Source organism: Telopea speciosissima, chromosome 1 (assembly GCF_018873765.1).
Source record: "Telopea speciosissima isolate NSW1024214 ecotype Mountain lineage chromosome 1, Tspe_v1, whole genome shotgun sequence".
Lineage (NCBI taxonomy): Eukaryota > Viridiplantae > Streptophyta > Magnoliopsida > Proteales > Proteaceae > Telopea > Telopea speciosissima.
This window is the reverse complement of record NC_057916.1, coordinates 6,176,925-6,300,532: the sequence shown is the minus strand read 5'-3', so window position 1 is coordinate 6,300,532 and position 123,608 is coordinate 6,176,925. Positions and strand designations below refer to the sequence as shown.

The window sequence follows — 123,608 nt, the reverse complement described above, 5'->3', positions numbered from 1 at the left end:
TACCTTTTCAGGTCTTATCTCTGAGTGAGATGCAAGGCATGATCCAATCCGCATAATTTTTCACCTACGGTGGAAAATCATTGATGGAAAGAAATTCCATATCTTTGAACCTTGAGGTTTTTGGGGTGGTTTTTACATTTAGATGACAATGAGTTGCCCATTTAAGGAAAACTTATCTGGTTATCACATGCCAGCGTGTGTTTTGGGCTACATGAGTACAATTTCACCCTTTTAAAATCTCTCCATTTTACACCTTGTCAAATAATACTATTTTTTTTGCCCTTTTCAGGGTTCAATTGAAGAATAGACTCCCCACTTGCTATGTTTCCCTGGTTAGAGTTACTCACCATCTTACAATGGAAAATGGTAATAATGTAAGTTGATCATTTTGGTATGTACATTTCTATAGGTTGAGGTGTTAACTAGTGAGCTTATCATCAAGTGAAGTTTCTTTTTCCTGATATTAGATTAATTATTGTACAGATTTGATCATCAAGTACAACTGGGGAAAGAGTTCTTTTGTTACTTCCATAAGTCTGTCAACTATAAATTTCAAGTTCACTTTGCAGCATAAGAGGTGGTGTGAGGTGATGTTCGATGAACCTTGTATTTTTAATCTCTTTGTATTAAGCATAAATATGAAGTCCATCCATTGACCTGTTTTCATGTCCTAACAATCTCATTACTGGTTGTTCTCCACCTGTTTTCTGCAGGATAGTCTTCAGTGCACATACACTCGGGTTCTTTGGCCACACTCACAGAGATGGGACCCAAGAGTTGACTGTCCCGACCATGTCATGGAATGCAATTGATGACCCCAGTTTTATTTTTGCCACTTTGGGAGGAACAAAACAGTGACTATTAGCCATTCCTCCCTTGCTAGAGAATCTCATGTAATTATGGCCTACATCTCTGTTCTGATTCTTTAATTTTTACAGCACTAACATCCAACAGCTCACATTTGTTGAATTGGGAAGATAGCTGTGCATCTCCTGTCACTTTGTATTATATTTGATTGGTTATTGTTGAGAAGTGTAATATAAGAACTGGATGCTAATCTGAGTTCAGAGGAAAAATAAGGCAAGAGGTTTATAAGTTGTAAAACCGTCCATGCCTTAAAAATGAATGATCCATTTTTTCGACTTCTTTCAACAACAGTTACCAATTTATTACCTGTGTATCTGAATTTGTTCAAATAGATCAATAAGAATTTTTTTGGTAACCCCTCAAAAGGATATTTCAGTACCTAATAATACACTGAAGCATCTGAAACTTATCATGACATAATTAGATAAATCTCTCCGCCCATAACCCTCCTGATGATGTTATTAGCTTCTCTAAACTGATGTGCAATGACTGCTCTTGTTAATCCCATATTGAAGAACAGTGGAGTCACACATTATATTCATTAGATACCATATATCTGTTAGCAAATATTGTGGGAGGATTCCGAACATTTCCAGCAGTGGCAAGTGTCTGGACTAGGAACACAGAGAGCCAAAAAACACTTCCAAGGAGCATTTCCAAACTGTATCTCATAGGAACTTAGTACTCACAATTCATAGGTTACAGGTAACATATGCCATGACAGATGTTTTAGAGGTAGAATATGGAGTTTGTGGTGGACGAGAGGGCACTGAAGCACATGGCCAAAAAGAAGGGATGGATCATGGATGCTTTTGAATGGAGGGCTATGAAGAAAAGTGGCATGTATGATCTGTTATCCAGTCCAGAATATGTGTTCTTCCCTGTAGAGTCAGATCCATTTGATATGAACCAGTGTTTTTAACACTCCCACATTGGCACTAATCTAGAATGTAGAAATTGAATATGAATTCTCTTCATTAAAACGAGTAGAAAACAACTCCTCAAAACATGTAGGCCACTCCTTTGCTCCACCCTGAAACAATGATGGCTGCTAATCAGCTAAGTGCAGTGTTCCAACACCTTTGCTGGTGATACAGGAACAAGAATATGGAATCAACCATGTCAGCATTTGAGTTCTACTAAAACTTCATCTACTCAAATTCCAGACGTTTATTAGGGTTATTCTCTGTTTAATCATATCCAATTGATACCTAGGAAAGCTGCTTTATTCTCTTCAGCTTTCAAGCCATGCATACTTGAAAAGGTAATGTGGTACTGAAAAGGCATTACTAGTTAGTGCTTCCAGTCCATTGAGCCATCAAACAGAATCTGTATTACTGTGAGGGACTCATAGGTACATGCGGCAATGGAAGGCCTTAGGGGTAGCTGATGAGGGATTATTCTCCAACAAAATATAACCAATTTTATTATGCTAATATATATAGAATTTTGCCTTCTCCCCACCCCACCCAACAAAAAAAAAAAAAAAGATTTAGATGTTTGACATCAATGATATTTGGTGTTTTCTTTTGAGTTTCCCTTTAATTATGTTCATTGAAAGCATTATAAGGTCAGCGGCTTCTTTGTTTATATATATATAAAATTTGTTTTATTATTTTTTTTTGAAAAGAGAGGTTTGGTAGAGAAAGTGAAGTGTGGTAAGCAGATTACGGTTGAAATTGGAATTGAGGATATGTTCCCTATGTTCCTTGACTTAGAGACTTCGGATAATATTCCCTCCTCTGTTGATGGCTAATGCTTTCTTTGAGAAAAAGTAGAGAGATAAAAAAAAATATTCCTCAGATGGACACATGAGGCCATCTTAACCTTATAAAATGGAGCTCATGGACCTTGTAGCAGTTACAAACACAAAAGAGAATAGTCTCTTAAAGAGATGGATAGTTCCAGTCAAGTCTCTAGGAGATGTGAATTATACTGTCAATATCTTCATTCTTGTTTCTCCGGTAATCTCATTCTTGTCTTTCTTCCCAGGAATGTGTGGTGGCTAAGATAACTTGAGTTTTATTAGATTTGTTTCTGGGATTAAGTGTCTCAACTCTTTAAGTGTAATCTCTCTGGCTCTCTCTCTCAAAGAAAGATGGTTTAGCAACAGACCCAACTTTGTTTAAAAATTTCGGACAAGGGTCAGTCATGCAACCAAACAGCCAATACTTTTTCTTCTATCTTCTTGTCTGTTACAGTTTCCTTGGATGATCACTGAGTAGGATTTAATGTGTCTATTGAAAATGACAAAAAAAAGCAGGCAATGGTGCAACCGACAAGCGAAAGCTTGTGGAGATCCTTACAACTAGGAACTTGCAAGAGCTCAGGTTTATTCATCAAACTTACAATGAGCTCTACAACCAAGATCTTCTTCACATCCTCTACAATGCTCAAAGAAACAACCCATTTGCTGTAAGCTCTTAGCCTACCCCCAAATTCAGAAACAATCAATATAATGTTATATACAAATTGTGTTTTATGTCTGTGTTTGGTGGATCTACAGAGGGTAGTGTATCTTCATATGAGTGAGCCACAAGCTCGTGATGCTGAGATTGTGAGAACTGTACTTATTGGAGGGAATGTGGACATGAACACTCTTATTGAGATGGTGTGTACTCGCCTGTCCTTAATGCTTCAGTCTATCAAGCAAGGATTTCTCTCTCTATACAATTCAGATATGGAACAGGATCTTTCCCATAATATCAAGGGTGGCTTCAAAGAGGTAAACTTTCAATTAAATGATAGCAAAGGTCCGAAGAGGATGAAGCTTATCAGCATCTCAGTTGACATAATTTTCTTTTGGTGCTCTCCTTAGATTCTGTTGGCAGTATTGAAGTCAAGTAGCCACTGTGGTGGCAAAGTTGATATGAGCATGGCCATGTGTGATGCCAAGACACTGTATGAAGCAATGGAGAGTGGGAAATCCCTTGATCAGAAGACCATGATATCCCTTATAAGCCAAAGAAGCACTGAACAACTTAAGGCCATATTGGTCTCCTACAAACAACTCTATGGCCATGAGTTATCCAAATCGCTTAAGCGAAATAAGTGTGGACCTTTTGGAAAGGATCTTTCAGTTGTTATCAGATGCATCCAATATCCTGAAAAATACTTTGCAAAGCAATTACGAAGAACGCTGCAGAATGGTGATTCCCAAGAGGTTCTTATTCGAATAGTCATTACACGCTCTAGAATCGACATTAAGGAAATTAACAATGCTTTTGCTGCCAAAACAGGTTGGTCACTAGAGAGCCTCATCTTAAGGGTTTTCAACCACAATACCACTGATAAGGCTACAGGCTTCATTGCTGAATTTCTTGTTGCACTTCTTACACATAATTGACAAAATCTATTATTTATGCATGTGTAAACTAATATGTGTACACCGGCAGGCCCGATGATAAATAAAATACGCAGTTTGATTATGCAAAGAAAATTTATTGATTCTGTTCTCTTTTTCTTTTTTTTTTCTTTTCTTGCCAAACATAGGCTGAAGCTGAACTAAATAACATGGTCCCATGTATGGATGTCAACTAATTTTTATAGATGCTTTATATGCACCTATTCCTTGCTTTTCTCTCCATTTTCCATCCATTGGGGAAATTAAATGATATTTTAGGGTCAACATTTTAAATGGGATTTAATCTAGGATTGAATACCATCATTTTACCTACCCCCTCCCCCTCTAGTTCCTAATTTTAATTTCTGCACTTTAGTCCAGTTAGGGGTTGGCCTCAACTAGACAAAGTTATATGCATGGACAGTCTATATTTGCCACTCTTTTTACAGTGAGTCTTACTTGACTGGGAAATAAAGGAGAAAATGGGCTTTTAAAGAAGCTTAGAAAATAATGTCCTATTTCTTAAGGTGAAGGTTTTCCTTCCTGTGGGTGAAGAAAATCTAGCCATTAGGGTGTCATTAGTCCCTCTGCCCCCTGTTGTATGAAGTCTGAAATGCCCTTGACACTATTCCAGGAGTCCCATCCAACCACCAGAACCCATAGGTTAAGAGATTCTCTCTTCACCGTGGTTGAAGTAAAACTCGGTCCATTTCTTAATATAAGAGTTCCGTCAGTTACATGAAACCCTATGGACTTCTTTGACAGAAAAAAACATATTAAACCTTCTATCATACCAAAAAGAATAATCTAAATTGGGCTTTAATGCACATGCCTAAGATATTGATTTGAAGAGCCAAAGAATGTTCTACTTTAGAAGGCATGGCGAACATTTGGGAAAGCATTTAGTTTCAAATGACACAAACATGAGTATCCATTCAATCTCCTGCAACCTACCAAAGAACAAATGGTACCATGAAAATTGAAAGCTCAAATCCAGATGTTATTTTCCCCTATTTTTCGTCTTGTAAGCTACAGAACCATTGTTACTAAGTAAAAATTTCAAATAACAGTTACAGGGTACTCTTCTTCTCCCACAACTAAGAAATGAGATCCTTCCTCCATCACCAAAGAACCACCTTCATCAGCTCTGCTGAAGTGGTCACAAGGGCTTAAAGCAAATTTAATTTCAGCTCTTTCCCCGGCATTTAAGTGCAAGGTCTGGAATCCGAGCAAACTTTCCACTGGGCTGCCATGTTGGAGTTTGGCCTTCCTCACAAAGAGCAACACGGAATGCTTTCCTGACATTTCCCCAAGATTTTTAACTCCAATCACAGCCAAGAATGTCATGCTCTCACACAGTTCATTCCCTATGTCTGCCACAGAAACGTAGCGGCCAGAATCTGATTTCTTAACTGCCTGAAGGTCGGCAGATTGGTTTAAGTAGAGCTTATCTTTGGTAACAGAGATGAACTCATAAGAGTGAGTTGAGTAGCTGAGGCCATAACCAAAATTGAACACTTTTCTGCCTTGGTAGAATCTGTAAGTTCTTCCAGGATAACCGGATGCTGGGTCAGGTCGCATCCTCATATCCGTCATTGGCACTTTGGTGTATTCTTGTGGATACCAAGTGACAGGTAATCTTCCCCCTGCATGAGAGAACAAGTAGCCAACTCATTCAACTGATGAATCTCTTTAGTAATAGAGGAACTGTTTTTCTTCTTCTATTGTTTTTGCATTTATATTGTTGGCAAAATTGATCTATATGACATGAAAAGGAAAAGATTATGAGAGTTTTATGTTTCTTCACAGACACTCACTAATCAGAGGTGTTCTGCCATCCAAAGTAAAAGCATTAGTTAATAAGATATACCTGGGTTATGGTCTCCGAAGATAATCTCAGCGAGCGCAGTTCCACCAGCTTCACCTGGATAACCAGCCCACAAGATGCTTCCAATTTTATTATCAAGCTTTGCAAATGAAATATCAACCGGACCACCACTCAGGAGCACCAAGATCACTGGCTTCTTTGCAGCTTTGGAGACACTCGCGATTAGACTCTGTTGCTTCCCGGGGAGTACCAAATCCACTCTATCCAGGGACTCCTTCTCCTGTGTTTGATCCAAACCCATGATCATAATCACATAATCCACTGTTCTTGCCAGATTCACTGCCTTATCGATCGAAACTGAAGAACATGCAACAGAGTTGCAACCCATTTCATACTGAGTGTTCTTGACATAGTTCTGTAATGCTTGGAGAGGTGTAATGGATTTACATGGAGGGCCAGCGTAGTTTCCAACAAGTGTGGTTGCATTGTTAGCATTTGGGCCAATAACAGCAAGAGATATGGATTTGGTTTTTGGCAATGGGAGGAGCTTAGCAGAGTTCTTTAACAGGACAATGCCATCACGGGCAGCTTCAAGAGCTAGACCCTGATGTTCCTGGGAACAGACATTGTTGGGACCGATGTTGCCGAAAGGCCGTTGCCTTGGATTACCATTAAACAGTCCCAAACGCATTCTGATAGAGAAGAGGTTATGGAGAGCTCTATCTATGTCAGCTTCCAAAAGTTTTTTCTGTTCAATTGCTGATTTGGTGTATGTCTGCAAGTAGGAACCACAGTTTACATCCATCCCTGCAGTCATGTTTGTCACAGTTTAGCACAAGAAAATTCCCCCCCCCTCCAAAAAAAGAGAGGAAATACTAGTAGAAAATCCACACAGAACCTCTTAAGGCTGTGTTTGGTACTTGGAATGCATTCTAGGTCGATTTCGCATTTTCGGAGGACGATAAAAACAACTATTAGATTCCAGAATCCAGACACAAATTATGCAAAAAATTCAAATAGAACCTATTAGATTCTAAACACCCGAGACTGTGAAACCATGTAAGATTCTAATCCAACAGCTCAAACTAGTATGTGAAGAGATCCAACTAATATATGAAAGACACTCAAGATCCTAGACTAACCCATGTGAGATTATTCCCAACAGAACCAAATATTATGAATCTCTCTCCAGGAACACAGAGATCATGATCTAATAGAATAAGATGTATAAAGGGGGAAAATTTCTTACAAACCGGGCTGCATCAAAATGGAATAATCCCCCATATGGGTTCGCAAATACCCCTTAGTTTTTGTTTTTTTTTCAAATTCTCCAAATGGGAATAGGATTCCATTTCTGCGCCGGTGATCACGGGCTGCCCGGTTTGCAGGAAAATTTTGTCTATATAGAAGGTGCAAGTATCATAGTCTGCCCGGTTTGCAGGAAAATTTTGTGTGTATTATTAAAGTTGCAAGTACCAAAGTTTTGCATAGAAAATGGGGTGGGCTCAGCCGGCCATTTTATATTCCAATGCTGTCGTACAATACAAGCCAAGGAAACCAGAACCCTGCACAAAACGGGCAAAACAGGCCCAGATTTATAGGAAAAGGAGCCACCCGCTGGCCCAATTGGCCACAGGATTCAATATGGGTGTTAAATTTGAGCCCAGACCAGTTGATCAACCAAACTCCTTATTGGTTCGGTGTTGATTTTAGGTTTTAAAAACCATTAAAAAAGAAAAACCAAAATGGCTAGACCAACCAATAAGACACATCAAAAATCAAAATCGATCATTTGGATTGGAACAAGAAAAATCATTAAAACTAAGGGGGAAAAGAACATTAACTAGTCGCATGGTTCAATACCGAGACATAAGACTGCGTAAATTTACTGCTCAACCCCTAATGAAATAAAATATCCCATTCAGATAGGAGGTTGGATAGTGTCCTTGTACAAATACCGTCCAATGATCTCCAGGGCCAATCACATGGAATCCACTCCTCTACTGTGGATTCCATGTGACTGGCCTTGGAGAGCATTGGACAGTACTTGTACAAGGACGCGATCTGTGCTCTTCAGATAGATCCTCCTATGCATGCTCTCATTGGTTCCCACGTTAGTGCAAACACTACAACACGAGATAGCCCATCTCTTGCCCTAAATTTAAATATATTTATATATATATGAAAATTTGAGACTAGATCAATAATAGACGGATAAAGGACCATTAAAAGAAAAAACCTATAATGGATCAAAACTGATCTTTTATTTTTATAAACAGATTCGATCCAACCTGATATGTACAAAAACCACAAAAACCAACAAAAATCGAACCGGACTGCCCATGCCCTATCTACAAGATGTGGGATCCAGAGTATGGGCTTTGACGCACTAAAGGACAAACGATACAAAATCCAAAATATGCCACGAGCCACCGACGCAGAAGAAGAAAAAGGAAATTCATGAACTCGTGTTCCTCTCCGTTTGGTGACCAAAAAGCACTCTTAAAACTAAAGTTAAATGATTTAATAATTAGTGGGGATTATGTGGGGGCCACACGAACGAACGTACCAGCTCGAAGAACAGCTCCTATCGCATCAGCCGGTGTTTTAGCATATCCTTGAGCATCGTGGATGATAGAAACTGCATCACAGTCTGATGTGATGTACCTGATCACAGACCACCAAAATTAGTCTTATCCCATCCGTCTCGAGGAAATTTTTACACAAACACACCGCCACTATATTATGTACTGAAAGAGACCAAAAAAAATTTGAGAATTGATCGATGGTTGGTGTCGGTTTACCCATGAAAATCCCATTGTTCTCTGGCTGTTTTGGTTAATAGATTGAAATCTGCACAGTTCGGGACTCCATTAACACGGTTATAAGCGCACATAATCCCGCTAGCTTTACCTTCTTTGATACAGCTCTGGAATGGAGGTTGGTATGTATCTGCTAAATCCTGCAACGATACCTGTGCGCCATAACCAAGTTTCAATTCGATTAGAAATGTCCAATAAAAGAGTGAAACTCAAAGAGACGGAGAGAGAGAGACCCATTTACCAATCCCTTTCCACCATTAAAGTCCCTCAATTAACGGTTGTCCATTTTACTTTTCCACCAAAAGCAGAGGAAAAAGATAATAATTCACCCATATCCCAATAATAAACTAATTACCCTTTTTGAATTTCAATTTTTTTATGACGTTCAAACTTCGAAAGACGATATGGGTTTGAACAATGTTTCAATCACTTAAAACACTTCAATTAAGGGTATCTTTACGCATTTCAATGCTAAAAAGCAACAAGAAATCGATAAAAAACTAAAGCTTTTCAGTTTATACTTACACGAGCATCGAAGACATATCGAGTGTTGCCCTTCCAGTTATCCAAATCATAAGCAGTGAAGTGTTTACAACAAGCTGAAGCTTGGAGATGATTATAACCGAGCAACCCACCTTCGAAAGAATCCCCTTGAATGCCTCTCACATACGAGACCGCATACCTACCCGTTACAGATGGATCTTCCCCTGGTGTCTCTTGCCCTCTTCCCCATCTTGGGTCCCTGAAGATATTGATGTTAGGTGCCCAAAATGTCATTCCAATAGCTTGTCCCGCATTGTAGACTGCTCGAGCTTCGATTCCAATAGCCTTCACAGAAGACACAAACACAACCCAATTTGGTGAAAAAAGAGAGAAATTGAAAGGATAAACTTGAAAATTGAAACAGAGTTATCAGTAACTCACTCGTCCGATGCGATACCAGAGATGGGCATCAAAAGATGCGGCAGTGAGGATGACTTGAGGGAAGCTTGTGGCGGAGCGAATCGTTCCGTTGAATCGGATGCCCTTTCCTGAAGCGGAAACGCCATGTAAGGACTCGGACCACCATTCATAGCTGGGGATTCCGAGTCTAGGAATCGCCGGAGCTGTGTTGACGAGTTGGGATATCTTTTCGTCTAAGGTGAGACGAGAGACGAGGTCTCGCACTCTTTGACTGATGGGTAGGGATACCTTGCAGAAGTGGAAGGAATTGGGTGACCCGCAAGTGAATGGAGGTTGCTGAGCCACAATCACATTCACACCAGCCGAGGCAAGGAGAACCAGAAGAACGAAGAAGAGAAGAAACTCTCTTTTGAGTCTCATTTTCTGAATATCGCAAATGGTAATGGGTTCTCTCAGACCTCACTGCCTCGTGCCTCTCCTCAGTAATCAGTCAAAGCTACAGGGAAACGGAAGGCTCTGCTTTAACTTCTAGTCTTTATGTCATTTTGCCTTCCTAAATATATGTAAGTAGTAACTAGGTTCTCACTCTCCCATCCCTCCAACCCCAGGATCCGACTCCTCTACTTCCAAGGCGGGTTGTATTTTCGTGCGTCCAACTTTGCCTCACATACAAGACGCTCGGGCAGGGGCAAGGCGGTACTTTCTATCACCTTGTATGTGGGGCAAAGTTGGGCGCACGGAAATACAGCCCGCCTTGAAAGTAGATAAGTCTCTTCCCCAACCCCATCCCTCCAAGCTCTCACTCGACGTATGAAAGGACAGAGCTACCCTTATTTCAAACTTCAAACTTCAAACCGACTGATCCGGATCCTCTTCGTACCTGAACCAAGAAATGGAAACATGATTTGGGGGATCGGGTACCGGCCGGATTATATAAAAGATGGTTTTGGACTCGTTCAAGATGAATATTTATTTTTTTCCTTTTTTTTTATGAAAGTGTAATCACACAAACCACACACCAATCAAAAAATAGGAAAAGGTGTGTGGGTTTAGTCTCACACAGGGTGTGTGAGTGGTATTTATTGTTTATATCCACTATTCTATAGTCCTAAAAGTCAGTTAACCTTTTGGGATTGATGTGTGGTTTGTGTAATTACACTTTCATAAAAAAAATGAATATTTACTTAACGCAAGAGATCCTTGCTAGGTTGTGTGGCTGCTATACCAGGCCGTGGCCAATGGAACACTCAGGGTGTCAAGTAGGGAGATTTTTTATTTTGTAGAGTAGTAACTTCAGCGGGGGTAAGAAAAACTAAGGGCTATGTATAAAAAGAGAGATAGGTGCTTTCATGAATGAATATGGTAATCCAAAAAATCTTTTTTTTTTTTTTGTAAGAATAATCCAAAACATCTTGTAGTTACATGATGGGGGCGACGCAATGGATGTTACATGACCGATCAATATTGTCTATTGAGAAAGAAAATTCTTTCTAAATTTCGGGTCGGCCTAAGGGTGTTAATTTGGGACCATAATTGGGAACCGTCTAAGAACCGTCTCGTTAAAACCTGGTATCGGACCGTTCCATTAATAAACGAAATGGTACTGGGATCTGATTTTGGTACCGAATAATAAATGAGACAGAATGGTTCTAGGATGGGATTTCCAATGGTACCAGTATCGAAATATCGGTTAGGTATCGAAACTATTAGTATCCTTTCAAATGGTATATTTCATGTTATTGTATTGAAGGTATATGGCAGTAGTTTGATGTATTTTAATGTATTTTCTCTTATGGAGATTTTAGCCAATGGACCTTTAGTTCCATTTTTCTAAACTTGTTTTGTGATGGCACTAAAACCATATATGAACTTGTTTATTTCGTCCTCATTAATTCTTAAACGTCGTTTTGAGAAACTTACATGTGATCTTAGGGAGTTTGAAAAAGTAAAACTATGAAATTCATCTTGGGTTTGTACTCTAAGTTGCTTTCTAATAATGGAACCATCTCGGAACCATTAAAGTTCTTATCCTTTTTTTACCGGGCCTAGAATCGTTTAGGAACCTGTATCGTCTCGTCCCCTTAATAATCGAGACTGAGACTTAGGTTTGGTCCCGTTTACTAAATGAGACGGTACTGGGATTGACACCTTTGGTATCGATACTGGTGTGTACCCATCCCAAATACCGGAAATCATCCCAATTGACACCCTTAGTCAGCCACTATTCACTTGATTTATGGTCATAATTATGTAAAAAAGATCTTTACCAAAAATTATGTAGGAAAGATGGCCAAGTGCTCCAAGGCGTAGCATTTGAATTACTATGCAAGCTTTGTTTACCGAGGAGTAGAATTAGTCTCTTTTTAACTTTCACCCAATTTACTTCATTTTTATTTTTTGGATAGAAATTTACTTTATATGATGAACCACAATGTAAAAAACCAAATAACAATATACAAGAACAACTCTTGGCGGGGTTGCAATATAGGGAAGCCGTGGTCTAGTGTAGGATCCCCTACCCAGGATCTTTATCCCCTCAAATTATCTGTTCGTCAATTTCCTCAATTCTATCTAATAGAGGATAAAAATGACCACCCTACCCCTTGTTCGAATACTCTGATCGGGTGGAGTCCTCCTCCCTCTATTAGAGAGAATTGAGAAAATTGGCGGGCAGGCAATGAGGTGATAATTTTCCATTGATCATCCCACCAAAAAAACAAACCAATGGATACCTTTAAAATTATTCCAATTACGTCTAAGAATCTCTACGATCAATCCTACTTTTAAGATCGTTTAGTAAATGAAAACAATTATGGGATTGATCTCTAGGGACTGAACAAATAAGGAACAACCCTAATTTATTTAATGTTTAAATAAATAAAATTGGAAATTAGCCTCGATGGATTCCAATTATGATTGAATCAAAATAAAAAATCAACCTACATGGATTTCGATTCTTATCCTGTCGAAATTGGTCTACACTTTATAAATGGATCAATTTTGCGCTTCGAGAATCATTCAGATCAATCCCGGTCCAATTCCAATTCCGATAAACAATGTAGAAAACAATTAGACAATCAGACATAGCGATAACCAATGTGAAATGAAACCAACATGCCTGGAAGCCATTACAGTCACAAAGCAAGGGAGGTCCACAAAAAATCTTTTTTTTTCTTCCTCTTGAGGCCAAATGATTAAATTTTCCATTTTAAATCTTACAATGTGAAGATCAAATGCAATCCAAGAAGAAGAAAAAAGAGAGTTCATGATATGAGATTGGTCAAGAATCAACATCGATCTCTATTAAGGATATGGTTTCTTTCCAGGGAGTGCTCAGAGGGGCATCGAAGGGTTGGATTGTGACGCACACATCCCAGCACGCACATAGTCAACCATCAGAATGTGTGCAACACAGCCCAATGGTTGGATGCCCCAAGGTACTCCCTAGGCACTAGGATCCCTGGAGGCATGGTTCTAAGTATCGATATTGTATTACTCGTATCGGGTGATATGTATCAATTTTGTTAGTCATCGATATCGATACCGTGCCAATACCGTATCGATAGCACACTACGAACAAGAGGTAAAATGGTAAAACAATTAGTTTTTTTTGTTCAATACAGTCAATCTAGGTCTATATTATATCGATTTTACGTGTTATCGATACCTATTTCGATACCGTACACTAAAACCATGCGTGAAAAAGAGCTCAATCCCTCTACTGATGCTGATGCAAAATATGATACCGATTCTTCAAACCATGATACCAATATCAACTTGGAATGATTGATTTGATAATCTGTACCATCATCATTGGTACCATAAGCTAAGACCATGCTCAAAAGTCAACTTGTTTGAACGCTTTGCTAGCGTTCTCTAGTTTTGATAGGTTGCAAAGTTCTGTTTTCTTGCGCCACAACAAAGTGCCCTTCATTTTTAAGTCGATCCTCAAAAGATCTACCCTCTGATCATTAATAGTACATGATTTGATGGATTTCCTGTCCCTTTATTGCTTTTTCATTTGTCCTGTGATTTTACCCTTCCTTCCATGCTAACATGTGAGTTGTCACTTGTGAGTCTTGTGACCCTACAATCACAAGATCACTGCAATTATTGTCAATATCCAGGTCCCATAAAACTTCAAAGTATCATGAGATTATAATAACTTCTTTTCTCAACAGCCATGATTAAAGTTACACTCTTTCATAGTTCTTAGAAAATAGAAAAAAGAAAAACTGTTTCATGGTTTGATATACAATATTGGAATCCATTCTAAGTTGATTTTGTATTCTCAAACGAAAAAATAGGCGTTAGTCTACATTACGCAGTTAGACAAGAAATTTGATACCTATTTATATATATTGATATAAGGAAAAAAGATCTCTGTTATGGAGTGTTGCGTATGCCAACACTCTCATGAGTCTCTCTCTCTCCTCCCCATGTGAAAAGACACTTATACCCCCTTGTTTTAAGGAGGAGACAGATAGACACATAGGAATATCGTACAAAAACTGCTTCCCTTGATATAAATACCAATACTTAAATCCATGCTGCCACGAAGGAGGCAACATTAGCACCACAAAGTAGCAAAATGTGCAAATGGAGAGGCGAGTGGTAGGTGCTTAGGTGGTGACCTGATGGTAATGTAAGTTGGTTCAATTGGAAAGAGGGTTCTAGTTGGGTAAATTGTATTACTCTCAAAATGTCTTATAATTAATAATAATAAAAAAATTAAAGAGAGAACGATGGCCGACTGCATAAGGTACGCCAACATTTTTTGTGTCTATCTCTCTCCTCTCATAATAGAAGCAAATATGTTATTTCATTAGAGAGAGGAGAGATAGAAACAAGAAGCGCTAGCATACGAGTTGAGTAACATTTTCTTTCCCTTTTTTTTTAATTCCTCAAAAATCCAAGCTTCCACCATCTTTCTCTTCTCATAAAAATGGGACTAGGCTGATTTAAATAATCACATCAAATCAATCAGCCTATTTAGATCCAAAATGGCCATGAGCAATTCTGATTTCCCCTCAATTTGAATCGGCCTTTGTGTAGGAGTTTTGTCGGGTTCTGCTTGTTGCTGCTGATTCCGATACATTTGGTACCAATTCCAACTGAACTAGATCGAAAACTACTGGACCAATTCAGATCCTCATTCTGGTTTTTAATCCTATTACAGAGAGAAGGGCAGGGAGGTAATTTAAGAATGGAAGAGGGTTCCCTAAAACGCAATGTGATCCCTACACCAGCATAAGAGCCGATGGGTGTGTACAAAACATCAGTTGGGGCCGGATTTTCACCTTTTGTGGTGGGCTTGGCAATCATTTCGTGATCCTCTGTTGTTTTTCATGATTCTTTTTCCCTTTTTAGAGAAAATGATATTGAAGGATAAATGACCACTATGAAATGAAAAATCCCATTCCTATATAATGAATGCCCCAAGTGTCCTCATTGACCCCCGTTTGGTGCAGGCCAGCAGCTCAATAGGGACCCCCCTCTTATTTTTAGAAAATGAACCTGAAAGTTAATATGATCGCTGTACCCAAACATAAAGGGGTGCAAAATGACCTCCCTGCACCCATGGAAAGCTGAAAACTCACCCCTATTGATTTCTTCCATGAATGGTCCCATTGGCAAGTGCTAGCGCAGAGGCATGCTGCCTTACAGAAACCCTTTTCACCTTGCAGGGAATGTTCACGACTCATAGTGAAATGTTCCATCTGAATGGTTGAGAGTCGTTCAAGTACGTACGCGAACTTGAACAGTCACCCCTATGGCCCGAATAATTATCACTTCTAATTCGTGGGCACCTCCAATTCCTCCAATTCTTCTAATAAGGGACAGTGGATCCCACTTTGGACAGTGTTTTTGGGCAAGGGATAGGTGATCATTTCCACCCCCATGTGAAGAATTGAAAGGTTTGGAGGATGCAACGAATTGGAGGGGATAACGATTCCTCACGACCTGCACAGATCCCTCCCTCCCTCCGTCCCGCCGCCAATATAACTAATAAGAATCAAACATTCCCCCAAACAAACAAACCAGACTTGAAGGAGCCGATAGAGAATTAGAGAGCACTCCTCGGGAAACCTAAGGGTATTTTTGTCATAAAATCAATTTCTTTTAATGGAAGACTCTCCCTTTCTTCTTCTTCTTCTCTCTCGAGGCAAGGCTCCCTTTTGAGTCACTGAACCTGACCTGACAGCTCCACTGTTGCAAGGACTGACTTACCTCTCGATTCTTTTTAATGGTTTAATGCGCTCTCTTTTTTCTCTCTCCCTGTAAGCTACGCACTGAGATAGATGGGAGTGATAGTAGAGAAGAAATGGGAACTTGGGAGTTGGGACTGGCCGACTGAGACGCAGAGAGCGTACTCTGTTTCTTACCCTTTTGGCTTTTGACAATCCCATCCCCTATCTCTTTCCATTTTTTACTCTAAAGCTGATAATACCTCATGCGCCTCTCCCACATTACGAGATCCTTCCTAGAATCGCCTGCTGCAGATTCCCTTCACCTCCTCTCTCTACTCTTTCTGCAAGTCAATAGTTTCTAACCAGAAAATACACTTCGCTTCAGGGACCGCACTTCGTTTTCTCTATTGATTCAGGTTGTCTATTTCCGGTAATAACTTCACAACTCCCCAACTACTCTGCTGTGAGCACGAGGGTCTCAGCTAAACGTCCTATGTTTCGCACACAGAGCACGAGAGTTCTGAAAGCTACAATACGTAGCTAGCCACCCGTTTGCATTTATCATTTTTTATTTCATAACTTTCGTTGGGTTTCAGTAGATGGGTGTTGTCGAGGTGGGTTTTTTTTTCCTCCTTTGATTTGGTTGAGAACTTTGCTGCTTTAGGGTGAGAAGGATTGTTGCATTCCTTGCCTCCTTGGTATCAGAGTGAAGGGTCGAACAAACATTCTAACAAGTGACTTAGTTTGTATTGTTGGTTTCAGTTTGAATCGTTTGTGGGAGGTTGGTTACACTTAACTGAGTCTTCACTCTTCTGTATTTCAATGTTTGCTGTTGCTTTCCCCCTGAAACGGTGGATTTCGAGGGGAGCAACCGCGACCCACAGCATTTAAAAAGCGGTCATTTAAGCGGGAGTTTCGATAATGAACTTCGTTTCCTGAAGTGGGCTTTTGCGAGTGCGAAATGGGTTGTTCGAGCTCTAGAAGCGAGAAGAATGAGGCGCTTCGGCTCTGTAAGGAGCGGAAGCGATTTATCAAGCAAGCCATCGATTCTAGGTGCTCTCTTGCGGCTGCTCAACTCTGTTACGTTCAATCTCTCCGAAACATTGGTATTGCTCTTCGGCGATACGCAGAGGCCGAGGTATTGATGGAATCATCCCTCTCTACTTCTGCAACTGAACTTGATAAAACCCCTTCTCACTCCTCGTACCCATCTCCATCTCCTTCCCACATTGCTGAGACTTTGGATTCACCACTACACAACGAATGTCCCCTTTCACCTCCAGTCTCCAACTTGAGTTACATGAGATTGGGAGGAACTACTGCAGTGTCTGTTAGTATTAATCCGTCCTTGAATAGTTTTGTGGAGGACGAGGAGTCCCTGAACTTCCCCCTACCCCCGCCTCCCCCTCCACCCGGGGTCAGCTTTTCGTGGGACTATTTTAATCCTGGTGATGAAGCAGAGAGCTTCAGGTTTATTGCTGAGACTGGATTCGATAGGAATTTCTACATGTCTGAGTTGAGACAGTCCAGGGGAGAGGAAGTTGTTCCTTTTATTGATGGGGCAGGGGAGAAATTGGAGAAGAACGATTCAAAAAGGAACGGTGAAATCTTTACAGGATCAGTAAAGCCAGAATCTGAACAGACGCATGAAACTTGTGGTGATTCAGCAGCTCCATCTCAAAGTAAATCTACCGACAAATGGGCAATGCCAAATGCAGGATCCTTCAATGGTATTACCTCGGAAGTACAATCAATAGAGCCAGAGAAAGGGTTATCTGCAGATAGGGAGGATCCTTCTGAGTTCATCACCCACAGAGCTAAAGATTTTTTGTCGAGCATAAAAGATATTGAGCATCGTTTCCTCAGAGCATCTGAATCTGGCAAGGAGGTCTCCAGAATGCTTGAAGCAAATAAAATCCGTCTCAGCTGTTCTGAGCCCAAAGGTATTCCACCAAGTTTTTTTATGGGAAATTTTGATTTACCATTGAGGATGTTCGTATGGATTTTGAATAGGTTTTTTTTAGGTAACCATTGATGTACATTTACCATCTCCATTCTCATTCAAATTAAATGGATGTGCAGGGAATTCACCTCACTCTGTACTTACGGCAGCCTTTGAGCTAGTTTGTTGCTGGCGTGAAAACACACTTGTCACTGATGGTAGGTTTTCATTGACAAATAGACAGGAAGAAACTCCCATTAACATGGTCCTGCATCATTTAGGAGGTTAATAATGCTCCAAAATTTTCCTTGTCAAAGTGCCAGAACTCAGAAGTTGTTTCCATTCAATATAGTGTCTATTGCCACTATATGGACTATTTAATGAGCGCACGTTTAGAAACAATGTAGGTAAAATGCTATTGTTATATTTCTAGTGGCTTCTAATCTCTTGATGTCTGTGTAGAAACTCCAAAACATACAACAAAAGTTATTACTTGGAACCGGTCAATATCATCACAATCATCTTCGTCTAGGAATCCTCTTGCAATGACATCAAAAGATGACATTGATGACAGTGGGAGTGAAGTTCTCGAAGAGTTTTGCATGATCTCGGGGAGCCATTCCTCCACCTTAGACCGACTGTATGCATGGGAGAGGAAACTATATGATGAAGTTAAGGTACTTGATTTGACATGTTTAGTCCATAAAAGAATTCCCTTATTCAGTCTATTGTTTAGTTGTTCTGCATGCACTTCAATTGGCTTATCATTATTGTATTTGCCTTTTCTGACTTGGATCATACGTTGTCTTTCTAATTTTTGGATCAGTTCTTCATATTGTCGTGCATGACTGATTATTATGTTATATCATTTCCTTGTGAGAAGTGTTCTGCTTGCTGGGGGGACTGCCTGCTTTAGCAGTTGGTGTGTCGCAGATTTGAAGGATCAATTAAAGATTAAAGAGCAGTCACAGATTTGGATCCAACAGAACCTTTCGCATGTAGATATTTGTAAAGCAGAGTTTACAAAAAAAATTTTGAACATTTTGAAAGAATCTCTCTGCATTTTCATGGAACATAGGTTCATTAATTTAGGTTGTTGTATAGGTTCATTAGTTTGGGGGGAAAAACAGAATTCCATCTGTAAAAATTCCTTTGTAAGTTTAAGAAAGCTATGAAAACTACTAACAAAGAATTATTTAATGACCTATTCTCTAATATTTCATAATTACTATTTTACTCCGTAAACATTAATCAATTTATTATTCAGCTAACAAATAAAAAGTATATAAAGTATGGGAAGCAGTTTTCTGTCCAGGAGTGTGGCCTACACCAGCACTCCCATGTGTCTATATCTCTCCTCCTCAAAACAAGGAGGCAGAGGTGCCTTTTCATATGGGGAGGAGAGAGATAGACTCATGGGAGTGCTGGCGTAGGCCACACTCCCGGACAGAGTTTTTTTTCCCATAAAGTATCTATTTCCAGAAATAGTGAAGAAAGAGAGGGTTAGTCATCTATAGTTAATTCTACTTATACCTATTTGGAAATAAAGCATCTGCCTAATTGGAAGGTTCCAGAAACTATAAAAACTATCTTGTCATCAACTCAAGTATCAATTTTTCAACTTGGCCAAAATGGTTATGCCTATATCATTAGCAATGGTGTTCCCATAATTTTTATCATCTTGTTCTTCAATAGGTACCCTAGTTTTTTTTCCCCTTGTTTCATCAGTCTGCAAATATTTGAGTTCATTGTGTCAATCTGTTTGGAAATGAATCATGCCTTTCTTTGTTCCGAGTATGATGGCTTTCTCACTTTTGTTAAGCAGCCTCCCAATAAAACCACTAGTTTCATTTTGGAATTTGATGCATGGAAGTTCAATGATCTTTAATGATATCCCTTCTCTTATTTGTGTGGGGAACGGACCAAAATGATCACAGCAGTAACGTAAATGGCTGGTAATATAGAATTTGATTTGGGGGGAGGGGGATCAGGAAAAGTGAAGAAGAAGAAGGAAAGGAGAAGATGAAGGTAGAAGAAGGGAGAGAAAAGGTGCTCCAAGCATCAAATTCTTTTCATTTTTCCATTATGTTTCCCCTTTTTACATGGCTGTTGGCAGCCTTTTAATAAAATGAAAATAAATCGTTTGGGGGGGGGGGGGGGGGAGGAAGAAGTTACATCAACCATTTGTTGGAGGGGAAGTGTTGGAACTGCTTCCTCTAAAAGGCCGACCTTCGATTCCAACATGGTATCAGAGCAGGTAGGGGTCACGGTATTGAGTCCACCTGGGAGCGGGCAGGTGTTAAAAAATTATTTATCCACCCGTGTCCCCCTTTGGATAGTCCACCGAAGGTCGGCCTTTTAGAGGAAGCAGTTCAAACAGGAAGTTATAACTTCCTACCAACTAACTAACTCCTAAATAGAAACTGAAACAAACACATTCTAAAAATAAAAGATAAATAGACTGAAAATAAAAGAAAACTAAAAATAAAAGATGTTGTTCATCTCATGTGGGGTCCGCCAGTTGGATCGGCCCGGTCCAAGATTCTCCTGCATCAATTTGACCATGAATAGGTCTACAATATTCGTCAAAATGATCCTTGGTGTATAACAAATAGATAGAATATATACTAAATAAGTTCCATGACCAAACCATTGCAGGATTTTCTTGAAATCTGAAGGAGTGTGTTTCTTTGTTCTTTTGTTTTTTTTTGGGGGGAGGGTGTTTGGCGGTGGGCTTTTGGGAAAAAATACAGTCAACCTAAGTCAATAACTCTTGAAAGAAACATCGGGGGCAGTGACATGACTAAATTTGAATAGTAGGATTTTTGGTTTCAAACAATACCAAAATCATGGTCTTCTTCTGATTTCTGTTGAATTGTAAGACCCAAGAAAATTGCAGTTTCTATAAATAAGCACGCCTACTCAAGTATGGCACTTTTATCTGCCAGGTGGCAGTGCAGTTGGTGCTCACATTTCCTTTGCTTACATGGTGAGTTCCTGCTGAAAAAACATTACACCATGTGACATAATCAACTGGTTAATTTTGGTTCACTTGCATATTGGGTTGTATGGTTGGTTGTAGGTCTGAAATTTGACAAATGACCTATCCACCTGATGCAGGATCGTTTAGCTTTGGTACCAAAACTGAGAAATCAGAGTCCAGGATGGCAAGTCTAAGGAAGGAAAATATGTAGTTTACTTTGGGAGGGCAAGATGTTGAAGCCTATGGTGGGAATGAGAGGGTTTTAACTGAAGAGCTTTGATGCAGTTAAATCACCTAAATGGCTTTTTAGAAATAAGCATTGTGTTGGGCCACTTTAATGGGCCTATAATATGGGTACAGACTAGGCATACAGGATTAGTTAGTTAAGTATATTTCTTTATTTTAATTGTTATTAAGTGTTTTAGTTAGGCTGGATTAGGATTTCATAAGTGCAGCCCTGTTTTGAGTCAGTAAGGGACTACAGCATGACACACAAATTTTAATTAATGAGATTTTGGCTTGAGCCTTTTCTTTACGCTGTGAGATGCCATGTTATGTGGTGAGATACTGAGATACCATTAATGGCTGGTGAGACTCCAATCGAGGCTAAGTGGGATGCTTAGTCATATCTTCTTCTTCTCCATCAATATTCAAGTAAGCACTCCATTGTTTTCTGCAATTTCATAACCTGCCCAAGGATTTCAATACAAGTGGTTTTTTTCTCCCTATTATTAACGACAGTGGCTGTTGGGAGATCTGACCAGCAGATCATCCGGTTCATCCCAATCTTTTGGGGAATTCAAGACCTCCCTAAAAGAGACCTTCGAACAAGACCTGGGGTAGATCAGTTCTGCTGATCTGGGGACATTTAAATCTTCCAATTCTGCTTCTTTTTTTTGTTTTCCAGATTTGTTCTTGTGTTAATTAATCTTAATTTGACTGTTGAATTATTGCTGTCTTTTTGAGGCTTTGTTAATCTAACATCAACCTATCTTTGACCAGAATTTGAACTCCATCTGATAAGGTTAACTTTTGACCTTATTGTTGACTTATTTGTGTTTTGGGTCTTACTAGTGTCTTGTTAAACGGAGTGTGTAATCTGAACCTACGGTTCATCCTACCTATCCCCTATCTGCTTTCAAGCATGTAGTGAGTTGGGGGTGAGGGAAACATTTCTGGCTGATGGATTAGGTTAGAGTTTATGCAGGACAGCAAGGTTCTATGCAGGAATTGCAGAGAATAAAGTGAAGAAGAAGAGGAAGAATGTAGGCAATCACACCTAGAAATGGAAGTAGTCACACCTCCATATGCTGTAAAATTTTCTGATTGCATTTATTTTGGAAAAAGAAGCGTGGACTTTCTTCAAGTTGCAAGAAAAAGAAACTTAACCTCTAAATAACTTGTGACTCCCAAGTCTTAGAAGCGTAAGCTTTAAGTGAATTAGTCTCTGTGAAATATAAAACTTGGACTCCAAGGAGCTACAAAACATTGAAATTACGAAAATATCTCTGGACTAAAACTACAAATTACCCTTGGCCGAAAATAAAAAATTACCCTTCACAAAGTAGCTACTTGAAAACCTCATAATTACCCTATCTCCCATGTTGGCTCCTCATCTTCTGGTGTTGCCAAATAAGAATTGCTTCCATGGAGTTTACAATGCTTCCTTTTGTATGCTTTTAGGGGCTGAAATTGTTACCCATTACACCTGTAACTCCTACCTATCCAACGGCAGGTATTGCCACCTCAGCTCTCCACTGATTATATGGGTAAAAATAGGAGGGACAAATCATTAAACGGTTGGCCCCACAGTTGAATTGGCTCACACAATTGACATGTAGACAGTCCAAGGGGTGTTCTATCTATCCAAATAGTTGGACTGGCCTCGTTGGCTCTCCACACGATAGAAACAAACCACTTTGTCAACTGATACTTGTCTACGGAACCATTCCCCCCCCCCCCCCCCAAAACCAAAAAAAAAAAAAATTATCATGAATTTGTGAGGGTTTGGACGAAACCTTCCTTCTTTCCGTGGCATTTTTATTATATTGTGATTGAGAAAAGTTAATTTTTTTATTACGACTTGATCCTGAATCTGCTAGTCTCCGAAGCTGCCATTAAAATCATTGCAGAATACTTTGAGAAAGGACATTATTTCCTATTTATGGGCTTTGTTTTTGGCGTACAACATGATTGAGTCCTCCATCACCTTTACACTATGAACAGCATTATTTACACCATGAAATTGAACATAAACAATTTACTCCTTTGTCCCTTTGTTCCTTATAGGCTAGCGAGTCCATCAAGAAGGTGTATGATCAGAAGTGTGACCAGCTCAGGCACCAATTTGCTAGGGATATGAGCCCCAAAGTGATTGACACAACTCGGGCAGTCGTAAAGGATCTCCATTCAAGAATAAGAGTGGCTATACATGCAGTTGATTCAATAGCAAAACGAATTGAGAAATTAAGGGATGAAGAGTTGCAACCACAGCTTGTAGAGCTGATACTGGGGTAAAGTTTTTTTTTTTTAATTCTTTCGTTCATCTTTATTTTGAGCCTTTGTTCATGAGTTGATTCCTCTGATTTCTATTGGTTTTCAAACCAACTGTATTGTTGTCAAGATTGGACACCTGTGAGATGTGTATCTAATTATAACAAAAATCAGATTCATATTGGTGGGCCCTCCGCAGATTGATCCGGATGTGGAAAGCGATGCTTGAATGCCACCATGCACAATATATTACAATTTCACTTGCCTACCATTCAAAGAACTCAACACTAGGGCCTGGGCGGGGCGATTCTCACAGGCAGGTGTTGGCTCACCTCCAACTTGAGATTGAGTGCTTTGGCTCAAGCTTTGCAGACTGGATTGAAGCTCACAGATCTTATGTAGAAGCTCTCAATGGCTGGCTCCAAAACTGCATTTTACTACCTCAAGAGCGCTCCAGGGTAAGGAGAGGCTTCTGCCCCCGTCGGGATCTGGCTCCACCTATTTTTGTTCTGTGTCTCGACTGGTCAGCTAAGATCAGAACCTTGCCATCTGGAGAGCTTACTGATGCCATCAAAGCCTTAGCATCTGATGTACGCAATTCAATGGAGCAGCAGGTGGAGGATCAACAAAAGAAAAAAGAGTCCCAAGATTCAGATAACAGTGGTGGATCAGAAAATAGGGAGTCTGAGAAGCATGAAAATAATTCAAACCTGAGCTGCATTCACTCAGGTTTGATGAAGGCACTTGACCAACTGACCAAGTTTGCAGAGACTTCCCTGAAAATGTATGAAGACGTAAGGAAGGAAAGTGATGCAGCAAGGATTGCATATACAAATTGCAGGACTATTTGACTGTGAGGAAAGGTGTTGTAATTAAGTTACAGGGGCAACAAACCTCAGACAATTATTTGAATAAAGTAATGGGTTGATTTATAGGGTGTGTTCTAAAATGAAATTTGAGAAGATAAAAGAGATCTATCTTTTGGTAGGACCATAGGAATCTGTAAAATTGTGTGATTAATAAAAGTCCTTCCTTGGGGATTTTTTTTCTCTTTAAATTATACCCAATTCACTATAAAGTATAAACCTATTTTTCCTGATTCTTATATAAACCCCCTTCATGGAAAAAGTTTATGGCCTCCTGACTGCACACTTAGTTGTGCTGCATGGAAAGATGGTAAAGGCTGATCTAACTATTGGATATCTAGAGAATGATTTGGATCGGTTACTTAAAACCAATATTATAGTCTTAGATTTTTCCATGGTTTCTTTTTGCATATGACCTACAACTCTGTCTAAGCTGAAGACAACTGCTAGCTTAGTTGGCTGGTGCCTTGCCGGTAGAGTGCAGGCTCCCGCAAGGCACTCACTTCCCCTACTCTCCCGCTCCCTCCCTCCCTCATGAAGCTGTTGCTAAAGTCCCGCAGTTAGATAGTATAGACTGCACTCTGTCTAGGCTGGAACTTCATAGATGAGCAGAGGGCCCTGGTCATCTACAAAATTTCAGCCTTGTTGCAAATAATATGAGCCCAACTAGAGTAACTTCTCTAAATACAGGGCACCTTTCTTGTGAGGGCATCACCTACCTAACTAGTCAAAATTTGCTTCTTATTGCTGGTTGGCCTTCCCTTTTAGATTCAATACAAGGAGTATGCAAAGTAATACTGGCAAAGAAGTCCTTATCCAATTCTTGTCCCTTTCCAGTTCATTTTTAGATCCAAATGGTGCAATCATCCAATGGGTGGCAAATCTACAAAGCTTGGAACTCCTTTATATTCAATCATTTCAACACTTGTCTACTTGACCCAATACAAGCCTTCAATCATTCAATTAAGGAGGATCGAATGAGACATGGCAAGGAGTAGGCTAAGTATCTTGATGCCCCTGTTGCTTTATATATTTCTTTCCCTAGCCCTCCCTTGGTGATTCGGGTATCCTCCTTGAAGATCATAAAAGTGGATTTAAGGCTACAAAGTGTAAGCACTGTCGGAGCAGCTCAGCTGCATCCATGTAAGCAGAGGCAATCCAGGATCGACTTCTGTTGGCTCATAGTCTACAGCATGGGCATTTTAGCCATGTAATTGCTGAGAACATTCCATCTCTTAGCTCTGCTTTTTCTCAGGTTATATTTTTGTTTGTTCCTTGCTCTCTCAATGTCTCCAGGCTCTTACTTTGGCTACAGGGGCCTCTCTCTCGAAGCTGTCAACTGTTTGGCGGATTAAGTCACCCCTTCTAATTGTACATCCTGACCTCAGGAACTTCTCTTCTCTATTTCAATAATATTCAGTTGTTGTTCTGTTAACTTTTTCAAAGGAGAAGGTAACAGAGTAGATAACACACACAAAAATGCTATTACAAAGGTTGGAATAGTTACAGTTCTAAATTGAAGGAAGAAAAAAAAAATCAATTTTTTGTGAACTGATCATTGTCACTTATTTTATTTACCTGTTAAATGGTTGTTTATATTTTTATTCTCCAATCATGGGCATACCACTCTGCTGATCTTACAGAGCTTCGAATTCATTAATTTTCCAGACCAGAGAAATCAGTGGGCATCACCCATCATTCCAATATTCCCATATTAGGGCTTGTTCCTAACATGCCCATCTTAACCTGCTTCACAAATATTAAAGTCAAAATCCAACATATTGTGTGTACTGAGCATATGGTTCTGATTGCATGGCAATGGGGGCCCTTGTGACATAATCTGGAAGATCAAATCCATCTACAAGTTCCCTGGCGATATTTCTCACTTGAAAACTCAGATATTCTGTCAGCTTGTGGATAGCCTGCAAAACGAGGGAGAAGACACCATTACACTTCAAACAAAAACAGCTGAACCAAACTTATATTGCACAGCTTCCACCCTTCTGAACGACAATTCGTGCAAAAATGCCAAAGTTAGTACTGACTCCAGGTCATCCCTCCCTGAATCCTGCGAAGCAAGACTTGCAACCCCTTTTAGACGGTACAGTAACCATCAACTACTCTCATGAATCATGGTGTGGCAATTCTCCCAGGAGGAGCTCAGACCTCTAAATTTACTAGATGTGCAGGCTATGCCCAGTAAAGATCACAGTCTCTCTAAAAGCAGGGACTATGAATTGCAATTTAATACATTCTAGACATCATTTACACCATGCCATATATCTTGCGATTTTGCAAAGAAATGTTGGCTTCCAATTTGGTATACCTTAGCTTTATTGGGGGCCACATAATCCACATTACGGTAGGTCCCAATATCTTTCCAAATTCGATCCAGGGCATAGAGGTCACAGACAAGCTTCAGAGCTGCACGTGTGTTCCCTTCAGGACAGCTGCAGCAGAACTCAGATCAAATTATCTCCATCAGAATAACATAGAACAAGGTAAAAGTAAAAGTAGCAGTTGTACTTCTTGTAGTAACCACAGTACTTTAAGATGAAAAGGTAAGTACCTCTGCACAGATTCAATAAATTTTGCAAGGATGACTGATTCAATATGGGATTCTGCAAGTGTCAGAAGATGATTCAAGCATCTATTCCAAGCACCAAAGCCTCCAAGAGTCTTACTGTGCTTCCTGAGGCGCAGCGCAACACTATGAAGCAACCTAGATGTTCGGTACTGCAAGAAGAAATTAGTTAGGCCACAAATACAGCTATCTGCTGATAAAGCATACAACAAAATCACAGAAATTAGAAAATATTCACCCTGAAGGCATCTAGCTGGAAGCTGGGGTCTCGTAAATGGTCTTCACCTTCCCACCGAGCAGTCACTGGGTTTGGCTGGGAAAGATATGTAGCCATGGAATCTCTCAAGTAGTTCCATGTAACAGCCAGTGTCCCACCTTGAAATTTCTCCTTGTACTGCTTCAAAAGGTCAGCTGCTACCTGCATGAGATCAGGAAGCTCACATTCAGCTTTGACGACAAAAGAAGAAACCCCATGCAATAGTACATCTAATGCACACTGAAGAAACTGCAACTTAGGGCCAGAGAGACTCCCTAGGACAGCTCCTATATTAAAGTTCTTGCACACCAAGAGATGCAAGTGAAAAGTTATACCATAGAAATATTTTAACACTCAAGAGGCAATGGTTGATGGCACAGCACTGGGTGTAACAAAGTGTTACACTCTTCAAACTCCAACTGCAAGGATTGAGGGATTGGTATCAGGGACATGATTCGTCCCAACTGATCCAGGTACCGCTCAATCTGAACTGGCAAAACTTAACTGAGTTAGCATAGAAAGCATCCAAGCTAACTTGGATTGGTCAATCGTTAGATCCTTCCCTATTTTGACCATATATACTTTGCCAGCAGCCCCAGCAAGTTGGCATAGTGTCTTCGCAGACCTACCTGGGGCAGCATACAGTACAGGTCTATGTTGCCAAAAAAGAGAGGGGGGGGGGGGAGAGGAGGATGATTTTAAGCTTGGGATTCTTTACAACCTGTTGCAGAAGCACAGTGTTGTCCCCTTCAAATGTCTGGAATACATCATGGTCATTCCGCAGGCTACCAAAGCGATTGACAGCAGCATAACCATGGCCTCCACATGCTTCCCGGCAGATGCTCAAGGACTTGGCTGTATAGGATGTTACATAAGCCTTAAGGCCTGCAGACAGGGCATGGACATCTCCAGCCACATTTTCATCATGAGACTTCTTCATCTCAGAATATTGCTCTAACAAATGCAGAGTCGCAAAGTGGAAAGCATAGGTTGAAGCCAGCATTGGCATGAGCTTGTGCTGATGAGACTGGTAATCTAGAATGCTGATCTCAGCCTGCTTGGGAGGACCAAACTGCTGACGGAGCAGAGAATAACGGACAGCAATTGTTACAGAAATCTTGAGGATACCAACTGAAGAATATGCAAGGCCTACTCTTCCACCAACAAGTTCTCCAAGCATGGCAGCAAATCTTTTATTGATTGACGGAAGGCTACTCGTGTATTTCCCATCACGGGAGACATCTCCAAATCGATTAAGTAGATTATCCCTAGGAATCCTCACAGAACGAAATCTTAAAGCCCCATTATCAACTCCGTTCAGGCCAATCTTGTGGCCACAATCATGTATCTCAATCCCTGGAAGTGTCTGGTGTGTATTCAAATCCCTTATTGGAACAATAAAAGCATGGACGCCCATATCAGAAACCCCTTTCTCATCATAAGTAGGTAACATCAACTTCGCAAAAACTGTTGCAAACTTCCCATGAACAGCAGCATTGCCAATCCACCATTTGATGGCTCCGTCATTGGGTGTGTCTATTATGAATTCATCTGTCATTGGATCAAAGGTAGCCACTGTTTGGAGGCCTTGAACATTTGAACCTTGTGAATACAGACAATAAGACAGTTTAGTGTATGCATGGTTAGCAAGAACTGTCCTAAACTAGGAAAGTGAAGCAGTTGGCAGCCAGAGAACAAGTTAATGAAGTTACAACAAATATGAAAGTGTGACGGTGAAAAGAGCAAAGAATTAGAAAAGATAAAAGAATATTTGTACACAAGAAGTAAATGAAATAATGATGAGTATCAGTAATTGTTTGCGGACAGCCACTAAAACCAAAAGCACTCATCAGGTAGATGGTGAGGTGACCATTTGATGGGTCCTGCAGGAAAGACATACACCAAAATGATCTGATTAATCCCTTACACTGATCCATTTAACAAAATTTTTAAGAACCTTGGCCCCTTTTTTCTCCGACCAACCAAACGAATGCAACTATGGTGCAATCATTTTGATGTGTCAAATTTTGGCTTAGGTGCCTTAGGCAGAATAAATGAACAGGTGGTCAATTCCAAGGATTTGAATCATCTGTACCATCTACTGTCGGAAGACACTCCCACAAGTACTTTAATTTCCCGAAGAGTTTGCTCATGACAAACAAACAAGGAGGACATCAACAATGCAACAGAGCACACAACAGCTGGCCTAAAGGAATAAGTCTTGATAACTCTTATGAAACAAATCCTAGAACACAAGTGGAACTTGATTTGACTTATTCAAACAGTAGAATCTACTTCCACAAACATCGTAACAATCAGAAGGTTGGGAAGAAGATTACCATGGTGGAGTTCTGTCATTGCAAAACACCCCGGATACTCCACATTGTCAATCCCATCGAAGTACTTATCTTTATGCTTTTGGGTTCCCAAGTTGAGAACAGAGCCTCCCCAAAGACTGCGTAAAAGTATTTCAAAGTTAGACAGCCATTAAAAATTTTAAGGGGGAGAGGGATAAGAAAGTCTGAACATTAAGCAAACCCTCCTCATTTTATTCTCACTTCAATGAAAACTCCAGAACTGATTTGACACGCATATCCCCATTTTTTTCTCAACATAATCTATAATTAGCTTGCTTCTGTGGACCCCATTTGTTTTTCTTAGAAACAAACTAAAGAAACTATTTTCTATATTTACAAGGACGCAAAGTCTGTTATAGTATATAACTTTCTAATTCCTACACATCAAGAGTTGATGTAGAGGATTTTATAAAATCTATCTCATGGCTTTAAATAGGAAGTCCTTCATGGTCCCATTTTAGTTATAAATAACTCAAACTATGTTCATATTTTGCAATATAATGTCCATTGAGTGACTAAATTGAATGAAATCTAAGATTCTACCAAAGTTGAAGCATTCATAATGCCCCTTTTCTTAATGTGTAGGACTACTATGTTACATCACCAGTATACCAGAAATCATAAAATATATAGCACACTCTTTCCAATGTTTTCAATTATGGAGTGGGGTGTAGGAGTTTCCTATTACTGTTGTTTCTGTACTTCATGCATAATCTTTATTTTGTTTTTAGCAATAAAATTACTCTGTTATCTATCCATTAGAGAAAAAAGAAAAAGGTGGCCAGCTATGGACCAATGGAAATTGCTTGAAAACTTTAAATTCAACAGTGAGAATGGACTTACATATTTAACTTTAGAACCTAAAACATCTCCCGATGCCTAATCGGAATGGTCTCATACAACACCTGAAAATGGGGAGAGAATTCTCAAAAACTTGCCAGGGGGAATCTAATGTTGTTGCACGGGGGGAAAAATCTTTGAACAGAAGACTGGTCCTGCTTCTGCAGTGTGACTGCTTCTTGAGAATTAAGAGATCACGAATCTGTGGGGCCAATAGATCTGGCATGACTGTTGCAAGCCTCAATCCCCGGTGTAATGAGTCAGCTTATCCAACAAAACATTATTTCAATTTGTTAGATTATAACTGTTCATAATGTTCCATAACTTTTTTGGGCTCCTCTCTGTTCCTAGAGACAAAGTCCATGAGGCAACAATGTGTTGGATCTTGTTTTGCTAAACATATACAAGTTTGATGCCGAATTGCTGATAATAATTTTTGAAGGTTGATATGCATTCAACAGTTTCTTAGGTTTATCTGCTATATTGCTTTTTTGGATGTTCTCTATTTTAGTTTTTTATGATGTGTTTCAACCGTATTTAGGGGAAATTATGCTTCCACTTCAACTAACTCAACGATAGTGAGACGAAATCAGTCCAACGTAGGAATTCAAAATTTTTTTTTTTCATGATGTGTTTCAATCTTATGTAGGGGCTGTTTCTAGGTGCATTGATAAAGAGCTCGGGTTGCCAGAACTTGCAATTGCCGGCTCAGGTCTGAAAGTGAACATTTTGTGAAAAAAATGCGGAAGTTTAGGGTTGTGTCTTGTTCATCCCTCATGGGACCCTGCAAAAGTAATACTAGCACCGGACTACGGCCCTCAACAATTCAAGAGTACTGATGGATCGACAGGGGAAAGGATGATAAGTTAGGGTGCAAAAGACCAAAAATAATCAAGTCCAACAGATCTTTCTCACATTCAAACAAGAGGAGTCTGGACCACACCAGGTACGAACCAATACACAATTTTGAGCAAAACACCAAAGAGAAACTCATAGAAAAGCTTTCATGGAGAAACAAATTATTGAATAACATAAAATTACCTGTACTGGACTCCCAACTTAACGCCAAACGACGTGTCGATGCTTCCAACAGCTTCAACGATTGCAAAATACTTTGCAGGATCTTCGACGACATATCTAAAAGGTCTGATCCCGGCTTCCCTAGCCAAACCGAGAAGCTGTCGCATACAGAGCTCCCTATGTTCGTCCATGGAGATCTCCACCGGCGTCTGGAGATCGGGTCGAGAATTGAAATACTCGTAGACCTTTTCTTGGATATCTCTGTATTTCCCCCTCATGTAATCGGAGAGAAGATCCTTGCTGACGTTAATCTTTGCCCTGGCACACGTTAGCATCTGCAGCTGCCGGTTGTCGTCGAGAGGAAGAGGACGAGCTACAACAGGTGTAAGGTGCAAGGAGAGCCGTCGCACTCGCCGGGAGATGCGCTCCTGTTCATCGTCGGTGGTCGGATTAAGATCAATAGCAGAGATTTGCATTATGTGAATTCAGACGGAGAAAGACGGAACGTCCCTAGCAACGACGGATGCAGTGGCGGTTTTGTGGATAGACAAAGACTGCGTTCGGGCAACGGAGCGTTGTAGAAGATGATGAAGCCTTTACGGATACGGGTCTATATATTTAAATGGATATCATAGATGACGTGGAGATTATATCATTATACACGTGGTCTCGAATCATTGGTTAGACATATAAGATTCAGACTTTCCTATTTTTGGCGCGCCTTTCAACGTCACTGGATTTGTATCAGACTTCTATTTTATTTTTTTTTGGGTAATTTTTTCAGACTTCCATCATTTTCCGTAGGTATTGACGTGTTGTGGGTCGTGGGCCCGTGGCCTTCGTAACGATTTAAACCCGCAATCGGGGTAGAACGGTATCTGCCAATTTCGCCAAAATGGGTCTGGAATCGACTTTTTAAATCTGAAAACCACATCAATCAAGTTTTACATGGGAGGGGGTTTCCTTCGCTGCTAGTTTAGGAAGGAATCTGTATCCCACACCAATACACAGGGTTTTTTTTCAAGAGAATCCATTCATGGAGGAGAATTAAACCCTTTGATTAGCATGGGCAACCAAATTTTTAATTCTAATGTATGTAATTAGAGTTAATGATAATTAAGAAATCTAATCACATGGTTACATCGCCAATAGAAAAGGAAGAATCTCCACTGGCGAAGGAAAAGTTAATCCACAAGTATATACAAAAAGATTACAAATCAATCCCATTATTTTTCGGCAACTTGATTGGAGAGTGAAATTTTACCAAAATAAATTAGTTAATTAATTGAAGTAGAGTTTTGCTAACCTCACATGCGAGGGACATTAATCACATTTTTCAGTACAAACACGCTATATAAGATCTTTTGCATAAAATAAATGGTAGGAGAATAAAAATATTTATTAACCAGCTTAGAGGTCATGTGATTGAACGGCCGTATCCAGTGCACGAATCGTTATCCTCTTCTGTTATAGCATGGTGTTGTATTGTATCCGTGAACCACATGACCTTTGCAGCCGCCACACAATGCAGTACAACACCGTGCTGTAATAGAAGAGGATAAAAATTCCTCAGTGCACAAGGCTCTCGCATTTAGCAAGATCTGGGGAAAGCCATGTGATTGAAATTAGCATTAAAACAAATTTAAAAAAATAAAGTTATTTCAATTGTCTCCAATTTATGTTATTTGAAATGAATTGAGGATTGAGTTTTCTGTCAACCACTCCCATTCACCAAGGTGAGTTCAAATGCGTGTGGAGGCGGGTATCAAGGGGTATTTAAGGAAACATACTAGAACCCTATAAGGGCTTGTAAACCACAGGATGAAGGTTGAACTCTAGTTGGATTGAAAAAGAAAACTTTGTCCTTCAAAATTACGTGGAGCCAAAATATTTTATGAAAAGTTTCTTTCACCTCTATAGAAGGAAGTTCCTTGGTTACCAATGAAGTGACCACTTCGTTAAAATCATAGATCATCATTACACTCTAAGAGGATGGATTTTTTTCCTCTAAGGTTCCCTCATCCATATGGTTGTGAAGTTTTTTTTAGGGATGTTTGACATGTTTCAGAGAGAAATCCAACGATTGGCTTTTCATGACATGTTTACTTTGGTAGTTTCCGTTGAACATGTGACTCTCTCTCTCTCTCCCCTCTCCACTCTTTTCTCAAAACCTCTCTCTTCTCTCTCCTCTCTCCACTCTTTTCTCAAAACCTCTCTCTTCTCTCTACTCTCTCCACTCTTTCCTCAAAACCACTCTCTCTTCTCTGTCCTCTCTACATGTAAGCAGTTTCATTGTGAAACTACAAGTCTCACGTCTCCTCTCTCTCATCTCTCTCGTCTCTCTCCTCTCTCCTCTCTCTATACTCTCTTCTCTCACGTCTCCTCTCTCTCGTCTCTGTGGATTCACTCTCGACCCTCCATAAACCTCCAGAGAAGAGTGACGATCGATCAGTCTCGCTCCACTACAGGTACTCCAATATGTGTTTGTGTTTTTTTTTTTTCTTTTCAAAAAACGTTTCTGGTTGTTGGTTTTACTTGTATGTTCCCTGGTTTGCAATTGAGAGACATCACTTGATCCAACTCCTTTCAAGATGAAATTTCACTTACTGATTTGTAACACCTAAACCCGACGAGGAATAATCAACAGCCAACCCCAGTTATCAAATATTTACTTAAAAATAAATGAATGAAACTGTGAAACTCACTGGCGGAGGTTAGAAAGACCAGGTCTGGTCTCACGTTGCTATCTCAAGAATCAGGATAGAGGATAGCTTACTTTTGGGATGATATTCAAGAGATTTAATCGTCCTAAGGAAGCAAACTGTTACCCAGAATTCAGACCAAATGGCTGAAGACCGAGAAGTTCCAACATAATAATCTTCCAAGTCCAGAATACCATTAAAACAGATGGGATATGCAGTAAGACAAAAAAGCAAAGAAGAGAAACTTAACTTTCCACATCCTTGTTGATTTTCAAAATGTATGTCCAGTAAAATTCATGTGGATATGCTTTCCTTTCCACATCCTTGTTGATTTTCATTGCTTACTTTGTTTGCAGCTTGTTTAAGACAATGATACATCCACACCAGATGATTGCATGGGAGAGGCTAAGATTGACATCCAACCCTTGGTCACTGCTACCAAAGTTCATGAGAATTCCACCATTCCTGAGTACATTGAGCTCGGAAAATGTACAGCTAACAAACACAATGGCTTGGTAAAAGACAGCATTATCAACCTAGTATATGGAAGGGTAAAGCAAGACATCACAATCAAGCTGCAGCACGTTGAGCGTGGAGTGTTAGAGATTGAGCTTGAATGTGTTCCTCTTAGTCAATGAGACCAGATTTATTATTATGTAAATTCAAATGCACAAAAATTTGTTTCTATAATGCCAACAACACACTAGAATTTACATCACTGGAGAGAGGAAAGAGAGAGAGAGCGGTTTTGAGAAAAGAGTGGAGAGACGAGAGAGAAGAGAGAGTGGTTTTGAGGAAGGAGTGGAGAGAGGAGAGAGAAGAGAGAGTACGTGGTTTTGAGGAAAGAGTGGAGAGAGGAGAGAGAGAGAGTCACACGTTCAATGGAAACTACCAAAGTAAACATGTCATGAAAAGCCAGCCGTTGGATTTCTCTCTGACACATGTTGAACATCCTTAAAGAGAACCTCACAACCATATGGGTGAGGGAACCTTAGAGGAAAAAAATCCCTAAGTGGATATGATTCAAAAGAATCAGATTTGGAGAATTTCAAAATCATATCCTCTTATATGCTGTCATCCCATCAATAATGTTGAAACTATCCCTCCCTAATACAATCCAATGGTACCGATGGTCAAGATGAAGGATTCATTATGGGTGCAGGGAAAGTCGATCTTTTCTAGATCATAAAAACTTGATCTTCAATTGGGTGGTCAAGTGTACGGTTGGTATCAAATTTATTTTAATAACAAATGTTTACCATTATTATCAAACCGACCTTAGCTCAGTTGGTAGAGCGGAGGACTGTAGTGGGCGAAATTCCCAGTAGATATCCTTAGGTCGCTGGTTCGAATCCGGCAGGTCGGATTATTTCCAACAGTTTTTTTTTCATACATAATGCATTAATGCGCGTGATGCGCCCCCGTTCGAAGTTTTTGGTTTCCACGCGACTGTGTAGGAAGAACCGAAGAAAGCGCCAATCCGAAAAGGGAAATAATTTCAATTTCCCTCCCAAATAGTTCCAAACAAAAGAACCCAAATTTCTCTATCTCAAGTTAAACCCCCAGATCGTCTCCTTTTTAAGGTCAGCTTTTCTGTGATCTAAGAGCTATTACCGTCTCTCCTTGTTTGTTTCAAACTTTGCATTTCTCAATCTTTCTCTCACATCGATTTCATTGTTCAATGTTTGTTTAGAGTTTCTGATTCCTTCCTTGTCAAATTTCTTTTTAAATGAATGTAGCTCTTATGTTTATTTCATTTTATTTATCTTATTTTTGTTGTATAATTAGTTGAGGTTTCTGGAAATCAGGATCGGAAACGTCAAGAGTTCGAAATTTAGCTCAGACTTACGAAATCTTGCGAATTGATTTTGTTGGTAAGAGCCCCAGTAACCCACCCTATAATGACTGGAGATGGCTCTTCTTCCGGTCGATCGCACAAAGACCGTCCCATTCTGGCTGATGTTACCAATCAGCACGGTAAGAGAAGGTTATTGTCCATTTCCAGCAGCCCTTGTATAGACAGGGAGAATCGATTCCGGGACAATTTGGAAGGCAAGGTGCCAGATTCTGAGTTTGTGCAGAAAGTTTGTCTGGGAGTCGAGAATTTAGTCAGAGGGAAATGCAAGCGTGAATGTATTGATGATGGTAATGGTAAGGGTTTGCCTTTAGGGAAACCCATGGGGCTTTGTAGTTTACTGAAATCTGGTAGTGGAACTGGTATTTCTGGAGTTCCCAGTGAAATTAAGGATCTCCCGACTGTTTCGGATGGTGATATACAATTCTTAGGAGGCAATGCAGTGACACGCGGAACACTAAAAACCATTAATGGATGGAGAGATGGTTGCACTTCTGGTGTTTCTTTGTCCAGAGCCTCTGATCAGTGCTATAAAAGTGGGAGGTCTGCACCAGTTATTGTTGAAGGAGGGAGCCAAGGTGGTGCAGAACATGCTAAAGCTGGTGTGGAGAAAGATGCCATTAAAAGCACTTTGGCAAATGAAGCATTAGACGCTCATGCCCATGGGGACAAGGATGAGTTGATGGATGGTGGTGATCTCACCTCAACCAAGGCTACTCTTGCTGGGTCATCAAGTCATCAGGGCTCTGAACTAGAGATATGTGCCAATTCTGGTTTTGCAGATGGCTTCAATGCCAATCATGGGATAGACATGCTCAATGCTTGCTCTTGTTCTTTCTGTCTGAAAGGTATCTCTTTCTCTTTCATTTGCATTGAACTCAGTATACTTGGTACAAGTTATGAATTCTTGCACAAGGTGATGAGTTTCTTGTATTTTGCATTTTATTCAATGAGTACTGACATCTTGAATTATCATGACAGCTGCATATATTTGGTCGGACCTCCATTACCAAGATGTCAAGGGCCGGATTGCCGGTAAGCCCTCCGGAAATATATTGTTTACTAGATTAGGTTTCCTTAACAGCTACATGATTTGTTAATTTCTTTTTCTTTAGAAATATCAAATGCTTATTCATTAACATTACACTTTTTTCAGCATTAAAGAAGAGTCGGAAAGAAGTTAAATTTTGTGTAGATAAAAGTTTGAATCAGTATGAGACAGACAAAAATGGTATGACCAACTTAGACAAATCAAAAGAATTAGAATTGGATCTTATGGGCAGGTGGAAGTCACTTTTCCTTCATACAGAGGGTATCCTTGTTCGTGAAAGCACCCAGCTTGTGAGTCTATACCTCTTTCCCTATACTCTCTAGTCCCAGTCTATTGTCTTATTGATTAATTGTTTCTGTAAATGCAGAATGAATTCATTGAACTTGCCATGTTACAGAATTTTTGGGCTTGTTTCAATTCCTGCTGCTTTCTAGATTATGACTCAATGAAGTTGTTTGTTTTCTTCATGACAGCAATCCAGTCTTCTCTCTTTAAAAGAACTGAGAGAGAGCTGCAAGACTGAACTGGAGATGACTAATGAGATTCCTTTGACTAAGTAGTTATGTGCTGTCTCAATTTTTGGGTGACAACATGTAAAACATCGGTGACCTTTCTGTTTAACAGTTATTGCTTTAGGTTTTAATGCCTTTATTTTCTTTGAAAAGTTTCCAGCTGATGGGGCTGAAATATACTCTCAATATCCATCATGTATGTTGATATGCCATCGGAGTAGTCTTCTTGTCTGATATAATGTTCTGTTTTGAGTTAGCCCCAGTTCAGATGGTGCTCCATTTGCAGCTGCAAGGGCTTTACATATTATGATCCCTGATTCTGTACCTGAAGATCTGGAGTTTCTTCAGTTGCTTGAATTTGCTAAATGTAAGGAGTCTTGCTTTATCTATAAAATGATTCAGCTATAACAATCATATATTCCTACATTGCATGAGCAGTGGTATAATCTGATGCTGGATCTTCATTTTTAACAATTGTTGAATTCAAAAATTTAGTTCTAAGGTTGAAGCGTTTGAACTTTGTTGAAAATGTGATAATTGGGAATTTTACTGGGAAATATCTCAAGGACTGGTTTGTCACTAAGAGGAGAATAAGCCTGGAATATGAGGTTCTAGATAGACTGGCTGAAGAGGTCTTACTGAGATAGGACTTCAATGATAAATGGTCTGCAACATATTAGGAAAGCCTAATAAGCTTGTCTTCTTATCCCTTTATCCTCCCATATTAGCAAAGCCTCTCTCTTTTCTATCCCATAAACTAGGGACCCTTTCCCTTTTCCTCCCAATTCTTTCTTATCCCCTTCCATGAATCTGAAAATTTTTGCTCCTCTTTTTCTCTATTAGCTCTCACCCTACAATTCAACACCATCCTACATTCTAGCTTGGTGACAATCTTTAATTGTACATTAAATAACCAAAGGCATATGTAAGTTATATTGTTAAACTATTATTTTGTTTGGCGCCCTTCCTATAAGAATGTGATCTTGATCAAACTCCATTATGCTATGGGCATCGATAAATTTTTGGGGTTGGGGAGCTTCATTTTTTTTTTTTGACTGGTGCATCAATAATCCTCTTTAAATCAACATGGTTTTGATAAAATTCGATTTCACATCTCAATCTCATTAAACCGCAGATATTCTAGGGCCATTTGGACATTTTCAAGATGGCTGTGGAGCAGACCTTCGCTGCTAAATCTGTGTGAAGGAAAACTTAATCCTTGTTCTTTTACCTGGTGATTTGGTTCCTAGATTTCCCCCCCCTTTTCTGGGTATGGTGCTGATGGTTCTAGCTTCAGTTCAAATATTATCTTCTAGAGTGAGCAAAAATATAGTAGATGATGTTCCAACCAAGCTAGAATTGCCTCTGATTTCCCACCAGGAGGCCTTGATCTGAGAGTCGCTAATCAATAGAGCTTCTCACTAATCAATGTCTCTCACAGTGGCATACTTTCTCAGCAGCAAAAAGTTAAAGTCAAAAAATTCTATTAATCAAATCATGGGCAATGGCCTTACAATCAATCTTTTTAAAAGAAAAAAAGTCCCTACCACGTAGGCAACTTGTCTATGCACACTTTACATAGCAAATAGGATACTTAAAACAAAAAGGCTATGACTTAAGGGCTCATGTTCTCTGTGCCCAAACACATGGGCCTGCTATTCAGGGGGGCAGGGTGGTCATTATGCCCACCCCATGCATCTAGGCGCAGCTTGCGCCCCCAGCACAGAGAACATTCTCCCAATAGAAAAGATTTAAAAAAAAATAGCAGCCAGCTAACCAGCCCAGGATGTGGGCTGGTGGACTAGGCTCATAAATGGGCTGGACTTAGCCCATGTTGAACCCAGGTTCTAACTAAGAACCTTGAACCTAGGCTGTCATTTAAGGCCTGGGTCAACCCTTTTCTTTGTGTAGTAGTAAGTTTTAAACTTCTCAACTGCATCAAAGATTGGTGCAGGGATTTCACTAAGTTTGATTGAAGAATTGTCTTGGTCGTATTAGCTTGTCTGTGCAGGTAGTTGTCAGCATGGTTTGTGGTATCGGATTGGATTGGCCCATTTTGGCTGGATTGGATTGTTATCAGCCGAAACCGATCCAGCTATACGGACAGGGGTAAAAATGTAAAAAATTTAGTTTTTTTTTTTTTTTTTTTAATAAGAAAATAGGGATAAAAGTGTCTTATTTGCCTGAGTTTGGGCGATCCCAATCTGATTCGATCCAGCCGATACTGAGATCATGAACTATGGTTGTCAGGGTAGTATCTTTTAGTCCAAGATGCAACTTAAACAATGTTGTGCTGAAATTAAAAGTGCAATGCACAAACAAGGTAGAACACTCAACAAAGTGACCCCAACAATGTTTTGTAAGTTGTGTCCCTATCTCTGTTAATGGAAGTTAATACTTTTCCCTTAATGAGTAATGAATGTGAATTGCAATTTGGGAGTCACAATTCACTGAGCGAAGGCTCAGAAGGGTTTTGTGTCAAAATCTAACTTACCCATCAAAGAAAAGACATGCCATAGAATAAACCTTCAAACCCTGGAAACTTGACTAATCTATCCAAACTATAAGAGAAAAAATAAATAAATTTGACCATGATGCGTACAGCAATGTTCAAATTCATCAGTCAAAATAATCTGCATGTGAATAGCTATTTATTGTAGTGAAGATGTTCTTATATCTTACATTTAATAAATTAGAAGGTTCAAAACTTATTTGTCCCCTGAAAAATTATTCTGATAGATTGTAATAAGTTGTTCGGCCGATTCCAATCTGATTCTTTTCTAGATTGGATGGAATCGGGTAGGATCCTATCATAATCAGACCAAAACCCTAGATATCGAATACAGATCAGTCAATTTGGCCGAGATTTGATTCTGGTTTGACATTAGAGATTATATGGCTTGATTTCTTGCATATCTTTTTTAATAATTTTGACAAATTAAATTAAGGACTGTCTAAATGTATTTAAAATTCGACACTTTCTTCTGATTGTCAATTCCCTTATTCTTAATTTTTTTAATTAGGGGTAAAAAGTTTTTAAAAAGATATTTTACTATCCTAAGAGTAAAATATATTTTACTCTTTCAATTGATTTGAAGTACACTAAGATCTCCTGATCATCATACTGCCTTTTTATTTTTATTAATAACAGAAATTACTAGTGGGTTTGGCCGTTTAGGTAAGTACTTAGGTGGGACCAAGCTATTAGTGGGTATTTTAATACTTTTCATATGAAACGTGGGGGTTGGTTTTGGGGGAGGGAAGTTACTTGGAGGCTAAGGAGGCACCTTATCTCTTAATCAAGACTGATACCACCGGTCTTGATTATGTATTATTACCTCAAACAAGGCTAAATCATTATGTATTGTAACCTCTTAATCAAGACTGATACCTCTTAAACAAAATCCTGAGAACCTTACTTTGATCTTCTCCAAATAACTCCAATAGTGTTATGTACAATAGTCCCTCATCGGTCCCATAAGGGAGTGGATGTGGGCATATATGATATTGGGTTCCCTCCCCTTGTAGACCGGTTTATGAGGGTGAGTTCTTCCAATCGTATCAATTGGTGCTTTCATTGACCCGTCTTTTGTGGTTGGCTACTTGGGAGGGGTGACCTGGTGCCAGAATGCGAGCCACTAGGAAAGGGCAATCTGTCGCCAGGAAAGGGTTCTGGAGCAGAGTGGAGGCGCCTAGAAAGGGCTACCTGATCCGAAGTGGGTCGACGAGGACGTCGGCCGTTAAAAGATGAGGTAATATTATGTGCAATAGTCCCACATCGGTCCCACATCGGTCCCATAAGGGATTGGATGTGGGCATATATGATATTGGGTTCCCTCCCCTTGTAGACCGGTTTATGAGGGTGAGCTCTTCCAATCGTATCAAATACTCTATGCATAAGCAAGCATGGTTAAGTGGATATTAAGGTCCTCAAGTATACATTAGAGTTATTTTCTGTTATCATATGAAAAAAACATACACCGAGTTTCCTTTTGAAACGATTTTGACTTTTGAGAGATTTCCATCATTTATTTTTAAAGATTAATTTACAAATGATGTCCACCTATCCAAGCAAAATATCCCACAAATGAGATGGCAGAGAGATAAAATTGTTCATCAGAAGTCTACATATTTATTGAACAGAGAGAGAGTGAATGTGTGTCAGTATAGGTCCAATGGGTCATATGTGAGACGGCATGTTGATTCCTTCGCATTCTGGGTTGTGCATGTGCTTCTTTTCCCCTCTATAATAAAAAAAAATTTTAAAACCAAAAGTAATGATGTTAGCAATATTGATGACAATGATGAAGGCCTATGAAAATTGCTTAATCTAGAATGATACATTTTACAAACTTAGTTAAGATCTCAAAAGCTTATTTTAAATGTGATAATCTCTCATCTTAAGAGGAATTAATGATGGGTTTGTAAAAAAGATTACCATTATCTCCATCCTTTGCTTTTTGTTTGTTATCCTGACTCCTTCAAAATCCATCTCCCTTTTTTATTTCTTATTATCCTCCAGAAGGAATAATAATGCAGGATGCCAGGGACCCATTACCTCTTTTCTTTTTTTTGTCCCTTCCCCACTTCTTCTTTTTTATAATCAATTAATGTGGGATTAGTATTTAACCATGATTTTTGTACTTACACACCATTTACATTTTAGAACTTGTGATGCCAATCTCTATCCCTTTTACTTTTCTCCCATTCCTGTTTGAAAGAAAAAGAAATTTGAGAGTGAAAGATGAAAAATAGAGTAGATGATCTTCCCTGTGAAGGAAGGGATGTCTACATTGATGGTGACCATGCTTGGGTTACAATCCAATGAATACATCCATTTCAAATCTCTTTCAAACCAGCAGAAATATGAGGAAGACAAGAAGTAATGCTCGGGGATTGTTCTCTCTTAGTTTATCACTAAAACTGGTGTTTGTCCCTTATCTTTTATCCTTGTTTTTTCTCTTTCTTTTTCTTGAATGGAAAAGCATGGAACCCCACAGGAATTACCATGCATGCAATAATGCTCACAGTTATGGAATTTTTTTCATCTCTATTAGCTATTGGAGAGTGACAGTATGATACGTATCCTCTTTCAGATATTTCCGTGTGTTTCTGAACTAGATACTGATTTTTGTATGTCATTGTTCGAAAAGAAAATAATTTAAGAAAGAGACTGTTTCGTATCCCTGGGAAATAACGTCTTTCCATGGGGACGTGGGGGTCATTTTATGTGCCCCTGTATCTGAACGTAGGGACAATACACTGCACGCGTTTAGGGCATTCTCTTTTCCTTAGTATTTTTAAGAATCATTAGTCTATCCTTAATTAGAGGAGATTTGTGATTTTTTTATTTCATTTTATAATGCTAGAGATCTTAAAGAAATGAAGAACAAACAAATAAAATATAGGAATCTATCGTTCTTTGGTTAGTTAAGTGTGTTTTTTTTTTAACTAAAAAATCGGATGATGTCGATAATTATTGTTGTAAATTATACGGCAAAAGTTGCTTTAGAGGGGTCAACCTGATACGTTTATCAATGTACCCACCAATTTTAACGACATGGTGGGATGATGTGAAAATTCGAACTATTAGTTGTTGGTTTACGGTTGGATTAGGCACATGTCAAATTTCAAAATTTAACTTAATTAAATACGCTCTCAGTGTGCGGGCATGCATCCTTCCATTTTTCCAGTCCTCTATATTTGTTCATACACTATTTTTTTTTATCTCCTAGATTTTTAGAGTTTTATTTTTTCCACTTGGCTAACGATAATTAAGTTCGAACTAGACACATAGGGTGTGGACCTTGAGATCTACTTATCCTCAAAATTTAAGCCTTATCCAATCTACCATTTGACAAAAACTTGGACTAAGTTATAGTTGATAAAAATGAAACTCCTTCATATTTTATGTTAGTTGATATATTTTAGGATGCCTGAAATGGTACATGTATGTATATATTATAGGAATAGGCTCTCAGAGTTGGTAATGCACCTTCTCACATGATTTTGTAATATTTTTTCTTTGAAAAAAAATAATAAATAAGCATGTGAAAAGGTGTGGGCTACACTGGGCCAGCCCAAAGAGTCTCTCTCACAGACCACCCCCCCCCCCCAAAAAAAAAAAAAAAATCATATTCAAGTAGAAGTATTTTTTTAAATAAATTGAAACAAGTCCAATTTTTAAGTGATTATCATTTGTTTTAGGGAAATTTATGTTTATCACCCTTGAGGTTTCAAATAATTACATCTACCATTTTTAAAAATTCAAAATTACTTCCATACTCTTGAGTACTCACTCTGTTAATTTTGAAAGAAAATAACAATTTTACCCTTTCTTTACCTTTGTTTACATTAAACTGGTCAGAACTCCTGCAATTTCTTGTTTTGTTGGATTCTCTTAGCCTCTAGTTTTTGTTTATTTCAAATCAATTTCTGTTTTGATTCTTGAGAAACCTTGCAATCGATTTGCTTCACTATTCTTAAAAATCATAATTTGCTTTCAAATCAGATCTCCAATCAAATTTCGGGTACCCTATTACAACTATACTTCTTGAAATTCTGGACTTTTTGAATCTGAATCCTGATATTCATTAAATCTTTGACTTCAATTTGAAATTCTTAAACACTAATATCAATTTATGTTCCTTTCTAGTTTTGAGTTTCCTAAATCAAATGGTATTGTTTAGTACTTGTGATCTGGCCATTGGATTTCAAAATTTCACTGGACTATGCTTATTGCTCGATTGACCAAAACAAATCATAGATTGCATTGTAGAAAAAATTGTACATTAAAACTGACAGTAGAGTAGCAACGATTAAATTCTTCTTCTTCTTCTTCCTCCTCTTGCAACTCCGCCCCCACCCTGCTCCCTTTGTCCCTTTGGACAGCAGCCCCCCGACTCCATCAGTGCACCTGCCCCGCCACCCTGTTTGCAGATCCCTTGCGCCCCGTCCACAAGATACACCACAATTAGCTCTACAACACCCCAGCCCTAGCCTTTGGACACCAAGCCACACCCTGCACCACACCCAGACCTTGTTCACATCATCCCAGCCCCAACCCAATCACTGTCCTACTTGCATTGCTGTCCAACTACTCCGACAATAGTAGGGGACTACGACAGCAAGAGGAAGGAGTGAGAGAGGATAGAGAAATTAATGGGTTGGGACTAGGGTTAAATATGTAAAAACACCTTCATTTAAGGTATTAGGGGCATTTAATTAATATTTGAGTGGTGACATCATCACTTAATTGTTCTCATCTGACGGTAGAAGAACGTTTATAAGAATCTTTCAAAATACATGAGAAATTTATGAAATAGATAAACTTTCAAGGGTGGTAGACATAATTACTTGAAACCCAGGGGTGGTAGAAGTAAATTTTGCCTTTAAAAAAACAGTCTAGTCTAAAAGTCTATAGTGTATACAAGTCAACATAGCGTTGTAGTCGGTAACATATATCCAACGAGGAATACAATTCAATTTAAAAACCCCCGAAACTTCTAGAAGACAGAAAAAACAAAAAAAACAAAAAGGTGAAAACTAGTCCCCACCACAGTCCATACTGCGCCGGGGCGACAACCTACACGTCTCGAATCTACAGGTGGGACCGGTCACTGGTCTGGGCCCATTTTCCCGACCGACTTTATGATCCCTTCTTCAAGAGAGAGAGAGAGAGAGAGAGAGAGAAAAAGAGAAAGAGAGGTGGTTAAATGTTACCAAACCCTCAACTAACCCTAGTTAACCAACGACCGTTCCTTTTATCTATTTGTCTCGCCCTAACGACGTCCACGCAAAAGGTACGCGCCGTTTACCAATTCTCCCAAGAAGCACTACCCTGCTTCCGTCAGCCACGTGGTTACTCCAGACTGCTCGAAAGCTTTGGGTAATTTGGTGTTTGTAGCCCTCAGAGACAACCACGTGGACTCACAGAACCCCATCTTTGCCTTGACAGAGTGAGTAGTGGCACTGAAGCTCCGAGGAGAAGTGTGAGATCCCACAATAATAAATTAATAATCAATAAAATATATTTAAAAATACCAAGTAAATGAAAGGTTCTTCGACTCCCGACAACTGGCAGTGCCTTGGCCTTTTCGGAGTATTTGTCATGTGACTCATGTGGGTTCTCTCTTACAGGTTTGGCTGGTTGTCCAGTCAAATTGTACCCACCACAAATTTAACGCTCACCCGTTCCAGCGGTTCCCACGCATGCCCATTTTACGAAATTACCCTTGCAATTGGATCTTATATTTTTGTCTATGGGAGGTGTAATTAATTATCAGATTACATGTGTTAAGACAATACAAACTTGACATTTGTTACCCCCAACGAGTACTTCCTTCACGATTACGTCAGGGCGGCAGCTGCAAGGAAAGTGTACTTGCTGTTGCGCCGTACCGGTTGGAATCTGGCTAAACTGAAATGAAACTAAACTCCGTTACACCGTAACGGTAATGTCAACCTAACCCATAATAATGACCGGACGACAATCACGACATTTGTTTGTTCCTCCGTAACTATTAAAAAGACTCTGAAACCCATCTAATCTTCAGGGCGTGTTTGGATGTCATGAAATGAAAAAATTGTTCGATTTTCTTGACTTCCCCAATATCCCCGTTTGGAAGCCTTTTCATGGAGAAAAATATGATATATTCAAAATTTGAAATCATCCTATAATCTATGGGATTTTCAATCGTTGAATGTTATGTGCCTAATGGGCCTATTCTAATATATGGATGCTAGATTGTGCTACCTTAGTATGAGATAGGTTAAAGTGTTTGATTTAACGCGTTTTATCAGTTATAAAGCTTTTGGTTTATCGGTCAAATACCTAACATTATTACCAAAAAAAAAAAAAAATTCGAAAAAGGGGTCAAACTAAGGGTGAAACAGGGTCGATTTTTTAAAACCCTAGCCCAACCTTGAGTCCTCTTAGCTCAACCAAAGCCCAACCCAGCCCTAGGTCAAGCTAAGATATCTCAGCCAAGTCCAACCTTATCGGGCTTAGCCCAGCACAATCCGGCCCTGATAGGGTCTGTGCAGGCTGGGCTGGGTTGGCCCTGATTGACCCTGATTTTTGCTAGGGTCTGGTTGACCGTTTTGCCCTGCTTTTTTGCCATTTACGTCTTCCTATGTGATGAGACATAGAATCCCCAACCAACCAAAAGTTACCACGTGGATGTGCTTAGGCCGGGCTGTCCAAGGTTGGGCCGAACCGTTCACCCGGTGAAAGGCAGCACTTCATTTCTTGCCTGGCCGAGCACCGAGGCTGAGCGCTTAGCCAGCTGAGAACCAGGCCGAGCACCCGGTGCACGACGCTACATCGAGCGCAGAGCAAGAAAACGATTTCCCCAACATGGTTGAGTTCCATGGCCGAGGCTCAGGCCTGCCGAGCCCACACAGGTCGGCCATAGGCAGAGCGCCATGACTCAGCCGAGCTCTCGCAAGACCGGAGGAAATTTCTATGCCCCATATGCCGAGGCCGAGGCCGAGCACTGAGGCCACGGCCGCCCACGGATGAGCACTGAGGCCACGGTTGTTCGAGGCCGAACCCTCTCCAGAAACCTCAATAACGGTGCACCGGATATCACGGAGCCACGTCAACATGTCCCGACAATCCTAGGATACGAATCGAATCACACTCCCATAAGGACTCTTACCTCATTAAGAGACTGACTCCAAAAATAACTCTCCACTTTGCTCCGCGCGGAAGAGCCCTACCAATAGTGGACTCTTACCATACAATGACTCTTCCAACCGCCTCATCTCATCCTATAAATACCCAGGTATTGAGCTCAAATGCTCATCTCACTTTTCACTAAGCTGTTACGCTGTTGCACTGGAGATCTGACTTGAGCGTCGGAGAGTCCTAGGTCGGAGCCACACCGGCTCTCTCGCGCTCACTCGATTTTTGCAGACTCCTCCGTGGGCGAAGGTTTTCACATGCAACACTATGCATAAAAAAAATGAGACACATGTGATTGAGTATTGGTTTGTTTCATACTCAATTGACTATTAAACTTTTCATTCGATTAAAAAACTTAGCCCTATCTTTAAATTGTAAATATTTTCGTTCAATATATAACTTAGCTTTTTTTTTGGGTAAACCAATATATAATTAGGTATTAAAAAAATTACAAAGTTAAACAATAAATTGTAAAACATAACCTAACACAGAGCCGAGCTGGACTTAGCCTGAGGCCTCAACCCTGGGCCCAACCTGACCCTGACATAGTGCTTGAAAATTTCAATCCTAACCCACCCTCAGGGTTGAATAATCCAACCCAAACCTTGTTCGAGCTCAAGGTATGCTCGGATTGAGAGGGCCAAACTTACACCCATAGGTCAGACAAATGAACAACTGCTTTGTGACAATGTAAGCCTATAGTGGCACTTACATTCTCTTCTCTATGTCTATTTTTTTTTGAGAAGCATTCTCTACATGGGACACGAGAGCCACGCTTAAACACATGGGGGCTAAAATGATCGATGCATCCCTAAGAATGATAGAAATTTTGCCCCCCAAAATGTCAGTGTGTGGTCTCTCATTGATTGCTATGGACGGCATGACCCCTATGTCCCACGCAGAGAACAGTCGCCCCTATTTTTTATTCTCTCTCGAATTTCTTACCTTTGATCTCTTTTCTCTAATTTTTTTTTCTATTATTTCGGTTTTATGACATCCAAACGCAGCCATAGCTTCCCCTGCCAATTGGGTTGGAAAGAACTTTATACAGTTGTGGACAGGTGGGTCAAGTCATGGCGCGCCGGGCTAAGATGGACAAACGGACGAGTCTTTGACAGTGAAAGAATAGTACCCCTTGCATTGGAAATTATGAGGGGTATTTCAGTAAATCAATTGCCACTTAAATTTCGGCTCCAGTTCCTCTAACAGGTGGCATCGCATCATTAGTGGTAACAGAATTTAATATTACTGGTAACTGCTATTTTTGACCAGAATACAATTACACTCCCCTGTCGAACCGTCAGAGCAAGTGAACTGTGAACGGTAACTGCGGTAGCCGGTACCTATCCAGCTTGTTCTAGGTTAGCCCCACAACCCACTCACGGATTCTCCTTCTGCCCTTGGGGAGTTGAGGGTCCCACGGTCCCACCAAAAGCTCGACCGCTCACACTCCTGCCCCCTCCCATTTCTATAAGTAGGGGATGGGGTTTATGCAAGCTCTGCTCTTTTGCTCCGCTCTGGATACTTCGTCTTCTCTTCTCGTCGTCTCTTTCCATTTATACAGTCTGGAGGACGGTTTCAGTTTCGAAAAGGTTTTTACTCATCTCATCTTTCTCCCTTGTAGCTTGAATACTATTGAGCTTTTCTCTTGACCTTCACCTTCTCTGCTTCTCATCTACACGTTTCCTTAGTCTCGTCTTCTCTAACAATCGAAACTACAGTAATCATCAACATTTGCTTGTTATTAGAGCTTCTGAACGAGAGATCCATTGTTTGTAACTAGTTTCTCTTCGAGTTTGAATCCTTAAGCTACTTCTTCAAGATTAGGAGGTAATTTCCTGTTCTCGATGATTCAGGCTTTTCTTTACCATTCATGGTTCCATTTTCCTTTTTCCTGCCAAGTTTTGGATGAGTTTGTTGCGTACCGGCGCTGTTCTCCCCCCCCCCCCCCCCCGCTTTGCGGTTTGTGATTGTTTTTTATCGCACGAATTCAATCGTTTGCTATTTGTTTGCTGTTCGAATGGTTCTCTGCTTTCTATGCTTTGCCTACAAATCGCTTCCTTAGCTTTACCCTGTGTGCGTGTGTGTGTGTGTGTGTGTGAGAGAGAGAGAGAGACTTGCACTTCATACGATAAGAGAGAGTGGGGGTGATCCCTTCTCCTTTTATCAATTCCTGTAGCTCATCTTAGTTACAGGTTTCAGGTTTATTTTGCTACTTTATTTTTTATGGAAGATATTACAAGATTTCTCCTTCTGTAACTGTCGCAAGTCTCGTATTCCGTTTTCATTCGTTGTCTCCTTTCGTCTTTACATTATGGTGGTAAAGATATGCTTTTCCTCAGAGACTGACGGCCATACGATATGTAGGATAATGGCACAATTTCAGAACGACGAGCTGGAGTACATGGTTGATGACTACTATGACATGGCTGATTTTGAAGATGAACCATTCGAAGAATCTCAACAACAGAGGCATGGTGAAGATTCGGATGTGGAAGACGATTTTGACATGGTAGGTTTAGAGGTTTATTCAGATCTCGTAGATCTAGCCCATCTGATTATAGTACGAGAAAGTAATGGTCTTTGCTTTCCAGAACAAATCAAAGACGGATACCTCTGCTATCGAGGCTCGGAATGGGAAGGATATTCAAGGAATACCCTGGGAGAGGCTGAATTTCACGAGGGATAGGTACCGTGAGACGAGGTTGAAGCAGTACAAGAATTACGAGAACCTTTCTCGTTCTCGCGAAGACCTTGAGAAGGTTAGATATCTGTTCCTTACTTAAATTTTGTATTTTCCAGTGAGATGAAGTCCATTCGATACCCGTTCTGACTAGCATACCTGTAGGTGGATTTCACCTATGAAATCATCGTCTTGGCTAAGATTCAGTTCTTGAGCATAGGTCAATAAGTCCGTTGCGCCATCCTCTACCCCAAACTTTCTTAAGTTAGCTTGTTTGGATCTGGAACGTTCCTCGCCTCGTTCTGAACCTGGTTTTTGTTTATACCATTCCCCAACCGGCTCTCAGGTCACCCCAAGGTTTACCCTTTCTTTGTGGGCCCCGGGATTTACTCTGGTAATTCATTCAGGCCAACGGAGTGCGAGTTACGAGTTCGCTGGCTTATGTGCTGCTAAAATCCCTTTTGTTATGGGAAATGATATTCCCACCCCCCTCCATTGTTACTCTTCTGATGAATTTTTTTTAATTGATTCTACATATTTGGCCGACAAGTCTGGTTCTAGCCCCCTTTTTAAACTGTAGAGGCAACCCCTACAACAAATTTTTTTTTACCAGGCAGTATATCATCACGGGTGGAACATTAATTTTCTACATAGACTTGTCATAGAGAACCTATATTCTGCCCCATATCATTCCCTCTCTGCTTGAATAGGGTACTTTCCATTTCCAAATCTTGTATCTGATGTCTGAATATTTGGTCCTGTGTCATGGTGTTCGTGACAGGAATGCAAGCAGGTAGATAAGGGAAGCACATTCTATGATTTCCAATTCAACACGAGGCTTGTGAAATCAACAATTGTTCATTTCCAGGTAGAGATCTTGTTCAGTTACTCCCCCATGTATTTATCATTTCCCCCCCCTCTTTGCGGTGAATCTCTTTCATATTTTAGAAATATTATTTGCCTTTTGTTATGTACTTGCGGATTTTGGTCAGTAGTCTCACCTGTGAAGCATTACACAAGGCCTTTCCCATGATTTATGGTTTTGTTTCTAGAATGTCAGAATTATCACTGGTACTTCTACTAAGATTTGATGAACTTTGATGCGAATATATGCTATCATAGTTTATATTTGAGGATCAAAAGTCACAGCTGTCATCTCTGATCATTATTGTTCAGGGAATTTTGGCGGCAGGGTAATTTTCCATCTTATTTTGATTACTGCTTCATGGAAATTTGGACATTTACATTTTGCTCCGTGCCTTTAAGCATCATTATTGTTATTGAGAAGGTATGAATTTATAGTTGCATTCATTTCATTAGAATTTTATAGATGCTAATTCAATAATATTGATCATTGCTAATCATTTCATTAGAATCTTGTAGATGGTAATTCAATAATATTGATCAATACTAGCTCACCTACATAACTGAAACTTGACGACTTCAGATATGGTTCTGGAGTCTATGATGCTGATATCAGCCTTGCTCAGATCATATACCCAACTCCTGGTGCAAATGAATAACAGATAAAAGTGGAGCAATCTGTTTTTTGTTTCATCCTCATCCACTTACTTTTAATGATAATCTCTGGACTTGGGTGTTTTGTTTAGCTTTTATTAAGCTTGACAGTCCTTGTGTTTAATACCTTGTTAATGTTCTGAAGAGCCGATGACAACTGCCCAGTTGTTTGCTGGAGTTGAATCCCCAGGATCCATCATGCTGATGACCTATTAATTGTGGTACCATTGTCATGTAGCGCCCTTGAATTTTATAAAGTGGAAAGATAAAACTTTCAAAAGGTAAAACTTATGAATGGATGTGCAATGATTTAGTGATTAATAGATGCTAAGATGCCCAGATATGGACACAGATCCAGCAAGGTGGAGAACTGATTGCTTTTCCTTGAATCCAAGACACGCTTGTGTGATGTCAAACTGACTACAATTTGAGCAAGTTAAAAATTTTCTTCATAGCCTATGCCGAAAGATAACAAGATTTAGTGTTATGAGGTTCAAGTATGGCATGTTCCTTTTCCCATTGGGTAAAACTAAATTACAGATGCTACTTCATACTGAAATGTGCAGATTGCATCTGTATGATGCATGACTGAGACAAGACTTTCACAACTGTCTGATTTCAGATTATGCATTGTTTATCCCCTACACAAGTGTACATCATTTGTATGTAATCTAGGTCCAAGATAAATGTTATAGCACCTTTCGACGGTGTGATATGCCAGTAGGAGGAAGGATATCAGGGCTATTCCTCATGTGCAGATCCCATAAACAATGATCTGCAACTGTCTGCAGTATTGGGGTCTTTATCATTTTGATGCTGGATTGCGTAGAAGATGTATCTGGGTATCCTGGCTTACATACTTGTCGGTGGGAACTTGGATAAATTCTTCAGTGTTCCATTTTAGTTTTGTAGCTTTTTTTTTTTCTTCCAATTTGTAACATGTAATTGCCTTTCGCTGCACTTTCTTCAAACTGTTTATTGTATTTGTTTTGAAATTAACTTGGCAGCACAGAAAGAGGCAGTAGAACCATCCAGTGTACGGGTACATGTCTGAAGCATTATTTTCTTATGGTTTATTATCCTGCACACTTTGTTTCTCTATTCTGTCTTGACCCATTTAATTTTGGTAGCTTTATTCTCTCTAAAATTTAAGTGGCGATCTTACTATTGTTAGTACTAAATGGAACCCCGGGCAAAAAAAAAGAAAACGAAAACTTCTGTCCCTTGAATTTTATTTGCGTCCTTCTCAAGTAATAGCATTGTTTCGATTTCTGGGTCTTGAATTATAACTTGCCTATACCCTAAGTTTTTACAGTTATAGCTATTGAGAAGAATGGAAAATTTATTACAAGTATAGGTGAACATGAAGAACCTTTGAACACTCCAAACTTTTGGCAGAATGCGACTAGAATCACTCTCGGTGACATTCTTTAGACAGTATTCCATTACATTTTCGTACATAGTTTGCAGAAGCCCAGATGTATTTCTCAAGGATATCATCTAAATTACCCGCAGTGTGGTCATATTGAATGACTTTTCATTTGTATTGTTTGAATATTAGGGGCTAGAAATTGAACAGTCATTATCTCTCATATGCTGTCTCTGAATATGTTTGAACAGATTTGGTTCAGTATGGTATTTCATATCTTAAACAAAACTACTAGTTAATCTACTTTAACTTCAGATTTGTGGTGGGTTTCTTCCCATCCGTGATTAATTTGTGATAGGAGTTTTGAGACCAAAGTTGTTCTGTTCCTTTGTGATGAATGGCTTGGTAATGCAATAATTGGGGATAGCCAATACATTGGTTTTATCCTGAGATAAACTGTGGTCTGTCTGAATAATGTGGATTTAATAAATTGTGCATCTCTTTCATGGCAGAGTGGATTAGTTTCCATTCCATGTTATTCTTGTTTCATGTGTTATGCATACGATTTTTTGGTTAACGTTAATGTTTAATGTTGCTTTTAACCCTCCTCTATGATGCATATGCTTTTGTGATTAACGTTAATGTTTAATATTGCTTTTAACCCTCCTCCATGGCGTTTAGGAGGAGTTTTATTATCTTTATTTCAGCCTTAAAAGCAGTGTGGGAGTACTCTCTGAGCAGCTGGCGGGATAAGGCGACCCTGTCCATATGGTATGATAGGAAAATATTTGAGAATTTAGCCAGCCTGTGTGTACAAATTCATGTACCCAAGTGCTATAACTTCACCTGGGTCACGAAGGGGGCTTGTAACACATTATGGTACAATGTTGGGGTGGCACCTGGATAGATAGTTTAATGCACTTGAAGCCCAGACAGTGTGCCTTAGTTTTTCAAATTAGTTATGGAGCCTTGTTATATGCTTGCCCCCACATATTGTTAGTTGCAAAATTGTTAGATTCTCTTTGTATCTTGTGATTTTTGTTTCACCTCTAATTGTTGAATTCTATGCTTGCATTATTCATTATTTTCATGTTTGTATACTATCATTTCTATTTAGTGGGAACATATAGATAGGTTGTGGATCGACTGGTCAGATGATTATTGTTAAATGGAGTTGTGTTGCCGTAGAGTTGTTACTTTTGTCTCTCTTGCCTGCAGTGGGGAAAATGTAAAGATGAAGATAGTGAAATATGGGCATAGCCAATACATGATGTCTTAATTTCCTACTTATAAACTTTGTGCATATTTATAATTCTAAATTAATCCGAATTGTCTGTTGAATCAGGATCAGTGGGGAATGAACTGAATATTGTCAGAGACTAAAATATTCGTTAAAATCATGGTTCTACTTATTCCGTAACATGATGGTTCTTCATAATTGAAAGTGCATTAACATCACAAAAAATGAACTTATGAGGCTGTTACAAAGATTTAAATCGTGAAAGTTGAGAGCATTCTAGATTATATGGCTGCAATGGGTTGAAATAAACCCCACCCAAAGTGCAAACTAGTTAATTAACTATTACCACATTGTCATAGGTTATGTCACAAAAACTGTAAGGCCTAAGGGTTCTGATGTTCTGTCATCGTACGACTGAGTGATTATATACTTGTGCTTCTCGTCTTTGGTGATATAGGCTAGTTCTTTTAGTTCCCTTGTTCCAAAACTTTTAGGATAGAGAAGGCTGTCTGTACTACTGGTGCCTTCTAGATTTCTTCTCAGGTTCTCAGGAGCATAAATGTACATCTCTGAACTGGTGGTTCATTCTTATTCAAACTCCTAATAGTACATGTATGCTCTCACGCCCATTTGGCCCGGCATCACTGGAACTGCTTGTGTACTACTAGTGTGGACAATCTTGTTTCATGATGTTTGTGAAACATAGTGGGGCTGTTCAAAGATTTTAGCCTGGAACCAGATATTTAAGATCAGTGACCTTGATAGTAGATGTACTAAGTGCTTATGTTGTGGATTGAAATTAGGGGTTTCACACACAAACTTGATAACGTTTATCAGAAATAAATCACAAAATAAATGGTCCTTGACATCTAAATGCTTTAATATTAATTCCCTCCCCCCCCCCCCCCCCCAGGGTCTTCAAAGAAATGATAAAAATGAGAGACTGCAGCTATAGTATAATTATGCACGTAGGTTCCAATGAATTGGATGTATACTTACACGTGAGTGGATGCAAATAATGGGTTGAAGTTGCATTGAATCTTAAACAGCGAGATCTCTCTGAGTGTGCTCATACATTATTATTATTTTTAGCAAGAATATACGCTATTAAATATATAATTTTTTGCTAGGTTTAAAATTAAAAATGAGAGACTGCAGCTATAGTTTAATTATGCACATAGGTTCCAATGAATTGGATGTATAATTACAAGTGAGTGGATGCAAATAATGGGTTGAAGTTGCATTGAATCTTAAACAGCGAGATCTCTCTGAGTGTGCTCATACATTATTATTATTTTTAGCAAGAATATACGCTATTAAATATATAATTTTTTGCTAGGTTTAAAATTACATTACATGCCTTCGATGAAGTGTATCCTGCCTTTTCTTTTGCCCTTTGCTGTAAGTGATGTTAATCGAGTTTGGTTCTTATTTTGCAGCTGAGAAATCTATTGTGGGCAACATCAAAACATGATGTATACCTGATGCAGAATTACTCTGTCATGCATTGGTCGCCCCTTCTCAGGAGGGGCAAGGAAGTACTCAATGTAGCTGGACCAATTGTGCCCTCCCTGGTAAGTATTATCAGATCATATATTGAATATTTATTCTCCTTGGCCACTGTTCTTTTTTGGAACCAAATTGGAAGGGACTGACCTTATGTGACTCCACAGAAATCTCCTGGATCTTTGGCTCAATCCCTGTCAAGAGTGCAAATCAGCACCATGGCTGTTAAAGACAACCTAATGGTTGCAGGTGGTTTCCAGGGAGAGCTTATCTGTAAGGTAAGGGATATCTAAAATTTTGCATAAAAATCATACACATTGAAGTATTTAGTTGTTTTCTTTAACGCTTTCCTCCTTATCTTGCAGTTTCTTAATCGTTCAGGAGTCATCTTTGGCACAAAAATCACAAATGATGAGAATGCGATCACCAATGCAGTGGATATCTACCACAGTTCCAAGTAAGAAATCTTCCTTCAAGGTAGCAATAGCCACTTTTTATCACAAGTACCATTATCTTATCCATCTTTCTGCAGTGGCTCAACTAGAGTCATGACTGCAAACAATGATGCACAAGTGCGAGTATTTGACACCGACACTTTTGCTTGCCTGAATCATTTCTCTTTCGAATGGTCTGTAAATGTAAGTATCCTCAACCATGTTCATACCCTCCCCCTCGGTCCCCCTGGTCTCTAGCTTGGACCGTCTTTCTGACAGGCCAACTCCAACTGTGTTTTGCAGAACACATCTGTTAGTCCAGATGGTAAGTTGCTTGCTGTTCTAGGGGATAGTGCAGATTGCCTGATTGCTGATGCTCAATCTGGGAAAGTAAGGGTCATTTTAATCATGAGTTTGAACTTTTTTAGTAATTTTCTGTTCAAGTGCTAACATGCCACTAGCGTCAATAATTAAACTTTTGTAGGTGGTTGGAAATCTCAAAGGACACCTGGACTATTCATTTTCATCAGCATGGCATCCGGATGGCCGGATTCTGGCCACTGGGAACCAGGATACAACATGCAGGCTCTGGGATGTAAGGAAATTGTCCGAGTCTCTGGACGTCCTAAAGGGGCGAATGGGGGCAATTAGGGCTGTGAAGTTCACCTCCGATGGACGGTTCATGGCAATGGCAGAGCCAGCCGACTTTGTTCATATCTATGATTCCCGTTCTGGGTATAGAAAGGCACAGGAGATTGATCTGTTTGGGGAGATAGCTGGCATATCATTTAGCCCTGATACAGAGGCTCTCTTTGTTGGGGTAGCTGATCGCACCTATGGGAGTCTACTAGAGTTCAATCGAAGGCATTGTGACCAGTATCTGGACTCCATCTGATGGGGTGCATGAGCTGCTGCAGAAAAGTCCTTGTAAAAGAGGCAACCACTTCATATGGAGTGGTGGTGTACATGTATATATAACCGCAGAGGCTGAGAGTTAGGAAGCCTTACGCGGATGTTGATACTTAGTTTTGTCCTTGTGGATGTCTGGTGCCCTGAGATGAATGCTAAGCACGTTGGTCTTGGTTTTTTTACCCTTTGCATTCTTTAAATGGAGAATTGCAACCCGCCTGTCCTCATTTTCTTTTGTTTGGAGCGGTTGAAGGAATTTTTTTTTTAATGTGTATATGATGAATTTCCAGTTATTTTTATCAATTATTAACTCATCTGTGTCGATGCAGATTTTGCCTTGTTTTCCAATTGATGAAATTTTTGTTTTCGTTCTCCTTTCTTTCGGGGTTCATCCTTAAGGATCTTATCTTCCCGCTTTCCTGTTGGACTCTAGAATGGAATCATTTTATTCATCAGGAGATCCATTCATTGCCTCTCTTCTGTTTTTAAAAAGGAAAGAGAGTGCTTCACTCAGCACTCTTTTTTTCCTTTTGTTTTTTGTTTTTTTTGATAAAGAGAATAAAATTCATTAACTGTATCTACTGTACATTTTCAGCGTTCTCAGAATAAGCAGTCCTCTAGGGCTTTGTTAGCAAAGGCATACAGAAAAGGGGGAATGTTCTGGTTAGGCAAACATTTAAACAAAATTCCATTTGAGATATGTGTGATATTGATTAGCTTTGGAATCAGAGGCCATGGCCAAGGTGTCGAGGCCGGTTCTGGAGGTAACTGGTCCACTTTTGTACAATCATGCCACACTTCCTGCAGATGAATACCCATAGATTGAGCGTGTTTCAGCCCTTGCTCTATGCTTGCCAATGTGGCTTCTACATGCCGACCTGTGTCCACAAAACCTACAGCCATCAAAATAATGCTTCCAGCTATCAAGAAAACAATAACTCCATCCTGATTCTTTTAAAGCCGGGTCAGTAGTTCCTGTGCAGATCGAAACAGGAAACTGTAATACAAGGAACTGAAGAACCTGAACAAATATCATTAGACATCACCAGGGGTATTATGAGATGGGGGGATATAATTTTAAGTTAGTGATCCAGCGTGAAACATTAATAAGAACCCATGTAGGATCAATTTTAATAGAACCATGCACAACGTTGTTCCTAAAACTCCAATAAAATAACATGTGATAACAACTACTGAAAAAAACCATTTCAGGGAATGCTTGTTCAGTAATTTTGCATGAAAAAGATGGATGCGGAGATTTTCCAATGACGAGGCAGAAAGTAATTCCATTCTCAATCCCAAAGGGTCCGCAACCCATATCCGCTTGATCCATTTACATGATAGAAATAGATGATGCCAATAGGATTCCACATGGGATCCCCAAAAACACAATGAGGATCAATCTGTTAACCATTATGAGATGTGAATCTTGATCGGGAGACCTGTCTATAAAACACTTCAAAAAATTATTTTAAATTTAAGGTAAACGAGGAGTTTTCACAAAAATCGCCACCACAACGATTTTTGCATAGGATAATCAACTCACTTATATGATAATAATAAAAAAAATAGTCAATTCGGTAATAAATTTCCTATATTTGGCCAGAGTGTATTTCCATCTGTCAGTGTCAAATGTTATAGGAATAGATAAAATAGACTCAACAATAGAAGCAGGTAAGTAAACTCAAATCCCAAGCATTGTCATGGATAAAGAAATCAATTCGAGCTTTAGGATCAATATTAACATTTGGACCGTAACACTCAATATTAGGATTATTCAGAATTCAGGGATCAAACTAAAAGAAAGAGTTTTTTTTTTTTTTTGTTGAAAAGAAAGAGTTTAAAGCATTCCCAATTAAACGACTCACTATTTTATTGAGGATAGGAGAAATATGAGCAATTCCATTCCAAATCCAAGGTCCTTTCTTGGCTTGGACCTTAGGATGAAACAAAGATGATGAAGGGAAGTATTTAGTTTTGATAATTTTTATTCATAAGTAATTGCCATTATTAAGAAGTCTCTAGCCCAATTTAAGAATTAACTATTTAATATGAATCTCAGCTTTTTGAAGGCCCAAACCCCCTACCTCCATAGGAGAGCAAATCTTATCCCAAGCAATGAAGCAAGGTTTTTAAGATTGCGATGTAGAACCGTTCCAAAACTTCAAGCAGACCGAATCAATAGCCTTACAAATTTTTTTTAAGGAAAAAGAAAGCAAGATATGGCATTGGCAGGGATTGAAGCAAGAACACACTTAGATAAGAATTTAAGAATTTTCCTTCTTGCAAAAGACATGGTTAGACTTCCAAATAGACAATTTTACTGTTCATTCCGCTAACATTCTCCTTCTTGCAAAAGACATGGTTAGACTTCCAAATAGACAATTTTACTGTTCATTCCGCTAACAATTCTTCCTAGATCCTTGAATTTTGATCTAGAGTGAAACAGATTCGTTCCCACATAAATGGAATCAGAATCCATTTCCTTAATACCAATAATGTAACATAAGTGTCTCTTGTCAGCAGCAGCAGAAACATTCCTACTAAAGCTAATCCCACTTTTAGAGAGGTTCATCTCTTGACTAAAAAGATTCCAAAATAAATCAAGTACAGCTTTAATTGTTAGCAAATCATCAGAATTGGCATGTAGTACCTTTGGCATTAAATTCTCGCATTTAGAAGGAAGGAAGGTTAGTTAGGGGCTTAGGGCAGTTTGGCGTGGGGACGCTGCGAAGACAGGTCGTCTTTCGATTTCCTCTGATATAAAGGTTCGCGCATCTCTTTCTTTCTCTTTCTTGTGTAGATTTGCTTTAGTTTTCCTTGATGGCTTTGCTTCTGCAGCTTTTATTGTTCATAAGTTTTGTTTGGGAGTAAAGCTTGACCCTCTTTAGTTAACACCGGCATCCCTGATAAGTAATATTATGAAGCTGAGTGATGCAGCAGGGGAGGTTTATCTGAAACAAGATTTTCTAGTTAGCCTCTTTTGTTTTTTTTTTCTTTTTGGTATAGAGATATAGAATATAAGATCAATACGGAAATGGAGAAAGGAAGAAGATTCTCTGAGGAATGCATTAGTGGTTCATCGGCATCAGCAGCAGCTGTAGTTCTTGCTTTGTCTGACCTTGACTTAAGGAAAGAAGGGGAGGAGAATAAAAAAGAGGTGGAAAGGAAGGGAACTGATGGTCTTGGGGACTTCCACAAGAGATAATACAAATGATTTTGGAACGACTAGCATTTCCTGATAATCTGCGATTCGCAGCAGTTTGTGTGGCATGGAAAAGGGTTACTGTGGAAAGATGCCAAATACCCAAATATCCTTGGGTGATGTTCTCCTACACTCGCCAAACTAAAGTTCTTAGCTTTTTCAGTCTCTCAGAGAGTAGGGTTTATCATGTCAACATACCTTGGGTCGAAGCCACACAATGTCTTGGTTCTTGCCAGGGTTGGGTTTTGGCTTCTAACCACCATCCGAAGCTTTGTTTTCTCTTCAATCCGTTCTCAAGAGAAGTCCCAATCATTGAGCTTCCTTATTTGAACATTTGGACTGGATATCCTATTTATTGCTGGCACAGTCAGAATATCTTTCCCAAGGTGATTTTGTCTTCCAGTCCTACTGATCCTGGCTGCCTTGTTTTAGCCATTTTGGATTCATGTGAGTTACCATGTTTAAAACTTGGAGATAACAGATGGGTGGTATTGAAGGATATTGAGGAGGACTACTTTGGACAGGATGTTGTGTTTTACAATGGGCAAGTTTATACACATTCAAAGAATGGTCATCAGCTTGTGGTATTGGATATAGAAGATCCAATTATTTCAGACGATGAAGATTTCGATTTATATGGAAATCAAATTTATACTCTATATGCTCTATATCCAAGAAAAGAAGTCATCAATGTATGCCCATTTATGGAAATACTTGGTCAGGATCCTCTGTTTGAGGATGCGTCTTTTTATCACAATTACCTTGTGCAATCCCAGGGGAATCTATTGCTGGTTTATAGGATCTATTGTCATGCCGCAGGGAGTCTTGATGATCCTGACTTTTTTACACACTGTGAATGTGGTAGAAGGATATTTCCTCGTAGACATATTCAAACTGTCAGCTTTCTTGTATACAAGCTGGTGGAGTGTAATCCAGAATCAAGTGGTGATTCTAATTTTAGATACAATTGGGTCAAACAAACAAGATTGGGTGATGATCAAGTACTGTTCTTGGGGAGAAGTTTCTGCCAATCTCTCTCCACTGTTGACTGCCCGGGTTTGAAAGGAAACACCATTTATTTCACAGATGATGGTAAAGTAGTGCTCAATCCACCTCAGCAAAAGGACATGGGAATCTACCATCTTGATGACGGCCAAATTGAGCCCTTACTTCCATTTGATTCCTCTCAGTTCAATGTTTTGCCTTTCTGGATCATACCCTCAATAGGAAAGGTAATTTTTCTATTCCTTCTTTAATATTTATGCTTTTTACTCTTCCTCTTCCACTTTATTCTAACTAGTGTTGCATGTGCCAGATTACTTTGTTAATGTGTTTTTATGCTCATTTGTAGTTTTAATATCCATTATTTTCTTTGGCCGAGGATTAGGGCAATGTGTTGGCAACGGAATCAGGGTTGCATTTGACTCTGGAAATTGATAAATCTACCACTTTTTTATGCAAATTAGCTGATAATGTGAACTGGATTCCTGATATTGGATTCCTGTGTTTTTATGCTCATTTGTAGTTTTAATATCCATTATTTTCTTTGGCCGAGGATTAGGGCAATGTGTTGGCAACGGAATCGGGGTTGCATTTGACTCTGGAAATTGATAAATCTACCACTTTTTTATGCAAATTAGCTGATAATGTGAACTGGATTCCTGATAACTGTGTAGATTTTTACTTATTACTGTTAATCAATTTTCATTCTTTATAACATGGTGCAAAGTGTGCCATGATGCAGATACGCAGTGTGTAACTTATTGTGGATCCTAAACTCTTCATATGCTAGTTCAGCTAATGTTTTCAGGGATTCATCCCCCAGCCAACTTATTCTTTTGGCACTTTTTTTTATTATGTTTTCAATATAACTTAACTGCTCAGTCTAATTTCTTGGAAGGTGTGGAACCTTGTAAATTTGACTTTATCATGTGATGTACTAAATTACTATCGACCAATGAAAGGATGACATGTGGAAAACATCAGATTTGAGGCCGACCCGAGCTGATCATCCATCCAGCTCATCATACCTGTCAAATGTTGAACCGACCTTCAGATCATCCATCTAGCTCATTACAACTATCAGATTCTAGGCCGACCCGATGCCATACCCGACCGACCAGAGCCGACAATCAAGCTAAGGACAGAATCACTTCACCCACATCATGCATCTTGCATGACCCAAGGTCATGCCTTTTATATGACTCTCTGTGATAGGTGTCCGCACCAAAAGACCTCCACCTATACAAATGGGAGACCAAAACAACGGTCTAGCACCAATGAAAGGCCTACACCGATCTATCATCCAAACTCTATAAATAGCAACTCCAAGCCCAGGTACATTACTGCTCATTTTCTCTGCTTGAGATTTTCTGTTGCAAGAGGTCTGACTTAGGCATCAGAGCTATTCCGCCGGCTCAGGCCGGCACTCCTTAGCCTCTTATGTTCTTCTGTGCAGGTCAACTCAGCCACAGGAGAGTTCGGATCAAATCTTGCAGCAACAGATTGGCGCCGTCTGTGGGAAACCGTATCAGCAAAACTATGGAGACGATCCGTCATGTCAGTAGTATAGCGATCAGAAACTTTTAGAAGAACCGACCCGACCTACGGGTCGGCAAGGAAGACCTCATCTGTGAGGCATGAAGACCTAACCTACGGGTCGGTAAGGAAGACCTCATCCGTGAGGTGTGAAGACCCGACCTCCGGGTTGGTAAAGGAAGACCTCAACTCTAAGGTGAGAAGAACCAACCCCACCTACGGGTCGACAAGGAAGTCCTCATCCGTGAGGTGTGAAGACCCGACCTCCGGGTTGGTAAAGGAAGACCTCAACTTTGAGGTGAGAAGAACCAACCCGACCTACGGGTCGACAAGGAAGACCTCATCTGTGAGGTGAGAAGAACCAACCCGACCTCCGGGTTGGTAAAGGAAGACCTCAACTCTGAAGTGAGAAGAACCAACCCGACCTCATCTTTGAGGCGTGAAGACCCGACCTACGGGTCGACAAGGAAGACCTCATCCGTGAGGTGTGAAGACCCGACCTCTGGGTTGGTAAGGAAGACCTCAACTCTGAGGTGAGAAGAACCAACCCGACCTACAGGTCGGCAAGGAAGACCTCATCTGTGAGGCGTGAAGACCCGACCTACGGGTTGACAAGGAAGACCTCATCCGTGAGGTGTGAAGACCCGACCTACGGGTCGGCAAGGAAGACCTCATCTGTGAGGCGTGAAGACCCGACCTACGGGTCGACAAGGAAGACCTCATCCGTGAGGTGTGAAGACCCGACCTCTGGGTTGGTAAAGGAAGACCTCAACTCTGAGGTGAGAAGAACCAACCCGACCTCCGGGTTGGTAAAGGAAGACCTCAACTCTGAGGTGAGAAGAACCAACCCGACCTACGGGTCGACAAGGAAGACCTCATCTGTGAGGTGTGAAGACCCGACCTACGGGTCGGCAAAGAAGACCTCATCCGTGAGGTGTGAAGACCCGACCTCCGGGTTGGTAAAGGAAGATCTCAACTCTGAGGTGAGAAGAACCAACCCGACCTACGGGTCGACAAGGAAGACCTCATCTGTGAGGTGAGAAGAACCAACCTGACCTCCGGGTTGGTAAAGGAAGACCTCAACTCTGAGGTGAGAAGAACCAACCCGACCTACAGGTTGACAAGGAAGACCTCATCTGTGAGGCGTGAAGACCCGACCTACGGGTCGGCAAGGAAGACCTCATCCGTGAGGTGTGAAGACTTGACCTCCGGGTTGGTAAAGGAACCTCAACTCTGAGGTGAGAAGAACCAACCTGACCTACGGGTCGACAAGGAAGACCTCATCTGTGAGGCGTGAAGATCCGACCTACGGGTCGGCAAGGAAGACCTCATCCGTGGGATGTGAAGACCCGACCTCCGGGTTGGTAAAGGAAGACCTCAACTCTGAGGTGAGAAGAACCAACCCGACCTACGAGTCGACAAGGAAGACCTCAACTCTGAGGTGAGAAGAACCAACCCGACCTACGGGTCGACAAGGAAGACCTCATCTCTGAGGTGAGAAGAACCAACCCGACTTCCGGGTTGGTAAATAAAGACCTCATCCGTGAGGAGACGAAGCCGACCTCCGGGTTGACAACAGATGAAGCCGACCTCCGAGTTGGGAACAGACGAGGCCGACCTCCGGATTGGCAACAGACGAAGCTGACCTCCGGGTTGGGAACAGACGAGGCCGACCTACGGGTTAGTAAAGACCTCACCCTTGAAGGATAAAAAGTCCTCAACCGTGAGGCATAAAAAGTCATCACCCGTGAGGTATAAAAGTCCTCACCCGTGAGGCATGAAAGCCCTTACCCGTAAGGCATAAAAAGCCCTCACTCATGAGGTATAAAAGAGTCCTCATCCATGAGGCATAAAATTCCTCACGTACCGACCTCAGAGTCGGAAAGGTTCTCAACTAAAGGAGGACAATACCAACTTTCGGGGTTGGGCAAAGAAAATATCAAGATCTAAATATCTACGATAAATCAGGTCAATCCAAAAACAACACACATTCGAAAGAAAGAGAGAAGTATGAGGAACATCCATAAGGCAAGCAAAGCGAAGAGAAAGTTCATAGATCATATACTTTAGAGGTCAACATCGGTAATGTTCGACCGAGCCGTGGACTTGTGACTACTCACTCAGGGCGACCTTACCCTGAATGAGTGGGGGGCTTATGATGAACCAAATTACTATTGACTAGTGAAAGGATGACATGTGGAAAACATCAGATTTAAGGCCGACCCGAGCTGATCATCCATCCAGCTCATCATACCTGTCAAATGTTGGGCCGACCCGATCTGACCTAAGCCGACCTTCAGATCATCCATCTAGCTCATTACAACTATCAGATTCTAGGCCGACCTGATGCCATGCCGACCCGATGCCAGACCGACCCGAACCGACAATCAAGCTAAGGACAGAATTACTTCACCCACATCATGCATCTTGCATGACCCAAGGTCATGCCTTTCATATGACTCTCTGTGATAGGTGTCTGCACCAAAAGACCTGCACCTATACATATGGGAGACCAAAACAACGGTCTAGCACCGATGAAAGGCCTACACCGATCTATCATCCAAACTCCATAAATAGCAACTCCAAGCCCAGGTACATGACTGCTCATTTTCTCTACTTGAGATTTTCTGTTGCAAGAGGTCTGACTTAGGCATCGGAGCTATTTCGCCGGCTCAGGCCGGCACTCCTTAGCCTCTTATGTTCTTCTGTGCAGGTCAACTCGGCCACAAGAGAGTTCGGGTCAAATCTTGCCGCAACATCATGATATGCCAAAGGTACATATTAAACAAATTCCTTTGTTAATTGTTCTCATGCATGCACCTTGGCATACCTACTACAACTACCATCCTATAGAAGTAGAAGTCAAGTAGCATGAGCTGAATTCAAGCTTTGAACTGGTAGAGATCCCACCAATTTCTGAGGATAGATCTCACCTTCTTTGAATTCCACCAAAAGATTGTATAACAAGTCTTTTACATGATTTGCCCACAGAAGAGATTTGGCTTATAGCAAACAATACAAAACGATGCTAGGGGATGAAACAGGTGTTTGGTTTCTTTTTATTTTTCAATGAAATATTAGGGAACCTATTGAAACACTTAAATAGGAATGCAATTTTATTCTACATCTGTTACTATTAAATCTGCCTCTGATTTTTGTTCAATGAATACAGAAATATGCTTTATAAGATATTTTTTACAGCACTTTCTAATAGAACTGAATCCCTTTTGGGAAAATTAATTTTCCCCCATTGCGGGGTGCATTTTTATCTGATAGAATCATTCAGTTACGAACTCTTCTAATCTTCTTTTAGAGAAGTTTAGTGAGCAGAATCTATGGTTTAATAAAGACTGACAAGTGGAGTCCATCGAATAACAACTTAAAAATTTTTGAGTATGCACAAGTGATTTTGTTTGACTTATCCATAGTTATGAGAAGAGATTGGGTGCAATGCTGGCATTCTGAATCATACTTAATGTACAGATTGAGCAAATTGCAGAGAGGGAGTTGAAAATTTGGATTCATGTTCTAGCTGATCTACCATATGATCATTCATGTATTCATGCTTTTTGTAATGGAAAAACATCTCCTTTGCCACTGTTACCAATAATCACAGGTCGTGAAGGTGGAATGCAGAAATGATACATAGGCAGCTGGAAGGCAATGCCAAAGGCCTTCATCTAGTTTTTTGACAAAGTCACTGGTTCCTTGAGAAGGTTTTTACTCACTGAAGATGGCTGTAGGAGGTTTGTTTTGGGAACTGTAGACTCTGATGTAGGAAATCTTTTGATGTTTCATCCCTTTGGTAAACATGTATATAATAGTTCTCTAATGATCTGCAATGTATCACTTAGTGGTAGGATATCCCACCACCTACTGTAAGTGTAAGGAAGCCTGGTGTATGTAAGTAAGTAGCAATGGTGGTTTTTAATTACCTTGAGAAACTTACTAGGACAAATTTCGTTGGACCCTTTGCTTCTACATTTGTTACAAGATTTAATCAGTGTTTGGTATGCATCTTGGAATGCATTCCAAGTAGATTTTGCATTCTTGGGCGATAAAAACAGTTGATGGTTAAAAGGCTCACCACTTTTAAATGAGGGTGTCATATTCAGGTTTTTTTTTTTTTTTGATAAAACTGGCAAAATATTTTCCTCTGAAGATATCAGATATCCAGAAAAGATAAGTATGAACAATATGCTTGACAATGATCATTGTAAATCGTGAATAAGAAAGTGCCAATTGAAAATGTTTTTTTGGAATAATTAATCAAATGATTCGAGAGAAACGAAATATAATTTAAAATCTACGGCTGCCGTGTGTCTAAGAGTTTCTTCTTACCCAGCTTTTGAAAGCTATGTCTAATTTATCAGTTGGTGAGACTGGGGATGTCTCTGCAAATAAGATGAACTGCTTCCTAGACCATTTTGTTCACCCACAAACTGGTCTGAGTAGCTAGAAGATGAGGGAGACATAACTGGCACAATACCCGCATCTCTCTCTCTTCTACTACTACTACTCGAAGATTCTGTTGTAGACTCTTCTGCATTTTGCATTTTGCAACTGTAAAATGTTCAACTGTGGCAGAATATTATTGTTTCGAATTGTTTGCAAGCCTCCCTGGTTTGGTGCTTCTCTCTTTGTTAGGTCTCGAGGTGATGAACTCAGGGTAGGTGGAGGAGAAAAGCTAGAGGCTTCTCTTGGAGCTCAGCAAGGTCTGACATGTCCTGTCCATGAAAATCCAACCAAGGTTCTTCAGTCTAAGAACTTTTATTGTACAGAAGTGTTAATCCAATTCTTATCATCAAGGGACTGTAGGCTCCAGTGTGGTTTCTTATAAGGTTTTGCAACTTTAGTTGCGATGGAAACAATAAGCCAAGGATTGTTTTTCTCTGGTAAAACAAAAGCCAAAAGGATCACAATGCCAAAATTATCTTACAATTGAAGGTAAATCCTATTGAAAGTGGCATAACGATGAGTCACTTTAAACTATTTTGAAAATCTTCTTTTGCCTTTCCACTAAAAATAATTTTCCTTTACCCTTCACTTATTATAATTTTTTTGAGAATTATTTCAACACCTTGGTGATAACAAAGTGCACCCTAATTTAAATTAGGGAAGAAGTTTTCTGTCCAGGAGTGTAGCCTACGCCAGCACTCCCTGTGTCTATCTCTCTCTTCCTCAAAATAAGGGGGGTAGAGATGACTTTTTAAATGGGGAGGAGAGATAGACTCATGGGAGTGCTGGCATAGACCACACTCCTGGATAGAGAACTTTCTCCCATCTGATCATAATCCAAGTCCGGCATTATAATTACCCATTTAGATTTCAATGTCCAGTTTTGTCAGGGCTGGGCTTGGGCGTCAACTTCAAAACCAATGATGGGCTCGGGTTCGGGCTCCAAATATGGGACATACCTGGCCCATTGGATTCCTAACATTCTTGGAACTTGGAAGTAGAATCAACTCAATCTCGATGGTGGGCTCGGAATTAGCTTTGAATTTATGAAATTGCCGCCGAAACTACCATCATACTTTCAAAAGTGCTATTTGTTGTCATTAAAGTAGTGGTGAACTAAAATTGTAACTTTCTTTTAAGGGGTGTTGTTCTCTATGCCGCAGTGCGGGCTGTGCCCAGACACATGGGGATGGGCACAATGACCACCCTGCCCCTGCACAGGCTGCCCATGTGTCTGGGCGCAGCCTGAGCCTGTGCTGCGGCACAGAGAACATTCTCCCTTTATCCTTTTTATTTCAAAAAGTTATTTAATGCAAGAGTAAAAATAGATATTCCAAAAATTGAAAGTAATTAATATGGGAGAAGTTTTCATACACGTTCCTATCCTCTCTCACAAAGAATTGGAAAAGTCATAAACCCCCACCCATTAATTAATGTCTTGAAACTCCCACCCTCTCACATACACAGTTTACACAGCCGTGTATGAAAACTTTCACCCATTAATATAATATTGTGTGAAATTAAGATTTATGCTAATTAAAAAATATATATTTTATCTTAAAGGGCAAAAAAGTAAATTTACAATTTCTTAGTTCACCTATTTGTTTATGATAAGATTTTTCTTAGTATTACAAATTTTTTTTTCAATGGGGATAAATATTGTCATTTCACATGTATATTTAAACTAGGGATGTAAACGGATCGGATTCAGCTCAGATAGTGTTATATCCGCATTAGCATCCGCATCCGATTAGCTTGATTAGCTTTCGGATGAATTCGAATAGTGCTAAACGGCTACGGCCAAGGATACAAATTTGATATTTTATCCGTTTTAATGTAAATAGCTTTTCAGATAGCTATAGCCTATCTGTATCCGCATCCAGAAACGGATTTCGGCTATTCATTTACACCCATAATTTAAACTATGTGATAATAATAATAAAGATAGCCCTTGATTTTTTGGAGGGATAGAAATGATAGCTCTTGATAATGACATAATGACATATCATTTTCAATTCATTTTTGAAAATCTTTTTATATTCTTGATAACCTTTGAGAATAATACAATGAAGAATATGAAAATTGTGTCCTTTAAATTAAATAAAAAAAGGTGAAAATTTCTTAATTGATCTAATCATGATTCTTTTTTGAACGTTATTGCAGATCGGGTCAAGTATTGAATCCAAATTTGTGGATCCTTATCCCCATCTCAACCCACTCGACTTAGTTCTTCTTCGTCTTTAAAAATCGGAAAACCCTAGTTTTAGAAGTTTGTGATTTTGATTTAGTGTTTGCAATTTGACATCATAGCAAACCTGCTCCCACTAACCATTGATTCTTTTTTTGATTAATCAATTATTTCAACAAAAAAAAAAAAAAAAAAAACAGATTATTACATTATTCCTTTATACCATTCTCATATAATAAATAGTGAAACCTACTTACCTACACGGCTACACTGCCATTTTTCTCTTCTATTCTAACCATGTGGCTTCCAAATAGATTATATCATTTTGTCAAAAAAAAACTATCGCGCCTCTAGACTTTTTCACCTTTCAAAGGAGTGTGATGATCTTTTTGCATCGGGCTGTGTCTAAGCATAGATACACGCCCACACACAGCACCGATTAACGTTGTTTCTCACCCTGTTTTGTTTTTTTTTTCTTAAATACGTGTAGTGCCCGTGCCGCTTTGCTTGCTTTAAGAAAGGGAATATAGTGGAATACTTAAAGAGGCCGTACTCCCTAGAGTTTAAAATGTGAAGGAATGGCAAACAATTAGTCATTATTTAAGATGTGGAACAAGGACTCCCTCTACCATCACTCCCCGTGTCTCTTGTACTCTCCACATGGAGTTTTCATTCACTCCCTTCCCAGCTCCCACCACAACCTTCTTCCAATTCCAAGGAATCATACGGTATGGTTTAGAAAATTGGTTTTATTTTTATTTTATTTTTTGTATTTTTCCTTCTCCTTAAAAAATGCTTAAGATGAGGTTCCTCCATGGACGACAATGGCTACTCATGGGTGTTGGTGCTCCCTAAGGTCCATGGTTAACCCAAATGTGTTCATACTTCAATTGGAATTTGGACTCTCAAATGGTGTGATTCTCAAGAACATTTAAAAAGAAAAGATTCTTTTATTCTTTATTTTGGGTTAAGGTTTGAGGGGATGAAGAAAGAAGAAAAAACAGGATTGCAAAAAGGAATCAAAGATTCAGTTATTTAAATACATACAAGTCTAGCAGAATCTTAAATTAAGACAAAACTGATCTCTTATTTTTTTAAAAAAAATATTAGTATTTTATAATTTAATAAATTAAAATAAAGCCTAAATGATATTAATGTATAGATTCTTTTTCACATCCTCTCACATCTTATTTGTGGACTTTAATCTTTCATTAATAAATATGCATCTTTATCGAACGATTCATTACCCTCCCCTCATTTGTATAAAATAACTCCAAACTATAATAGTGGCAAACCCTCTTACCTTAATAAAATAAAATAAAAATACTGTCTAATCGCGTGGCCTCTACACCAATGGAGGGTTACAACTTACAACTTACAACTTACAATGAAGGGAAGCTTATGGCCATCGATTAGGATTTGTTTGGCGCAGGTTGCACTCGTTCTTTCTCACATAAATTAATTGAGTTGGAGACGACGAGGAGGTGCATCGTAGCCGCACATGATGTGGGGAATTCTGCCCCTGAAGACCTCAACTAAGAAGGCAAGTGTTCCGTCAAACACCATAGTGTTGTTTTGTTTATTAGAAAACAAAAATTTATAAAAAAAACATGGGGTGGGTGAAATGATCGCCCCGATTTGCCCTTGAATGATAGAAATACCTAGCCCATGCGTCTAGGCGTAGCCTGTGCCACGACACAGGGAATGCCAGCCATCAATTAAAAATCTTTGTTTTATGAAAGTTTTTAACGAGCCTATGTCTCCAGAATTGTGATTTTTGTATGATTTAAAATTGAAGAATTAAATTGAAGCCCAATTCTCAATTCTAACCTAATTTTAAGAATCCATCATAAAAAATTGAGGCCACATATGTATGTCACAATATTAATTCTAATTCTTAGTCAAACAAAATATAATGACTAGAGTTGAATTTTTTTTTGAGGAGGGGGGTTGAATTAGAATTGAAATTTTAATATGGATCGGATTGAAATCGGTCAAGATCCATAAAAAATCGATCCTTCTTAATCACAGCTTTCATAGAAGGATCGATTCATCGATTAGTCAATCGTTCTAAATTGATCAAAATCGACATCAACCAAATTGATCCAAAATGGCTGACCGAACAGATCCAATTCCAACGTTTAAACACTGATGATTGAAACTAAACTTCTATTTGGAGCATAGTGTGAGATATTGGTATCAGATTGCCCGATACTATCGATACAATACGGTTTTAAAGTTGAACAATACCAAATCGGTGGAATGATATGGATAAGAGGTAAAATAGTTTTTTTTTTTAAAAATCCATTTTATAACAAAAATCAGGAAAAAATTTATCCGTTACAATCAATTCATACCGATACCGTATCAATATTATATTGGTTTTAGAGGTGACGGATCCCGATCCGATACCGTGTCCTAAAACCATGATTTGGAGAAGAAAGAAAGATGAATAATGGTTAAGGCCAAGGGAGGCGTCTAAGTGGGAGCAATGAATGCATGTGTTTGATTAGTGTCATAATAGATTTTTATCAAAAAAAAAGAAGATTAGTGTCATAATAGAGAGATAGACGTCCACGTCGGAGACAGCCATAAAACGCGTTAAAAGGCATTCGTCCAGGCAAATTGGGCCCCACCTTGGAGTAATGATAACGTGGTAGCCGCTGCTTACACGTATCAGCTCCGCTTATCTCTCACGCAAACCCCTCAGCTTCGCGTATCTCTCTCTCTATTTTTTTGGTAAAAAACTTCCTCACTTTCTCTGCTCCCAGACATATCTAAGTTTTATTAAATGGGGAAAAAGGTAAATGTCCTCACTTTCTCCCTTTCTTATGTGAAATGACCGCTCTATCCTCTTATGTATAAATTATTTTGTCTTAAAAAATCCTCACCATAAATTAAAACAGTTAAAAAAGAAAAAAATAAATAAATTATGAAGATGCTATGTTAATGACTTAATGTTATGGGACAATTTTTTATGCCCTCATACCCTTGTATCTCCCCTCCCCTCCCCTCCCCTCCCCTCCCCTCTTGTTATGATTATTATGTCCTTGAAAATGATTCATTTTCAAGGGAATGGTTGGGTGTTTTTTGTTGAGAAAGGCTACATTATTGGACAAGAAACACTTTCCTTACCATAAATAAGTCAATGTAGCATAGTCCTTAATAAGCATTTTTCAAGAAATAAAATAAGGTCACTATCATTGGATTCTTCAAGACCACAAGTTGCAATAGACCTAAAGCTGTAGCATGCCTTGGACACACTTTTTACAAGAATTGATTTTTTGAATTGATAGACTATGTCGATTTTTGAATTTATTTTTTCTTTTTTCCTGACACTCTCGGTCATGTTTATTTCTATAAACAATTTATTATTCATTTCCTCTAATTCATGGATTCTTGAAATCATCTCCATCTCTCTCTCTCTCTCAAGAATACAAGTGGCAAGTGGTGGTGATTGTTGATAAGATGAATCCTCACCCTTTGCATACATTGCTATCTCTCTAACTTTCCTCTCTTTTTGACAAATTGAACTAGGGAGGGAGGAGAGTTATAGTTTCTTTTCTCTTTTCCTTTTCTTATTCTTCCACTGAAGAGTGTACTTATTTCATAAAAATCTAGCAAAATCTTTCTGATTGAGAGACAGAGAGAGAAGCATTCAAAATCTTGGGGCAATTTTTGACTTCTTATTACCCAAACGTCTTCTTCTTTTTGAACTGGCGTGGTCCAACCCATCCCTGATCTCCAATCCAATTGAGTTGAGTAATGTACCGGTATTGGTTTTTGTGGGTCCCTGGAAAATCTCTATTGTAGATTGGTACGATACAATGGGAGATGACATTGATGATTGATGCTCGATGATGACGGATTTGTGTGGGCACAAAGTTCTTTTCTTACTTTTCTTCTTTTTCATGTGAGAGGTTCTCTAAAAGTGGTCTGCTTGGGATTGAATCTCTAGACCAAACAGTTCAGACCGGGTGAAGAAATTGCTAAACAAACGGGAACTCATAGGAACATGAAATACGGAATTAAGTAAAATTTATGGATACATTGCGGGTCGGGTCGGGACTCCAAAACCAAAACCACCTCCAACCCACTTTAAGAACAAATATGATACAATATATATGTGAAAACTACTTAAATTGTGTGGCATCTAATCAAAGGATAGCCATAGGCCATGTGGAGGAAATATCTTGAAGCGTTTGTTTTGTGGCAGTAAAGACCGTCTTACTACTCGCTTAGACAGGGGTAAGGTGATCTTTTCATGCCTTACTGTGTATGAGGCACACACAGCAGTAAGGGCAGGGCAAAAATAGAAGACCCCGCTTGTTTTGTGGATCCATACAGTTTGGTCACCTAACTTTTCGGCAGCTGCTGTGGCGTTTCATTAGAATTGAGAATGATAAAATTATGTTTACTGACTGCCACATCCATATCATATGCAACTCCAACTCTTTGGAATTTTTTCTTCAAATATCATTTATTAAAGGTTGCAATTTTGGGATCAAGAAAGTTTTTCTTTTCCTCCTCGGGAATTAAATGGATATTAAGAGATAAGAATTTAGTTCACAGTATCGACATCGATATTTATATTGAAAATGATATATATTGCCTGTATCAGATTGGATCAGGCTAATATAGGATCACGCTATTATTATTTTTTTTCAACAAAAACGTGGATGCCCCTTTCTCTATTGTTCAATCCATATCAATCAAGTATCGATATTAGTCACAGACGATGCTGATACAAATGACCCGATAAGGGCGATCCGATACTGGTGACTAAAAGTTTAAAACCCGATAAGGGCAAGTGGGAGCTCTCTTTAAAGTCATTAAGTATTGCCCATTATATATATTAATATAATTAATTATTATCATTAGTTTTTGTTTTCTTTATAATACTACAATCGTAGGAAAAGGATCTTATCCCGTCGTGGCGGGAACTGCATCTGTACAGTATCACTAAACGACAAGAAAAATAGGAGTAAGATAGTCATTTCACAAGTGGGTCTCACCTGGGCCCCATATGTGAAATGACCATCTCCCCTCTGTATTCAGGGTGGGTTTTGGTGCTGCACAGTGCAGCTCCCGCCACAGCTGCACAAGATCGAAGTCCACAATCGTATGGCAGGATTGACTTATGGAGATGAAGTGGGAACGTTGTCCGAACTAATCCCCAACGCTACCCATCTAATTTTCACTTTTATTGGGATATAATTAATTGAAGTAGCAATTGAGGATATTTAAAGTTTCCCTTATCCGTTATCATACAATAATGAAACCATTAATAATTAATTATTAGACTGGGTGGACAATGGAAAGTTTCAAAGTATAGACGAGGAATTAATTTGGGTTGTGTGCGTATTTATGTGGCTCACGCCAACCTTTTCAATCATGATCACCTTTAGAAAATGAAAATTAATGAATAATAATTAGGGAAAAAAATGCTCACCGGTCGCGTGGTTTCTGTGCCTAAACATAAGAGTATGTGAAAAAGACCGCTCAGTCTCAAGTAAAATAAAAAACCCTCATCCAAGCCAATGCTTTTGTGTGTACTTTCATTAGCCCTCATGCTGGAGCAGGGGTTACATGACCGATTAGCATTTTTTGCCCTAATAATTAATTGTGTTGTTATTCATGTAACGACTATGGATTACATTTGGAAAAATAACAAAATTGTGGAAAGTATGCCTTCACTATCCTCTTGGGAGCTAAGTTCACTTGCACTAGCCTCAAGCCAATTACGCTAGCAGATGTCTGCATAAGTCTGGATTTTTCAAAATCTATATTTAACTATTTGAAAATTTCTGATTGGATTAAAACATCACATATGAACGGAAACTTTGGGCTCTTTCGAATTCGTCGAATACAATTGACGTGCACAAGAGACCCTACATTTATTAAGCACGTATAAATTATTTTATCATAATTTATAGTAGCCATCCATGCAACAATAGATTTCTGAAAATGACAAGATTTGAGTCATCCATTTTTAGTTTTTTTAATCTCAACATGCTTCCCACTTAGAGTCAGTACAATGCACAATAATATCTAGAGTACTAATACACATGTATGAACATATACGAGATGTATTTCAATACAAAATGAGGTGTTTGAATTAAACTTTAAGATGTGACATATAGTTAATCTAGGCCATGTCTTCTCTATCCAGCGGTCCGAATGGACATATCATTTGTTCATGTGGTAAAATAGATGCTTTGTGACAATTGGTAAATTAACAAACCATTGTGATATTAATTATTTAGTTTTAACAAATTTTTATTGTCAAAACATTAGTTATATTTTCAAGGGAGAGGATTCTCTAAGCAAGCAACGTAAAAGAGCAAACAAGTGAAGTGCAGCAACATGGTGTCTTACATGGAAGAGTGATTAAGTAATTTCATGCGAAGAGGACAGAGATAGATATAGAGGTTGCTAGCATTGATTAGGATAGTGAACCTTTTCCCTTTTTTCAAATATCACTATCCACAAATCTTTAATGTGGTGGGAATGATTTTTACAACTTTTCAACTTTCAAGACCATAATAATTTGATGATATTTGGATATCTAGAGTGGGATTTTGATCGGACAAACTCAAATTCAAACAAGTTTCTTGTTGGTGCCACATCTTCTCCACTCCACCTATTTCAAAACCCTAATGATTTTGGAGGATTCTTGCGAAAATTTAAGAAAAAAAAACAGGAAGAAAGAAAGAAGGGGAGAAGCATTCGTGTTCACCGAAGTAGCGATGCAAAGCTTGACCCAATGAACGCCATCTCTCTCTCTCTCTTTCTCTCTATTCAAACCCTCTTTTTCTCCTTCTCTCCAATGGAAAAAGTTAATTAGACAACAATGGAGTGAAAAAAGTCTTATAGATCTACGAAAAGGTTGGGCATGTCAGGTGCCTAGTATATGTCATCCTTTCTTCTCTTTTTTTTTTTGTTTCTTTTTTAATAGTAAGCATTCTCTTTCCTCACTCTTCGTAAATGATCTACCCCGTTGCCCATTTGTGTCAAACCTTTTGATTAATGTATGCCGTTAACTGATCGAAAACTGACAGCATGCCCAACTTTTACTTTGAAAATGGAGAAGAAATATAAAACTCCTTTCTCACCAAGATAAATATGATATTTATAACTCATTTAGGAATGCCATCCTTTTTTTTAATTTTGTAAACTTTGAAGATCTATCAAAACTTAAAAATTTATCACATGCCGGGTCATTTGGCCCCAATATATGTAGATCGACAAGTACTCTCATCTAAGGTTATAAATTAGTCCAGTTTTGGGTGATCAAGCCAGTGTCTAATTGGTTCCGGTCCTAACGAGTTACAACTAAAATCGACCCATTTATCTAATCTGTTCTAAATGTGAGATCCAAAATTTGTTATTAATCGGTGGAATCGTGTTGATTCATAATCGGTTCTAGTCACTATTTTAGTATCCAAAATTCTAAAAAATTTACCTAAACATAAAAATAATCAAATTTCTATTCTTAAGTATACAAATAAATAAATATAAATATAAATAAATAAGCATCCAAATAACCAAATATTAGGTATACAAATGAAAAGAGGAACCAAAACACTTTAAAAAAAAAAGGGCTCCTCTACTAAGCATACCAATAAATTCAAAATTATAGAATCCAAAGTTTAAGATGTTTTTGGTGGAAGGTAGTATATATGTGTCTCGGCCGATACCGATCCGATCCGATACCTCAAACCATGAATTAGAATAATGTTACAACTGGTGCTTAGCTCACGGTACATGACGGTGTGTCTAGCCTTTTCCATGCCTTCAAAAGTGGGCCAAAAGACTGTTTACATGGCGTTTTAAAATAGGCTGTTAGGTAGCTGTGAAGTTGTTTATGTATGTAAGGTTACTAAAACAAATATATGATTAGGGTTTTTCCAATTACAAAGTGTTTTCGATGTTCGGATCTTGCACCTAATGGGTTTTTACCCGATCCAATAGGAGCAGCATAATAAAAATAGAATTGGAGCTACCCAATCGGTCCTCCAGAAAATCTAATTTTGTTCTTTTGTTTTTTTTCTTCTTCAGATTCAGATTTTTCTTTTTTTGCGGTGTAAGAGCCAATGGTGCTGTCGTAGACTCGTAGCCTAGTAGGTCACATAGGTCAGGACAATACTTAGTATTAGAATTTAATAAACACGGGGGTCATAGTGTGAAAACAAAATAGTCAACAAGCATTCTAGCAAATAAAAGTTTGCCACGTTTTGATTTAAAGGACACCTGCCGGTTTTGAAATGGACAGGTGTCAGTGATCTTCACTGTCTGACTATACGTGTTGATGTAGCATTGGTTAACAAGTTTTAAATTGATGAACTCTGATGTCACTGAAATGGAGTTAGACAGGAAGAGAGAGACATAGTAAATAACAGAGGAAGTGAGGGTAGAGACTAGAAAGGCCTAACCAACAATGAATGGGTTATATAAAGAGAGTGACGAGAGATTGAAGAGGTAATCTAAATTGTAGAAAGAAAAAAAAAAAAAAATTTTGAGCGTTTGAGTTTGAGAGGTCTTTCTCTGTTTTCGTCTAAACAATCTCTTGCAGTTGATCGTCTTCTCTTCTTCTTTCCCCCCCCCCCCCTTCTAATTCCCGCTTCTCTGTATCCCTTTCTGTCATCATCTGTCTTTCAAGATTTGGTTTTTTTTGGGTTTGTTTTTTTGGATTTTGAAAGAAAGAAAAACAAACTTGGAAAGAGTTTTTTCGGAAGCCAGGTGGTTCAGAATAGAGATCCATTTTTTCGATTTTTTTTTGAATCTTTGTAGATTTTCTTTAAATTTGTTCAATTGAGAGGGTTGTTTTTTCTATCCCTCAGGTTGATTTTATGGTTCTAGGTTTAGAAGATTCTCACTTGTAGAAAAGAAAGCTTTTTTTTTTTTTTTTCTTTTAATTTTATTTTGGGGTTTGGAATTCCGGTTTCTCTTTGTTTTTCTCTGAAACCGTCGCCTGTTCTTTGGTTTTGGTAAGAGACAGGTGGTTTTTCTTATTTTTGCAGTTTCAGCTTTTCTGGTAGCAGTCTTTGTTTTTATCTTCTTTGCTTTATTCAGAAGTCATGGCAGCAGCTATAGATATCTACAGTAATGGACCTGTATCATCAGATCCCTTCAGAGAGGAGCTCATGAAAGCACTGGAGCCTTATATCAAAAGTGCTTCTTCATCAACCTCCTCTGTAACCCCTTCTACCTCTTCAACAACAACTTCTCCCTCTTCATCTCCTTCTCCTTCCACTTCTTACCCCTTCTGCTCTTTCTCTTCTCAACCCCAGTTTTACCCTGATTCTTGCTCGACATCGACTACCCAAATGTTTTCTCCAGGGTTCTCGATCCAAGGCCAATTTGGTCTCGAGCAATCAGGTTCATCAATAGGGCTAAATCAACTCAGCCCTTCACAGGTTCAGCAGATTCAAGCCCAAATCCAGCTCCAACATCAACAGCAACACATGGCTGCCATGGCTGCAGCTTCTATCCAAAATCAGAGGCTCAGGCAGTCTCAGTTGCAGCAACAGCAACCACATTTCCTGAATTTCCTCGGTCCGAAAGCAATCCCGATGAAGCAAGTGGGTTCATTAGCAAAACCCACGAAGCTCTACAGAGGGGTTAGACAACGGCATTGGGGGAAATGGGTTGCAGAGATCCGTCTACCAAAGAACCGTACTCGGCTTTGGCTCGGCACTTTCGACACCGCTGAGGAGGCTGCTTTGGCCTACGATAGGGCTGCTTACAAGCTCAGAGGAGAGTTCGCGAGGCTTAACTTTCCCGATCTCAGGCACCAAATTAATGGAGGAGAGTTCGGCGATTACAAGCCCTTGCAGTCCTCTGTGGATGCAAAGCTTCAGGCGATTTGTCAAAGCTTGGCTAATTCGCAGAAACAGGGGAAGGTAGGGAAGCCTGCGTTCGCTTCTAAGCCGAAGAAGGAGATCGATGGGGAGTCGCAGTCTCAGTCTCAGTCGCAAGCGAGCTCGACGGTGACAACTGCCCCTCAGCCAAATATGGGTTTGGATACATCATCGGAAGGCGAGATGGGGTTTCTGGGATTGAAGGATTGTAAGGTGGAAAGCGCATCATCACCAACATTGACAGAGAGTGATGAATCTGCAGACTCTTCACCTGAATCTGATATCAAGTTCCCAGATTTTAACGAGCCACCATGGGATGAATCGGAGAACTTCATATTGCGAAAGTATCCATCATATGAGATCGATTGGGAAGCTATCCTGTCTTAAATTTTCTTTGTATTGGCATCGTCCCTCTCTTTTATTTGGGATCTTGTTTACTTAGCTTAGTTCGGTGGGTTCTTTTTCAATAATTTTTGTTTTTTGTTTTTTGGTATCTCCGGTAGCTACTGCAATGAATTTTTGACATTTGCAGAGCTAGCTTGGAGAGTCTGGTTAGGTTTCAGTTTAGAGGGTTTTAAGAGGTCATGTTAATATGTCTCATCTCTCCATCTGGTCCACTGGTTTTTTCTTGGTTGGCCAGGGATAGCTTGCTATTGTGTAATTTTTTATCTAATCTTTGCTGTAATCTGTAATTCTCTACTGTGTAAGAATGTAATTACTTGTCTTCTTCTTCAAGTATAAGATTTTAGCCTTAATGTGTTTTGTTGTGTTCTCTCTAACATGTAAAATATATGTGTGGTGGGTTTGAGGGAACTGCAATTTACAGACATGAGATTCCATTTAATGACTCGAGAACTAGCAAAACGAGGAGGATTTAACCTGGTTCACTGTCATTCCTGGGAAAGGAAGATTGATTGCCTCACAGGATTTTACATCTTTGAGAAATATTGGACAGCAGCAAAGTGCAGATTTTTCACTTCAAAAGTTGTAGATTTCTTTGGTAGTAAGATCTATTGATTTCTGTAAATAAAAATCCCAAATCTAACTCCGCCAATCCAAACAGAGTCCACAAGTGAGATCCGTTGGTAACGTAACCTTCATCTTAAAACACGATGAGATGATTACAGAGAGTCAGAGACAACTAGTGACTTCTGAAGCACAATAGGAGATCTGGGTTTTCACCGTTAAACAACTATATACCTTGGAAGCATAATAGCCCATGTGGAAGTTTTATATTTGCAACCACCGTTCACTTCTAGTGACCATTGTTACTAGTTACTTCCGAAGCACAATAGGAGTTCTGGGTTTTGAGTTTTGACAGTTCAACAACTATACCTTGGAAGCATAGCCCAAGTGGAAGGAAGTTTTATACTTGCCACCACCATTCACTGCTATTGACCATTTTAACAATGGCAGATATTTAATTAGTTTGGATACCTAACACTTATTTTGTGTATTACCAGTTTGGTCAATACTCAGTACCAGGAGCAGACAGGCCAACATGTTATTCTGGTTTGGGAAAAATATCTATATAAGGCCTGTACCGCCGGCAGTGGTGGTGGTGTGGTGGTGGAGTGATAGGTCGGCCATCAGTGGAAAAGTCAATGATCAGAAGGTAAGATTTCATCTTCTGCCATCACCCTGCACTAAATCTGTATAGCTGACATAAAAGTTATGGTGATAGGCCATAATTGGTAAGGTCGAAGGTCAGAAAGCGAGCTCATCTTCTGCCAACAGAATTGATCAAATGGTGGTGGTAGTAGGTAAGCCATAATTGGAAAGGTCAAGATCAGAAGGTGAACTCTCATCTTCTGCCAAGGTTAGGGTTAAATGATCAAATCTATTTAGGGCTATCATAAGAACACACGGAGAGCATGAAAAGGTTCGGCTCCTCTCCTCTGAGCACAGCGCCCAGGGAGTGACCAGTGAGGCATCCAATGGGTGCTGGTTGCTGGTGCGCCAGGTCCCATGCCCCATTGGACACTCCCTGGGCTTTGGGCTTGCAGGAGGAGCTCGATCTTGGTTTTAGCAGTCACCTTGATATGGATCGGCTCATATCAGACAATTGTGCCATTGGTTTTTCTAAGAATAGGGTTTTTTAACTGTTTTACCTTTGGTCCTTACAATTCCAGCAATATAGGATCGATATGGTATCAAGATTGGTGGTTAGTAATCAATACTGATACCTCAAACCATGATGGAAAGGGTCTATGGACCAAACCGTGCATGTGAAATTTGGGTACTAAACTAGGATTATCAAAGGAGTAATAATACAAATTGATAAGAGTTGATGATGCAGGTCCATCCTTCACAGTTCACACATCATTCTGTGTCATCCAATTAAGATCCAAACAAACTTAAGAACCATAATATTAAAAAAAAGGACGTAGCTTTCTACCACATATATATTCCTTAATTGCCATGTGGCAATTCAGCTGTGGTACATATCCAAATGACGATGTTGCCTACATCATCATCTAACAAACAATTAATTTGTAAACCAATTTGAATTCTTATAATGTTACGAAGTTAATTTAAAAAAATCTAATATATTCCAAGAGTAAGGATAGTTTTTTTTTTTTTTTTTTTAAATGGTTAGTCAAAAACCCTAAAATCCTATACATGATAGGCCACACAGCTTACGACAACATTTGAAATCATATTCATTTGAAAATTACACTATAACTAAAAGATCACTGTCATGACATTTCTAAGTGAGATTGGCTTTTAGAATGTATAAAACCTTATCTCATAAATAAAGAAAAAAATTTCTAGTTGTACCATATGTTGATTATATGAAAATTCTAAGTAAAGAACAATTTTTACAGTTCAATATCTATGAAATGGTTTGGATTTTATTTTTTAAATTTGACATTCAAATATAATCATACATATCTTACCATCTATTGTTAAGCACTTTCTTAATAGTCTATATAGTTTCACTATAGCTTTGGATTTTTCAAGGTTTTGTTTTACCGCTCGACCAACTTCATTTGAACTTAAACTTAATATGTGAGAAAGAAACATTGGGGTCTACTTGTCCATAAAATCGACCACATCTAACCTACCAGGTGATAGTATTTGTGTGCATAAAAAAAACCCCTCTACATTGCGCAAACTAGATAAACCTTTCCTATAAATATAAACAAAAAAGCTTTGTTGCACAAACAAAAACTAGCGTAAGTGAAAGTATACAAGTTGACTTTGGGGATTGACACAAAAGTCAATCATGTGCCTCATGTTTTGGTCCACAATGGTTTTGATTATTAATTGTAATTAAAAGCAGTAAACTAAAGGATTTTGAGCTTAATCAACCCCCACCCCACCAACAACAAAAAAAAAAAAAAAAACCCTCCACTGTTGTTTCCTAAGCAGAATTTCTAATTTTTGGTTTATATTGAAAAGGACTCCATTACAAGTGGGAACACAAAAAAACCATATCTTGTTCCTTGATAAACTTTACTAGCATATCCATTGGCTTACAGAATATCTTATCTTCTGAGATAAGGAATTTTGAAGCCTATCTCCACCCCTATCCCTTTATTCTTATTCTTTCTTCTCAGCAAGGGAAGATAGCCGAAAAGTTCCTTTTGGACCATAATCAATCCTTAGTTTTTTCTTCCTCCCTCCATTTTAAGCAATTATTTGGATAGGCACTTCCAAAAGTTTCTACTATTAATTATTAACTTAATAAGTTTGTCTTTAATTTAACATTGTAGTTTTCATTGTTTATAAGTTTTCTTTTTCTTCCTTAAGTTTCGTCCAAAGCATCCAATGTGAAGCAAACTAGCAAAGTCCAAAAAGAGGTGTGAATGAAGTTGTAAATCTTCTCTATCAGGCCCCATTTGAGGTTCCCTTTAGGGGCAAGAAAGGTGGAAACCCCAGTGGGGGTTACCTCACTTTACAGTTCATCAAAAGAGTATATCCACCTATGCCGATGATGTGTTTTTGCAAGAGCTTCGGATTCTATAACATAACTAAGAATCTCAACTTTTTTCAACAAGATTAAGAGGGAAGAGCATCTTAAGCTTCTGTTGGACCATAAGGAATCCTTACATAGCATGCAAGAGTCCTTTCTTTTACTGAGTTTTTCCCTTTTCTTTTCTCTTCTCTTCTGCTAATACATACAATTTTCTTTCAGCACTTGAAAATTGTACTTTCTTTTTCTTCATTTTAAGAATTTACTTGGATAGGCAATTCCAAAAGTTTCTCCCTATTTATTAACTTAAATAAGTTGTCTTTTCTTTCACATCTTAGTTTCTTTCTTTTTGTTTTGCATCAAGTTTTCTTTGTTTATAGGTTTTCTTTTTCTTCCTTAAATTTTGTCCAAAGCATCCAATGAGAAACAAAGTCCACAAAGAAATGTGAATGAAGTTGGAAAATTTTCCTTCAAGCCCCATTCGAGGTCCCTTTTATGAGCAAGAAAGGAAAAAACCCCAATGGGGATTACCTCACTTTACAGGTCAATAAAGGAGTAGTAATATTCACCTTTGCTCTTACTATCAAACAATATGAGTAATATAATCTCAACTTTTTTCTAAAGCTGGAGCTTGGTTTTAGGCGTTTTAACATGGTTGAGAGAGGGAAAGAATTGCAATGATTTTGCCACCCACGCGTTACAGTAAACTGAAATTGATTGGGTAATGGGAGCAAGCAACCAAATGGATGAAGAGATCAGATTCTCTTTGCATTAAAGGGGTGAAATTGAAGGATTGCAACCTATGTCCTCTCTCTTCCTTTTAATTTATTTTGAAAGATTTTATATCCTTTGCATACTTTTTGGGCATTTTGAAATTAAGCTTGGAAGATTAAGAAAAAAGTGAAGAGCCGACATTTTTGAAATGAGAAAGGTGCAAGAGAAAATGATGTATGTATGCTGCTTTAGAACAAGGGGTCCTACCTTACCTGTGGCATTGGGGTCAGGGTTTTAAAACACGTAATGTGTGACGGAAGGAATCAAGCTTGAATCGTTCTGAATCAGCCCTACTACAATCGACAGATCTGAGAAATATTCCAATGATTCTGGTGTTTATTTCCATAAATCAACCATATCGAATTGTCAAACCCTGATTGGGGTTTACACGCCATCCCATATGATTTTTTTTTTGGGCCAAGTTTCCCTCCACACCGCATGGGGCAGGAGAGAATGGAATGAATATCGAGAGGGTATTTTTGAACATACAAAAACCCTAGGAGGGATTTGTAAACCCTAGGATGGTGGGTGAACCACTGTCATTTTCTTTGTTGGGGGCGGGGGGGAATGAAGCCATTCCATGAGAATTTTGATACCTCTCCTGAACAAATTTGTCTCTGCTTGGGAGAAAGGTGGTTTCATATAAATCAATTAGGAGTTAAAATGCCAATTGGATTGGTGATGCTGCACTAAAACTTACGTTAAGAGCACACCTGGGCCTTGGCCTAGCGGTTTGGCATTGCCTGGTTGAAAGCATGCCCGAGATTTGGTCACTTGATCAAATCCTCACAAATGCACCGGTGCTTGCTTTGCACCACTATCTAGCTACCCGCCTACCCCAACCCCTTGGGCCTACTAGGTGCCCACTCTCCGGGCCACCATAGTGGTGAGCCCACTTGGCACCAAAAAACAAAGGAAGGTTAAGATGTTTTCTAAGCCGATTTCAATATCAGCAAGGACCGATCTGGATCCCGTTTCCGATTTTTAAACACTGCTGACAAATCCATAAATTAAACAGCTATTTTCTCCCAGCCACAGCCACAGCCACAACAACCAATATGAGGTACAACTTGGCCATTTCTGATTGCTAGAGAATAAGTGGCAGTACTAAATTTTTTTTTTTTTTGAAAAAATTAAGAGGTAATACTTGTATGTGTAGATGCAGATTAGTGTTTTTTACTTTACACCAAAAAAAAAAAAAAAAAAAAATTCAAATCAGTTTTTTTTTTTCAATAAGACATACAATACTACCAAAAAACAAAGAAGACATCTTATAAAAAAATATATATATATTTTCAAATACTAATCAGTTTGGGTCCAATAGACCCCAGTTGTTTGACAAAAAAATGATCCTCCTCTCCAATCCTGCTAAGTTGCTAAATCCCCCCACCCCTCAGACCCGCACCCCCTAAACCCTCTCCTAGAAAATTAAATGAAAAAGAATAGGAAAATGGATTGAAACGGCGGGGGGGGGGGGGGTGTTGTAGTTCAAAGGCATTATAGGGAAAGAAAAAGAACGAAATGCAGCAAATGTCATGAGCCGTATAGATCTATCATGTCATCATAACCCATCCCTACTAGCTTGGAGATCTGCAAGCTCCAAATTCAACTAACGGGTGTGGAGATCCTCAGTTTACTTTTTTTTCTTTTTCCCGAATAGAACTAGTCTCAGTTCTGGTTAAGATTTCATTTGACACTCCCAATCTACTCAAGTTCTCACAACCAGGGTATGATACATGATACTCAATTCTAACAAAATGCAATAAACCAATGTGTATCAAGATCCTACTGTCATAGTTCATTGTTTTGACTTTTGTTTGTCTTCCACATCTTCTGAAAATTAAGTGGATAATAGAGTGTTAAATCAAAATCAGGAAATACCATTTAGTAGATCATAGTTCGATGGAATTTCCTTGACCATGCAATGCTGTTGTGCGTGCGACCAACATATATGGCCACTGCAAGCTTTTTGCAATCTCTCAGTTACAATTGGTCCTCCAGAGAAATCCTAACTTCTATCCTTGATTGGCACTTCTCAATGGGTATTCGCATAAGCATTTAGATTACAAAAAAAGTTGAACTGAAAGGGGAGGAAGAAAATTAACCTCATTAAATAATCAAACTTATTCCGAGGCATGAACAAAGTTGCGAATCAAAAAGCTCGCCACGACTTGACCCTCCAGAAAAGTCCATCCAAGTTGTTTATCTGCCCAATCGGTCCCAATTGGCTCCTCATGAAAAGCTATTTGACAGGCAAACCAACCAGAATATTCCAATTCATTTCCAGAATGGCCAATAGATCAGCTAAATTTGCCAAGTTCCATCTTTTTTTTTATTGCCCTTTGACCATGGTATATGAATGAGTCTACAATTCCCGAAACTGTGAAAACACCTAAACAAAAACCAACATGCAGATAATAGTAACAAGTTCAGTCAAAAAATATGGGACCATACGTTTTTTATTTAAAGAAGATACCAGGACTGCAAATATGTACGAAACCAAATACCTTACAGCTTGTCCTTGAGGTATGAATTTCCATTACTTAAAAAAAATACAATATAGAAATAGGGAAAAAGCTACCCTAAATTTCTAAACGTACAACATAGACCAGACGGAGCAGTACATAGATCAGCATTTTCCAGTAGGGCAACCATCCATATGCATAGATCTCAGATTAAGGAATGTTCGAATTCAAAATAAAAAACTCATTTACATAATGTGATGAAATTAGGATTCATGTCATATGAGAACCTAGAGGGCCTCAGAAGAAAAACAGAAACTCGAGCAATCCAGAATTTGTACATGATCCTCTATTAATGCAGGTACTCACACAACAAACCTTAAATCTTTACAAAACCGCCCCCCCCCCCCAAAAAAAAAAAAAAAAAGAGAAGAAAAAAGACAGTTCTTATGTGCAACTATATTAAAATGTATGGTAAGATTGTTTCAAATTAGGAAGTGCCAAAGGAACAGCTCCATTATATCTATCAAGAGGTACCAAATATTAGAGGGTGGGATTTGCAGGTTGTTCAAGAGATTCTTTCAACTAAGCTTAATACTCAATGAAGAACACAACTGCACACAAAGTTTTGTTAGGAACCTTGTCACAAGTGGTGGCCAGTTCTTCATGATCTAGCCATCTGTACACATTTACTTAAGGGGCCCAAAACAAGGTAAAAGAAATGATATACATTTTTTTTTTTGGGAAATATTTTTCCGTCTGGGAGTGTGGCCTACACCAGCACTCCCATGTATCTATCTCTCTCCTCCTCAAAACAAGGGGGCAAGGGTGTCTTTTCATTGGGGAGGAGAGAGATAGACTCATGGGAGTGCTAGCCTAGGCCACACTCCCAAACAGAGTTCTTTTTCCTTTTTTTTTTTTTTTTTTTTGGGGGGGGTGGGGTGGGGTGGGGGTGGGGGTGGGTGGGTGGGGAGGACACTTTCATTGTTCATTCCTCCCAACATTAGAAATCTTTTCAAATGCTCTCGATAGTTTTCTGACTTCAAGATATCCATGTCTAAGCCACTTAACAATTCTCTATGTTTTTTTTATCAAAAAAAAAAGGGAAAATTACATCCGCCTCCCCTGTACTTTGGCCTAATTACACGTTCCTCCCCTTGATTTTCCCACCTTACATTTTGACCCCTTATGGCTGACCGTTGTTAGAGTGCTGTTAGTTAATAGTTTGAAAAGACAGTATTACCCTTTACTAACAAATTAAAACTGCATTTCCTATTCTACCCTTTTCATCATCTTCAACCTAAAACACCTCTTTCTTTCCTCCTCCACCGCCAGCACCACCAATACCACCTCCACCACTATTGCCGCTGCCTCCTCTTCCTCCTCCACCACCAACACCATCACCACCGTCACCGTGGATGGTGATATACGAGGGTCTAACCTGCCAATGAAACTCAAATTTGATATTAACTAATTAATGGCCAAACAGAAAGCTCATATTTAAGGATCCCAAAAATATGGTTTCATGAGAGCTTGCACCAGAAACCGGAAACACCTTCTATAGATCAAACTCATTCCATTGTTTCAGATTGGTTGCAGAATGTGGTCTAAAGGGGAAAAATAGAGGGCACAAGCAAGTTGCTCCGATTTGCATATGGCTTTGGAAGACCGCCACCTCCACCGCCGTTTAATTTCTTAAATATAGGTGATTTTTCTCGTCCGCCGTTCTCCTCTAGTATCATTGTAGTAGTCTGATAAAAACAGAGGTCGGAGAACATGGGCATGAACCTTCACCGTCTGAGGTTGGACCTAGCTGCTGCTAATTTCCAGGCTTCTGTTGGTGCTGGGGTCTGGAGCGATTCCGACTCGTCCTCGGTCGTCGATTTCAGCCACCACCCACAGAGTTCTCCTTTGAGATTCGATTTTGACCTGAATCTCCCCTCTGCGCCGAAAGTTGTTTGATACCTCAATTTGGGCGTCGCCGGTTCAGATGGGACTTTTTTTCCCCAAAAAAAATATTTTTATTTCTCGCTTCTTTAGTTTTGAACAAAAAATCGAGAGCGGAATTGTATGTAAATGTTTTTTTTTTTTTAATCCAACACTGGTTCTTTTGCAACTGAAAAATCAAAAGTTTCTCCATGTTGTTCGTTACTACAGCCATTGTAACCTTTTCACTGAAGAGAGAGAAAACGCAGAGATGGGTTTCTCCATGTTGAAATTGCCCTTTGTTTTTTTGCAGGTTGAATGGTTTTAGATGAAGAGATAGAAAACGTAGAGATGGGTTTTGAGTCGCAGGAGTGATTTTTTCTTTATATTGATTCTCTCTGGGTTTGCGGAGAATTGGTTTACAGGAGAACTGAAAACCTAATTCCATAGTGGAGTGTTAAAATCGATAACGCTATCAAGGAGAAAATTTCCAAAAGATATGTGAAGAAGAAGAGAGGGGGAGGAGGGGAACAGTAGAAAAATTAGGGCTTTGTGATCTGGAATCGTAGAATAAAAACCCAGAAGAACCAGCTATCGCGATGACGAAACGATGTTCCCTGATGGATCTTATGATTCGAAACCTACGAAACAACGATTCTAACTATCCATGGGAGCCTCAGTAGGGTTTTTGGTTTATAACACCACAAGCTCGAAGGATATATCGGTTGGTGGAAGGAAGAAGAAGATGATGGAGAAGAAAAGAAAAAGAAGATCAACAGTGGAGGAGAAGGTTCAGCTAGGTTACCTACCGTTAGGGTTTAGTGAAGTGGAGAGGAAGAGATGGAGGTACTCCATTTTTGTTCTCGCCGGAGTTTGCAGGAGAAGGTTGGGATTGGAGGAGCAGGAAGAGGAGGAAGAAGAAGAAGGGTAAAAGGGTCTATTTACATGGATCAAAGGTTAGTGTGGGGATTAAATCAAAAGGGTAACTGAGTCATCTCACAAGGATCAGGGTTAGTTTGGGGATTATGAAAATTTTTACTATGCCACATCAGCATTTAACAGACGGACAATAACGATAGGGGTGTAATAGTAGTTATTTTCAAAGTAGAGGGGAGGGATATGTAAGGTGGGAAAATCAAGGGGAAGAACGTGTAATTAGGTCAGAGTACAGGGGAGGCGGATGTAATTTTCCCAAAAAAAAATAAAAAACAATTCTCTATGTTGAAGCAAGCAAAAGGAAAAAATTTAAGGAGATAGCTCCATTCAGCTTGCTTAACTGGAGGGAGGAGAGACAGAGAGAGAGAGAGTACCTCCAACTATAGCACAAACACTTGTCAGGAAGTGCAAGAGCGATACATGTTCCTCTCTGAAGGTCACCTGCAACATTCAATCAAATTAGAGGTGGAAAAAGATAAGAAAAATACAAGGACCTCCAATGAGGTTGCATTGCTATATTGACATTCTTTTGAACTACAATTTACATACTATTTCTACAGTTGAATCTATATATCAACCTGCTTGGGTATTTTTAGAGTTTACATGCATGTTGGCCTATCCGGATTATCAATTAAAGATGCTGAGCATGACCCCACATCCATTTAAAATACGTATAATATGCACAAGGTTGACTATCAGTTTGAATTTTATTAAGGAATGGCTTGACCACTGAATACACACACACACAACAAATAAACATATATTCATGCAGATTATACATAGACGAATCCTGGAATGAACTCCAACAGTTATTTAGCTGGACAGCAAACATCATCATAGTAAGATACAGAACTTGAGGCCAATAATAATATATCGATATAAAAACCAGGAAACATAGTAAGATACAGAACTTGAGGCCAATAATGATATAATGATATAAAAACCAGGAAACCAGTACCTACAGAGGTAAGAGAGGAAGAAGAGAGAGAAGGAGAACACGATGGGAGGAAGAGAAACCCTAGTGCTCATGGCAGGATTCAAAACTAGCAATCAAAAAATCCAAATCTGAAATAGAAGAACCCAGGGAGATTTCACTTTTCAGCAGATCAACGTGTCAGATGGACACCAAATCTTGCCGAATTGACCCTAGTGGATGGTCCTTGACAGCCCTAAAACCTTGTCAAAATCCAATGGACAGATTCACTGTTATAGGGAAAATATCTGTCCAAAAACCCTAAAAAAAAAAGGGATGCCACTAGGGTATGGAGATAGCAAAAATCTTCAATAATCAATACCATGTGAAGAGAAAATCCAAGAGATCACTGCCACATGTAATATGCTTCATGTTCTTGATGATTTCAATGTAGATTCATCTTCCACAATGATCCATGCAAGAGAAACGCAAATCAACAACATTTATGGAAGAAACCCTAGTTTTTCTTCATGTCACTACCAACTAGGGTTTCATAGAATAGACATAGCAGCATAGGTTGCTGCAAACCACAAAGAGAACACCCTAAAGGCTTTCAAAACAGAGATTAGGGTAGTAAGGACTGATTATCTGGGCTCTGACACCATGTAACAATATAAAAACCAGGAAATTAGTACCCAGAAAGGTAAAGGAGGAAGAAGAAGAAGAAAGGAAGAGAGAAGGGAGAGTATACAATGGGAGGAAGAGAAACCCTAGGGTCACGGGAGGTCATTCTGAATCCTATCGTGAGCCTAGGTCTACCTACTTATAACTTAATAAACATGAAATTACAAGTAAGACAGAAATAGTCTATCACGATTACAACTAAACCCACAACTAAGCACAACCAATAATAAAGACATTACATAAAAACCACTACACTATAATGTTTAACAGATCAAATATGGACAAAGGATGACCCACCTTAATTGGCGATAAGTCATAAAAGAAGAAAACTCCAGGAAGAGATGAAGGACGACCAAATTCTCCACCCCTAAAATGCTCTGTTACAGAGAACTGCAAAAAATACACATGCTACTGCATATGAGGTTACATGATCAAAAAAAGTAGGATAGAAGAAAGTGGCAACTTAGACATGTATAGGAACACCTGGTTTGACTGGATAGTATGTCCATTTATGTCAGTATATACAGTAGGAACCACCTGCAGAATAGGCCACAAACCAAGTAAACATCCTCATTTTTGAATAAGGGTTTTCATGATTAACTCATTACACCTAATTAATGTATACAATAACATATAAAGCAAGATTAAGTGGGTAGACACCATTGAAATCAATATATAAAAAAAGCTATCATATCTAATCAGATTGAATATATCTCATGTTTTTATATTTTCTAATCAATATATATATATATAAATAAAATTAGTTAAACAAAAACTGCATTTAATAAATAAACATTCGTACAATGTTTTAAAATCCAATCCAGTAATTCAAATAGGAAAAGGGTAGTGGGTATGATAAAGCTGGTTCAGCTGCGGGGTCAAAGTAAGGGGAATGGTCAAAACTACTTTGCTAGGCAAGATATTGGTGCGGTTGAGAGATTTTTTTTTTTTTTTTTAACTGTATTTGGAAAGTTTTATGACCACCTTCCTAATGGAGTGTCAATCTGTGACGAGACTTGTGGTAAGAGAGTCTAATTTAGGAGTCTTTATTTTGGATTTATTTCTTAAATTAGTATTATTATTTGTTTAGGAAAGGGGTTACACACTCATGGGAGTCATTAAATAGTAAATAGCGTCAAATTAGGAATTCTAATTTAAGAGTCAAAAGTCAAATCGTGTGGGGACACAGGTTTTTGGCTTCTGTTTATTACCTATACAAAACCTCATAATCAGCATATTTTGAGTGGAATAGACTTGGGTTTTTGCTATGGATAAGAGAATAATCTCTTGCAAATGACTGGATGGTCAAATCCTAGCTTTGTTGATGAGAGTCAGCCCCTATCTCTCTCTCTTTCCCATAAAATTTCTACACTTCTTTGGTTCTACTTGGGCCCATTACCCACAGGTTTTCTAAATCTGTCAACATAATAAAGTCCCCTAATGGGAAGAAAATTCATACTTATCCAATAACAATGTAGGCCTAACTTAATTATGCTTTATAATAGTAATCACTTATCAATCATCAGTTTCATATTAAATTTATATTTTGTTTCTTAATAAAGAGCTACATTTGAGAGGGTCGACCTCGGCACAATTGTAAGGTTGCTCCATTGCGACCTAGTGGTCATGGGTTCGAGTCGGGAAATAGCCTCTCCGCGATGCGGGGGTAAGGCTGGGTACATCTCTCCGAATCCCACAGTGGTGGGAGCCTCGTGCACTGGGTACGCCCAATAAAGAGCTACATTTCCAAATTTTAAAATTACTTTAGTTTTCAACCGCACATATGTATGTGTAATTTTTTTCAGTGATTGGCACAAAATAAGAAGATTTTATCTCTGTAGTTCAAGTTTCTAAGTGAAATAGTCTGTCTAAGAAAAACTTGGATGCTTACGTGAACACAACATACATCTTTAGTTTAATTGTCTCATTTTTAGTGTTGACTTGTCTATGAAGTATAAATGACTCCCTATGAATCTCATAAGAACATCACACGAGGCAATACCACCCAATAGATGGGTGGATATTTGATCCAGTAGCACTATCTTGGTTGGACTGGCATGATCCAATATGGAAACCCAGACCAAAGCAAACCAGAACCCAACTAGGCTTTTGGTTTAATAAGGGTTGGTAGGGTAGAGTAGGAGATTGAGTCCAATTTTCCTTCCAACTCTATTAACCTCCTAAATCTGTTTAGAATGTTATGAGGAGTCTGTATATATATATATATGTTAGAAGCCCTGTAGAACTGAATGCTTGCGTGTCTTAATTGATCACCCAGCCCCTTTATTTATAATAATCCAGAATTACAACTTATTCCTACTCAAAGTAGAAATACAACTTATTCCTAATCAACGTAGGAATGCCCCCCTTGCCTATGCCTATTAGGAATTCCCATTACAACTAAGAATCCCAAATAGAGATCGGTCAAGGGGAAAAATTACAGAAAAGGAAATAAAAATAAAAGATAAAAACAATAAAACCAAAAGACTAAATTACCCCTATCGGGTAATTTAGCCTATCTCAACACTCCCCCTCAAGTTGGAACAAAGATATCGATCATGCCCAACTTGACTAGATTGGGATGAAACAATTTCCTAGACAATCCCTTGGTGAAGATATCAGCAAGTTGATCAGCAAATGTCACAAAGGGAATACAAATCAGCCCATCTTCTAACTTCTCCTTGATGAAATGCCTATCCACCTCAACATGCTTGGTACGATCATGCTGTACTGGGTTGTGTGCTATGCTGATTGTAGCCTTATTGTCGCAGTACAACATCATAGGAAGACAAATAGGAACACCAAGATCTTGTAGCAAACCTTTAAGCCAGAGTAACTCACAAATACCTTGTGCCATAGCCCGAAACTCAGCTTCGGCACTAGAACGAGCAACTACATTTTGCTTCTTGCTACGCCATGTGACAAGATTTCCACCTACAAAGGAGCAATACCCAGAAATAGACTTGCAATCCGCAGAACCAGCCTAATCAGCATCAGTGTATGCTTCTATCCGTAGGTGACCATGTGCAGACAGAAGAATTCCTTTTCTAGGAGCTGACTTCAAATAGTGCAAGATACGAAGAACAACCTCCATATGAGAAGAGTAGGGATCATGCATAAACTGACTCACAGTACTCACGACGACAGCAATGTTAGGACGAGTGTGTGAGAGATAAATCAGCTTCCCTACAAGTCTTTGGTACCGGCTTTTTCCTTGAGCCGAACAGTAGGATCCATAGGAGTATTTGAAGGATGGCAGCCTAACAACCCGGTTTCAGTCAATAAGTCTAGGACATACTTCCTTTGGGAGAGAAAAATGCCTTTAGAAGATCTGGCCACTTCAATCCCAAGAAAGTATCGTAGTTTCCCTAGATCTTTAATCTCAAATTCTTGTCCAAGGAAGGTCTTCAACCGTCTGATCTCATCACCATCATTGCCAGTAACCACAATGTCATCAACGTAGACTATAAGAACAGTGAGTTTTTCACCAACCCTCTTTATAAAGAGTGTGTGATCAGCATTACTTTGCTTATAGCCCACAGAAATCATGGCCTTGTGGAACCGGCCAAACCATGCTCGTGGTGATTGCTTCAGCCCATATAGTGCACGCTTCAGCCTACACACTTTTCCTTGGTTTCTGTCACAAGAGAACCCTGGTGGAATGTCCATATACACCTCCTCATCCAGTGCTCCATTTAGGAAGGCATTTTTTACATCTAGCTGTTGCAAATCCCATCCAAGGTTGACTGCACAAGATAATAACACACGAACAGTATTTAACTTTGCAACAGGTGCAAAGGTTTCCTGGTAATCAATGTTGTATGTCTAAGTGAACCCCTTGGCCACAAGTCGTGCCTTATACCTATCCACAGTGCCATCCACCTTCTGTTTCACCACAAACACCCATTTACATCCAACGGTTTTCTTCCCAGGTGGAAGAACCACAAACTCCCATGTGTTATTTTTCTTCAAGGCCTCCATTTCTTCCATCATGGCTACCTTCCACTTCCCATCTGATAGATCTTCCTGCCAATTGTTAGGAATACGAACAGAAGAAAGAGAGGAAACAAAAGCACGAAAGGATGGGGAAAGGGAGTCATAAGAAACAACATGAGATATAGGATGCTGAGTGCAAGTCCTGACACCTTTGCGAAGAGCAATATGTAATTCAGTAAAAGGAACATTACCAGGTGGAGAGGCAGGTTCTGGATCCGGGTTCGGCAATTGGATGGGTACTGGGGCAACACTTGATTGAACCTGCTTATGTTTCCTTCCCTAGGTCTTCACAGTACTGTTATCAATCCTCCTCTGAAATTCACTAATAGTCCTCTGGACAGGAGTCTAGACTGGGGTAGTTTGCTCCCCCTGAATAGAGATGGTCTCCCCCTGTATAGGGATCTCTCCCCTGACTCAGGGGAAGTACTAGGAGAAGGCCAAACTGGTTCGGATTCATTGTAAACAGACTGGAGTGGAGGTGGAGAGTCTATGGTCAGCACATCTTCATTAACACTCTCCCCCTGAAGAGGTGGGGACACATACTAAGAAATATTTTCATGAAACACGACATCCATGCTGACCAAAGTCCGGCGGGATGGAGGGTAATAGCATTTGTACCCTTTCTGTGTAGCAGAGTAACCTAAGAAAATGCAGCGGAGACTACGTGATTCATGTTTACCAGGGGATTTTGTATTACTGGCATAACAAACGCAGCCAAAGACCCTAGGGGGAACGATAAAGGAAGAACAGCCAAGCAATAGTTCAACAGGGGGTCTATAATTAAGAACCCGACTAGGCAGCCTATTAATCAAATAGGCTGCAGTAAGGACAACATCCACCCAATAAAGGGAAGGGACATTGCGAGCAAACAGAAGAGCTCTAGCCACCTCCAAGAGGTGGCGGTTTTTCCTTTCAGCCACCCCATTTTGGGCTAGAGTATCAACACAGCTGGTCTGATGGAGGATTCCATGGGCAGCAAGATATTTTTGGAACTGACCTTCCATATACTCTGTCCCATTGTCACTCCTCAAAATTTGAAGAGTGGCATTAAATTGGGTCTTAAACAGCTGGTGAAAATGCTGAAAACATGAAAACACTTCATTTTTTGTGTGCATAAGGTAGACCCATGTAAACCTAGAATAGCAGTCAATAAAGGTTACATACCACCGATGACCAGAAAGAGAAACTTTTCTACTAGGACCCCACACATCAGTATGAACAACATGAAATAAGGAAGAAGATCTTTTATTAGAAATGGGATAATTTGAACATGTCTGTTTAGCCAAGACACAAGGCTCACAAAAGAAATCTTCCTTATTATAATCTTTAACTAAGGCTGGAAATAAAGTGGATAAAGTACCTAAAGGGGGATGACCTAGTCTAGAGTGCCATGTGTGTAATTCAGAAGAGAAAGATGCCGGGTGACAGAGCCTAGAAGGTAAAGCCTGGGTAGATGCAAAGTCTCCATCAAGCAGGTACAATCCGCCATGCACTTTACCCGATCCAATCGTCTTCCCCGAGTCCAGTTCCTGAAAAACACAATGAGTGGGAAAAAAGGTTACTTTACAATTCAAAGATTTGGTGATACTGCTAATGGAAAAAAGATTAGTGGTAAACTTGGGAATATGCAACACAGATGACAGTGTAAGAGAAGGAGAACAACCAATGGATCCTTCCCCTAAGATGGAGGAGAGGGACCCATCAGCAATTTTGACTTTATCTTTACCAGAAGTAGGAGAATATGTATTAAAGAGGCTGGAAGAACCTGTCATGTGATCAGTAGCACCGGAGTCTATGATCCAATGAGTGGAGACTACTGATGCACAATGACCAGCAAAAGAAATACCTATACGGGCAAAGAAGGAACCTGAATAGAGGTAGCGGATGTGTTCAACAGACGTCGGAGAGCCTGGAGTTCTTCCTGGGAGAAACCAATACCAGTAGTGGGAGTTGGAGCTACACTTTCAGTGTGATTGACTTTGTTTTTAGGCTTAGCACAACCACGTTTGGCCTCAAAATCAACAGGCTTCCCATGTAATTTCCAACACTGAGCCTTAGTGTGATATGGCACACTTCACAGGCTCTTTGGCAGTAGCAGTAGCAGCAACACTGTCAGAAGAAGTATCTGGGGTGGAGCCAGTAGTCTGTAAGGCTGATCTCTCAACTTTGGGAGTGATCATCATGGCAGCCCTTTGTGTCTCTTCACTGTGAACATAAGAAAAGGTCTCCTCTAAAGTGGGGAAAGGAACCCAACCAAGAACCCAAATAGGATCATAAACATCATTAAGGCCAACTAGGAAATCATAGACCCGGAACTGATCATCATAAGAGTGATAGGCAGTAATGTCAGTAGTAGTAGTAGTAGGTTGAAACCGAGCATAGTGATCCAATTGCTGCCATAAACACTTGAGGGCAGCATATTATTTAATGACAGACATCTCCTTCTGAGTAGTATTTTGGAGTGTCTTCCTGATTTTATAAACCTGAGCACCACTACCTGAACGACCATAAGTTCCCTTGACAGCAGTCCATATCTGAGTAGCAGTGTCAATGAGCAGATACTGACTGGAGAGGTCAGTGGTCATAGAATTCAAAACAAATGACATCACCATAGCATCATTGGCAGCCCATTTAATACGGGCAGCACCTTCTTCAGTAGGCTGTTTGGTGGTGCCAGTGAGATGGCCAGTGAGTCCCCTACCAGCCACGGTCAAGGATAGTGATCTGGCCCAAATCAGATAATTCGTACCATCAAGCTTAATGGCAGCAGTATAGGGAAGAAAGTCATTCCTAATCTGACCATCTCCTCCAGAAGTAGCAGTAGACATCTCTGAGTCACCCATAATTTAGCTAGGCAGAAATCGAGCCACTAATTTGAAAAACACAGATCTTCAAAAAAAAACTGAATCGAGTGACTTGAAGTTGCAGCACTTTCAGCCGTCAGAATAGGCTGAAAGATAGATCGAGTGATCCTCTAGTAGTGGGGAAGAAGTCCTCCAAAAAGGAGCTGATTCTAACTAGCAAATAAGAAGCACTAATTTTAGCAAAAAATTAGGGCAAAAAGGCTGTTTGGAGAGAAATCGCAGAGCTGAATCTGTCTTGGCTTGATTCAATACTGCAGTCTTCAAACAAGAAGAGGTGTGTGCCAGGGATAGCAGGAACCAATCTCCAGAAAAAACAGAAATCGATCTTCAGCTTTGTGGGAAGGACTCGATCTCCAATGGTGGAGGGAACCTGTCGGCAGTAGGCAACACCAGTAATCTGCAATCTTCAATGAGGTGAATGCGAGGGCAGCATCTAAATCTGCATTAGATCACCTCATAGGTGCTGCCCTGAATGAAAGAGAGGAGCCGAGAGTGGTGGAGAAGGGAGAAACCAGAAACCGTGGGAGGGGGGAGAAAAAAAACCAGAAAAAACTTGAGAACTGCTTCTTAGATCAGATTCTGCTCTGATACCATGTTAGAAGCCCTGCAGAATTGAATGCTTGAGTGTCTTAATTGATCACCCAGCCCCTTTATTTATAATAATCCAGAATTACAACTTATTCCTACTCAAAGTAGGAATACAACTAATTCCTAATCAAAGTAGGAATGACTCAAAATAGGAATGCCCCCCTTGCCTATTCCTATTAGGAATTCCCATTACAACTAGGAATCCCAAATAGAGATCGGTCAAGGGGAAAAATTACAGAAAAGGAAATAAAAATAAAAGATAAAAACAATAAAACCAAAAGACTAAATTACCCTTATCGGGTAATTTAGCCTATCTCAACATAATGAACAGAGTTGAATATTGAATGAAATTGCGTTGAGTTTCCTCACAGTTGTGAGTTGTTTGTGTGTTCTGCCTGTCAAAGTTGATTGACGGCTACTACTACCCTTCCTCTGGTCTCTTCCTCATCTCAGGTGCAATCTTCCCTTCACCATTCTCTTATTCTTGTTCCCTGATCCTTTGTTGCTATTATGTTCTTTGTTCCTGTTATTTTTTCTGTTTTCTATCCGTTCTCCGCTACTAACCAACAGGACTGAAAGAGATTTGATCGATCTCCCTCTTTCATCTCCAAATTTGGTGTGCTATTACCTACCCCAAGGAAAACCCAACCTGTGAAATCTGGTGTACAACACCTGTGTGGTTTGTGAGATAACTCCCTGAAACCAGACCTGATATTCTTTCTTCCACCAGGTATTATTTCAGAGAAATTTCATTAGTTCTCCGCTTGCTGGTTTGACTGACTGTTTCTTGGAGTTTAGAGGGTTGTGGGCATAGTTCAAAATCACGCCGAAATTTCCGCCAAAACAAGATCTGCTATGTTGAAATAAAAAAGCGGAATCATTCGGAATTTTCGGTCTAAAAAATTCACCGTTTGTCAAATTTTCAGTTATTTTGTTTCGGTATTTCGGTCATTTTACACCCAGAAATGGCCAAGCAAAACTCAGAGAAAAAATACAATATTTCGGGAAAATTTTGGTATTTCGGAAATTTTGGTCTGGCCAAAATGGCCTTCTGAAACGAGATTTAATACTATGGTTGTGGGATTGGAACTTCTCCAGTTGACTACAGAAATGTGAACCTTGATCTGAAATCAGCTTCTTGTGGCACCCCATGCTGACAGATAATATTTTCATTAATAAACTTAGCTCCCTTTACAGCTGTAAGTTTGGCATACAACTGAGCTTCTACCCACTTAGTGAAGTAGTCTATGGTGACTAAAATGTATTCAACTATTCATGACCATTAGAGGACTTTGGAATAACTGGACCGAGGAAATCTATGCCCCAAGTTGTGAATGATTATGGCGAACTTAGAGCATGTAACTCCATAGGTGGTGCATGTATTAGATTGGTGAATATTTGACATTTATGACACTTTTTGACACGATTCTCGCAATCTGCCTTCATAGTATTCCAATAGTATCCTAATCCTAAAGCTCACCCTATCTCTGCTGGTTTGCTGTTAGTAACGTGGGAGAAAGGAGATATCTTCTCCTTATTTGTTATTAAAGACCAAGTTTTATGTTATTTACACAAATACCCTTATATTTCCAAGTGTGTTTATTTCATTCCCCATTGTCATTTTAATTTTGAGAAACACCTCTCTACTTAAATATTTGCTTTCAGTTGGGTCCATAACCCCGTTTCTCTTCATTTGTGGGTCCATATTTTTTATTCATTTACAGAATTGTCACTGCTTCCTAATACTTGGATCCACTTCACCTAAGTGGGCACATAGCGACCCAAAATTAGGATTTTGGAACCCAAAGTTGCATTAATTGGCATCAAATCCTCCTCTTCCATACCCTAAAACCTGATGGCCAATAGTGAGGTAATTCAACAGCTCAACTTCCACAACGAGGAAATCGGAGCAGACATTACCCATCTCACAGATGGGTTGATCATCTCACCACTAGTGCTAATAAACTCAACACTATTGCCACTTCACTTGAAACCCTGATGGCATCCATACATGCTTCCATTGATGGGCTGATCCCTTCCAAAAATGGATAGAGCCCAATTCATACAGGGGATTCTTTGAATTCCATCCCACAGGGCTCGTCTCATGCTACACCATCACTATATGGGCCTGGCTAACCTTTTGACGATGCTCCCTATGGAGCTGGAAGAGGAGTCAATTTGGATGTACTCAATTTCTATGGAGATAATTATTCAGAGTAATAACTTGTCAGGTTCATAGCTTAGAGGTATTCTTTCAATGGTATGGATTAACCAAGACCAGGAAGCTTTTAATGCCAAACTGAAGGGTATGGCTTTAATCTGATGAATCAAGTGCCAGCAGCAGGAACGGACTCAAGGCATCTAGTTGGTAAACACTTGGGCTGAAATGAAAGAGAGGCCAAACCGCAAACATTTTCCTACAAACTACAAGCAGTTGTGCACCATTTGTGGGTTGGTAGATACAGTACAGTGCGACATTCTACCTCTAAAAGTATGTCACATCTTCCTTATTGTAGGTTGGTATATACGGTACAGTCTGATGTTCTACCTCTATAAGTTTGTCACATCTTCCTTGGGCGACTGGTTAATTGACAAAAGGACACATCATTGTAGGTATAAGAATACCTATTCCTTCAAGCATGATGAACTAGAGATGAAGCTTCTTCCCGCGAAGGACCTCGCAACCCTTAAGCTCAAACGAACAATGGCGTTGTTTCTCCTCTAGTGAGTTGTTTTAGGTAACATCCTTAATCATCATTCAAACTAGATGGAGTCGAGTACTTTTTAGAGAGGGACAATTGATGCAGTGCCATTATCGTGGTTGGACCGAAATGATCCAATCTGGAAACCTAGACTAAGGAGAACCGCAACCCAACTAAAGGTTGGTAGGGACTTATTAATTACTTGGAATTATTTTGTACTTTGGACTTAAATTTTATATGGGAGTTTATGTAGCAATGGTAGAGTAGGAGATTGAGTGCAATTTGCTTTCTAATTTTATTTACTTTCTATTTCCACTTAGAATATAATTAGGAGTATTTTCTTATATATAATGTAAGCAATCAACATAATGGACAGAGTTGAATATTCAATGAAATTGAGTTGAGTTTTTTCACAGTTGTGAGTTGTTTGCATGTTCGGCTTGTCAGAGTTGGTCGACAGCTGTGCTACCCTTCCTCCTCTGATCTCTTCCCCATCTCAGGTGCAATCTTCCCCTGATAGGTTAAACTTCACACAACAGCAACAAAGTTAAGCCAACCCATAAGTAGAACCGTAGGGTAGAAATTTCAGCAGCAAAGGAGATCGATGGCTAAGGAACCAAGGCTTAGATAAGCCCAAGTTCTGATTGAATCGGAAGTCAGGGTGGAAGAACAGTTTCCCCAAGTTTGATGGGGATCCAATGGTTTGATCGATGGTTATAAAAAAGGAAGGAATAAAGATAGAAACAAAGGTAACAGATTTAGCAACAAGCAAAATATAGAAAACTGCTGGACAGATCAACAATTAATTTGAGTCGAAGGTGAAGTCCAATGAGTGGATACATTCCCCCAAGGATCACATCAAACTGATGGTTAGATGGAGAGAGAACATAAACATGAAATTAGTAAGTAGGTCAGATTTAGTAACTTACTAATCTGCTGCAGAACTAACCATTAGATGGAGTTTGGTTTCTGATTGATGGAGGGGCTCCAACAGTAGATAAACTCTTTAAAAAAAACCAAAGGGGAATCGATTGGGAGGGGAGGGAAGTAGAGGGTTAGAAACAGAATTGGGTCTCAAATTTACAGTAGAATCCACTGGCAGCAAACTTGGACAGCAGAGAAGGATAGAACCACCTTTAATCTTAGGGATCCTCCCAGCCGTCACGGCACAAGGAGTGGTAGGAGATCCACCTACCCTTTCCATCTTGATAGAACCACAAGGATAAAAAATCTCTGCAGAGCAGAACAGCAGCAACAATGGCAACAAAACACATTCACAATTTGGGAGGCTAATCCTCTTCTGAAATTTTATTAACTTACATAATAAGGCCAAGGGCCAATGTTGATTCAGCTTTGGAATAGGATTCCTTAGCTGAAAAGACTTGCAAACTATTTCCCCTTCTAAAAATCGTGGAAAGGGAGGAATTCAAATCAAAACAGCTAATTAAAAGAAGATTCCTTATCAGCCAATAGGATTTAAGACCCTATTAGCCAATAGGAGCACTTTACTTAAATTGAACCAATTGGATGCAACCAATTTGAACCGGTTCAATTAAAAACAGAAAAAATAAACTAAGTATAGGAATTTAAACAAATGGCCAAGCTATTAACTAAGTATGGGGGGGTCAAGGTCCAACCTTAGCTAACTACTCGATGGGCCCCATGTGGGAGTGGGACTGGTTCTTCTTCTTCCAACGGATGTGGGGCTTTGATGCTGCATCAGCTCTCCCCAACTTGAAAACATTCATCTCCGATGAATGGCTAGAGATCATGGAATGGTCATTCAAATCAGGATCAAGCTTCTTAAGATCATCCTCATTTGGTGGCTTGAACTTGTAGGCAAGCAGCAGCTCTTTGATGGGCGGGAAAGGCTGGACTTCTGGCTGGATAGCAGCCTCTTGAATCATCACATGAATACCTCTTGTATCATCACCCAAGTCTTCGTAGTAATTAGCCACATCATCATCATCATTAGGAGGATAAGCATGTAGACCTTTTTCTTCATCATCATCATGGGCTTCTTCCTTTTCAGCCAACAGATCCTATGGCTGTTATGTTGGAATTGTTTCAGAAACTTGCTGCTGAACAAAGGGCTGCAACTGAAGCCCAGAAGGCTACAGTTGATGCAATCGAACCAATTGGATGCAACCAATTTGAACCGGTTCAATTAAAAACAGAAAAAATAAACTAAGTATAGGAATTTAAACAAACTGCTAAGCTATTAACTAAGTATGGGGAGGCCAAGGGCCAACCCTAGCTAACTACTCAACGGGCCCCACGTAGTCGGGCTGGTTCTTCCTCCTACGGATGTGGGGCTTTGATGCTGCATCACTAGGGTTGCAGAAAAATATAATAGAAATAAGGGGAAGAAGGGGATATGACCAAGGCCTCTCACATATGGCCTTGGTCAGTCAGTCTCTCACTAACCACAAGGGCATCTCAGCACTCAACTGTATCTCACAGCAATAAAAATGGCACAAGCTAATATTCATCCAACTATTCAAAATCAGTGTGTGTGTGGGGGGGGGGGGGGGAGGCTCTAAGGCCCTAACAATATATAGAGGGTAATAGTGACTCTATAAAAGGATAACAAGTGTCTAAGAACAGTCCTACACAAGTAGTAGGGCTGTCTTGTATAATAAGGAAACTAGAAAATAGTAACTAATAGGATCCTACCACATATGTAGTGAGATAGGTTTTACTATTTACAGCAACAACCTTAGAACTAGAAAGTTACTAATCTAAACTCTAAAGATACTAGAAATAAAATTAGAAACAATATACCCATGCAAAGACTAGATATTAATATATAATGTAGTAATGGGCCCCAAACATGCCCACCAATTGGACCAAACCCAGCCACAAATGCTGGCTCGATCTGGCTAGACTGGCTGGCCATTTTCTCTTCATCCTCCTTCGATCTACATCATCCCTTCTCCATTCTCCTATTCTTCTTCTTTGTTCCTTCTTGTTATTCTGTTCTTTCTTCTTCCATTCTTCCTGTTATTTTTTCTTCCCTATCCTTTCTCTGCTACTACCGAACCAACAGGACAGAGAGATCTGATCGATCTCCCTCATCCCTAGCTCTTTCATCTCCAAATTTGGGGTGCTATTACCTACCCCAGGGGGTCGACCCAACATGTGAAATTTGGTGTCCAACACCAGCATGAATTGTGAGATAACTCCCTGAAACCAGACCTGATATTCCTTCTTCCGCCAGATTCTATTTCAGAAAATTTTCATTAGTTCTCTACTTTATGGTTTAACTGATTATTGCTTGGAGTTTAGCGGTTTGTGGGATTGAAAAATTTCATCCTGATATTTGAGTTCGATTGAAGGACATATGAGAAAGGTCTCTCATTCGCAAGCTCACCTTATCTCTGGTGGTTTGCTGTTAGTATTGTGGTAGGAAGAAGAAAATATCTCTTCCTTATTTTGTAATTAAAGACAAGTTTTATGTTATTTACACAGAAGTCCTTATATTTCCAAGCATGTTTATTTCATTCCCCATTCTCATTTTAATTTTCAGAAACTCCCCTCCACTTAAGTAATTGTTTCCAGTTGAGTCCACAAACTTGTTTCTCTTCATATTTGGGTCCAGATTTTCCATTTATTTACAGAATTGCCACTGCTTGCTAATACTTGGATCCTTGTCATGTAAGTGGACCCATAACGGCCCAAGATAGGGTTTTGAAATCCTGGGTTGCAGTAATATTTGATTTAAGTAGTGGTAAAAAAAATCTAGTGATAAATGAGCAAGGAGATATACCTTAATGAAATATTGATACATTCCACTTGGTATTTGTTGCATCCACTGCACCCTGTAAGTTTGAGACAGATATTAAAAAAAGGACTTCGAAGAAGAAGACGGTAGAAGAAAGAGTCAGTGTGCACATGATCTTACAAATGACAATTTTAAAACAACAGTTACAGTATTTCAGTTTATTGAAATATTGAATGGCCAAGTGCGACGAGGAAGTGTCAATTACCCATCAAGAGGATTCACAACACCTGGGAAATATTCTCCGAAAGATAACCTATTGATTTTGTGACTTATCTGTACCATGCAAATAAATGGATAAGATTCTGTTTTAAATTTAATTGGAAATGAAAAGAGATTTGTTGACAGCAGATAAAATAAAACCCTTCATTGTATCACAATAAATATTGTTAATGAAAATATTAGACCCTTTCTTTTGATGCTAAAATTTCATGTCTGGGATTTTCCTTACATTGAAACTATCTTTCTGGAAAGGCAACAAATCATGTACATGAACATTTGATTGCTGGAAGCTTTTCCCCGGGGCGAAGTGAAAATTCCCAGCCACCTTATTAACTTCCAAGAATCCATATAAATTACATCCTTCACCTTCTTCTTCTTTAATCCTTTGCAGGAAACCTTCTCTTTTGCACTAAAATGTCACGCATGCAAATCAGATATACAATATGACACACCCAAATTCTTGACAAAAGTTTAATTTCAACCGTACTGGAATAGAATCATGAACCACAATTATACTAAAATAGATGAGCATAACCCATCATTTAGCCAAGCAAATACACTGAAAATTTTACGTGCTAGCAAATACATGCATCAAAAAATTTGATTAGGAAACTAACACATGATTTGATATCCAAAACTGATCCGCTATTTTTGGCATGTTGACCTAAATTTTAGAAAATGGAGAGTCCTGTATACATAGAATGAATTCATTTCAATGTCTGTCATATTTCTTCACACGTTTGAGGCTGGAAACAGCCTCTCTGCGAAAGCGGGGGTAAGGCTGTGTACATTATGACCGGATGGCCCTCCCTAGACCCTGCAGTGGCGGGAGCCTCGTGCACTGGGTACGCCCTTTTTATTCAGAAGCTACAACGAATTATCTTGGCACAGCATGCCATAGATACCTTCACGCAGGATCAAATAATGTTAGCATCCGTCTCATCAAGTCATCACCATAGTTGTCAAAGCGACAAGGTGACCCAAGGTGGTAGAGGGGTGCCTAAGCGCTTAGACGACAAGGCACCCACCTAGGCAACCAAGAGTTAATTTTTATCCCCTCTTTTCTGACATTATTTAGTATGCTACAATATATACCTCATATCATCAAAAATCAACATTAAGCCACATCAAAAGTCAGCAATAAGTCACATCAACTCATAAAAAATCAATGTTAACCCACATCAAGTCATCAAAAATCAACATAGAACTAAAAGATAGCAGAACTGAAGAAACAAGTTATTGAAAGTTTGAAACAATCAAAACATACATTTGGTTTATACTGTTCTTGGAAATGATCATTGTCCTAGTCTCACATTTGGTTTATACTGTTCTTGGAAAATATGATCTTATTTATAACTAATTAAACTGCTCTCGATTTAGAGAAATGTTCTTGTTCTCTAATAAGTTTGACTGGTCAAATGATTTTATATGAGACTTTTTGTATTAGGTAGAGCACAAAACTAGCTTTCCAACAAATCCAAGACTACTTAAATCTGATTTATATTGAAGAAGTTATGTTCCAATCAAACCTTATTTGGTGTGCGCAATTGCTGTTTAAAATCGCACTGGATGGAAATAATTTTTAGACATCAAAACAAAAAGATTATTTTACCGCTCTTTCGGTTTTTAGTGATGTTTTGGTATAATAAGATTTTAGAATTTTTAGATTTGAGAAAGACCCCAACATTTTTAGTGATGTTTTGGTATAATAAGATTTATAGAATTTTTAGTTGAAAATTTCAACTATCGCCGAAATCTAGTTTTTGTTCTTGAACTGGGGGGTTGACTTTTTATCCCTTTGGAATTTGATTTTTAAATATTTTTATTGGATTCAAATAGGTGGTATTTGCTTATTTATGAATACTATCTTAAGTAATTGAAAAACATTTACTCAGATGATATTTGACGTAAGTGTCAAACCTGGTTCGATGCTAATAAAACCAGCACTTGCACTAAGGCAACAATTGCCAAGACCCCCAAAAACACCACCTGGATGCCAAGGCGATGCCTTGACAACTATAGTCATCACTGTTCTATGAGCACAGTTGCCAAGACTCCAAAAAACCTGCCTGGATGCCAAGGCGGCACCTTGACAACTATGGTCATCATTGTTCTCTGAGCTGTGCCTATGGCATGTCAGTCAATGATGACAGGTTGAGCCAGATGACCAAATAGCTGAAGATTTACATTCAGGTAATCTATAAAAAGTCCAATCTAGCTTCAACATTATAATTATGCTCTTTCCAATTGGATTTGAACTGTCGTGACTGAAGTTGAAACAAAAGAAATTGGATATTTTTCGCCCAATACAATGATAAATTAACTCGGTCAAGAAATTTACTGAATTTCAACTTTATTGCTCAGAATTTTTGTGGAAAAGTATACAGACAAAATACTTCACTTCAATATTTAACTAATATGGAAGATTATTCTTCTGTTATTCTATTAGTCTTTTTTATCAAAAAAGCAACGAAAAAAATGAAATTCATAAAGAAGAAAATAGAAGCACAAGGCCACAACTTAGAGCAATTTATAACCCTAACACCCCAAAAGACATGGCAGAAAACATCAGAAACAACTCAGCACCCTCCCTACATAGGCAAAGGAATAGAATTCCCATAGCTCCAAAAGACCTAGAAACTCCTTGCCTAGCCGAGGAATCTACAAAGCCATTAGTCAATCTTGGCGGCACAAACATCCTGGGCAGCAATAAACCTGATGTGCCTAATAATGGAAGGAAATATTCATTGTTCCTCAGAGGTAGACCTGACCCAAGAAATGATGGTTGTTGAATCTCCTTCCACTAAAACATTGTCAAAACCTTCTCTCAAACAACTCCAAACCAAAGCGAAGCAACAGCATCTCTGCTCTTATGGAGTTTCCTTCTTCAATAGGCGCTGAATCTGCACTAACTACTGATCCATAACCTGAATTATATTCTCCTTACCACTGAAGGTCCGAGATTACCAATAGAAAAGGCATTGAAGTTTAGTTTGGTAATTAGATCAAGTTTGAATTAACAACTCCAAAGCAAATTCCCTGAAGGTCTCCTAAATCATTATGCTATTGACCTTTTCTTAAAATATTTTACATAACTTTGCAAAATCTTACATCCAATCAGACACAGTGTTCATTTCTTCCAATATTTCCTACATACTGCTATTCACTGCAAACTACTAGGGTTAGTCACGCCTTTCACATTTTCACGTCCTCTCCAACAAATTCCATCAGATTTAACTAGCTAACCATTGTCCAAAAAGCTGTTACAAGGGTCAATTCATATGTTCCCTGTTCAAAATGTTTACATCATAAAAAATTATAGGGCAGTCAAAGAGCAAATATATGAGCTGATGATGTATGTGTTTGAATAGGGGAAAAAGGAAAAAAGAAAAGCAAGAGTGTACTTAGGCTAATCAGTTTAACCATGGTTTAGTAATCGGTATCGGATCGGTAGATCTAACCCGTTTCCATATGGTGCATGCTTGCTATGAGTTAAGTATGATGGCCACATGGCATAATCTAACCATGCATGATGGCCACATGGTGTGATCACCAACAATTTAAAAAAAAAAAAACTGTTAGAACCAAGGGGGAGGGATGCTGGCGCAGGAGGGACTGAGGGGGAGGGGAGGGAAGCCGGAGTGGGACTGCAGGGAGGAGGAGGGGAGAGATAAATAGAGAGGGAGTGGGATTTGCCAAGGGGGCAAGGCAGGGGTAGTTGAAGGGGGCAGGGAGGACAGGGATGGAAGGGAAATGGAGAGAGATAGGGGAGGGGGAGAGAGAAACAGAGAGAGAGAGAGAGAGAGGGGCGGGGAGGAGAAGGAAAGGGAGAGCGCGGGGGAGGGAGAGGGGCACATGAGTATTTTTTTTAAGGCCAAATTCACAACCAATCCCAAAAGTGGATCGGTGGGGGTTTCCAACGGATTCCAGCCCGATACCAATCGAATTTCCAATTCCGAAATCCATGGTTCTAACCAATCCCAATCCCATAAATTTGTTGCTTATCCGTGCAATTCAACCATTATCAGTGTTGTCAGGACTGTCAGTTGTTGGTGTTTAAGATGTTACATAGCTGCACAAAGTCATTAGAAGGATTGCTTCATCCTCAAGTATCTATAGGTGTTTCATGCTAAAATGAGTATATAAATATCCTTCAGAGCATATACTTAGATGAGCTTTTTCAGTTCACAGCAGTATGGTGTTTACTGATTAATACAAATTTTTAAAATATATTTCTTTGGATTTGGCATCTAAATAGTGGCCTACAGTAACTCCTAGAACCATAGTTGTCAAGGTGGCAAGGCGACCCAAGGCGGTGGAGGGGTGCCTAGGCGACCAAGTGTTATTTTTTATTTCTCCTCTTTTCTAACATTATTTAGTATGCTACAATATATACCTTATATCATCAAAATCAATATTAAGCCACATCAACTTATCAAAAATCAACATTAAGCCACAACAAGTCATCAAAAATCAATATTAAACCACATCAAGTCATAAAAAATCAACATAGAACTAGAAGACAGCAGAACTAAAGAAGCAAGCTATTGGAAGTTTGAAACAATCAGAACATACATTTGGTTTATACTGTTCTTGGAATTGGTCATTGTCCTGGTATAACTAGTCTCACATTTGGTTTATATTGTTCTTAGAAAATATGATCATATCTATAGTAATTAAACTGCTCTCATTTTAGAGAATTGTTCTTGTTCTCTAAGAAGTTTGACTGGTCAAATTATTTTATTTTTACATGAGACTTTTTGTATTAGGTAGAGCACAAAACCATTTTTACAACAAATCCAAGATTGCTTAATTCTAAGTTATATTGAACGAGTTATGTTCCAGTCAAACCTTATTTAGTGTGCGCAAATGCTGCCAAAATCGCTCTGAATGAAAATATTTTTGTTAAATATCAAAACAAATGAACATTTTACCGCTCATTTGGGTTTTAGTAATGTTTTAACATCTTAAGATTTATGGAATTATTAGATTTGAGAAAAACCCAAGCATTAGAAAATTGAAAATTTCACCTCTCGCCGAAAATCCAGTTTTTGATCTTGAACTGGGGGGGTTGACTTCTTATCCTTTTGGAATCTATTTTTTAACTATTTTTATTGAATTCAAATAGGAAGGTATTTGCTTATTTATGAATAATATCTTAAGTAAATTTTATTGTAACTGATATTTGGCAGAAGGGCTGAACTTGGATCGATACCACTAAGTAAACAGTCGCCTAGACCCCAAAAAATCCGCCTAGAAGCAGCGCCTAGACGACACCTTGACAACTATGCGTAGAACTTCATCTCTACAAGAAACCCTTTTCTCTCATATGTCGGTCCTACTCCTAAATAACTTCAAATCCAACACCCCAACACTCTAAACACAAATTAGATATCAGTTAGGTCATTGTGTCCCTCTGGAGATGGAAATAGAAATGGAAACAAAGAAATATGAGTACATGTGTGGAATATTGTAAATGAAAGAAACATTACAGAAATGGTAGGAATTTTCAAATAAATTTTAATAGATGATAGAATAAGAACAAAAATATAACTAAAAACCATCACATAAGCAAACAAAACCACCATTGGTAGGATATCAATACATATTTAATAATGACCCATGTTATTGCTTAATGATTGGAGTAACAAAAAATTGTACTGTGGGGTACAAAGTGGTATGTACAACAATAGGGAGAGTGTCCCTGTCGTGGCTGGTTACTTTTGATTGCTTTAGTTTATTTCTTTCCTATTTTAACTAGGTTTCTTATATTGTAATTTATCTGGGACTCTTTCCCTGTTTTACATTGTCATTTCATATTATAAATATATGCGGTAGAGGGGACTGCCAATCCATCAAGTCTGCTGATCTCCTTGGCAGTCTCACCTCTCCCTTCTTCAATCTTCTTCTTCTTCTTCTTCTTTCTGCATGGTTACTGGTGTTTAGGGACTGGTATTGTCACAAAGTATTTCTGTCACATTTTGTTTTTTAATAAAGACAATAATTTGGGGGGAAATATCGAGAAACAGTCATATATTTCACACTGTACCGCATCATGATCCTTTCTTGAGCCACATGGAAGCCTCCTCAAGACAAACCAACAATTGGATGGGAAACCTTCTAACTTGATTAGTTCCAGGTCCATCTCCACTACAAGGGCCACCAGCTGCAGAACTTGTATAGTGTATTTCCAACCAATTTTTAATACTTTGAATCAACACATGGGAAAATGGGGATCATGCTGAAACTTACTAGACAAATAGATGCTAATGTAAACAGGTGGTTCTTCGACTGGCACCGGAATAGATTTTGGGCAAGATGATGGTGGGAAAGCTGCTGGTACTAGTATCGAAACCATAAGGGGCATTTACGCTGGGACTGAAGCTTTGATATTCGTGCCTACGCAGCCTGTTCGCATCTCGCATCAATTCCCCTATGGAGAAGAGGAACAAATTCACAAAGATGGAGCACCAATGAAGATGCCAAGTGAAGGAACGAAGGCTTCCTTGACAGGTCAAATAAAGAAAATCTTTGCCCTTTTACAATACTTAGAGCTGAGGATCTGTAGATGGCCGATCCACATTTCATTAATGGATGGCACACCAAGTTGTGCCACATGGCAGCCAGATGAGGCTGAAATTTGGTGGACAGCTAGACTCTAATGTCCCCTGCTCACATGTCAAGTTTCACCCCGAACGGAGTTTGCCACATGAAAAAATGAAGCATTGAAAAAATTCAGGACAACCAAAAGGTTTCATGGACTAGAAGGGGGTGCAGGGACATATAGGGGAGGGTATGCCATTACATGGGAGGGAAAATGATTGACATGTGGCTAATCCAGGCCATTCCCTAGATATATCCAATAGTCAAATTGCCACATCATCTTTCCATGTGACACAACTAGGAGTGTTGTCCACATGAGGAAAACTGGAAAAGTACACAGGCCGTCAATAGATCTTTTTTCTGATAAATATTTTAGTAGTATAAAATAATATGATTAGTGTTCGAAGAGGGCCAAATCAATAGAACCTTTATATAAAATAACCATTGAGAATGGCGAGTAATGGTGCAAGGACCAAAGGGAAACACCAAATGCCACCACCCAAGACAAGAATAAGAAGTAAGAAAATAAACTCTAAATAAAAAGATCTCAGGGATGTAAGAAATTAAAATGAAATTCCAGTAACCAGAGATTTCTTGAAATGCCAGTGGGAAAGGTAGGACCTCTTTTCTAGGCCAAATATAACCTGTTATGGCTAGTCATAAAGGGGGAATTAGTGTAATTTCTTCACATGGTTTTGGGTCCATTAGATTCAGTTATGCGATTTTGTTAGGATCGGTCCATTTGTCTATTGTTCATTGGAGCTTAGGGTACATTTTGTCTTTCTTGATGATTAAGCTAGTCGAGGGTTGAATTATGTAGCCATGAATATAAAAAGCCTATCAACGGAGAAAGGAAACATATCTCTAGCCTTATCCAATTTGTGTTTCTTAGCGAACATGTTGGAGGGTGGTCTCCTTGAATTTGACCAGCAAAACTCTCCCAGTCTTCTTCACTCTCACCAATCCTATCCACCTACAAATCTTATTTTCTTTATTTCTTCCACACTGAGCATCATAGGGAAGACTAAGAAATCCCAGTGGAAGGATAGGCTCACATTTCTGGAGTTCTTGGGGATCATATTACCCTGCTGCTATGGTCAATTTAAAATACCCTAGTACCCAAAACAAAATTTTAAATACCCTTATAACTTCAACTCACTATGACATGCAAAAAATTGATATTTTGGTAGTAAAAGTAACACCTGGTTTTAACAAAGTCACCTGGTCCATGCAGAAGCACAAAGCACAAGTTAGAACAAGGCAAGACAAACTTTACTATAGGTTCCGTCCACAGACCTGGTCAATCAAATCTGGATTTGATACACCCCAACCTTTCTTTCGATATGCTTCACGGACTTCTTCACATGAGTTACAGCAATCATCATCTGACTGGAAAAGAAATACAATCAGAAACCAAAAAGCAAAACACACTTGAGATACAAAATATTTAAAATCAACATAAAACATTCTGTCAATAAAAATTGTGTTTCCCAACTAGATACTTAGTACTTCGACATCCACTTAATTAATCATAACTCTAGGCTAGATGCAAATTATAGCTGTTGAAACAAAATATTATAGCACTATAGAATATCTTTTAAGGTAGACATATAGCTGTATAATGAACAGTTGTTATTTCAGCAAATTGGCATTATGTGTCCGAGAGGAAACCTACTTCTTCTGCACCATAACACGAACCACAGTATGTCTCATTGTGTTCAAGCCGGCCACCATGACTCTGTAATGGCTTTTCAATCTGTACAATAAATATTTTGAAAAATTAAAATAATAAGTGACCCCATGATGCAAGAAAAGAAGAGCTTATAAAACAGAAAAAATTAGTTTTAACCATAGTTGTCAAGGTGGTGGCCCCGTTTTGGCGAAGAAAGGTTTCGCCGCTTGAGGGGGAGGGGAAAAAACCCAAACCGACCCCAACAAGGCGCCTAGGTGCCATCATGACAACTATGGTTTTAACACAGCAAATGGAAACTACAACAGAAAACAAGAAAAGAAACTTTAAATCATAATTGTCATGGCGTGTAGGCAAACCAAGGAGGGAGAGGGGGTCAAAAAACAAAGGCGACACCTAGACAACTATGCTCTAAACCACCATCACGATTTCCAGTGGCTTAATTACTGCTTGACTAAGTATCAGATACTCCTTCCGTCCCACAAAGCTCTTCGAAAAATTTCAAATTATGAGGAGTGGTCATAGTTGTCAAGGCAGCTAGGCGACCCAAGGCGATTGAGCCGCGGGGGAGGGAAGGGGGCCCAAAGTAACACCAACAAGGCGCGACTTGACAACTATGGGAGAGGTTATGCATTAAAGGCCCACTTATTTTCCATCTAGAGATTCCACTCCTACTTATTTTTCACATTTGAAATGTGGCAATAGTTGAGGACGGGTAATTTAATACAAGATGTATCCAGTGCACGTGGCTCCCGCCACTGCAGGGTCTGGGGAGGGGTCATAATGGAAACAGCCTCACCCCCGCTTCACGGAGAGGCTGAGTACGACTCGAACCCGCGACCACTAGGTCACAATGGAGCAACCTTACCATTGTGCCAAGAACTGCCCTCATTAAAAACTCTTTGCTTGGTTTCCAAAGTGGACAAACAATTTCAGACAGTCAAAAGGCCGAAAAGAGCAGTAATTTTGGGATGGATGGAGGTTTTATTTTAATTCATTTTTTACTGATGTTTTGCAACCACTTACAAGAGCAAACTACTATACCATCTGAGCATCTCAGGATTTTCAATCCTGACTTTGTTATAATTGTCACTGTCTCATTATACTTTGAAACCGTTGCAAAAAAGAAAATCATTATGTCTTATGTGGACAGGGAAACCGTCCCACCACATTATGGTAACTAGCTTCTTTCAAGGGAAGAGCGCATGGAATGCAGGGATTAGAATGACACAGATACATTCACATATGTTTGTCTTAATAGAAGGAGCATAAGAAGTATCTTGTCACTAACTTTGGGTGCACCGATCCCATCCTGCTTAGCTTCAATTACATTCCCATTAGCATCTATTCTTTTCTTGATTATATCATGTTTCTGCAAATAAAAGAAAAATGGCAAAAAGATCAGTCATCACTCATCAAGATCCCCACAAAAAGATTCAAGAACGAACAGGTAAGAATAAAAAAGAACGAAATGACACAAAGAGAAGGTTGTCAGCATGACTTCATATTTCTAGAAAATATAAAGGTCATAGGGTAAAGAAACTTTTGATTAGGACCCGTATATTTGAGAATATGATTACAATCTGACACTTCTTGCAGTACATACTACATCAAGATGTTGCTCCCCACTGACATCCATCACATCAACACTCAGAATAGAACATGCAAGAGCTGGAAACGTTACGTCAAACTGCATTTTCAGACAGAAGAAAAGGGTCATGGATCAATAATATATAGTTAATGGATAAAACTACATAATCAAAATGAAAGCTCATCCAGATCCAACAAGTAGACAAATTCATACAGGAATTAGCTCAAGTTGAAGTTTAATATGAAGGCCAACAGGTGGCAAGACTACAGTACAATCAAAATAAATCCTTGGAAATGAGTACAGTTTAACGTTCGGGAAGGACCATCATATACAAGAAACTCTTAAGGCAAAGCAAAAGGACACCCAGATGTAATCAAGTGAATGCTTCAGATCCCCCCCCCCCCCAAAAAAAATTTACCAGATCATAGAGTAAAACAGCACCTATCATAGACTCCACAAGATTTGGAAACTCTAAAAAGGGCAGATCTCATTTGAATCTTGAAGAATAAAAATAAAAAAACATGCATGGAACTCAATGAGCTGGACTTTGTAAACTTTACTTTATATGATAACTCAGCAGCAAAAAGAAAAACCACATTACATTAATACGTAATGTTTCTGCTCTTGAAGTATCTACCACAAGCTCTGTTTCAGTAACAGCATGGAGGTATAAACCTGCAAGAAAGTAGATGGGACAAGATAATAATAAACAACCATAACCCAAACAAGTTGAAGAGATACTCTTGCATTTATGCTAATTCAGAATCATTTTTACAACCAAGAAATTGGCCTAAATATAAGTGACAGCAATAGTACCCAGACTAGATTTCAATTCAAAAAATAACAAGATGAAAACTCAAACCAATATTTTAACCAAAATTGATAAGCCAAATAATAATAATAATAATAATAATAATGCTAAAATCATAGACAACCCCAAACAAAATTATTATGCCTAGAATACAAAATTTACCCTTGTTTCCCCCAAAATAAAATAAAATAAAAATGAGAAACCAAATATGATTGAATTCCCCAATGTTCTGCTTTGCATCAAAGTGACCCTCCAATTTTGAGGCAGTTAGGTTTCTTATTGATCCTAAACTTTTTACAAAAGGTTTAGTGAATTGCATTTCCAGCCACAAGCTTATCCTTCTCAGGGAGCTCCCACTATCAAAAAAGGCTGATCCTTTCAGCCTTGAAAATATGGCATGGGAAGAGGAAGGTTGATGCAGATCCAAGCATCCACGAGAGGAAGAAGCCACCCTAATCATAGGGCCATAGCTAGGAGCCTTAGTTTATTTTCTGCATTCTATACTTAGTTTTTTTTTTTAAGTTTAAATTTTCAGTTTTGGTTCAATTTAAGTGATTAATTCTTATTGGTAGGTTAGGAATCTTTTGTTTTAAGTGTTTTAATCTCATCCCTTCACAATTTTTAGAGGGAGAGCTTTTAGATTTGTAATAGGATTGGGCCTTGGGCCATATTATTTATTAATGAAAACGTGGGAGGCTCCCCCACAATTTAGACTTTGAAAATTTCGTTTGTTTGCTTCTGCCATTGCTGCTGCTGTTGAGCTTGATGTGAGTGTGCCTTGTGAGTAATATCAAGGTGAAGGGATTGGTGGACTCCGATCGACTCTTTGCATCTTGTAGAACGGGAGGTCCTCCTTCTAGTTCTTCGAAGCTGCTGCCATTGAAGAACCTACATATTCCAGCAAGTATTTTACAGTTTTTATTCATCCCCTTCTTCTCCTAATCCTCTACAGCCTACCCTAACATCCCCCCTTCTATTTTATTTGAATTTCCTGAACCCTAGTTCACTTACAGCCTTAACCATCCATTAAAATCCATCCAACTTTTAATCACACTATTATTGCATCCATCCCTACACTCGATCCAGGTTGATGCCCTATTCCTAACACCTAAACCCTAATCCCCCCCTCTTCCCTCTAAAACCCTAAAATTTCATCCAGCCATATCCAACCATCAAAATCCCACCCAACCTTGGCCGAATCTTCTCCTTAACCCCTGGAACACTCGATCCAAAGCCCTGGTCCTGAATCCCCATCTAAACCCTAAAACTCATCACTTTCCTATTTCCCAAAACCCCAAACCCTAACCCTAATTTTTTGAAATTTAATTTTTTAATTAAACATCATTCAAACCATCACTGTTAGCTTCCCCTAGGCCTGCCTAATTTTACTAAATAAAACCCTACCTCATTACCCTAAGCCTAACCCTAATTCTGCCCTAATTCCGCAATTCTGCCCCAATCAGCCAGCTGATTTAGGAAGGTCCTGGTTATTGGCTCCTAGTAGACCTACCCTCTATCTAGGACTACATTAAAGATTCTGTGACTACGGTTAAGTAATGGTGGAGGGAAAGAATAGATGGTAGGTGTACTTCACAAAGATCCCACGCCATTTATAAAGGCTAAAGGATGAATAGAATGTGGAGTGGGGAGCTCATGAAAGAATGTGAGCAAGAAACGTTGGAGTAGAAAAAGAATGTTGGAAGTTAAAAAATAAACAGGAGAACATAGGGCTTAAGTAGGAACAAGAAAGTGGTTTGAAAAAAATAAATTAGGCGCACAAATTAAAGAAGTGTCAGCCTAAAGTTTGAGAAAAGATGACTCAGGAACACTTCCATAGACTTCTGCCTCCTGGTTAAGTCCAAAGGATGAAGACGAAGGTGGTTTCCCTTGATTTGTTTGTTTTCCTTCTTTTATTTCACACTTTCCATAATTGCCCCTCTCTATCTCTCTTATTTTCTTCTATCCTTACTTTCAATTTGCTTCCAAGTCTGCCCTCATTCAATAAATCAAATTTCTCTCTTATCCATCACTCTATTTAATTACCTAGTGTCCCTACAAAACTTCTGTTTTATTACAATATAGCCACCCCCAATTACTTACTGATGATTGATCTATTTAAAGATTGGGTGGGCCCATAAGCAATCTGAGCCGGGTTTTCGTACCCCGGATTGCATTAAAAGAATTCATGTGTCTGTGATTATGCAGATACAAGGAGAGGAGTTAAACTGATAAGTATAATAGAATTTATTGGAGACATTGCTTAAAAAGATTAAGGAAACTACCAATGAGACGGACTCATTTTAAATGGTTCTCTTCATATTGAGTCTTTGTGCTTCTTTATCCCTAGAGGAGGCTTCTTCATCCTTGGAGGACCTAATTAAGAAGCTACCGGAGGATGATGTGGTTAGGTTTGGAACATTGGGCCATACAGGAAAAGGATGGTGATAAATAATTGCACTAAAGGCATGGAACTAAATCTCAGTCGAAACATGTAGTTTGAACAGGTACTGAGACGAAAGCTAAGGTTGAAAATGGTTCGTACCAGGTTTCGACAGTTTCAGTAGTTTCGATATGGTTCGACCAAAACTTGGTCCAACTAGCCAATTAAAGTCCCATGCCTCTCTTGAAACATGTGTTATTTTGACAAGTTTAGACCGAGAGCTACTGGTATCGCAATTTCCGACTCTTAGAGTGATGATTTTGCCAAGAAGTTCAATTTTTTTCCCAAAACACTTCATTGATCACCACTTTTTGGGTCAATTGCATCTTCGAATTCTTAACTGTTTTGGTCCCCTGGATTGGGTTGTCGAAAAAATTAGTGATGCAGATTCATCACCAAATAGGGCTTGTTTCATTGGGAATAAGTCTAGGGTTGGGTTACATACATGTTGGGCCTTTGATCCCATGGGTTTCTAATGTAATAGGCCACTTTTATGGGCCTAAAATATGGGTATATAGGTTGCATACGGGATTAGCCCAATACTTAGTTTATTTTTATGTTTTTTAATTGAACCGGTTTAAATTGGTTGCATCCAATTGGTTCAATTTAAGTGATCATGTGACTTGGTTAAGTGGTCATGTGACAACTTAATTGCTCATGTGATGTAAGTTGGGCTGGATTAGGACTCTATAAGTCCAGCCATGTTTTGAGTCTATTTCCTTTAGTATTCTAGTTTTCTAGTCAGTTTAAGTTACCTAATAGGTTAGGGATAGGGTTAGGCCATTCCTTTTTAGTGTCTAAGTCTATTTTTGAGTCTTCTATATAAGTTTGTAAGAGAGGCCAACATTAGAGACGAATTTGATTAATAAAAATTAGTTTTATGCTTGCTGCCATTGCTGCTGCTCTTTGTGAGTGTATATCCTTGTGGATCTCAAGGTGGTAAAGGGTAGGTGGACTCCTGCGACTCCTTGCATCGTTAAGATCGGGAGGCTCCTTCAAGACATCAAACTGCTGCCATTGTTCCTACAATACAGTGAGTTTGAACCTGTTTTTTTTTATTTTAAACCTTCTTCTACCAGCCTTTATCTTCCCTTAGACCTAAGCCACATTCCTCTCCATCCATCCAGCCCTAATTTCCATTAAACCTGCAACTCCTATCTCAACTAGGACTCCCTCATAACTCCAGATTTAGCCATCAATTTCGAACCCTACTTCCAGCCTATATTCCCCAAACATCTCCCTACAATCGACCTTAAACCTAGCCCTTAGTCTCCACTACAACCCCTTCATTCCCCCACTCCATTAAAACCCAAAACTTGCAACTCAATTCTGTCCAGAATTGCAGAATTTTAAAACCTTCCCAAATCCAATTATTTTTATCCCATAATAACCCCCTAGACCTGCATATTAAAGCCATATAAGACCCATTCCCAAATTCCCATCCTAAACCCTAGAATTAACCTAAATCCTAGTGTTGTCCATTCAAACCAACAACCCCTTTTGCGATTGATCCCTAAGTTGGAGAGGGTTGGATGAAGAGTCCACTTTAGAAATTGGGCTGTCAAGGCAAACACTTTGGGGTATATGGGATTGGATTTTTTTTTCCCAACTTTTGCATGACCCAAATCAGTACCGAGGAGAGACAATTGTCTTGAACTTGCACACAGCCTCTCCAGCCTCCACCATTAATTTTCTGCACTGAACCTGATTCTGGGATCGAGATAGGAGGCTAACGAACCTATGGCAAGTCTCTACAGCAGCTTTGTTAGTTTCTTCAACCTCCTCCATGTCTCCCTGATCCAAGGACCAAACCCTAATTAACGGTGGGAAGCCGAGACAAATCAGCTCTCAGTACAAGACCACAATCTCCTCGCAACAAAAATTGCAGGGGATCCTTTAGGCACTTCAAGTTTATCCTATTTGTGCGATCCAGTTTGGAGGGGATAGGGTTAGTTTTGAATTAGCTTTGGACTCTTTCTAGAGCATCTGGGAAGAGTTTCCTGTTCAGTTGGTTATTTTATTTCTTTTGTTAGTAAGTTATATTGTTAGTTAGCGACTCTTCCGACAGTGGCCAACGATTGGAGAGAGAGAGAGAATTAGGTCCAACTTTGATTTTCTTTTATTTTTTTAAGCTTTATAAATACATTTAATGCTTAAACAACCCCTACGACTTGAATGGATTGATTTAGTTTGTTTTGGAGTGAGGTTGTTGACTCTGCACATCACCAATAGATCTTCTCTCCAATCTACATCAGAAGTACCATCATTATATAACTTCATGAAGATTTGGAGAATGAAACTGAAATTTCACATATTGCGATCAAGTCATTGGAAGATGACGAGACCCATGGTGAGGGAATACAATTTTGCTATCTAATATTCTTCATGTCATCCTTTCTCCCAACTTCTTTGTGATCTTCATGTCATCCTTTCTCCCAACTTCTCCAGTTGGCGGTGTGGAAAGTTAACATGAAGGAGGAAAAAATAGAGTTTGGAGTTTTTTGACAGTTTTTTAGAGGCAATCCAAAGTTTGGTTGGATCATTGGTCGGATCAACCACTTGAGTGACTTCTCAAGCGATCTGGATCGAGATTCGTTCAATATCACCGGAGGTCAATCCGACCTCCGATCCGTGATAGGCCAAGTTTTTCACACTTATCTTCAATCTGAGATTGAAGAGAAAAATCTAAACTATAAATTTATAATAACTCCACCCAATCAACTAACTAAACAGATTATGCAAAAAAATGTGGGCCAATTAAAAGGATCCACATAAGCCTCAAGCTGGACAGGAATGCCTTATGCTAAGGTGTCCACCAGTGTTAAAGGATTCAGAATCGGAATCCTGATTCAAAAAATCGACCGATTTCTAAGGTTCAGGCTGATTCCATTCGAATTAGAATCAGAATCAGAATTGGCAGAGGCCAATTCCGTTGCTGATTCCGCTTACTTGGACCATGATGTCCATAAAGGCATACTTTGACCAACTAGCCTGGTGTCATTCGATCAAGAATTTTTGCAAATGGCGCAGCATGGATAGCCTTAGGTTTCCATAAAAGCATATTTTTACCAAGTCTTGTCATTTAATTAAGAATTTTTGCTAATAGCTGAGCATGGATGCCTTAAGCTTAGGCTCCATAAGGGCAAATCTTTCCCCAACCATCCTACAGTTATTCGATCTAGAATTTTTTCTCTCCACCCATGGAAAGAACCTGCGACTAATCCTATAGAAATTCTCTTAGATAAATGCCCACTTTTTGTTTCTGGAACTGATCTATTCAAAATTTAATGGTAATCTAGGCATACCTTCAAATGTGTAAAATTTTTCCTCTCAATCCAATACTGTAACAAAAACTGAGTGGGGGGATCTAAAGCAACCACTCTCTTTCAGTCAAAGGCCTCAGTAGTCAGTACTCCATCACTCCATACACCAAAAATTCCCCCATTTATCTAGAAAATAAGCACAATCTATGCCAAACACCTTTAGACTAAAAAATTTATGAAAAAGAAACAATAATCTATGAACGAGGCATAGCTATGACAGAAGTGACCAATGCTAAATTTAATGGTGCTTTTGCATATGTTAACAAATACAGCAAAACCCCTACTGAATGAAGGTGCTGAGTTAATTTTGCTTTTTATCAATCAATCATCAGCAGTTTTGTACCATTGAAACCAACATTCTTTTTATCCGATAAGTCAAATTAATGTTGCACAACTAGTGCAGATGAACCAGAAGGATTCACGGGGTTCTCAAAATCAAACCATGTTTCAAAATTTAAACATACTCCCAGAGCACCTGCTAGAAATATCAAAAACACTAATTTCTTCTCGAACATAATCTCATCGACAATTTTGAATTCCAGCAGTGGTGCTGGCTTTGCACGGAAAAAGGAACAAATACACCTATACTAAGCAAATAAGTTCAAAATTCAGTACAATTTGAGGCAAATATCAAACAAACAAAGCAGATTATGACGTACTCGTTTTCTGTCCAAGCAGCGCTATTGATTAACACTAACGATCAAATAAGAAAGGAATTGAAGAAGCGACGATATAATGGAGGGATAAAAATTAAACCCTAATTTTAGGAGAATCTTGAGGAGGGTAGAGAGACAGAGGGAACATACTGAGCTCGGAGATGAAGAGCAAGAGCATAACGATGGAGGATGCAAGGGTGATGACTCCTCCAGAGAGGGTTCTGCTATTGAAATCCTCGTTGATCTTCGGGTAGGCATCCAAGTTTCGGAGCTTGTTGAAGATGTCCATGGCGACTCTCTAGAACATCACAGAAGCCAGAGGCACGAGGCAGAGAGAGAGAGAGAGAGGCTCCGTTGCTTGCTTCCTCGTTTGCTCGTCCGTTTAAAACCTTAAACACCTCTGGTCCGAAATCTACATAACAATTATCCGACTCAACGAGGGGTTTAAGGCGCGGGATCTGCAATGCGGACAGCGGGATTTCTCCCTATCTCTTCTAATATTTTTTTCCGACATGAAATCATGAACACGAAGTCGCGCCACTATAGTTGAATCGCCTAACTCTTAACTACTGCATTCCAGCCTTCCAAGAAATAACGGATCCCAGATCAGCCGCGTGCGTACATGGAGAGTAATTACTCTCCGCCTTCGCTACTTTTTTGTTTTTTGATAAACTCCTTCGCTACATTAATGCTATCATGGAGAGAACGTGACCGTGAGTATATTGTCATGTGTCATTTTACGGAAGGACATGCATGGTTTAGGTCTTGTACCAAGTATAACTTCAGACAAATTCCATTAGAGGGCAAGGATCTAAGTCGGAGACCTCATGTAGCTGAGAATCTCCTGTCGTGCTACGATGTGCCTCTTTCCCCTTACTATTTTTCATCTTTCTATTTATATCCCATTTTTCATTAGTTTTTCCTTTTCTTCATTTCTTATCTCTTTCCCCATTTATCTATTTCATACTTTCTTCTTTTTTAAGATTTGAACTATGTTTTCGTTACTTTGTTTTGTTTGAAATCATCTAATCGAAACCATTAAATTGGATTAATGTTTAGTTTGTTATTGTTGTTTCCTCCTTTCCACCATTATCCCTCTTTCTAGTGATATCACAACCCTCCCCTCCCCTCCCCTCCACACACACCACCCTTTTCGAAACCCTCGCCCTTGTAATACCCCTCTCTCTGCTTCCTCTACTATCACCGTCATCACCGCCCCTCCCCTTCCTTTGATCTCATTGTATATATCAGCACCCTCCCTGCTCTCTGCTTTCATCGCCATTCTTGAAACCTTCGCCCCCTACGAAATTCCCTCCACTGCTCTCATTGCCCTTCCAAAACCCCCTACCCTTGCAATAGCTCCACTCCCTCTACCTTGTCTTCGTCATCACCCGTACCAACAATTGCCCTATACATTTTATGAGAGAATGTTCTTTGTGCCGGGGGTGCAAGCTGCGCCTAGACACGTGGGGGTGGGCGCAATGACCACCCTGCCCCCTGAGTGGCAGGCCCATGTGTCTGGACGCAGCCAGCACTGCGACACAGGGAGCATCAACCCATTTTTTATTTGATTCTTTTGTTATTGGGAATAAGATAACGTGGGATCAATATTTTATTTGATTAAAATATTTTATGAATCCATTAACAATTATTTTTTTCGATTTGTCACTCACAATGTTTTTTTTTTAATTTTATAAAATGAAAGAAGATGAC

The 123,608-nt window shown here is 39.2% G+C and overlaps 9 protein-coding genes, 2 long non-coding RNA genes and 1 other non-coding gene across 20 annotated transcripts; 7 read left to right on the top strand and 5 right to left on the bottom strand.

Moving 5' to 3' along the window:
- The first annotated feature begins 2,737 nt into the window (after positions 1–2,737).
- LOC122668472 (annexin D8-like) lies at positions 2,738–4,235 on the top strand. Its single transcript, XM_043865034.1, has 4 exons — positions 2,738–2,831; positions 3,131–3,282; positions 3,374–3,592; positions 3,686–4,235. Exons 1-4 carry the CDS (start codon positions 2,762–2,764, stop codon positions 4,211–4,213), a joined length of 969 nt encoding a protein of 322 aa, XP_043720969.1. The 5' UTR covers positions 2,738–2,761; the 3' UTR covers positions 4,214–4,235.
- Positions 4,236–5,097: 862 nt separating this feature from the next.
- On the bottom strand, positions 5,098–10,214 carry LOC122668453 (probable beta-D-xylosidase 7). Its single transcript, XM_043865020.1, has 6 exons — positions 9,785–10,214; positions 9,386–9,688; positions 8,843–9,012; positions 8,608–8,705; positions 6,081–6,845; positions 5,098–5,856 (listed from the first exon to the last, which is right to left on the bottom strand). The coding sequence occupies exons 1-6, from the start codon at positions 10,181–10,183 to the stop codon at positions 5,270–5,272; spliced, it is 2,322 nt and encodes a 773-aa protein (XP_043720955.1). The 5' UTR covers positions 10,184–10,214; the 3' UTR covers positions 5,098–5,269.
- Positions 10,215–16,571: 6,357 nt separating this feature from the next.
- LOC122668463 (protein ALTERED PHOSPHATE STARVATION RESPONSE 1-like) lies at positions 16,572–24,303 on the top strand. Its single transcript, XM_043865028.1, has 5 exons — positions 16,572–17,897; positions 18,037–18,114; positions 18,359–18,573; positions 23,169–23,392; positions 23,572–24,303. The coding sequence occupies exons 1-5, from the start codon at positions 16,916–16,918 to the stop codon at positions 24,221–24,223; spliced, it is 2,151 nt and encodes a 716-aa protein (XP_043720963.1). The 5' UTR covers positions 16,572–16,915; the 3' UTR covers positions 24,224–24,303.
- Positions 24,304–24,733: 430 nt separating this feature from the next.
- LOC122647528 lies at positions 24,734–56,244 on the bottom strand. The gene is made up of 3 exons (XR_006330916.1): positions 56,139–56,244; positions 48,533–48,538; positions 24,734–24,778 (listed from the first exon to the last, which is right to left on the bottom strand). It is a non-coding gene; the product is annotated as an uncharacterized LOC122647528 (long non-coding RNA).
- Positions 25,816–31,815, bottom strand: LOC122647461 (acyl-coenzyme A oxidase, peroxisomal). Its single transcript, XM_043840855.1, has 7 exons — positions 31,317–31,815; positions 29,418–29,533; positions 27,800–28,680; positions 27,061–27,240; positions 26,808–26,974; positions 26,565–26,688; positions 25,816–26,160 (listed from the first exon to the last, which is right to left on the bottom strand). The coding sequence occupies exons 1-7, from the start codon at positions 31,769–31,771 to the stop codon at positions 26,005–26,007; spliced, it is 2,079 nt and encodes a 692-aa protein (XP_043696790.1). The 5' UTR covers positions 31,772–31,815; the 3' UTR covers positions 25,816–26,004.
- Positions 35,270–35,363, top strand: TRNAY-GUA. Its single transcript has 2 exons — positions 35,270–35,306; positions 35,328–35,363. It is a non-coding gene; the product is annotated as a tRNA-Tyr (tRNA).
- On the top strand, positions 35,899–37,610 carry LOC122647517. Its single transcript, XM_043840909.1, has 4 exons — positions 35,899–36,700; positions 36,834–36,887; positions 37,009–37,193; positions 37,377–37,610. The coding sequence occupies exons 1-4, from the start codon at positions 35,899–35,901 to the stop codon at positions 37,461–37,463; spliced, it is 1,128 nt and encodes a 375-aa protein (XP_043696844.1). The 3' UTR covers positions 37,464–37,610.
- LOC122647473 (uncharacterized WD repeat-containing protein C2A9.03-like) lies at positions 48,760–56,781 on the top strand. 8 transcript variants are annotated; one of them, XM_043840859.1, is made up of 10 exons: positions 48,760–48,933; positions 49,471–49,615; positions 49,698–49,865; positions 50,568–50,654; positions 55,353–55,487; positions 55,587–55,697; positions 55,785–55,876; positions 55,952–56,057; positions 56,157–56,243; positions 56,338–56,781. In XM_043840859.1, the coding sequence occupies exons 2-10, from the start codon at positions 49,475–49,477 to the stop codon at positions 56,746–56,748; spliced, it is 1,338 nt and encodes a 445-aa protein (XP_043696794.1). In that variant the 5' UTR covers positions 48,760–48,933; positions 49,471–49,474; the 3' UTR covers positions 56,749–56,781. The 8 variants fall into 8 exon arrangements, with proteins under 8 accessions (XP_043696794.1, XP_043696806.1, XP_043696828.1 ...); XM_043840871.1 differs by lacking the exons at positions 48,760–48,933; positions 49,471–49,615 and adding an exon at positions 53,355–53,444 and having other exon boundaries at positions 49,846–49,865; XM_043840893.1 differs by lacking the exons at positions 48,760–48,933; positions 49,471–49,615 and adding an exon at positions 53,355–53,580 and having other exon boundaries at positions 49,846–49,865.
- LOC122647535 lies at positions 48,802–49,560 on the bottom strand. Its single transcript, XR_006330917.1, has 2 exons — positions 49,344–49,560; positions 48,802–49,033 (listed from the first exon to the last, which is right to left on the bottom strand). It is a non-coding gene; the product is annotated as an uncharacterized LOC122647535 (long non-coding RNA).
- A 3,194-nt stretch (positions 56,782–59,975) lies between the features above and the next one.
- LOC122648506 lies at positions 59,976–61,324 on the top strand. Its single transcript, XM_043841713.1, has 2 exons — positions 59,976–61,199; positions 61,319–61,324. The coding sequence occupies exons 1-2, from the start codon at positions 59,976–59,978 to the stop codon at positions 61,322–61,324; spliced, it is 1,230 nt and encodes a 409-aa protein (XP_043697648.1).
- Positions 61,325–77,683: 16,359 nt separating this feature from the next.
- LOC122662238 (ethylene-responsive transcription factor RAP2-4-like) lies at positions 77,684–79,692 on the top strand. The gene has a single exon (XM_043857824.1). The coding sequence runs from the start codon at positions 78,232–78,234 to the stop codon at positions 79,399–79,401; it is 1,170 nt and encodes a 389-aa protein (XP_043713759.1). The 5' UTR covers positions 77,684–78,231; the 3' UTR covers positions 79,402–79,692.
- A 5,979-nt stretch (positions 79,693–85,671) lies between these two features.
- LOC122662224 (endoplasmic reticulum-Golgi intermediate compartment protein 3-like) lies at positions 85,672–122,376 on the bottom strand. Of its 2 annotated transcripts, none has more exons than XM_043857803.1 (13): positions 122,046–122,376; positions 115,267–115,340; positions 114,681–114,764; positions 114,366–114,446; positions 113,060–113,140; positions 112,681–112,773; positions 105,011–105,190; positions 104,768–104,835; positions 104,548–104,599; positions 91,112–91,165; positions 90,926–91,036; positions 89,406–89,472; positions 85,672–86,099 (listed from the first exon to the last, which is right to left on the bottom strand). In XM_043857803.1, the coding sequence occupies exons 1-13, from the start codon at positions 122,182–122,184 to the stop codon at positions 86,008–86,010; spliced, it is 1,176 nt and encodes a 391-aa protein (XP_043713738.1). In that variant the 5' UTR covers positions 122,185–122,376; the 3' UTR covers positions 85,672–86,007. The 2 variants fall into 2 exon arrangements, with proteins under 2 accessions (XP_043713738.1, XP_043713747.1); XM_043857812.1 differs by having other exon boundaries at positions 90,926–91,018.
- Between the last annotated feature and the right edge of the window lie 1,232 nt (positions 122,377–123,608).

Coding starts and splice junctions, on each gene's coding strand:
- LOC122647517 (XM_043840909.1), top strand. CDS start 35,899: ATGACTGGAGATGGCTCTTCTTCCGGTCGATCGCACAAAGACCGTCCC. Junction 36,888..37,008: donor TGTCAAGGGCCGGATTGCCG/GTAAGCCCTCCG, acceptor CACTTTTTTCAG/CATTAAAGAAGAGTCGGAAA. Junction 37,194..37,376: donor TTCGTGAAAGCACCCAGCTT/GTGAGTCTATAC, acceptor TCTTCATGACAG/CAATCCAGTCTTCTCTCTTT.
- LOC122662238 (XM_043857824.1), top strand. CDS start 78,232: ATGGCAGCAGCTATAGATATCTACAGTAATGGACCTGTATCATCAGAT.
- LOC122668453 (XM_043865020.1), bottom strand. CDS start 10,183: ATGAGACTCAAAAGAGAGTTTCTTCTCTTCTTCGTTCTTCTGGTTCTC. Junction 8,706..8,842: donor GAACAATGGGATTTTCATGG/GTAAACCGACAC, acceptor GTCTGTGATCAG/GTACATCACATCAGACTGTG. Junction 6,846..8,607: donor AGGAGCTGTTCTTCGAGCTG/GTACGTTCGTTC, acceptor ACATGACTGCAG/GGATGGATGTAAACTGTGGT.
- LOC122647461 (XM_043840855.1), bottom strand. CDS start 31,771: ATGCAAATCTCTGCTATTGATCTTAATCCGACCACCGACGATGAACAG. Junction 26,975..27,060: donor TCCAGCTAGATGCCTTCAGG/GTGAATATTTTC, acceptor TTCTTCTTGCAG/TACCGAACATCTAGGTTGCT. Junction 26,689..26,807: donor TTTATTGAATCTGTGCAGAG/GTACTTACCTTT, acceptor GTTCTGCTGCAG/CTGTCCTGAAGGGAACACAC.
- LOC122647473 (XM_043840859.1), top strand. CDS start 49,475: ATGGCACAATTTCAGAACGACGAGCTGGAGTACATGGTTGATGACTAC. Junction 49,616..49,697: donor TGGAAGACGATTTTGACATG/GTAGGTTTAGAG, acceptor TTTGCTTTCCAG/AACAAATCAAAGACGGATAC. Junction 56,244..56,337: donor CTGATGCTCAATCTGGGAAA/GTAAGGGTCATT, acceptor AAACTTTTGTAG/GTGGTTGGAAATCTCAAAGG.
- LOC122668463 (XM_043865028.1), top strand. CDS start 16,916: ATGGGTTGTTCGAGCTCTAGAAGCGAGAAGAATGAGGCGCTTCGGCTC. Junction 17,898..18,036: donor CAGCTGTTCTGAGCCCAAAG/GTATTCCACCAA, acceptor ATGGATGTGCAG/GGAATTCACCTCACTCTGTA. Junction 18,574..23,168: donor AACTATATGATGAAGTTAAG/GTACTTGATTTG, acceptor TGTTCCTTATAG/GCTAGCGAGTCCATCAAGAA.
- LOC122648506 (XM_043841713.1), top strand. CDS start 59,976: ATGATTTTGGAACGACTAGCATTTCCTGATAATCTGCGATTCGCAGCA.
- LOC122662224 (XM_043857803.1), bottom strand. CDS start 122,184: ATGGACATCTTCAACAAGCTCCGAAACTTGGATGCCTACCCGAAGATC. Junction 113,141..114,365: donor ATGGGATCGGTGCACCCAAA/GTTAGTGACAAG, acceptor TTTATTGTACAG/ATTGAAAAGCCATTACAGAG. Junction 89,473..90,925: donor ATGACTTATCGCCAATTAAG/GTGGGTCATCCT, acceptor TGAATGTTGCAG/GTGACCTTCAGAGAGGAACA.
- LOC122668472 (XM_043865034.1), top strand. CDS start 2,762: ATGGATAGTTCCAGTCAAGTCTCTAGGAGATGTGAATTATACTGTCAA. Junction 3,283..3,373: donor AAAGAAACAACCCATTTGCT/GTAAGCTCTTAG, acceptor GTGGATCTACAG/AGGGTAGTGTATCTTCATAT. Junction 3,593..3,685: donor TCAAGGGTGGCTTCAAAGAG/GTAAACTTTCAA, acceptor TGCTCTCCTTAG/ATTCTGTTGGCAGTATTGAA.